At 37.3% G+C, this 144,179-nt stretch overlaps 2 protein-coding genes across 4 annotated transcripts; both read left to right on the top strand.

Annotated features, from left to right (window-relative positions):
- Positions 1 to 37,044: 37,044 nt before the first annotated feature.
- UFL1 (UFM1 specific ligase 1) lies at positions 37,045 to 69,511 on the top strand. The gene is made up of 19 exons (XM_017681399.3): positions 37,045 to 37,204; positions 38,341 to 38,486; positions 39,517 to 39,545; positions 40,370 to 40,467; positions 40,996 to 41,110; positions 42,449 to 42,579; positions 50,930 to 50,988; positions 52,852 to 52,998; positions 54,277 to 54,452; positions 55,640 to 55,819; positions 57,526 to 57,646; positions 59,848 to 59,964; positions 62,878 to 62,995; positions 64,115 to 64,281; positions 64,363 to 64,493; positions 66,075 to 66,155; positions 66,469 to 66,554; positions 66,997 to 67,177; positions 67,799 to 69,511. Exons 1-19 carry the CDS (start codon positions 37,128 to 37,130, stop codon positions 68,015 to 68,017), a joined length of 2,379 nt encoding a protein of 792 aa, XP_017536888.3. The 5' UTR covers positions 37,045 to 37,127; the 3' UTR covers positions 68,018 to 69,511.
- Positions 69,512 to 69,644: 133 nt separating this feature from the next.
- On the top strand, positions 69,645 to 112,214 carry FHL5 (four and a half LIM domains 5). Of its 3 annotated transcripts, none has more exons than XM_017681401.3 (6): positions 69,645 to 71,168; positions 96,662 to 96,832; positions 97,679 to 97,853; positions 98,814 to 98,983; positions 102,716 to 102,902; positions 107,808 to 112,214. In XM_017681401.3, exons 2-6 carry the CDS (start codon positions 96,674 to 96,676, stop codon positions 107,969 to 107,971), a joined length of 855 nt encoding a protein of 284 aa, XP_017536890.3. In that variant the 5' UTR covers positions 69,645 to 71,168; positions 96,662 to 96,673; the 3' UTR covers positions 107,972 to 112,214. The 3 variants fall into 3 exon arrangements, with proteins under 3 accessions (XP_017536890.3, XP_017536889.3, XP_073077043.1); XM_017681400.3 differs by lacking the exon at positions 69,645 to 71,168 and adding an exon at positions 74,968 to 75,116; XM_073220942.1 differs by lacking the exon at positions 69,645 to 71,168 and adding an exon at positions 93,427 to 93,525.
- Positions 112,215 to 144,179: the final 31,965 nt, after the last annotated feature.

Raw genomic sequence — 144,179 nt, 5'->3', positions numbered from 1 at the left:
CAAGACAAATGCTGGGCATAAAAGCCACAGGGCATGAATCTGCAAAGAAGTAAAAAGCTAACCTTTTCAAAGAATATTGCTTCTCTCTCACTTACCAACTTTACATTTCCCTGTACGGCCCCGGAAGATGACTGGTTAGCCAGAGACAGGTAAGATTCCTCAAGGGAGGAACAACCTAAGGCAGGCACAGTCACAGGGGTGCCATCAGGTAAGAAATTGGGGATCAACAGAGGTGAGGCTTAGAACCTCACCCCCTGTTTTGAGAGAAATCTGCATCCGTGGATGTTTTGTTGCCCTTGTCTAGCTTGGATTAATACTTAGTCTATAGGCACACACCTGATCATCTACATTTGCCCTCTTACAGCACTGAACTGTGTTTTCTGCCTTTTTCTTGCATCTACCTACCACTTTAAGATTTTATTAATAATAATAATAATAATAATGATGATAAAGGAGAAATGTGGGATTCACATGTAAATCGGGTATAAAAATCAAATGAATATTCATATTTGACCTGATTGTTTATAGTTCATAATGCGTGATCAAAACCTAAAGTTTATGTGATCACTGCCCTTGCACTGTTCACCATCTAAGAACTTATTCACTATGTAAGAATTTGTTCACCATGTAAGAACTTGTTCGTTACGCTTCAGAGGATTGTAGACTGTTGAGAATTAGGCTTGGGTTGGTTGATGATTGCGCATTGAGTCCCCTATACAGAATTTTATTGTAGTTAACAACCATTTGATCAATAAGTATGAGAAATGCCCTCTCAAAAAAAAAAAAAGTAATGTACGGTATTTCATTGCATGACTATACAACACTGTATTAATCTGTTTTCCTAATGATAAACAAAGTTGCATTCTTAAAAAAAATTACAATAAATGCAGAACAATTTATTGCATGCTTAAAAAAAATATTTTTACTCATTGGGGTCCAAGAAGTAGAAAGTTGGAAGTATTGATATTAATTGGAGAAAACAGCTTAAATAAGCCACTGTCTTCCATATACCAGAAGTCTTTGGATGAAAGGCAATAGTGGAGACAGCTCTTTAAGCAGGCTTTTTTGAGGAAGACCGAGATTCAGTCTGCTCTTAAATCTTATAAAGTGGTATTTTGTGGTATTCTCTGTTTTATTAAATTAATCAACTTTCTTCTAATGAAGACAGTGACTAATTTTTTTTATGTTCAAATACCCTCAAGGGGTATTATCTTTGTAAAGATAATACAAAAGGGATGAAATTTATTCACTAGTTTCTATTCATGAATGAGATTTCTCACAGCCATCTCATGCCCAGTAATAGGACTCACAGGCAAGGCCAATATAACAGAAATATCATGTCTATTTGTAAAGCAATAAATGTAAATGACTTAAATTCCCTCCCTAAATCACAGAAACCCTTAATTTAAGACTAGAAATAATAACAAACTCAGTATACTTCATGAGGGATAAAAATACCCTGGATGAAAGGAACAATCAAGAGATTGTTCTCAGACAAAATAATGAATGCTAATTCTGTGTACTGATACCTTAATTTAATTGAATCTGTAACCCTCCAAACGTCATTGAAAAACAATGGTTCAGAAATAAAATGAGAGATCCCAGTAGATGATTAGGGAAATTTGGTGCTATTTGAAATTGATATTATGACATGGTCTGAAGACCTCTGAAAGATGTCAGAAGATGTGGGTCAGAAACTGTGGGCTGTCTCCTATTTCACTAACCCACTGAACGGTCCCTGAAATCTAATGGACATCTTTAAGGGTTCCTCTAGTCCCCTGAGTATAAGAGGGCTGAATACACACAATACCATAAATATCACACTTTGCAAATTTATTGAAGGCTCTGTCTACAAATACTAAACTGTGTACAACTTTGTTCTTATCCATTAAGAACCTCTTAGGATTCTCACAGAAACAAACAAACAAAAAATTTCAATCATTCAATAAACAGATCAATACTGTAATTTTTATTGCCCTGTACTTCATATAGCCAGAACTCTAAAATGATGCAGAGTGTAGATCTCTGATATCAACGTAATAAATACTACAGAGTGATATAACTCTAATAAAAATGATGAAATGTCTCTCACAAGACAGAAATAGCAACAACAATATAACCATTTTTCTCCATGCGTGAGAACTTATAAGGCACAGAACTGGCCTCATAAAGCCTATGAAAACTTTCACAGCTAAAGATTAAAATCCAAGATTTAAAAAAAAAGTATTCCCTCCATAATTAGAACTGATGAGAAAGGTTTCTAATTATCACTGACTTCAAGCAAGATTCTATGTACTGACTCTTCAATTAAAGCATATTTTTTAAATGAATCCCAACTTCTGCTTAAATTATTTAAGCATATCAGGACTTAGATGATTTTTAATTTTGCTCCTGAACCTCCATGACAAAATACTTTGTAAATGGTTTTCAGGGACTTCACATTGTCCACCTTCCCTTCCTCACACCCTAACAGTCATGGAGATTCAGTTGAGTGTTGATGTCAGGCATGGTAAACTAAGACCGCTTACTCCAGAAACATGAGTGCACAGAAGTTTACCTCTTACCTACAGGTTAAGTTTAGACCTAAAAGGAAAGGAAATTTGTTCTAAGATTATTGAAAAGAAAAAAGCCAAATCTTATACAACACTTTTTCAAAGAGTGACTATTCCTCATTAAACTACTCAACCGCCTGGAAAAAAATAATAATTGAAGAAGTTCTGAGGGTTTAAAAAAAAACTGTTCCAAATTTGAAAAAAGAGAGTCTCTCTTTCTTTTTAATTTATCCAGCGATATTAGAATCTCAATCACATTCATTTCCATAAACCATATTATCTCCTGAAGGTTGGTGTATAGTTCTCATCTTTCCTTGCTTACGGTTTCAAGGAAGGATGCTGACATTAATTTTTGTGTGTGACTCTGAGTCCAGTGGAGTTCTACAAGCAATTTGTAGCACAAAAATCATCACTAGCCTAACAGTCTATGCTCCTCCCATAGAAATATTTTATATTTCCAATTCCTAGCTTTTTACTCTGTAAACCATTTGCTCAAATTTTCAGAACTTTCTCCTTATGTCCTCTAGTACCATAAAGCACGAAGTTTAAAACTTGGATAAACCATTTTTAGCCTAATCTTAACTTAATATATCTTAAGTACGTAGTCATTATGCCTTCAAGTAACTCCAATGTCCAAACACTGTTACTGATTCTGACTTTCCAAAATAAAGTTATAAATTATTATAATCTAAATATTAATCCACAGTTTATAGCAATACTGTTAATGAGAGCAAGTAGTTGTATATTTTTATTCTGTTGCCAACAGAGATAAAAATGATTTGTTCTTTTCAAGGGAATTTGTCATTTAGGAGGAGGTCTTCAAGTAACAAAATATGTAAATTATAGTGACTTGAACATTAAGGGCATTTTAGTTTTTTACTTATCAAGACTCTTTGAAGTAGAAGTTTTTTCTACTTGTTTACTTTAACTGCTCAGAAATGTCAAGGGACTGGATTGGTTTCCATGCTACTTTGTTGGCTTTTCCTTCATGGTCACAAAATGACTGCAGGGCCTCCAAGCCTCTTGTCCTCACACCACATCTCCCAAGGCATGAAGGAAGAGTGGTTTATTCCCTGGAGCTACAAGAAATGAGTGGAATTCCACATTGCCTGCTCACATTTCAGTCATATACTTGAACAAAATGAGAATTCTGTGTGCAAAAAAGTGGGAGGGATATAGGACAGGGCATCAGTACTGGCTACAGTTGGAACTTCTTGCTTTATCACAAGAGATGTCACATTTATGTATTATTTGAAGTGATTACTTTTAAGGTAGTCATGTATGTATGAAAGCTTCCAACAAACACACAAATGTGTCAGGTGGGTGATGCTCAGGCACTCAACTCCCACCAAGGATTCCATTTTTTTTTTTGAATAGCAACTCTTTTAATGAGCCTTACCTATGCTTTTTACCTGCAATTTCTCCATATTGTTTTTTTTTCTTTTTTGAGAGGGCATCTCTCATATTTATTGATCAAACGGTTGTTAACAACAATAAAATTCTGTATAGGGGACTCAATGCACAATCATTAATCAACTCCAAGTCTAATTCTCAACAGTCTCCAATCTTCTGAAGCATAATGAACAAGTTCTTACATGGTGAACAAGTTCTTACATAGTGAATAAGTTCTTACATGGTGAACAGTGCAAGGGCAGTCATCACAGAAACTTTCAGTTTTGATCACGCATCATGAACTATAAACAATCAAGTCAGATATGATTATTCGTTTGATTTTTATACTTGATTTATATATGAATCCCACATTTCTCCCTTATTATTATTATTTTTTTTAATAAAATGCTGAAGTGGTAGGTAGATTCAAGACAAAGGTAGAAAACATAGTTTAGTGCTGTAAGAGGGCAAATGTAGATGATCAGGTGTGTGCCTATAGACTAAGTATTAATCCAAGCTAGACAAGGGCAACAAAACATCCACAGATGCAGAAGATTTCTCTCAAAACAGGGGGGTAAGGTTCTAAGCCTCACCTCTGTTGATCCCCAATTTCTCACCTGATGGCCCTCCTGTGACTTTGCCTGTCTTAGGTTGTTCCTCTCTTGAGGAATCTTACCCGTCTCTGGCTATCCAGTCATCTTCTGAGGCCATACAGGGAAATGTAAAGTTGGTAAGTGAGAGAGAAGCAATATTCTTTGAAAAGGTTAGCTTTTTACTTCTTTGCAAATTTATGCCCTGTGGCTTCTATGCCCAGCATTTGTCTTGAGGTATCTTTACCACTTGAAAGAATTATGATACTCGGTAATTCCGTTATGAGGCACAAATTCTACTTAAGGGTTGTAATTAGGAAGGAAGAAGAAAAGGTATAGAAGTAGCAGACGGAAGAAAACATGGGAAGATTGATTATTTCTTTGACATATCTTCTTGTAGAGTAACATAAGCATGTATAGGTTTTAACAAACTACTAGTTAAATTACGTACACACATTAACAGAATAGGAATACAGCTACATAACAAAAGCAGACCTACAATTACCAGCCATATCCAGTGAAACCAAGAAAACCAGTTAGGTACCCTAGGCATTTGTGAAAACTTATCAATGATATGATGGATATTGTCTAACTGAATTTGAATACTTAGAGAAAAATCAGACAAATTAAAACAACACATTCCTGGGAACTGTTCACATTCAATATGTTCTTTTAACAGTAGATAGTCTATAGTTGAACGATTTTGGAGTGCTACAACTTGCACTTCTCCTAATTCTTGTTTGAGTTCTGACAGCATAGATCCAGTCAAATTTGTTGTTTTACTGTACGCACAGGCCAGCTTAGATATCTCCTTCTTCATTCCAGTGGCAAGTCCAGGAACTGGTGGGATGACTGCAGCTACAACAGCAACAGCGCCAGGATCTTTGTTGAAGTTTTTTGATGATCATCTTCTGGAATGACTCTTCCAGAGGATGTTGATGTTGGAAGTTCTTCATATCATATCTTAATTCATTTTCTGGGTAGCCAAATTAGGCTTTGATCCTCTATATAAACACAAACAAACCCTTTGCCCACACTTTGATATGACCCTTATACCATTGTGAAGAACTTATTGGAGATCACCACACAGGAACTGCTTTTTTTTTTAAAAAGAAAGGAATATTATCAGAAAAATGTACTTCCATAGCTTATCATCTGACACCCTTTAAAATATCAAAATTAAGGATATGTAAATCATGCATTAATCGTTGATTTGCAGTTAGTTTTATCCTATCAGGGAGTAATCCCTCTTTTCTTTCTTTTTTTTTTGTTATCATTAATCTACAATTACATGAAGAATATTATGTTTACTAGGCTCTCCCCTACACCATGTCCCCCCCACAAACCCCATTACAGTCACTGTCCATCAGCATAGCAAAATGTTGTAGAACCAAGGATTCCACTTTTTTATAAGTCACCACAGTGAGCAATATTGAGATGACATAGGGAATAGCTCAAGAACACATGACTATATTCACTTTATCATAACCCCAGCATTAGTATATATTTTATTTAACTATGCATCACTCACATGAATGCCAATGGCATACAGATTTTGAAAAATATTCAATATACTTCCAATGAGTGAATTGTATGTTATATGAATTATACCTTAGTAAAGCTGTGTGCACGTGCACACACACACACACACATGCGTGCATGTGCACATATACACACACACACACAGAAATGCAGCTTCTGCATTGATGGTCTTTCTCTTGGGATGTTTGCCCTTGCAACTGGCCATCATGTTGTGAGAAAGCCCAGAACTTCTGGAGAGATTATATACAGATGTTCCACCCAAAACCCCAGCTTGTCCCTCAGCTGATAGCCAGCATCAATTGCCAGATACCAGAGTCTGAGCAGGTCTCCAGATAATTCCAGCCCTAGCTGAGGCTTCAGATGTTATGGTGCAGAAACAAGTGATCCCTCTGAATCCTTGGCCCACAGAAACCATGAGCGATAACAAGTGATGATTGTTGCTTTAAGCCACAAAATGTTGGAGTAATTTGTTACATCAATAGGTAACTAAGGCTGACGCTAATGAAATCCCAACACAAATGAATGCAAAATGAATGACTATGACAAGCTGTAAAGTGAAAAGGTGTCTGGGGCAGTGAGAGTGTATAATTAGGGGATTCATTTATTTCTCACAATAAATCCAGAAGAATTCAGGCAGGATTTCCAGCTGTGACAGGCTGAATGAGAGGGCACAAACTAGAGTCAGTAAGTAAAATGACTTTGTTAGAGAGTTTGGGAAGGTAGCCATGATACTTGGCTTGTTGGACTAACCTCCCCAAGTCGGAGCCCCGCTCTGCCACAGTAGCAATGTGGCCTTGGACAAGTAACATAGAGCCTGGTGTTTTGTATGAAAAAGAGGTGTTTTGGAGGGTCAAGTGGATGATGCCTGTTAAATACTTAGCATAGGACCTGACTCAGTAAAAGTTGGTTATTTCTACTATCATGAAATTCTTGGGTGTGGCCAAGTATACAGTCTCCAATTATCTTTACTTATAAAGACTGCCACTTACTCCATAGATTTGAGCGACATGGAAATAATGTCACTTCATGTGAACATATTATTTGTTAAGATCAAGCATCTTTCTTTTCAAATTTTCCAATTCCCAGTTAATTGCTCCAAGTCACTTGTAAAAACTAATCATAAAAACAAGAAATTGCAGTTGCTGCTTAACAGCTAAAGGATGAGGTTTCCATTTATTTATATTATGCAATTTAGAGAATTTGATGGTAGTAAATATTCCTTCAGATGGTCCCTTCATTGCTATTGTCGTGTCTTGTTTTGCATGACTATTTAGGATAGCTTTTTCTGAATGCTACTTGCTATGTTTGAGACCAAGTGAAGTCAGGAGTGAAGCAACGATGATCTGCAGTCCAGGAATGGAAGAAGAAAGTTGGCTTTTTTGTTTCATTATGGTTATTACATGAGAAGTTCATCAGTAAGCCAGCAGGTTAATAAGCACCTTCAGCAGTGATGGTTTCTCCTGATAGCTACAGAGGGCACTATGAATCAGATTCACCTGATGCAGACATCGTGAACACAAAGAGAGGCTGCCCTCTGATAAACAAAAAACAAGCATGCATTTGGAGTTTTGCATTCTCACTGTGTCATTCTGCTGCTTCAGGGACATCAGCAAAGAATTGCCATCTTAGGGTGTTTATAAAATAAAGAACATCTTTCTCAGATTTAGTGTAGAGTCTCATCTGTGTCTTACCTGTCTTTATGTCCCTAGTGCTTCAAATGATTCCTAGATCATAAGAGGCACTTGATAAATGTACGCAGAACTGAATTTAAGTACCAAACCAGAAAGTAGGCTCAATACCTTCAGAAAGAATACTCTAAAGAGGCTTGAGCATAATAAGTAGTATTTCTTCCCTAAGCCCAATAAAGCTATGCCATACCTACTGCTGTACCTTTCTCACTCCAGGCCTTTTCCCTGGCCAGGACTATACAGTACAGCATGATAGATAACAAATGCAAAATTTCTGGAGCTCAATGGCTGAGTTCAAATCCCAGTTCTGCCACTTTTCTAGCTGTGTTACCTTGACAAGATCACTTACCTTCTCTGTGCCTTAGTATTTCATTTGCAAAATGGAGAACAGCAGGGCCTTCCTGTTAGGGTTATTGTGAGAAATTAATCCATAGGCATCTGTAAAGTAAATAGATAGAAGCTGGCACATAGAAGTAGTCCATAAGTGTTAGTTGTAGTGATAGGTATCCAATCTGGTGTTGTCTGGGTCATGCTACCTGGAGCCAAGTCCTCATTCTGCCCCTTCGCTAACCTAGACTGGGGACCCCACAGACGCTGCATTCACATGCCCTGAAGGACGGCTGGAAAGCATTACCTTTCCACCAGAGCTCTCCAGGGTGTGGTGCATAGAGTCCCACTGATGGTCCTTGGAAAGCCCAGCTGTGAACAAAAACGGTCTTATTTTATTTCATGGACAGTTATTTTTCCTACCAGTTTGTTTTCAGTTAATTCCAAATATGCCCTGAAAATTCAACAAGTCCTTGATTTTTCTCAGCCAATTAGGCAGTCTTACCAAGCTCCCCCCAAGTCCTCACTAGTTACATTCAGGAATACCTCATTGTGAATATTTTTAAATATGTATGATAAAGGCTTGAAATGCTGCCACCTAGAGACAACTATTTCATAGAGATATCCACTGCAGTAATGATGAAAGGCTTGGACGTGCATTCTAAATGTTACTTAAAAATGATAAAATGTAAATTGGTTATTTACTGTGATGGGTGAGTTTAGCTCCTTGCAGGTTCCCGGACCCAGTTCCAGTGTGTGTGTGTGTGCTGGAAAGGGGTCTTCCCACACACACTACAAGCGATTCTTGATCCCCAGCAGGGTGTTGGAGAACTCAGCTGCATTCTGATGCTATCTGCATGGAGACAGCACCAGATTACCCAGGTTAAGGGCTCCATCATACAAAACTGCCCTCCACCCGCCACTCCACACTGGTCACAAGCCCCAGGCAGGTCCCTGTGCTTCTGATCTACTAGCTACACACTGGAGGTTCCCACGACCTTCCCCTTAGGTTCGATTAATTTGCTAGAGTGACTTACAGAACTCAGGGAAACACTTAACATTTAGCAGTTTAATAAAGGACACCCTAAAGGATACAGAGTCCCAGATAAAGGCGCTTCTAACCTCTGTAGAGCTTGGGTGCCACATGGGGGCATTCTGGTTCCCCAAGCGTGGAAGCTCACTCTGACAAGAAGCCAGATGCAAGAGAGCAGAGAGCAATAAGCTCCTAGGGTGTTTCTGCGAGGGCTTCATTGCACAGTCATGACTGACTAAATTATTGGCCATTGGCTGATTCAACCTCCAGCCCCTGCTCTTAGAGGGGAAGGTGGGGGGTGTCCAGAAGTCTTTCATTAACACGACAAGACACCCATTTCACCTTTAAGACTCTGCAGTTATTTTCAGAAGCTGTGGATGAAGACCAAATATACCTGGGAAATATATATTTGGACATATTAATGATCCAATATGTATTTATGATTCATTGTATTGCAATTACCTATTGCTATAACATAAGTAAGATCAAGCAAAAAGTGAAAGTGATTCAAAGTAGAAAAAAATACCATTCTTCATAATTAATATTTTTAAACCAGTTGTCTATCACAGGCTGTGTGCTGCTTTTGTCTGTATGACTGAAACAATCCCTCCCTCAGAACAGAATGGGAATAATATAGGAGTTAGAGCATCTTGCCTTCTGGCCTGCCACCCATGCCTGGTGTCAAAGTCTCCCCCACTGTGCCCTGATGAGCCATGTACTTCTTCAGTTGAACAAGGACTGGATGATGCATGTGCAGCGTGTTACTTAGAGTCTCATCTACAGGCTTCTGCATCTCTCCACAAGCCTCTCTCTGCCCATACACCTTTGGGTAGACCATTTTTAATGTTCAGGAATTGAAATTACACAGTGGAGAATAGGACATAAACCACTAGTTAAGTTCTCTGGTTATATTTAGACATGTCAAGAGGATCAGAAGAAAATCAAAGAAAATTGTTATTTCCAACCCACAAGAAAGACTGCTTTGCTAATACTATCCCTTATGCACCAGGAAAAGTCAAACCATAAATATATCAAAGTTGTTCACATTTTCCATTACTATGTGACCAGTGCCTCCTCCAGCCTTCAAATCTCTCTTGCTGCCATGTTGCTTTTATAAACTATTACTATCTTTGATTCTTGTTAAGCAAACTTAATTTTTTTTATAGTTTTCACCATTAGCCCCTCCCTATGCCTCTAGTTCACTTTGCATTGATCTACAAACTCTAGGAGCAGAATCATTCCACAGTTCCTGCAACTGTACAGCCTACAGTGAGAATGGAATAAAACAGTCATGGAGATATCAGAAATAGTTTTAGGTCATTTGATAGAAAAGTATGACAATTTAGGAAAAAATACAAATAATTTTAACTCCCAAACAATGTTCTACCTACAGCCCAATAAATACTTGTAAACCTGAACGGAATAAGAGTTAGCATGCCTTTCATTATCACTGGGCCAAGTGGCAATCCAATTTCTCAATGATCCTCAAGAAATGGCAAGAACACCACAACCCCCCTAATTAGTGGCTGACTGCTCATATAGTACGTACTGCATTCAGAGATGAAATATGAACTTGTGTCTCAAAATTCCAACAGGGTAGGATTTGATTACATGTGTCTAAATGCAACCACAATAAAATTATAGATTCCCATTAGGAGCAGGCATTGCAATAAGATAATACCATATCACATTTGTTCTGGAAGGCTGGATCGGGGACAAGAAAAATGTAAGTGCTGAGAAGTTCCTTTAGTTTTTTTCTTGATCTTTGTTCTGCTACCGTCAAACTCAAGACCAACCCACTCTTTGGAAGCGAATACAGATCAGGTTCAAGTTCTTCTGCAGACCCAAAACTGAATTGGGTATTCAAAGTTATTTTTTAATATATTTTATAAGTAATGCTTTTAAAAATGCCTTCTATTAATATTCTATTTCAAAAGGTAGACAAAACATATTAGGAAAGGATTCATAAGCCATGTGATATCGCAAAAAGGGAAAAAGACAGCAAGCATTCCTGACATCAGAAGCCCAACACACACACACACACACACACACACACACACACACACACACACACTTACACACGCTCGCAAATGCAAATGCCAATGATCAGATAGAGTCAGGACAAAGGGAGATGTCTTTAAACCATTGAGAGATGCAAATAGAAGCCAATATGTAAATACTTGCATATTTGTCTCTCATATTTATAATAAATGGGAAGCTTCCATTTCATATAAATTAAAAATTAACTCATGTTAAATTTCAAAACAAGAAGAGGATGGAGGGCAGAATAAAACCTTTTCCATCTCTGAGTGGCTACTCTCTACACATTCTTTAAAGCTTATTAGAGAATAATTATCCTAGAACTTATCCATGGGAGGAATGGCCGGTCCAAGTATTTGTTCAGATTCTAATGAGCAAGATACTTTTTTTGCAAGAGAATTTCCCCTGATTTCTTTCAATGGTTCTTCTAAAGCTAGGTTTCATGTAAGAACAGAAAAAAATTTCAAAAACTAGGCCTGAAAAATTACTGAACTTTGTTCAACATATAAAATTACTTTGAAGCATACAACGGTTCATTTATTAAACAGTCAGTAATTCTGAGCATCTACAATGTGTCCAACTGGTACCGGGTTTGTACAGTTCTGCATGATATTCCATGATCCCAATAACACATGTGATTCAAAATTATGTGTAAATGCTAAAAATGGAAAGAAATTAGAATTCAATAGTTTCCTAGCATTCTCATCCATAATAGTATAATAAATCACATCCAGCCTAATTATTACAAAAGTTTTCCCTGAAATGAGCTAACATGTAATGCCACTATGTCACCAAGCTGTAAAGCCCTATTTCATACTGCTCCCAGGTCACCCTTTGATAGATAAAGCTGCCATGAGATACTAGAGCGACATAAGCAAGGCAGAGTAGAATTCATAAAACATTTCAGCGGTTATAATGCCCACTAGCATCGTGGGTGCAGATGATACAATACAATATCACAAGGCAAGCTCAAAAGAATAAATTTTTCTCTAGATTTTTTCCACTTAAAAATATCTTCTCCAATTTCCTCCCAATTCAGCCCCTAAACTATCCCCAGCCTTTAATCTATTTATTCAAAACAAATAAAGCTGTCATCAAGAAAAGTAGAGAAGAGCTTTCAGTTTTCTTTCTAAAAGTTCCATCTGATGTGCTTGTCTGGTGGTTAACCATATTGCCAATTAGCGCTATAAAGTTTCCAGATTTATGCAGGTGCTTCAGGTATTTTGGTACCTGAGTTACATCAATCTTTCTTAGTGAATAAGTAAAGATAAAAATGTGCTTCCATTTTATCACCAAGAAGGATGAAATGAGCCCAAAGCCAAATGAAATGCAAAATGAAAACCGCCATGAAAGCATTATTAATTCATTTATTAAATAAAACTTAAGCTTTTATAGAAAGCTTCTATCAGCCGTGAACAAAGGAGAGTTAATAAAGTCACACAATGACAGATTTTTAACTTCTGAGCCCCTTCTCCTGGGGACCTGGTGCTGTTCATCCAAATTAAGCTCTACGCTATTAGAAGATTTAGCCGTATGATTACTAAATGATCATAACTAAGGTCATATAAATTTTCTTGAGCAAATGTTCACTGATACTCAACGATGTGTAATGTTCCCACTGAAACCGTTCCACAGTTAATATTAGCATTTCCCTATCTGCTTTATAAAAGCAGCCTGTAGTGTATGGTTTTACCCTTTTTCTCACATGCAACTGCTTTACTCACATCCATGTCCGACGATACTAAAAGCAAAATAAGAGGAATCTGCTTCCCTCCAATCCCGGCAACTCTTCACAACAAGATTAATTTTCATAAATTATTTCCACCATATTCCTTGTATCCTCAACCATATCCATGGCTTCCTGATCATAGTTGAAACACTACATCCACTACTTCCCATAAGCTTTGCCCAACCTGCCCTTCGTGTCTTACGCCCTTTCTGCTCTATTTTGGGTTGTTGACCCTTTGTTTTCAAGCACAATGTGTGGATTCACTATGGCACAGCCTTACTCTTTCCTAGAATAAGCTCTTTCCCTAGAATAAGCTCTCATTCTTTTCTCTACCAGTCGGAACCTTACCCCTATTTTCAGGGTCAGGGGAAGTCTAATGTTGAAGCTTTCCTTAATCAGCCTATCTCACAGCTGTCTATACTTCCGAGGAACTTGAATTGCATTTATTGTCTTTGCTAACAATTAATATTTACCATATTCCTTGTATGTTTAATTAACTACTTGAATATTTATATCTCTCTTTCCACATATATGTAAATTTAATAAGGATAGAGACACTTTTTTAATATTGCTTTTGCCTTTAATTGTCCTCCCTCAGTACACTGCACATAGCAGGTGTTCAATGAATTCTTAATTTATTCAAATAAACTCAAAGAGCAACACAAGGGATTCATGTTACCAATAAAGCATTGCTTTCCAGAGAAAGCTGCTAAGCATTGATCAAAGTTGCCAAGAAGAATCTTATCCCCTGGGTGTCATTAAAAATAGATACATACTCTATTGGCTGATAATAAAAAGGAAAGTAATAACTCAGTAAAGAAATAACCAAGGGTGTATCAGCCCCCGTTCTCCTGTTTTACTATTGTTTAGATACTTCAATGCCTTCTATACTGTAAATATCCAAAGAAAGATTTAATTTAGTCCTGGATGGATGCTTTAGTCTCCAGTGGATGCAGGAAATGGAATAATCCATTAAGGATAGTAAGTTTTATTTGTGGTTCTAAATTTATGTCTGATAAATCTGTGAAAATTCTACCATATACAATAGAGCATATCACATTATATTCAGATAATTTTCACAATATATACCTTCTACTCAACAGTAGCCAGAATCTAGTACACCTCTGTTTTTTCCTTTAGATCCGACCTCCACTGTCAACTCTGTGTTTTGATTGGTCTGCTAGACCATTTAAATGTAATGCAATTATTAATATGACTGATTTAAATACACCACTTCGCTACTTGGTTTCTGTTTGTTTTGTTTTATTAAATCTCCATTCCTCCCTTTCAGCCTTTGTTGAAAAGGGTGAAAGGGGGGAGGGAATCAAATAATTTCTATTATCTTTTAATTCATATATGGACTTTCTAGCTATACCTGCTTGTGTTGTTTAGGTAGTCATTACTAAGGATTAATTTATCACAGTCTATTTAGATTTAATAGTGTATTAACTCATGGAAAATTAAGAATCTTGCAAGAGTAAAATTCCATTTAAGTAACTCCTATCCTTTTGCTATTGTTTTTATATATTTAAGTTGTCTTATGAATGTTTTATGAACCTCAGTCATCTTATAAAGAAAATAAGAGAAGAAAAATACCAACCTTTTCTATTTACCTACATATTTGTCATTTCTTATGCTCTTCTTCTGCAGCATACCAGTTTTTATTAGGTGTTTTTGCTTTCTGTCCTGAAACATCTTTCAGTATTTCTTGAAAGCATAGGCCTGATAACTAATTCTCTTAGCTTTCATTTATCTGAAAACATCTTTTTTCATCCTCTTTTTAAAAGACTATTTTCACTGAATATAGAATCCTAGATTTATGATTATTTTATTTTTCTTCCCATACTTTGAAGATGCCATTCTATTGTCTTCAATCCTCCAATGTTCCTGAAAACAGTTTCCATTCATATCATTGTTTCGTGTATGTACCTTGTTTCTCTAACCACTTTGAAAATGTAAACTTATGTTTCCTTTCCAACACTTTGACTATGACATGCTTAAGTTGTGACACTAGATCCTGTTTGGACTATGCTGAGCCTCCCAGATCTATATGTTGATGTTTTTCACTTATTTGAGTCATTGTTTCTTCAAATATTTTTCTTCTCTATCTTACCTTCTCTTTTTCTGGAATTCAACTTAGACATTCATTAAATCACTTGATATCATCCTATAGGCCACTGAAGTTGTGTTAATTTCTTTCCAACCCTCGTTTTCTTTCTCTTCCCCATATTGGATGATTTTTATTGATCTGTCTTCCAGTTGCTGACTTTTTCTTCTGCTTTATCTAATATGCGAAGAAGCTGATTCAGTGACTGTTATCATTTCAGAAAATGTATTTTTCTATAAGAAAATTTTATCTTTTCATAGATTTTCTTTCTTCACTATTAGAGGAGGTCATCCAGACATGACCATTGACCGATCTGCAAGTTTCTTCACTATTAGAGGAGGTCACCCAGAGAACATGACCATTGACCGATCTGCAAGTTGGACCTGGCAATCGGATATCCTCACCAGCTCCCCTGTCCTTGGAATATACATTCTGCCCATTGTTCCCACACTAGGAGCCATTTCAAGGATGCAGACTTGAGAGAGTATTGGGTCACTGAGACTGTCTGGACTGTGTACATGACTGAACCCCATTAGCACTTCTATATATACTTCTGAGATTTTATGTGGTTGCTATGGATATCTACTAATGTTGCAGCCACCCAAGACAAGCCTTGTCTGAAAGTTCCCTTGCTTATTAAAATTGCCACCTACCAATCTGGAGTGGTCTGCCTCTTTCTTTAGTCTTGCCTTGGCTTTCACATGTGGGGACCAGTTTTGACTTTCACCCCAGGAGCTCCCTAGGTTGCAAACCAACATTTACTGAGATTTCCTATCTGTTCACTCTTTATAAACATTGTTTCTCTTAGACATTTCACACATTTATAAATTCAAGATTAAAGTTCCTTGTAGGATAATTTTCACATCTGTTTCATCTGCTTTTTTGTCTTTTGCTTCTTTGCAAATGTAGAAACTTCTATTGTATATCAGATACTGTGTTTATCACTTGGTAAACAAATTCGAAAGGCCTCAAACTACAAGCTCTGTCTTCTCTGCCTTGATAAGAATCCAAAATCTCTATTCAGTTTTCTATTCTTTCAGCCATTACTTCTTAATGGACTTCTTGGCATCTCCCCCAGGCATGGATAGTTCAGAAGTCAGCCAAAGATTTGAAGAGGATTCATCTTCATATTTTGAGTTTTTCTCTACATGGATTCTCCCTCTCTTTGAATTTAGAAGGACATAGGTTATATACCACATTTTTGGTCACTCTGGCATCCTTGAGCTCTCAAGCCAACAGGATTCTGGCTTTCTTCATAAGTCCAGATGTTCTATATTATGCAGATGTCAGAGTGACTTGTGTATTTTTTTAAAAAGCCATATAAATTGGAATCTCAACCAGTACATTGTATAAATGTAACCAGTACATTGATGTTGCTAAATTCTGTTGGCTTCTGGCCATTATTCAATGCTTTCAAATTATATATAAACACACACATGTGCATGCATTATAATTGCTACCTGTGGAAGGGTCAGCCTAATTCTCTGCAATTAGGGGATTAGAATTCCATTCTACACATTCACTTTCAGGGCATGACTCTGAAATCCTGAAAGAGCTTTTAACTAGTTCCCAAAGCCTTTAACCCCTCTTTGACTCACAATTTTGCCCTGTTCAAATATGGTCTCATTACAGCATCCAGTTATTTTATTAGGAACCCAATTTAAATCATGACACTTTCCTTAACACCCGGGTATGGCTTCTCTTTACACCTCAAATATCCAGAATTCTTTAACAATTTATATAATCTGCTCTTTCTGTCTTTCCCCCCTGCATATTACCTGCCCTCCTATTGCCCATTGGGCTTTGATTACAACTCAAATCCTTGAATTTAGCAAACAATATACCTGTTCAATGATTTCAGATATGCTCTTCCCTCTACTAGAACACTGTCTCTCCCATTCCCTATATGGATCATCTCAGGTTTCACCTAAATATCACTTCCACAAATACAGTAGAGCTGATTCCAGAGATTATTTTAAGCAAGTAAGACCTTATGAAGGGTGAAATCCTAGTACCTTTCTCCTCCTTTTATTGGAGAAAACTGGCAACTGAGCTCAATCCACCACCACCACCATACCTCAAAAGCAGAAGATTGGAGGATTCCTTTCTTGGATGGCCCTAGAGGAAAGACGTAACAAATCCTTTATTACCTGTACTCTGTAGTGAAACTGCCCAGGCAGATTATGTTGCAGAGAAGCCTACCAGTTGATAATCTAATCTACGCACACGCAGAGGAGAGCTGCCACTCAGCTTTCAGTGTCCTATTCTGAAATGTGAGCAGACAGCCAGGGACTATTAGACTGCTGGGGAAAAGGTTACAGGATGGAGGGCAGAGAAAAACACACCTTGCAAAAACGAAGTTGAAGGAAACAGAAATTCTAGGTATAAACTTTTTAAAAAATCGATTATTTTTTATTAATGTCCTTGCAGAACTAAGTTTTGCTTCTATAATGATATAAAATAGGAAATTTTATATCATACCAAGGAGGCACCAAGATCGGATGAACACTAGACATTAAGACAGTTAATAAACAACATTCAGGAGAATTTAAGCATTTCAAAATGGCATGGCCAAGAATTAGAGACTCTAAAACCCACATGGAGGGTATTAATGGGTTAACAGTGGAGTCAGAGAAAGGATCTGGGAGAAGGATTTCTTTGGAAAGAGTTGCTGGGATGCGGTGGGCCAAGGGGGATACAGTGGGTCTTCAGTAGGAACACTCAGAGAACTTGATACGTGCCCCAAGTTAGGGGAGTCCCACGGATTGTTGATAAACTCATGCGCATGATCTCTGGAGGTCAAGAGCATGCCAGTAGCTTGCTTTGGTAGTAGCAAGAAGGAGAGATGCTACGGTTTTAGTGTTAGCTTGCATAAAAATGCATCTGTTTTCTGTGAATGTATGTGATCACATATTAGAGAATATAACCTTGGAAGTTGTCTTAAGTCCTGTCCTGTCCAAAATTATCACCTAAAAGGAAAAACAGGAGAGTAGTTGGAGATGGACATCTGAATTCTCTATTTGAAGGCTGACTGCTCAAATTGAGTATATTAGTCTAACCAAGAGAGAGTCTAACCAAGGAGTTTGATTTCCAGAGAATCCACTCCTTCAGCTCCACTAAAATGAAGTCATCTTGGTACTAGCCCAGTAATTAAATGATTGCCTGATTGCACAGAGAATATGGACAAGTATTGATGGGATTAACATTGATATGAATACATGCCATTCTTCTTTTTCATATAAGTTTCTCCAAAGGATGATTAAAGTTCTGTTACTTTATTTGAAAGGATAGGAGGTCACATTCTAGGCACTTTCTATGAACTTCACATTAACTCATTTGATTGTCCCAAAAACCCTATAAAGAGGTAATATTATAACCCCCATTTTACAGATGAGGAATCTGAAGCTCAGAAAGGTTAAGTATTACTAAAGTCATGCAGTAGCTAAGTGTCAGAGTCAGGATTTAAGTACCCTAGTCTGGCTCTTAATCAATATACTTTATGATTAGCCTCCTCCTTCTAGGCCCTGGCACATCCCTGATTATAGAAAAGCAAGTGATAATATTCTGATGTGTTTGCAACTTCATTTTAAACCATATTTTAAGGGCATAGTTTTTTTGTTCTCAGTTGTCTTGATATCCATTATCTTTCCTGAGAAAATGAAGCAGAAGGAATCTACACTACGTAAGGACTGTCACTATTAGTGGAATAGCATCCGAGTTCAGAAAGACCAGCTTCTATGTTAAACTAAGCCAAGAGGTAGATTGTTACCTCTCTGATCAAAAATTTATTGGTTGAGATAATATTTAGTCCATATGCAGCATAAATTAGAGTTAAGTTTGTCAAGGACTGTTTTAAACGGGTAGAACACATTAAAAATAAGCCTGGTTTAGGAAGGTAATAAATGGATTATCAGTTTTTTACTTGAAGGTCACTATTTCCATAATTGCTGAGTTTGTATTTGATCTAAGTACTTGCCATATTCTCAGTTATAAACTTCACAGCATAGGTCATTCAAGATAGAGCGAACAGACCTCAGAAAAAAAAACTGAAACATTTTCCATTCCAATTATGTTTAAAAGGCAACTCTGTGAACATCAAAACTGAGAATTTTTAGGTCTCAGGATATATTATATCACACGTCTGGTTCATAGGAAAGATCTAGATTTCCTGGTCACCCTAATTAATTTTCATCCTTCATTTATCCAAATAAATATTTTTTGTGCTGCTACTCATGCTAAGCATATTCTAGGCACAAGAAATCTAAAGAAATTCTAGGAAAGTTATATGAAATACAGTAAGCAGCCTTTCAATGAGGACCTGAGGGGATTTCCTATAAAATAACCCATACGGACTTTATGATATGAAGTTTAAACACTGAGATGCTTATTTTCCTTTCTCTTCAGTTTCTCTTATTTTTACTGCTATATTTGTAAGAAGCTGTAACCTTTGCCACATTCATAAATTTTAAAAAATTTACTTCCTTTAAGCATATTTTAGATGTCTGTGTTTCTATGGATTTTCACTGACCCGCATTTTGGTGTTTCCATTTCCCAAAACAGAAACAGAAACAGGCTAGACTCAAACTGAAGCAGGTGCTGCCAAGGGTTAGCACGTTACACCTGGGTGGCTAGGAAATAGTACTTCCCTTGTGCTTTCTAGGCTGAGTCAGATGAGTCTATGAGACCTTCGGTGAGAAGTTTCCTGGCCTTGATAATATTTTAGGCAGGCCTAAAACATACCTCATTCTAATTTTCATTGTCTTTGCAAAGCAAACATCACCACCATGTTAACAACAAAAAGAAAATATTGGCAACTTATGAAATCCTTAGTACCAAACCTGAATGTAGCAACTAAGTTAAACAAGGCTCTGCATCACCCAGTGTTCTTCATAAACTCCCCCTATGGGGTGCTAAGCAGTTAGCAGCCTCCAGAGGAGACTTGCTTGCCAAAGAGCTGGGTGAGATGCCAAGAGCACTGGAACCACATCGACCCCCTGCTTCCTCTGAGTTAGCGTTTCCTAAGTGGAACTCCCTCCCCACACTGTTACTGGAGATTCTCATGCTTCTTACGGTCTCTGAATCTCACAATTTTTCAAACAATACCTTACCTTGTTTACTTTTTTTCATTTTACCTCGTATTGTGTCAGATCCCCCTTATTCCTTCTTATTTTCTCTCTTATTTCAGGATCTCCTGAACCACAGTATTTTTTTGTTGTTGCTTTCATGTGGAACCTGCTGGGAGGGAAATCAACAAGGATCTCTCATCTACACTTAATCATCTGCACAGCAGGTGCCGTGGTGCAGCAGCAATTCCGGACAGAAATATGATGGGGCTTCTGCTGCAGTTGCCATGCTACTTTCTGGAAGATCAATAAATGATTAGAACAGGGAACACAGTGAATGACTCCAGGGGCACTGAGATGATCATACAAGAAACCACTTAAAATCTGTATATGGACTTGTTCTTCAGCTGTCAAGCTTGCACACTTAACATGCATAGTCCCTAACCGCTTTCTGAATATGTTCTTTGCAAGAGTATTAAGGTTGATTTATTTGTTCCATGCTTTGCTGTACACATTTAGAGGGAAAAAAAGACAATTAAAATTCTCTGGCAATCAGTTTAATCAGGTAAAAAATCAAGAAATTCATGAAGAGTTCATTTGTCTAGGATTTGTCCATGAAAGTAAATATTCTGGAGAGATCACGTTTCCTATTTCTAGCAGAAGAACTTTAACATGGTTCATCATTTCAAATTTCAACAGAAGTTTTCAAAACTTTTAGGTAGCATCTCTTTCTTTCTTAAATTCTGTATATTGAATACAATTTCATTATTTTTCTTGATGCAAAAGTTCCAGTTACTCATTTGTCCTTGCTCTAACTGTACCTTTAGTCATAATGGTGGTTTTTCAGCTTCTCTATGGTTTCAATTCTCATATCCATACTCAGGCTCTCAACACTGATGAGCAGTCCTTCTCTTTTCCTGGTCCATCTTCCTCTTTTCCATGCAGAATCTAAACTTTTACCCACACCCTCAAGCTTCCAGCTCCACACCTCCTTCAGTTGTCCTATTTCATTGAGAAAACTAAGTCATGAATCTGTCAAGGTCTTGCCCATTCCTAGTTCAGGAGGGAGTGGGCCCTCTCCCTTCAGTTATTTCCCTGCCTCTTTTGTCTTAAATCTCTTTTTTTCCTGTTGAGAAATCTGCTTACATCTATTCCACCTTGAAAACAAAAAATAAAACAAAACTCCCATTGATGCTGTACCACATTTCAAATTCTATTATTTATTGTTCATACTGATTTTCACTCATGATGGCTTGTTTCTTGACTCGTTTATAATTTTGAATTTTGAGCTCAGCTAATCTAAACCTATGGTAATAATGAGGGGATCTGAATTCAATGTAGATTTTTCTAGAGGGTGATTTTATTTGCTTCAGCCAGATACCTGTGGCCACATTCTGTTAATTTTCAGGATTGGGATTATATAAATCTAAATACCAATTGCACATGAGGCCAGGGTTATATTTAGGAACTGTGAAGAAACAACTTATTTTTGTCCAAAGTAGGGCCAGAGCCAAGAATGGACAAGTGAGCTTGTCATGTACTAATTACTGGTGAGAAGACATTTTTTTTTCCTTAGCTTATCTTTTCACTGAGAAAATGTCCCTTTGAAGGAACTGACTATAGGAATTACTTTGCATGGCACAAAGTGTTATCAACCCATGAAAATACAAGTTTCCTTGTATCAGAAAATACCTTTATGCAGCCACAAATCCGAGTTGGTTTACCACATGAGATTCCTGCTTTTTCTTTATTTTTGGACAATGAGGAGTTCCCTTGTGAAATTTTAAAAATTGTTGCATTATATCCAGCATATTTTGTAGTAGGTGACCTAGCCCTCCATATTGCTGGAAATAAAAAGGACCAAGTTTCTCTAGCAGTGAAGATGGGAGTCTTATCTGTCAAGGTAATGTCAGACTGAATCATTGTGATGACAGGAAGCTCCAAAATACCAAGTTATATATACCAACAAAACAAAACATTTATATTAGAACTTATTTTCTGGTAGAAAATAAAAACTCACCCAAGTTTCCTCACCTTTATGTAACACAATAGGTAAAAATAAAAATCTACATTCCACAGCTAACTATGGAAATTATACTTAATACAATTTCCATTTCAAAAAGATGGAGAGAATTAAGCTTTAAAAATTTAAGCAAACTGCTTAAGGTCACAGAACAAATAAAGGTTAAATCTAGTATATAATCCCAGAGCTCTCTTTTTAAAAACCCACAATAACCAATAGGATTGTGTCCTGCAAGAATTTCTAATAATGTAGTTATTGAGTAGATACTTCTTTTCATATTCCCAGACCCAATTCCAATGTGTGTGTGTATGGAAGGCGGTTTCTTATATATACCAGGCAATTCTTGAAAAACCAGCAGAGTATCAATTTTGTCTCTGTCTGCCCAGAGACAGCACCAGATTCCCCAGGTTAAGGGCTCTGTCCAACAGGATGGCCCTCTATTCCCAACTCCAGACATCAGTCACAAGCCCCAGGCTGTATTACCTGTGCTTCTGACCAACAGGCTACAGATTGGAGGTTCTAAAGACTTTCCCCTTGGGTTTGATTAACTTGCTAGAGTAGCTCACCAGAGCTCAGAAAACACTTAAGTGCACCAGTTTAGTGAGGAATACAAGTAATAGCCAAATGAAGAGATCCACAGGGCAAGGTCTCAGATAAAGGAGCTCCTATCCTCATGAGCTTGGGGCTTGGCTGGGTTGCAAGTGGAAGCATTCTGGTTCCCCTAGCATGGAAGCTCGTTCAGATCAGGGAAGCAGGATGCAAAAAAAGAGGGCAAAATGCTCCTCTCTTGTGTTTTTGTGAGGGCTTCATTGCATAGTCATAATTGACTAAATCATTGGCCATTGGCTGATTCAGCCTCCAACCCTGGCCTTGGGTGGTGTCCAAGAGTGTCTCAATAACATGACAAGGCATCCATTTGCCCTTTAAGGCTCTGGAGCATTTTGAGGAACTATAAATGAAAACAAAACATTACTGAGAAATATATTTTGGTTATATGAATGACCAAACATATATTTCTTATAACACATTATATCACAGTATCATAACTATCTTTAGAATAAAAATAAAAGGTATATAAAAGGAATTTAAGATATACTAAAAGGAAAAGACTATAGAAAAAGACAGGCAAATTTTGAAAAGAATAAAATAAAACTGATATAAATGAGAAAACTAACAATCGCTCCTAATTTCTATCTCTAGTAAATGTACACAAAATAAATCAAATCATCCCTCATGCTAAGAGCTATTAGAACTGGCAAAATATTTTTTAAAATCTTCTTGATTCCATTTGAAGACTAAGGAGGCAGGGATGAATTAAAATACCAAGATCTAAGGGATAAAATACAGAAGACAGAAGTTTTCATTTGGGGCCACTTTTCCTTGAAGTGCATGTTCATACAAGAAAAAACAGATAAGAGAATAAAGAATTTAGCAGAACTTTGAACAGATTAATGGTGCCAAGGGAACAAATATTGGCATTCACTGCCTTCCCAAGACAGGGATCATGGTAAACACCTGGGACTTGGGTTTGGGTCCACAAAGAAATATACTCTAGGAGTGAGGGTTATCATAAAAGACCAGCTTTTATAAGAACTGAAGCCCAGGTAAGGAGCACCTCAAACTTTGATTGAATTAAAATGATCTAGAATTTCTAGCCACCTACCAGAAGAAAATATAAATACTCTTCGGTGGAAAATAACATCATTAGACTCCCTAAACTATATTGCTTTGTGTTAAATATGCAATTTACATTAAAACATTACAGGGAGACAGGACAACGTGCTGACCACCAAGGGAAGAACAGATAACAGAAACAAACAGGAAATCTAATAGAGTCATTAGAAACATTTTGATACTTTCAAGGAAATAAGGGATAAAATTTAAAATATTGGCAGACAACTAAAAATTGTAAATAAGCATCAAATGAAAATTCTAGGTATGAAGACTTGTAATGACTGAATATTAAAAGCTCAGGATATGGGTTCATATTAAATTAGTCACATATAAAAGAGGAATAAGTCACCTGGAAAACAGATCAGAAGAAAATATACAGAATAAAGTACAGAGAAACAAAAATAAGAAAAATTGGAGAAATTACATGAGAGATTCAAAGGGGAGACAACCAAAACTTCAAACATACATGTAATGGAAGTCTCAGAAGAAGAGAAGAGAAAAATGGGGCAGAAGAGAGTATGGCTATTTATTTTTCAAAACTGATCAAAGAGATCAAACCACAGATTCAGTTAGCAATACGAAACCCAAAGAAGATAAATACAAAGAAACCCACACAGAGGTACACCACAGTGAAGACAAACGAGAAAAGAAAAATAGCAAAATCATAAAACTAGTTACAGGGAAAGCAAACAGACTAGTTTGATCAGATCTATAACACTTATTATTGACTTTTCAGTAAAAATAATAGAAGCCAGAAGATAATGAATTATATTTCAAAGTACCAAAAGAAAATAACTGTCAACCTAAAATTCTATAATCAATGAAAATGTCTTTGAAGAATTAGGATATTCACGGACTAAAACAAGAGAATCTGTTGTCAGTAGAACCTCTGGTGGTGGTAGTAGATTCCACTAATGGAAATATTAAAGTAATAATGGTATCTCTAGGTATGAAGAAAGTCATACTGATTGCAACGGGCATGAGGGGGCTGCCAGGTGCTGGAAAATCCTATTTAGTAATCTCAGTTATGGTTAGAGGATATGTTTACTTTGCAATGACTCATAAGATTTAGCCTTATGATTTGTGCACTTTACACGCATGAGTTAACCAGAGAGGATTAATGAACTTATTATAGATTTGAAATAAATATCCAGACAGCACCATAATAAAGAGGTAGACATGATGAAGAAGTTTTAGAGACACAGTGGCTATTGCATCCAGTAAAAGTTACAAAGAGAGAGAATTAAGAGATAAGAGAGAAACCAGACATCTCTTTAAAGTGATGAAAGAAAAATGTCAACCTAGAATTCTATACCATGACAATGTACCCATCAAAATAAGTGTGCAATAAAGACGGATGCATTCATTTCTTCACACATTTTTTTCCAACAATTGTTATTGAGCACTTAACATTGTCTGGATATAGGGACACAGTATCGATGAAAAAACAGAATTCTCACTCTCACAGTTCTGAGGCCAGAAGTCTGAAATGAAGTTCTTAGGGCAACAATAAGGGTTTGGCAGGGCTGGTTCCTCCCAGAGTCTCCAAGGTTTTGCCCCTCTGGCTCTCAGAGGCTGCTGGCATTCACTGGCTTGTGGCCATACAACTGCACCTTGCGTCCGTCATCACACTGCTTTCCCTCTGACTTTTGATCCCTCCAGCATCCCTTTTATAAAGACCCTTGTGATTACATCAAACCCACCTGGACAATCAAGGATAGTCTTCCCATCTCAATACCATTAACCTGAGGGACTTATATGACAAAAAAAGAAGTTCCTTTTGTCGTATAAGGTAACACAGGTCCTGAGGATTAGGATGTGGAGATCTTTTGGGGGTCACTTATACAGCCTACCACACATGTAGGCAATTTTAGTGGATTTTACCTTGAAGTGAAATTGTTGGGGTATAAGATACTCATTATGTTCAGCATTAGTAGGTATTGCCAACTAGTGTTTCTAATGTGATGTATCTACTTGCACTGCTGTGACCAGTGTTTCACAGACTCATCAATGCTTGATACTACTGTCTGTCTTCTTAAGTTTAGCTATTCCAGTGGATGCATGTTGTTATTTCATTCTTTTAGTTTTCACTGCATTTAGTTTTCATTTATATTTACCTGATAACCAAAGAGATTGAGCCCACTTCATACATTTCATGGTCATTTAGATATTCTCTTTTGTAAAGTGTCTATTCTTTCTTTTCTTACGGGGTTATGTTTTTCTTATTGATCTGTATTCATTCTTTATATTCTTTGCATGTAAACCTTTTGTCAGATATACGTATGGAAAACATTTTCTCTCTGTGTCTTGCTTTTTCAATAGCTAATGTTATCTTCTGATAAAATTTCTTAATTTAAATGTACTTCAATTTGTCATTTTTTTCCTTTTTGCTTAATATTTTGGAGGGTAATGTAGTGCCAGAGTCGCAGTAATTTCCCTAGATTTACTCTGTGGACTCGGTGGCTGTTGAAATTCTTGCTGCCAGATCCACACCACAGGCATTATTAAAATGCAGGAAGAGGTAAGCGAAAAGGAGTGTTTGTCCCACATTTATCCACTCCTTTAAAGAGCTTTCCCTAAAGCTTTACCCAAAGACTACTCGGACATCTCATCCAAATTCATGTGCAGAGAGGTGGGAAATTACAATTTTAATTTAGTTAATTTTGTCCCTCTAATAAACAGTTGCCCTTTGAACAATACAGGGTTGAACTACTTGGGACCACTTATACACAGATTTTTTTCCAATAAATATGTTGGAAAATTTTGGGGGATTTATGACAACTTGAAAAGACATCTCCCTTTCTCTAGCTCACTTTATTGCAATAATATAATACATAATACATATAACACAAAAAATATGTGTTAATTGACTGTTTATGTTATCAAAGTTGATTAACAGTAGGCTATTAGTATTTAAATTTTGGGAGAATCAGAAGTTATTAGTAGATTTTCAACTGCATAGGGAGTTGGTGCCCCTACTCCCCACATTGTTTAAGGGTCAACTGTAACTGATATAATTTTTAACAAAAAAGGAGAGAATGGATCTTTGGGAGGTAATTGTCAGTATTTACTAATAGAAGCAAAATGATCAGTTTATCAAGCTATTCTTGTCACCATTTTGAAGAGGTAATAGAAGGTGTGAAAAGTGGCTGGATGCTGCAGATATTTTGAGGATTTAATGGGATTTTCTGATGGACAAATAAAGAGTATGATAATTTGATTATTAATATCTCTTTGCAAAAAGCATTGCCAAGGTCTATTTCATAACGAAGGACTTTGAGCCACGAAACAAGTAGATGAAAGATGAATCTCAGAGGAAAGAAAATGTTAACCTTTGACTAATTTGGAGAATAAAAACAGTGGAATAAAGTCTAAAAATCATATAAATGGAAAAAATGAAAATTTTCTAAGGTCTTTATGTTATTCAAGAGGAGAGTAGAAAAAGGCTATTAGAATACAAAGAAGGCAGAAACTGATTTTTCCAGGGATGAAGCAAAGGATAAAGGGCATTTCAGAAAGGCAAACTGTTACATGCAGGAATAATTAGCAATATCTTAAGGACTTCTAAGTATGTTTATTTTTCATGCTCTTTTTTCTTTACCAAATTACCCAAAAGAAAGATATAGACAGAGGTAAAATGTGTGAAGCCTCATTATAATTATTGTGGCTTCTCATGATATAGTTATGGAGCTCAATCTCAATTCTGCCTCTGATGTTGGAATCACAGTTTTAAGTAAAACTACTGAATCTTTTTTCTCCTATGTCTCAGTCTATTCTAGTGTGTATCATTTGCTTGAAAGACGAATGCGTCATATTGCAAGGAGCACAGATGTGCCTCTCTTTCTCAGCTATAATGATGAAAAATTCCAGTAAGCAATTATTTGGTGAATGGATTTCATGGAATGCCAACTCATGCCACAAAACTAATTCATCTTTCTGTTAACAACAAAGATTCACCCACATTTCCCCCCACCTGCCAGAATAAGTAGGGTAACAAATACAAGATTTTAAAAAAAGCAATCTATTCACCAAGTTCTGGAGCTGTGTTCAAACACAGCCAAATTGTAATAGATTTTTATAAGAAAAATCCATTAGGCTTTATTTTTTTAGAACAATTCTAGTCTTGCTTTTGTTAAGCTGTAAATGATAGTGCAATATTCTTTCTTTAAAATATATTGCAGTGTATCACAATCTAGAATATCTTCAAAGAAGCAATCTTATTATGAAAGCTGTTTCAACTTCAGGAAAAGCAATTGGAAATTTCTAACGGAACTTATGAAACACTATGCACACCTTGAGGAGCTGGGTATTTCATTACTGACTTTGTTTACTGTCTGGTTTTTTATTTATAACAATACTACTAGAAGCAAAATAAAAAGAGTTATTGTTTGTTGGTGTAAAAAGTTAAAAATTTTTTAAGAAACTCAGTACTTTCATATTTGGTGCTCAGTCTAAATTCTGGGTTCTCTACCACATAAAATCAGGAAAGTTCTGGAGGCATCATTATGTACAAAATGGATAGTTTCTAATAATACATGACCACCACTTCCAAGAAAATCAACACATAAATATTATTACTTTTGTATCTTATGTCTAAAAGTAAGGAATTTCCCCTCTGATACTGAGGCTTAGTTGATCCTTATTAGTTCTCTGTGGCTACTGTAACAAACTGCCACAAATAGGGTGGCTTAAAAAAATAGACATTTGTTTTCTCCTTGCCCCCTCCAGCTTCTGGTAGTTCCAGGAATTCCTGGGCTTGATTTCATCGCCTTAACTTCTCCTCTGCTGTGGGTCTATCTCAGAATTCTCTCCATCTCTCTTTTATAAGGACACATGGGACTGTGGTTAGGACACACCCAGATAACTCATAAATAAGCTTCTCCTCCCAAGAACCTTAAATTAACCACACCTTTTGTCATATAAAGTAATATCCACAAGTTCCAGGGCATCAACATGACATCTGTTGGCACTACTTTTCAGCCAATCACACACATTCTCTCTGTGATCTTATCTCAGACTTTTCTGCCACTTCTGAATTCCCACCTCTTCTCCCCCTTTCCCTATTTTTGATGGCTCCCCCTTCAATGGTTCCTTCCCCTCATCATATAATCACACTGTATTGTTTGCTAGGCCTGCCATGACCAAGTAATCATGAGCCACTCAATCAACAAAAACTTATTTTCTCACAGTTCCAGAGGCAAGAAGTCTGAGATCTTGGTTTCTTTTGAGGCCTCTCTCCTTGGCTCCTAGATGGCTGCTTCCTCCCTGTCCTCACACGGTCTTTCCCATGTACATTTATGTGCCCTAACTTCCAGTCATATTGGATTAAGAGCAACAAAAATGACCTCACTTTAACTTAATGATCTCTCTGAAGACTGTCTCTGGATGCAGTCATATTCTGAGGTATTGGGGGTTAGGACTTCCACATATGAGTTTGGGAGGGACATGATTCACTCCATAACACAGATCATTCCTTCCCATTCTGGAAAAGAAAGAAAACAACTCTATCTAAAGAAGCACTCCCTCAGAGTACCAGCTGTATCAGACATTCACTTCCCGTCAGATACCCTGCGCCCCTCCACATTTCCAATCCTCTTGTTATAAGGACGAGCCCTAGGACTACTCTTAGGTAGACAGTATTACCATTGTAATCCACCAATAAGGAGTTGTACTATGAAACTGGATGATAAAAAGGAAAGTAATTTCATCTTAGAGTCACAACCTTAAAAGACTGGTGAAAAATGGATTATAATGTTTGTTTCACAAAAAGAAGTTTCTGTGATATTCTCAGTTGCATTTTGTTCTCATGACCTCAGCTTTCATCAATGGAGGCTACAAAAAACAGCTTTCTAAAGTGCATTATGATACTGTAGGAAAACTATTTGCACATCTCCAAAAATCCTTGCTTCCCCTGAAGTTCCCTTCTCACCTTTTGGTCAATAAAAAATGAATGAGTCAACTTTATGAGACTATAAGACCTGGATATTTCCATTGTATTATTTTTCCCCTGATCTTGACTTTCTAGTTTTAACTTGTATTTATCTCCACCTGATTGTTTTCTGTTTATCTTGATGGACTAATTATTTCTGTAGTTTTGGGGTATACTTTCTCTAGATTATGAATGTATATAGTGCAAAAGTTATGAAAACATATGTCATAAACATTTAATTGAATGAATTATCACAGTTGATATATATATCACAAGCTGTATAGTTTTTAATATTGAAATGTCCTTTTTCTGCATTCATTTAAAATCAAGTCAGTAGTCATGACAGAATGGGGTAAGGCAGCAGTTCTAAAAGTATCAGTCAGGAACTTCTGGTGTTGCCAAAATCTTCCAGGGGGTCTGTGAGATCAAAACTATTTTCAAAATAGTAAAAAGACATTGTTTATTTCACACTTGTTTTCTATGAACATATAGTTAAGTTTTTCAGAGACTATATGACGTTTGTGATACCATAACAAATTAAGAAGCTAGCTATCTTCTATAAAGCGTGTTCAGACCAAATGGAAAGCAGAGTTTGAATATACCCTAGACCAAATACTTACAGTCATGTGACCAAAATTTAAAATACTCCTGACTTCCCTGAAATTTCGGCTTTGACCTTAAACAAAATTTAAACTGTCTTCCTATCAGGATGATCTTCCAGCTTCCTAGTCAATGAAGTAAGCATATGTACAAACAAATAAGCTTATACAATGCTATTACCCTATAATCACAATAGAAAACAATGCATTTCCTCATTTATGCTTTATAAACGGAGCTGTACCTCCTGAAGCCAAGCTTCTACCATTTATAGTTTTGAAGTCTTCCTGTTAGTAAACAGTTTGTTTTCTTGATCAATAAAATACTCATATCAAGTAAAGTTCTCTGAATTTTCTTTTAACAAGCTAAATGTTAAAAATATTGGGGAGAGGGGGATAAAGGGGCAGAATAATTCACAATCACAATTTAAGCTCATCACAAGGATGGTAATACAGCATAATACAGTCAATGATCCTATAACATCTTCCTATGTTGACAGACAGTAACTACACTATGGGGGTCAGGATTTAACAATATAGGTAACTGTCGAACTACTGTGTTGTACATTTGAAACCAATATAAGATTGTATATGAATGTTACTTCAATTTTCAAAAAACTGAAACAAAAAAAGACTTGCAAAAACAAAACTATGCCGCTCTCCTCACTAAATGCTTTGTTCTAGAAGATTAGATAATTTTACAAAAGATATGTTATTTGTGTTTATAGGCATTTACTACAGTCATTTTCAACAACTATTTTATTTCAGTTTTAATTTTTAACATGGTAAATATTGATAGATATAACCCATACACAAAAGCTCTTCGAAGATCCTCAGAATTTTAAGATCACAAGTTTCCTGAGAACAAAAAGTGAGAACCTCTAGGTTGAAAGAAAGAGCTCCTCCCTCTGTGTTGTGGGAAAATGAAACCAGAAATGAATGCGTCCCCTTTTTACTACTCCTTTGGGCCACTATTCCCAGGAAACACTCACAATGTCACAATTAGGCACTATCTTGGAACACAAAAATACACATAGCAGACCAAGAGGACTCTGAGTGACAGCCCCACAGATAGATGATATATAGATGTATAGATACAGCCCAAAGGATGTTTTCTCTTTTCACTTCCATCCTACATTTACTTCAAGTCCAAACCAGAATTGTCACCTCTCAATTCCTAGCTCCTAAGAAATTAGGATCTGTCTGATTCTCTTTGCACAACTCCCCAGAGAGATTTCTGACACAACTCCATTGGCAACCCTTGTATTTGTGATGTCCCTGCCGAAAGGTCTTTTTAATACGAGGTTTTTTTCTCAAAGGTATGGTCTTGCTCTGGAATGGCAAATAAATTTCATAGAAAGTACAAACTCTGATGTATTGTTAAGAGTTTGGCTGGAACATTGTTTGAGAAGGATTCTGAGGCATTTCCAGACTTAGCAAGACAAATGCCACAACTGATTAGTGGTCTACCCTGGGTGCCAGCAGGAAGAGTGTTAGCTTATGTGCTGTGTATTTGCTGGCCCTGTGGAATCAACTGGAATTGCTGTCATCAAACAGATGTAGAACAAGACAATAAATGTTTAATCCATGTATAAATTACACAAAAATTTAGTACCTATGATGGATAATAACAGGTATCAGCAATAATATCTTCCTCATAAACAAACTCTACCTTCTTACAATATAAGCAAAGATGTTTAAGATCAAAGAAACACATTGATTGGAAAAGAACATAAGAATTACCTTGAAGCTTTGTAATAACATAGACTGAGCACCTGTATATCTGAAGACATTTTTACTTTTCGCATGAACTAGGATGCCAGCTGTCCTTGATTCTGGCACTTTTAGGAGCCTGACAAGAACTTACTTTCAGAAACAATCTCCTCAGAGTGGAATTTAGGAAGGTGAATTTTAAGGATGCCCGCTGTGGTTCTTAGAAACTTCCAGGTGCTGTCACTGGTGTTGCTATAGTGTGGCATCGGCTGCAAGTCCTTAACTTCTTTTCAACATATCATCATATTGGTGTTTTTTAAATAATTTATACGTGGAGGTAGAAGAAAATGAGGGAAAACTGAAAGAGAAGAATAAAGAGGAAAAACACCACACAGAAAAAGACAAATGCTGTATGATATCACTTATATGTGAAATTAAAAAAAAACTCCTACTAAATACAGAGAACAGATTGGTGATGGCCAGAGGTAAAGAGGTGAGGGGTTGGAGGAAGGTAAAACAGTCAAAAAGCACCAAAAAAAAAAAAAAAGGAGAGAGAGAGAGAAGGCCAAAGATACAAGTTGTTCCTGCAGATTTGAGCCGGTCTGACTTTTTCCCTGCTTGGCAGAAAATACTGCAGCTATGTATTCCCAACCTTGTTGTTGTGACTATTAACTCCACACACCAGTGCCTCAGCAGTGGTACATATTGGCAACATACTCCTTGAAATCACATTTTTGTTGAGGAAATAGAAGAATTTCAGCCCCTTCGAGAACAAGGCCCAAGTGCTGACAAGAACACTAACATGTTCCTTCGCCGATTTACCTTTCTGTCACTTTACCTGGGAGTTAGTTATCCTATGAGAAGTGTACACAGGAAAGCAAGCAATGCCTGGGGCTAATAAATTTGTTCTAAATACAGCATTGTGAAGGCACTGGCAGTGGGAGGCAGGGGCGGGGGCAGGGGGAGCAAAACCAAAAAAGACTGAAATAGAATTTGTTCCCTTGGAAACAAAGCAATACTTAGTGTGTTTGAAATAAACATATATATATTTGTACCACGATTTTCAGCAAAAATGTGGCTCTAAAATGAAATTCTGACAATATGATCACAACACTTGGGAGGAATAAATGGGGGGACATAAACATTCAGAAAATTTTATAGTTTACAAAGTATTTACCTGCATTTAGCTCCACAAGTTCGACTACAAAGATTATGTACTAATGACAAAGACAGGTGAGCCAGAGGAGATGGCAGCTATGGTGTCACTAAGGAAGGTTAAAGGTCATGATGAGCAGAAACTTACCCCCTCACTCCCCAGCAAAACCCACAGATATTAAAAGGGAATTTCAAACTTCATTTTGGAATAAGGAGAAAAAAGCAAAACATAGGAAAGCAGGAAAATATCCTAAAATAAATTACTAGATGGATGACTTTGTAGGAATTAGGTGAAGAAAATGGTGATTATAAGGAAACAGCATGAGTCCCTTAAAAATTAGTCTTGAAAAGTTTACTCCTTTTAGATTGATTTATAAATTTGACTTCTGTAGTCCTAAACTAGGTGGCATTTCTTGATCTTCCCCTTAAATAAAAGGGGAAATATAGCATTAAAGATAATCATACTTAGAGGTACATATTAATTCTCTTTTGTAAAATAAGTGAATCAAAGTATTAGATGTCCCTAAATTACCCTCTAGCTCTGAAATTGTTTAAATCTCAGATCCTAATGTATCAATGTCACCATCTTATCATGGGAATACATGCTTGATTCTCAATCAATTTTGTCATTAACTTGAATAAAAACCTAATCATATTTGTCACATTTATAGATGACAAGTGGTGGCAGAAATAACTATACTGAATGACACATTTAATTTTTGAAATCATCTCAACCAGTTAGAACAGTTTGTTCTTCTTGGTGTCCCTAGGAGATACTTTAAAGCTTGGTGTATAGTTGACCTCAAACACTATGTGTTGAAAGAATACATGAATAAATGAATGAATGGGTCAAAACTAGCAAGGTGAAATGCATCAAATAAAATTAATTTGTTCAGGTACAGAGTAGACTAAGCCTGGTTTGAGGGCAATTTAGATAAATACCAGGCAGCTACAGTTCATTACCAGCTCAATTTAAGTGAGTTCAATTAGCGAAAGTATAGTATCTAGGGACATTAATCTCACTGACATCTGCTCTAATCAGACTATGTGTAAAATACTAAACTCCTTCTGGGTGTCACTTTCTAAGGCTGACATTGGCAAACCAAGGTTTAACAAGAGAGGGTGGCCGGGATATTTAGAGGTCTGGAAGCCTTGTCAGGAGATAGAATGGAAGGATCTGAGATGTTTCACTTGGAGAAGGAATATAGGGGAGACATGCTTTGAATATTTGGAGAGTTGTCACGGGAAAGATACATTAGAATCATTCTGTGCATCACCCAAGGAAAGAATATGGAAGCTACAGGGAAACAGATCTTACTTTATTATAAGGAAGGAATTTCTAACAGATCCGTCAAAACTGATTAATCTATTTTGCAAAGAAGGGAGGCACTTCATCACTTTTAATTGTTGAAGCAAAAAGTAGACAGTCTGCAGGGCCCTGCAGAGAAATCATTACTGTGGATAGATATTAGCAGAGATGATCTGAACAGTCTTTCCTGCCCAAATATTCTGTGATTCTGTGATCCCTGGGTGATGTGTGGACCACCTCTTCACAATCATCGTAATCTCTCCTTTTACTGATTTAGCTTATCATTTAATAGACAACCAGGTCCCTCTTTGTTCTTTCTCCCGTTTTTCTCATCTGCACATGAGGTGTCCTCTAGGCTGACTTCTACTGCAACCACAGCAGGAAAAATGTAAATGATATTTTCTATTTCAAATTCCTCTTCTTCACTGCTGGCATAATTTTGTCTAATTTTAACTAATTTAAATTTAAATAGCTTTATTTAGCTAGTAGCTACTGTTTTGGACAGCGTAAGTCTAGTCTCTAGAAAATTAAATTAGAATAAAATTATTAAAATTGTTTTAAACTTAAATTTAATATTTAAATTATAGAATTATTCCACTTTAGGAGTGATTGTAAATTTTTTAAGAATAAATGTAAATGTTTTTACTGTACTGAGGAATAATGCTGCACCAAAACATTTACAGTGACTTATTCATTTAATATTTATGGAATATACCAGACACTATTTACCAGCTGTCATACTAAATGCTCAGGAGCATTTAGGAGATCATTTAAGAGTTCAGACTATTGAAATATGTAGTAAATAAGAATTACAATATAATCTTGCTTGCTATTAGAGATATCTGAATGAAGAATTACGGGCACATAGAATAATTGTAGGACTTAAAAAGGTGTCGTTAAAGAATTTTATTTAAGCTGGGATATCATAAAAGAGTAAGTTACAAAATAAATGGGGGAAGAGTGGAGTGAAGAAAGAGGAGGAGGACAGGCATTTCAGAAAAGACATGGAATCCTGAAAGGGCTTGGTGAGTCCAGGCTACAAGCTACTCTACATGTGGTGTGCAGCAGATGCTGCTAGAAAGTAGATTCTAGGCTGAACCCAAGAGTCTTAGATAGTAAGCAAGAAGTTTAGATGTCAAGGGGTCACATCATACACTATACTTCCCCTACTATTACAATTTTTACACTTCATATAAAGTACTTTTTAAAAAATCTGCTTCATTAGGTTTTTAAGTTGTTTATGGCAAGATCATGTCTGCTTTATCCATCAATGTACTCCATGGCATCTGTAGAGAACAGTAAGTATTTAGGTTAAATAAGAAAATTTCAACTAAGTTGATTTTAAAAGACCCAATTGGCTTTGTTGATTGATCCATGAATCAGGCAGCATCCCTTCTAGCAAGTCGAGGGGAGTCCATTGAGCTATAGAAAAGGAAAGGTTTGTCAAGGTAGAGAGAAAGCGGTAAATAGGAAATTACTATCAGAGAATCCATCGTTTTAGGCGAGGTCACCCTGCAACAGAAGTGGGTCTACCAGTAAATTTTATGGTGCTGAACCCGAAATTCCAAAGGTAAAATTATAGTTAGGTTAGATAGAAAGTCTTAGTTTGCTGATATAGGGCCATTAACATGAGTGACTCCATCTTTGGGCCTGCGGTTTTCTTTTTAACTTTATATGAATGAATGTTTCTGCTTGTCCTGAAGCTGGATGCCCTTTGGGACCAAAGCACCTACCTCTTGCAAGTTACCTCTTTGACTTCTGGGGTTCCACAGCTTGATTGGGCTACCACATTGCCAGGCAGTGTGGCTGTCTGGTGGCAATATGTAGTGGCAGATTTTATGACTGTGTTCTCTGCATTTTAAATAAAGCTGGGAACTTAACAGACAAGTTCATTCGTGGCACTGAATTTGAGTGTCCCAGAATAAGATACTGAGGTGGTGCGGTTAAAAGGCTTTTTAATCGAGAGTGAAGGGTAAGAGTAAAAAGGCACAAGAAAGGTACTATAGACTAAATATCTATTTTTTAGTGATTTAATGTAGGGGAAAGCAAAGTAAGTGTGCTACTTGCTTCCTCCATTTCATCCCTAGCTGTATGTCCTTAGAAACTTACGTTTTTATTTCTTCATTATTTGATGGAACTACTCTTACCCGTAAGAGAAATAGCAGAGGCTCTAAATACATGAGAGTCTTTACGGTTTCCGAATTTGTCGTCTTTGTGCAAAAGAATACCAAGTAATTCCCCTTCAATAGTGTCTCCCAAAAGGTACATCACGTCTCCCTGACCCTTCAAAAATACAAATGCTGGGCAAAAGAAAAAGTGTTTAATTTGATCATCGCTGCGCTGATGCATTAGGGGTAATGCACACAAAGACGTAAAGTAGCACCTTACTAACGCGGTCCCTTCTGCATCCCACCCGCAGCCTCGCGGGGACCTTGGCGCCGCGCTCCCAGCAAACCCGGCGGTCTCGGAGGGGCGGGGACGACGCCTCCGCGCGGGGTGGGCGGGGCTACGGCGCTTCCGGCCCCACCCCACCCCCGGCGCGGGGCCGGTGCCTGCGTCGGGGGAGGAGTCTTGTCCCTCCGCGCGGCCCGTCCTTCCTCAGCGCCTGCTGCCTGCGGGCTGACGTGTCTGCGGTTTCCCCGGCGTCTCGGCAAGCAGGGCCGCCATGGCGGACGCCTGGGAGGAGATCAGGCGGCTGGCGGCCGACTTCCAGCGGGCGCAGTTCGCCGAGGCCACGCAGAGGTGCCCGACCCTCCCTCTCCTCGCTGGGGTCCGAAGTAGCCCCTGGGCGGCCGCGCCACGATCGGAGGCCGCGATCCCCTGCCTGGACCCCGGGCCTTCCCGGCCTGTCCCTCCTCCCTGAGCTGGGACTGTGGGTCCGTGGGCCGCTCTCGGCGGGGAAGCCCGCAACCTGCTGCGCCCCAGAGCACCCCTCCGTACCCCGGCGATGGCGCCGCCGCCAACTCCCAGCGCCCCTCTCGATCCTTCGCGTCATCAGGCCACTAGCCTCAGGGCCCCTTATGCACTGCCTGATCGAGAATGAGCTTCAGTGGGGAGGCTTACCCCAAAATGCAGTTGACTGTAAACATTTTGCCCTTTTTCTCCACTGAAACTTGTTGTCAGGCCAGACCCATGGTCCCATCTGTCACTTTTAGGGACTCCCAGACACTGACATTTCCTACAGATGACTAACCTTTGGGGGATGTGTCCGGAGCACCCCAACTCTGTTTCTCCATGTTACAGCTACACTTACGCTAATAGAATCCTTTTTTATCCTTCGACGATTTCCTACCTTGTTGTATTGTTCTTTCTGGCGCTGAGGACCTGAATCCCTTGATGTTATTTTGTAGCGGGCAGAGCAAACCAAAGCCCATACTTAAGTGGCTTGGCAGTCGCAGTTATGGTTTTTCCAGGCCAGATCTCCAGTTTACAGACAAGTTGTATGAGTGAAACACTCATACGCTTAATTTAAAAGAATTTTTTAAAACAATTTAGATTGCAAATTGAAGTAAAAGTAGGGGTGTTTTTTCTTAGTTTTTTTTTACCCTGCCTTAGTTATATAGCCTCACTTTTCTATTCAGATTTGAACATTAGAAGCTGACTTAGAAGAAAAAGCAAACTGGAAATTCCTAAAAGGATTTGTGCCGAAGCACGTGATTTAAAGTGCATGTAAACCTGCTTACTTCCAAGGGTTTTTTTTAAATGTATTGAATCAGTATTGTTAAACTAATAAAAGATACAGATTTTGTAATATAGATCCCAGGACTCTTTACCCAGACTTTTTCAAAAAGCCCATTTTCATACCTTCTGTTAATCTTATTTGAGCACCAAATGCATCAAGTGCATTTTTACAACTTAATTTGTCTTGTTTCCTTCAGGTTGTCAGAGCGGAACTGCATTGAGATTGTGAATAAATTGATTGCTCAGAAACAGCTAGAAGTAGTTCACACACTTGATGGGAAGGAATATATTACCCCGGCCCAAATTAGTAAAGAAATGAGAGATGAGCTACATGTCCGAGGTGGTAAGTAATGCCTTAGTTTTTTTTTTCTTCTAGTTCTTTGGAAGGAGAAAAAAACTTCAAACCTTTAAATAATAAAGTATTGGAGGTTATTGGACACCCTTCTTTACTGTTAGTATGGTAACCAGCCTTATATATTTTTAATAGGTTTGGGTAAACATGATTATATAATTTAAATAAAGTCAAGTATTATCACTACAAAATAGCAGTTTTTAAAAAATTTTTAGTTATGTTTTGTATATGTGAATTAATTTTATTTTCAAAGTTCATGAATATATTGAATGATTCAGGGGAGGATACTTAGCTGCCACTTGTCAGGTGGTAAGAAAGGGGAACAGAGATTTTAAAAGATTACAAGCTTTTGCACTACTGTGCTTTTTTTTTTTTGGTTATTATGTATTTGCAAATTAGGAAACAATATGGTGCTACACCTATTTTATTGTAGGAAATTCTATTACAAGTACATAAAGGTTTTGTTTTCTTTCGTCTTTTTAAAATTGAGCAAATCTAACACTATTTGATTAAAGTAGAAACACCTCTGAAAATGCTTTTGATCAGATGTTATCACATATACCCTGGGTGACTGTTTATCTCCCTGTATAGTGCTAATGAAATATTAACTATGATTTGGAATACTTAAGAGATTTTTCTTTTGCTAATAAGTGGAAATTCAACATTTTCAAATAATTGAAAAAAGCTTATCTGAATTTAATTTTAAGTTCTCTTTGGTCACAATCAATTAATTATGGAGAGAAATACCCTCGGTAAGTCTGGCCAATTTGCCTATTTGTTGATGCTCATAGTTGGCCTGATGTGACAAATGATACTTTAAGAATAAATTATTGCCTAGGCCTTAAGCCATGAAGACTTACTCAGTTAATGGTTTGTTTGATATTTGAAGACATTAATTATTGTGGTTCTGTGTCCTTTGTAGAAGGAGAACTTCTGTCCAAAATGTAAATCAGTTAGAATTTACAGTTTGGGGCTGGTGTGTATTTAAACATAATTTAAAATGAATGTCTTTTCTTTAAAGGTCGAGTAAACATTGTTGATCTGCAACAGGTAAATTTTAAATTTATAAAAATTCTTTCCCTTGATTTTTCAATTTCTTGGTACTGTGAGTATTTTCAATGCCTTAAATATTCACCAATACTGATAATCATATTTTGTATAATGTTTATGAAGAAATATGTAACTGATACATTTAATCAGTTTAGTAAGTTGTCATATTGAATTGATTTAATAAGTTCTCAGTTGACTGACTTATTCTTTATTTACCAAATAAACTCAGAGTTATTATTTTATGTAATTACAGGGTTTATGTAATTTGGGGAGAAAAATCAGTAGGTTGATGTTTACTTGTTTTTAGTATGTGGAAGGAATAGAGAAATATAAAGAAACTAGAAGTATTTTTAGAAAGTACAATTGTACAGGTCACCATGGCATACTATATACAAGTAGCTGACGAATCTTGTCTGATATTGTATCTGTTTGTCATATGAATATGTAACTTAACTTCTTTTTTTTTTTTTTTTATTGAAGGGTAGTTGACACACAGTATTACATTAGTTTCAGGTTTACAACACAGTGATTTAACATTTATATACATGATAATTCTAGGTACCAACTATCACCATACCCAGTTGTGTAACTTACTTCTTAATACAAACTTTCTGAGCAAGTAAAATTGTAATTGTTCAGCAATGAAAATAAATAAGTAATAAGCCCTACTTTTTTATTTGACTTGAGGCTTTTTATAGTTTTTCAAGTCAATTTGAAATGTACCCTAAAGTCAGTTTTTTAAAAAGATGGTGCTAAGTAGATAATTTCAGACTTAAGAAACAAATATGAACTTATCACTAATGGAATTTATATTTATTTTCCAGGCAATTAATGTGGATCTGACTCATATTGAAAATAGAATTGGTGACATTGTTAAATCAGAAAAGCATGTTCAGCTAGTGTTGGGACAACTGATAGATGAGTAAGTACAATATTTAAGAGTGTTTTTTGTTGTGTTTTTTTTTATAAGGTTTGTGTTTAAATTAGCAGAACTGTGGCTAGTTCTGCATTTTGTTTAGAATTCTTATAGTGCTTATTTTCATTATAGGGATGTACTTAAAAATTAAATGCTTAATTGTGTGGAGCACTTAGAAACAATATAAGCTTTGATTTTTTTTCTATTAAAGCAACACAAAATATAATTTTTACTCTTTTTTATGTGATCTTTATTCTCAGAGCAAATTTGCTGAAAAAATATTCATGAAAAATGCCTTCAGACTTTACATTATTAAAAAGACTCTGCATTTATCATTTGGTTAACCTTATATTTAGTTGTTTGATAAGAAAAAATAACTTTCAGAATATGAGTAATGTGTAATATTTTTGTAGACAGACCCTATTCATTACTTTGGGGCATATCTTATTGCCACAGAAATTACACATGAGGGATAGAAGGAAATTATTCCTAATTTGTTTTTCTTTCTTCTTTTTTCTTTTTTCTTCACATTAGGACCTATTTGGATCGGTTAGCAGAAGAGGTAAATGATAAATTGCAAGAAAGTGGTCAGGTAACCATATCAGAACTGTGTAAAGCTTATGATCTTCCTGGAAACTTTCTGACGCAGGTATTTTTCTTAATAGTATAATGTATCTTTTCAGATGAATAAAGAATAAAGAATTTTAATGGAAAAAGTAAAATTAGACTTTTTTACAATTGATTTTTTTGCAAGCACTTGACTACTGATACAGCAATACACTTTGGGGATACTTCTTGTACATTGATGGCTCTGATGAAACCATTTAGAAACTATCATGACTTTTGTGAGCCCAGAGATACCCTAAAAAAAATTAATAGACTAGGTTCTAGGCCTGCTTTGGTGCAGTAGCAAGTATACCGAGTTCATAGTTTTATTTAATGCTTCTGATATCAACTAAACAGAAACTTGAACCAGGATATCTGTAGTTCTGATGCCCAGTTATATTTCAAATAACTAATGAAGATTGTCATTTGGAGGAGGTGTTATTGGCATTTTATGGGGTAAAGGTTAGTGATGCTGCTAAGCATGCTACAGTAATGCACAGGACATACCTCCCCTGAACAAAGAATTGCCTTGTCCACAATGTCAGTAGTACAACATCTGGTGATGGCACCATTTTTTCTCTTCTAAAGTGTGGCTATGATAGGGAGAACCAAGGAATCTCTTATAGTCTTTCAATTTTAGGTACTTATGTCAATACCCAAATATCTTGATTTGCAGTATAATCATAATACTACCTAACAGTAGAGGCTAGTCCCTTGTTTGTTTTCTTTCTTTTTTTTTAAATAGTTTGACACTTTAGCCGTAGGGATGTCCATTTTGTACAGTGGTAAGTATACGTTCTTTGGAGTTAAACAGTCCTTGATTGGAATTCTGTCTCTTCCAGTGCCTATTCTGTGTTAGAAAAATTATTTCATCGCTTTTATGCTTCAAGTTGCATATCTGTCCAATGGGAATAAGTATCTTTTTCATAATCTTCATTGAGGTTATATACATAGTGTATCTAGTGAAGTATCTGGCACAGTGGAGGCACTCAGTAAATGAAGGTTTTGTTTTGTACTGACTGGAACAAATAATGAAAAAGTGAAATCTATTTTTAAATATACATCCAGAAGCTGCCTATGTCCAGAAATGGTTCATCAGTCATTTTTATTTTACATTGGAAATAGCCCCAAGTAGTTAAGCCTTTTAAGATATCAGCAATTTGACTGACTTAGTTCTTGGCTCTGCTGCGAGATTATGAAGTTTCCTAGGTCCAAAATCTTGATTTTTAGCTTATATATCATGTGACTTTATGCTTTTGAAATTTCTCAATCATATAATTAATGTAACATCAGCATGCAGCATAATTTTGTAAGACTATACAAACGTATATATGTAATTTTGTTCTTTCAAATTAATAAAAATTTGCATCTTTGCCCCCAGGCACTAACTCAGCGGCTAGGTAGAATTATTAATGGACACATTGATCTTGATAACAGAGGAGTAATATTTACTGAAGCTTTTGTAGCTCGACATAAAGCACGCATCCGTGGACTGTTTAGTGCTATTACCCGGTAAGCATGTTTTAAAATATGTGTATTTGTACATGTCTTTGATCATGGCTTGCATATTTTTTTAGCAAAATCCATTCAGAATTCTAGTTTTTAAACAGATAGAAAAGGAGCTTCTATGAATCGGGAGTGGGGGTTCTAGAGCCCTAGACTGTAGCCAAACTCTCTCCAACCTACATCTCTTCTCCCAAACCCTCTCCACCTTCTTGACCAAAAGATGCTCTTCTGCAGAACACCCACGTCAGTTTATAAAGTCACCCTGTAACCGTGTACAGAGTGTGCAGCTTAAAGTCAAGAAGTCCTTGGGTCATAGCTCTATTACTTAGTAGCTATGTGACCTTGAGCAGATAAGTCAGTCACTTAACTTCTTTGGCCTCAGATAGGGCTAGATGATTTTAAAACCCCTTTTCACTAAATACCAGTCTATAATTCTAATGAATAACGATGTTACTTGCAAAATCACTTTAACTTTTCTAAAACAAGAATCTCCAAAATGTTTGGGGTCAGTGCAACAAACTTTAGTGTGCAATTAAGAAAGCCTACATTTTCAATTATCTTCTTTCTCCTGTGTCGTTAACTTTTATCTCAGTGGGTTTTGGGTCCCATCAGCATTTAAATATGTCCATATTTCTCCCATTTTAAAATAGTCAAACCTCAACCCCAAATTCCACTCTGTCTACCATGTTGTTCAAGGAAACTTGAAGTGAACTTCTCAGGAGTTGATGGCTACATTTACTGTCTCAGTGTTCTTACCTTCTGTTGCTTCTAAACTCACCCATCTGGCCTCAGCTGCTTATGGAGCAATGATGTCAGTATCATTAAATCATATGGCTGCCTTCTGTCCTTGTATACTTGACTTGGCAGCAGCATTTAACTCCAGTTATGCCTTCCTTCTTAAAGTGTTCTCGTCCCTTTATTTTGACACCACACTTTACAAGTTGCTTTTTCCTCTTTTGGCTGTGCCTTCTAAGTTCCCTTTTTTGGCTCTTTCTTCTTTCTCTAGCCTTTAAAGTTCTGTTTCAGGCCATCTTTTTTCCCTCAGGCCTGCACTGTCTTCCTAGGTGATTTAACCTTTCCTTTATTTTAGACTCACAGTACTTACACAGCATCTTTAGTGAGACATTTTACAAGTGCCTCAAATTCACTGTATTTACAAAAACTCACTATTCTTGAGCTATCCCACCCCAGTACTCCACCTGAATTTTTCCTTCCATTTGTGTTTCCATTACCAGTAAATGTTATATCTGGCTGAGTTTGCCAAAAACCTGCAAGTCATCCTTACAGCACCCTCTCTTTCACCTTCTGTTCCCAAACATAAAGGCTTTTGATTTCTGTATTCTAAATAGTTACAGAGTTTTTACTTTTCTGACATCACCATTCCCATCACTTCAGTGCATTTTTTGACTTAGACTATTCTGGTAGCTTTCTAACCAGCCCCTTTCTACGCATATTACCTTCTTGGACTTTTTTACATGGCAGCCACAGTGATTTCTTTTTGTCTCTTAACAAATCAAAAGCATTTATCAAGCACCTAACACATGCAAGGCACTAATGGCACAAAAGGATAGGAGGTTAGAAGGGAAAGTTTGCAACTTAACACAATTTTCTTTGCTCCACATGTGCTCTGACAGCTTGCACCAGATTACCCTCCTAACCCAAGAAACTGGTAATGGTGGTTGTTGCTGGGAGAGTAACTAGATAGCTGAGTGATGGAAATGTAGGAAATACTATTTTCTATATTTTTTGTACCCTGTGCATATATTACTTAGTCAAAATATTAAAACTAAAAATTTTTTTCCTACAGACAAATATTTATCTTTTTTCTTTGAGTAATTATTGTGGTGAGTATAGTTATCCCGTTCAGCAAATAATGTTTTTTCAGACTCAAAGTAGCCCTGAGTTTCTCTACATGGAGGTCTTATCAAATCATGAGGGCAGAACAAATTCTGAGCCTTAAAAGATGTGGCTAGGCTGTGTGGCTTCCAAATAGTTCCATTTAATGTACAGTCTTCGTATTTACATGTTTTATCAGGAACCACCCCATTCTTCTGGTCTAAGTTCAAAGAAAACACTGTATCTCTGATTCAGAGAGAGTTTAATGACATGAGAGGTAGTCAGAAAGAAGAGCAGGGAGTAATTGAGAAGAGGGAGGCACACGATAGGAACACTGAACTGTAGTGTGTTTCTGATTGAAATCGAAGTTCAGCAGCTAAGTTATGTACCCAGAACTCTTAAGTCCTTCAAGAGAGATTAAACATTTCCCATATAAATGAAGGCTGAAGGAATTCATAACCACTGAACTGTCACTACAGGATGTTAAAGGGACTTCTACAGATGGAAATGTTCCTGAGCCTACACCAGCAAAAATAAACCTACAGTAAAGGCAGAACACCAATTAGTTACCAAGCAACTATGAAATTAAAACAAAAGTACTAAAACCAACTATGCACAAAATCACTTAAGGGATACTCAGAAATGCAGATTGTAACATCTAATACATAAAGTGAGGAGGAAAAAGAAGAAAAAAAGTACTTTTAGATTGTCTTTGAAATAGAGCAATCATCAGTTTCATATAGACTGTTATATAGTTAGAAAGCTTTCCTTGAACCTTATGGTAACTGCAAACCTAAAGCCTATAATAGATACAGAAAAAATTCAAAAAGAGGAATCCAATCACAATGCTAAAGAAAACCATCAAATAACAAGAGATGAGTATAAGAGAGGAAGAAAGGAATAGAGAGGACCTATAAATAGCCAGAAAACAATTAATAAAATGGCAGTACGTACATACCTATCAATAATTATCTTAAATGTAAATGGACTGAATGCACCAGTCAAAAGACATAGAGTGGCAGAATGGATAAAGAAGCAAGACCCATCTATATGCTGCCTATAAGAGACTCATTTCAGACCCAAAGATATATACAGACTGAATGATAAGGGATGAAAAAAGATACAGCAGGAAGAAAAAGGAGTAGCAGTGCTTAGACAAAATACTTCAAAACGAAAGTATCAAGAGACAGGAAGGACATTACATAATGATAAAGGGGCCAGTCCAACAAAAGGATATAATCATCATAAAAATCTCTGCACCCAACATAGGAGCACTTAATATGTAAACAAATACTAACAGAATTAAAGAGGGAAATAGACTACAACTCACTTATATTACTAGACTTTAACATACCACACATCAATAGATCAACCAAACAGAAAATAAATAAGAAAATAGAGGCACTGAACAACACATTAGAGAGATAGACTTAACAGATATCTACAGAACATTCCACCCAAAAGCAGCAGGATACACATTTTTCTCAAGTGTGCATGGAACATTTACCAGATTAGATCATGTACTAGGCCACAAAAAGAACCTCAATAAATTCACAAAGAAGACAGAAAAGCCCACAAACACATGGAGGCTAAACAACATGCTTCTCAATAATCAGTGGGTCAATGAACAAATTGAAACAAATCAAGTAATGTGTGGAGACAAATGAAAACAAAAATTGAACAGTCCAAAATTTGTGGGATGCTGTAAAAAGCAGTTCTAAGAGTACATAGTGATACAGGCCTCCTTCAAGAAACAGGAACAATCCCAAATAAAGAGTCTAAACTCACAACTGAAAAAACTAGAAAAAGAAGAACAAATGAAACACAAAGTTATTAGTAGACGGAGGGACATAATAAAGATCAGAGCAGAGCTAAATAAAATAGAGGATTAAACAATAGAAAAAAACAATGAAACCAAGAGTTGATTCTTTGAGAAAATAAACAAAATAGACAAATCCCTAGCCAGACTTACCAAGACAAAGAGTATACAAACAAAATCAGAAATGAAGAAAACACAATGGATACCACAGCAATACAAAGAATTATTAGAGAATTTATGAAAAATTATATGCCAATAAGTGGATAATCTAGAAGAAATGGATAAATTCTTAGAAAAATTCAACTTTCCATGACTGACACAGGAAGAAACAGAAAATCTAAATAGACTGATTACCAACAATGAAAATGAATTAGTAATCAAAAACTCCCAACAAACAAAAGTCCAATACCAGATGTCTTCACAGCCTAATTTTACCAAACATTTAAAGAAGAATAATACCCATCCTTAAAAGTATTCCAAAAGATTGAAGAGGAGGGAATACTTAAAAACTCACTCTGTAAGGCCAGGATCACTCTTAATACCAAAACCAGATAAAGACACTGCAAAAAAGAAAATTACAGACGTATATCTCTGATGAACATAGATGCAAAAATCCTCAACTAAATATTAGCAAACTGAATTAAAAAATACATCAAAAGGATCATCCATCATGACCAAGCGGGATTTATTGCAGGGATGCAAAGATGGTATAATATTCATAAATCAATCAACATCATAAACCACATTAACCAAAAAAAAAGATAAAAATCACATGATCATCTCAATAGATGCTGAAAAAGCATTTGACAAAATTCAACATACATTCATGATAAAAACTCTCAACAGAATCAGTATAGAGGGTACATACTTCGACATGATAAATTCCATGTGCAACATACCCACAACTAACATCATACTTAGTGGTGAAAAGCTGAAAGCTTTTCCTCTAAGATCAGGAATGAGGCAAGGATGCCCACTCATCACTTTTATTCAACACAGTACTGAAGGTCCTAGCCATGGCAATCAGACAGGATAAGATAAAAGGCTTCCAAATAGGTAAGGAGGAAGTTAAATTGTCAATATTTATAGGTGACATGATATTATATGTAGAAAACCCTAAGGACTCCACCAAAATCTATTAGAACTAATAACTGAATTCAGAAGAGTTGCAGGATACTAAATGAATAAACAGAAATCTATTGCATTCCTATATGCTAACAACAGACTAGCAGAAAGAGAAATCAGGAAAATAATTCCTTTTACAATTGCATGAAAAAGAATAAAACACCTAGGAATAAACCTAACCAAGGAGGTGAAAGACCTGTACTCTGAAAACTAAGAAACTTGAGAAAAAGTAAAGAAGACACAAATAAATGGAAATATATCCCATGCTCATGGATTGGAAGAATTAGTATTGTCAAAATGGCGATCCTGCCCAAAGCAATTTCTCCGATTCAGTGCAATCCCTATGAAAATACCAACAGCATTTTTGAATGAACTAGAACAAATAATACTAAAATTCATATGGAACCACAAAAGACCCTGAATAGCCAAAGCAATCCCAAGAAAGAACAAAACTGGGGATATTATGCTCTGTGACTTCAAGCTATATTAAAAACTACAGTAATCAAAACAGTTTGGTACTGGGACAAAAATAGACCTGTAGATCAATGGAACATAATAAAGGGCCCAGGTGTAAACCCATGCATATATGGTCAGTTAATACAGGATAAAGGAGTCATGAATATACAGTGGGGAAAAGACAGCCTCTTCAATAGCTGATGCTGGGGAAACTGGACAGCTGCATGCAAAAGAATGAAACTGGGTTATTGTCTAACTCCATACACAAAAGTAAGCTCGAAATGGATATAAGACATGAAACCATAAAACTCTTTTAGAAGAAAACATAGGCAAAAATCTCTTGAACATAACCATGAGCAATTTTTTCCTGGACACATTTCCTGGGCAATGGAAACAAAATGAGCAGTAGGACTACATCAAACTAAAAAGCTTCGGTACAGCAAAGGACACCATCAGCAGAACAAAAAGGCAACCTATAGTATGGGAGAATATATTTATAAATGATTTATGTGTTAAAGAGTTAACATCCAAAATATATAAAGAACTCATATGCTTCAACACCAGAAAACAACCTGATTAAAATGTGGGTGGAGGACCTGAACAGACATCTCTCCAAAAAGAAATACAGATGGCCAACAGTCACATGAAAGATGTTCCACACCGATAGTCATCAGGGAAATGTAAATTAAAACCACAAGGAGATAACTCATAGCAGTTAGAATGGTCACTATCCAAAAGATAAGAAATAACAAGTATTGGCAAGACTGTGGAGAAATGGGAACGCTGCTACACTGTTCGTGGGAATGTAAGTTGGTGTAGCCACTATGGAAAGCAGTATGGATATTCCTCAAAAAACTAAAAATAGAAATAACATATGACCCCATAACTCCACTTGTAGGCATTTACACAAAGAAAACAAAATCCCTGATTCGAAAAGATATATGCACCCCTGTTTTTCACTGCTTTATTTACAGTAGCCAAGTTACAGAATCAGCCTAAGTGTCCATCAGTAGATGAATGTATAAAGATGTGGTTCATACACACAATGGAATATTATTCACTCATAGAAAAAGAAATCCTGCCATTTGTGACAACATGGTTGGACCTGGAGGTTATTATGCTCATTGAAATAACCCAGGTGGAGAAAGATAAATACCGTATGATTTTACTTATTTGTGGAATCTGAAAAACAAAACAGAATGAACAAACATCTGTAGACTCACAGACACTGATAAGTGACTCGTGGATACCATTGGGGGCGAAGTTGGAGTGGGTGGGTGAGAAGGGTGAGGGGGATAAAGGGGCACAAAAATACTCAATTATAATAGAAGTTGGTCACAGGGATAGTAGTACAGCATGGAAAATATAGTCAGTGATTCTGCAACATCTTCCTGTGTTGACAGGTAGTAACTATACTAGTGGTGGTGATGATTTAATAATATGGGTAATTGTTGAACCAATATGTTGTATACTTGAAATGAGTATAAGATTGTCTATCAATACTTCAGTTAGAAAAAGAAAGATAAATTTATGTTCTTAGAAAAAAGAAAAGAAAAAAGTCCTTCAGGAAGTCCTCTGCATTTTAGTAGGAATGTGTTCAGGTAGAAGGGAACAGAAAACACACAAAAAACAAAACAGGAGAAGGTTGTAATAATTTCAAGATAAACAGAAGAGAGCAAACTGCACGTAATTGTTTTGGAGGCTCATGATAGTTTAGCTAAAAATTTTGAGTAAAACAATTTAATGAAAAAAAGTTGATCCATACAAGAATTTGGTAAAAATTATAATTTAGTCAAAAATCCCAGCCACAGGAATTGTGTCAGTTCATATCCAGACACTGTTTCTGCTCTCCGAAGTCTGTCATAGAGGAAATTTATAACATCTTAAATAGTCAACAATAAAAGATCAATTAGGTAGAGTAACTTAAAAATCTTTTGAATATATGTATAAAAGATAAGAACACAGCCCAATCCCAAACCAGAGAACAGGCAACTGGCTTGAAGGGAATAGGGTAAAAAAAACTATGGTCAGAAAAAAAGTCTAGTTTCCTTTACTTTAAAAAAAAATTTTTAATTATTATAAAAAACAGCAGTAACAAGGAACTACCTAAAAGAAATGAAAACATATGTCCATACAAAGATATGAACACCGTGTTCATAGCAACATTAATTATAGTAGCCCTAAACTGGAAACAGTCCAAATGTCTATCAACTAATGAATGAGTAAACAAACTGTGGTATATCAATACAATGGAATGCTATTCAGCCACAAAAAGGAATGAATACTGATGATGCTTCATTGTGCATGAACCTCAAAAACATGCTAAGTGAGAAAAGTTGGACACAAGAGACCACATATTGATTCTATTTATATGAAATCTCATTTATAAAGGCAGAAAGGAGGTCAGTGGTTCTCTAGGTCTATGAGTGGCAGCAGGAATTAACTGTAAACCTCTATGAAGGAAACTTCTGGGTGATGGAAACATTCTAAAACCGAATTGTAGTGATTGTTGCTCAACTCTATAAATTTATTAAGATCATTAAATCTATACTTAAAATTGGTTGGATTTATGGTGTGTAAAGTGTACCTCTTCAAAGGTGCCAAAAAGAAAAAAAAAAAAGAAAAGCGTAGTCATTACCAAAAATACTAATAATCAGAAAAGAGCATTTTAAGTGGATCCCTCCTGGTCATCCACCTAATCTGAGAGTGTATCATTTCAGAGTTCTTTTGGTGTTTATATGATCTCATTTTTCTTCAAAAATAGAATCATACAGATTGACTTGACTGTTCCCAGGGGGGGAAAGAGCCTCCCAGATAGAAAGAATAAAACGAAGAAAAATAAACAGAGTAAAGGGCCAGGCAGATAGTCAGATCTATCTGAGGTGAAAGTTTGGTGAGAAAGTAAATTGATCCTACATTGAGAACCCAGATCAATTCTATTAACATTTCTTCTGATTAACTTAAAATTTGGTGCAATTTTTGCCTTCATTTTTTTCTTTTAAATTATTTGGTGCTTTTCATAAACCTAGTTATTTTTTAATTCATAAATATGTGTAACTCTTTAACAAGATATTTCTGTTTTTTGTTTTGTTTTTTTGGGTTTTTTTGCTTTTCGTAAAGGCCTACAGCAGTCAATTCTTTGATTTCAAAATATGGATTTCAGGAGCAGCTTCTTTACTGTGAGTTTGGTTTAAATTACATGTCACTTAATTAGCTACTGAATAGACTATTAATGTAAAATTTACTAAATTAATGTTTTTTACCTCTTTTAATCTCAAAACTCATGTTAAAATATTTCTGGTTGAAAATTTTTTCTATACCAATTTTCACATGTGTCTCTGTTATACCCATCGAACGTTTTGCGTTGACTACCCCCAGAGGAGTGGAATGAAAAAACATTGTGTGTGTGTGTGTGTCTGTGTGTCTGTGTGTCTGTGTGTCTGTTATGCATATACATGCATAGATTTAAAAGTGTAGGATTAAGAATAATTTCACTTTGTTTCTTATGGACTTTTACTACATTTTCTAATATGAAAGTAAATAGCTTTTGTCTAAAAAAATTTTACACAGAGCTTATAGAAATAAAAATGGATTCTTAACCACTCAAACAGGATGGTAATATCTCCAAAATAATCTTATTTTGTGTATGTGTTCATGAAGCTCTTATGAGGTTTTGAAAGATTTTTTTTAAACCTTTGCTGGAATAGTTTTTAAAAGCCATGACTAATCTTTCCACTCAGGTATCTATGCAAATAAAAGAATTAAAACAGAATAGAAAAGAAATTCAAATACAGAACCAAAAATTAACTTAAATTCACTATATTTTCAGAATATGGAGCTAAATTTAAATGTTGTAAGACAAAATTTAAAAGTAAAATGTGACATATTTTGGAATCTACATAATTTGGGGTTGGTGGGATTTCATTATAATGTCAAGTTCTTCAAGTACTAATTGGTAGCTTGATAACTGATCTGAATTTAGCATGGATTCATGTTATACAGAAAATTTTAAATAATGCGTTGCAGTCTATTGAGAAGTCTAGACTCTTCTGACGTATTCTGATTTAATCAGCATTGAAGTTGTGAAATTCACATGTAAACTAATTTTAATTTCCATTAAAGGGTAATGTTCATAAACCTTTCTTTATGCCAAGCATCTTCTGAATGTGTTTGCTGATTCACTCCTTCCTCTCTGCTTTGTCTTTTTTTAGGGAATTTTAAATAAAAAGCATAGATTTGGTATTAAGAGCACAGCACTGTCCAGTTCTCAGACCAGCATCAGTCTGATGATGGTGGTGGTGGTGGTGGTGGTGATGATATTTAGTAACGTTTATTGAATGCTTATATGCCAGCCACCATTCTAAGCACTTTACTTGAATACAACAATCCGGTGAGATAGGTATTATTATGATGTCCACGTCATGGATGAGAAAATGGAGGCATAAGTAAAATAACTTGCCCGGTGTTTGTTAGCAAGGTGGCAGAATTGAGGTTTGGACTTGGGCTGGCCTGGTGCAGACCCATCCTCCTAACTGTGGCATTATACTTCTTTCCTAGGTAAGGGTCAAGTGTGTTGCTTTAATTTAAACAGCAGAAATGTAATAACATATAAACGTCCATGGCTTAATTTCACACTGTTGATTCTAATGTGATCAAGGTGTCTTAATTGTCCTAAATATGAGAAAATTGAACTTGGTAAAACTAGTGATTGCATATTAACTATTGTCAAAGTATTTAGACATCCACTTTTAAATACACCTTGAGATAAATAATCAAAATTACTCAAACTAAAAAACTAAATGTTAATATAAACTAGTTTGGGTTACAAATTTGGCACCTTTAGCTAGTCACCAAAATTTCCTGAACTTACGACCTGTGTATTCTCATAAAAGGCAATAATGTTTCGTCTAAAATATAGTATCTTCATTAAATTGACTTTTTTAAAGGGTAAGAATAACTAAATTGTGAAATAGTAAAGAAGTTTACTTTTTGAGGTTTATGTCTGCTCTAATGTATTTCTATTTGTCTGGTTTTGTTTGAAGCTCTGCTTGAGGAACTTGTTAATACTGGACGTTTGCGAGGCACTGTGGTCGGTGGGAGACAGGACAAGGCAGTGTTTGTCCCTGACATTTACTCCAAAACACAGAGTTCATGGGTGGATTCCTTTTTCAGGCAGAATGGCTATCTAGGTAATTTTTTTTTTCTTTAAAACTAGACTTTCTTGCTAGTATTAACTACATTCTTACAAAGTATTGTATTACCACTGGGGATACACATATACTTCACTGTTGGCCAGCAAAGTATAGCAGTTCTCTTCAGGTATGAAAGTCATCACCCTGCAGGTTTTTGTGTGTCTCAGCACTGAGTTTAATTCCATAGTTATTGAACAGTTTTAATGTAGGAAGCCCACAAGCTCTTACTGATTGTTACCAGCCTTCCAGAGATATGATACTACAACTTCAAGTACTTTTTATGAATATAAAGAACGTAATATTATGTCTTACATTTTATGAGTTGCCCAGTTTTTCAATTATATAGTCTTAGAAATATTTTATTGGCAATCAACTTCAGTGTTCATTTTTATTAGTTATCCAATACTTCAGAAACATGATGTGATTCTGAATTCCATCTCTGAGGTTCTTATTTGGATAAAGTAGATTGACTGAATTTAGTCATTACAATCAGCAAGTATATATGGAGCACACTTACTTTGATCAATTTCATAACCCAACTCAAAACACTAAGTGGTTTAGTTCCTTTCTCAGTAATAAACCTCATTAGTGTTCAGACAGTTTAAATGTGTGCTAGAATAATGGGCTCTGCTTATGTTTTCTTGAGTTTCCATAAAGTACTTTTCAATTTCTTCAGCTATGTACTTGTATTAGAACTTCATTATCATTAATTTCTTTAATATGATTGGGACAGAGAAAGAACAGTAGACATCTCCAATAACTTTAATGGCTACAAACTTAAGTTTTAATCATTTACTTTTGTTGTACATGCTAAACTTTTACTAGTTTAAATTATGCTGGAGAATTAGTCCTAAACTTTCTGATGAAACATTTGAAAAATAAATTCCATTCCTTTACTTAACTGTAATCAAAATAAATTCCAGTTTTTGTTTCTTAAATTATTCCACTCTCGTTTTACCTGCATTTCTACTTTTATTGCTTCATAGTTCTCATGTTTTCCTTTGACCTTTCAATCCTTTCAATTGAAGAGGGAGTGACACATCTGAGATTGAGGAAGTACTTGATCCAATTTTTCTACAAATGTGTTTAGTAATAAAAATTCAGGAAGTTCACATAACCAGGGAATAAGCTGTTGTACATCTCTATGCTTTATTCTTTAAAAAAATTAGAATGCAGTGGATTCACAAATAGGTTTTGGCAAAACAGCATTTTCTGATATTTCTAAAATGTGTGAATGGTTGATAATTCTTTCTAATTTGGTGATGCCATTTCTAGAATTTGATGCTTTGTCCAGACTTGGAATCCCAGATGCTGTGAGCTATATAAAGAAAAGATACAAGGCTACACCACTCTTGTTTCTGAAAGCAGCTTGTGTCGGTCAAGGACTTGTGGACCAGGTGGAAGCATCAGTAGAGGAAGCCATCAGCTCCGGAACATGGGTTGATATTGCAGTATGTTTTATGTTTTTGTCTTCATTTTTCTGCAAACCAATAACTGACACTTCACTAGTGTACAGACATTTTAAGAATCACAATACATAAAGGCAGTCTTAGCTGTTAGAGCCAAATTCTAGCAGTTATAGTAAGAAAAACAATCTTACTTGTTTTAAACTTAAAGACTTTCTAGTTTTTAAAGTAGAGTGAGTGACCTTTTATATATGGGTAGTCACAATCCAGATTTCTATAACTCTCAAAAATAAGCAAACAATATAATACTCATATCAGTCCTGCCATATGTAAATTGATGAGCCCCCTCACAATCTTATCCAAGTGTTTGCAGATAAGTGGCATCAGGCGCTATGTAGCATTTGTTCATCCCTTGTCCATTAATCTCTGCTACTGTATTAACACAGGCTGCTCTAGAACTGATAGTGTCCACTTCACTGTTCAGTACCGACCTGCCTTTATTCCAAAAAGATAAGTGTAGATGAAGAGAAAGAAACAAAAGGCCAATCCATTACTTATTAGTAGGGGCTCAGACTCTCTTCACAAAGCAGAAAATGCCTTTTTTAGGTACACAGGGATGCCAGATATATAAGTGTTTATTTATTCATTCAAGAAACTTTATTAAAGAACCTTTTGTGTACCAGGTCCCATTTTACTTTCTGGGAATGTGGGGTCCAGACAAGTTTCCTACTCTCACTGTGGGGCAGATAGTTAATGAAAATGTTAATTTCAGAGAGTAGAAAGAACTAAGCAGAAATACATTTTGGAAGTAGAATCGCCAGGACTTGACAGTGGACTGTTTGACTTTGTGAGAGGAGCTGAGTGTGACTTGTAGCTTTGGTGGCCTGATCCACTAGGTACCATTAGCTGACAAGGGGGAACAATGGGGAAGAATAGATGGACGCTGGGCATCTGGAGGAAGGCAGCTGCAATCGGTGTCTTTTTGGACATGTTAAATTTGAGATGTCTATTAGGCACGTAAGTGGGGGTGTTAGGGGAGTAGTAGGATATGTGATTCCAGAGCTTAGAGTGACGATGAAGGCAGAAATACGGTCTGGGAGGTTATCAGCATATAGAGAGTTCCGGAAGCCATGGGACTTCATGAAATCCCTGAGGGAGAGCATTTATACAACATAGTGTATCTGTATTATAACTGCATTTATACTTTATTTTCATCTTGTTGGTAATTCTAGCCTCTGCTGCCCAGTTCTTTATCCGTGGAAGATGCTGCAATGCTGCTCCAACAGGTGATGAGAGCATTCGGCAAACAGCCTTCAGCTGTGGTCTTCAGTGACACTGTTGTAGTCAGTGAAAAGTTTGTAAATGACTGCACAGAACTGTTCAGTGAGCTGATGCACCAAAAAGCTGAAAAGGTATGCCGTACTTCCTTTCACCCACTGATGTTAACAGCGTTTCCACATTAGAACCATCAGATGTCGTCTGAAGATGGGGTAAGCAGTACACCCAAAAATGAATACTGTGTTTCATGCATCATTTTCCTGCAATGCATCATTACTACTTAATTTCCTCTCCTGGATTTGTTGTTCCCCATCCCCGTCAGGACATGTAAGGTAGAACTTATGTTACTGATTTTATAAATTGAAATCATATAAATGAAATTACACACTTCACAATTAAGTCACCCAAGGATATTAATCCAACGTTAAAATCCACAAAAACAGTATCTGTGGATTATATGCAAAAATATACAGTATACTTATCAATCAGTACACAGTGTATTTACTAAATCTAGCACAGCCTCAATTTTCGTTATCTGAAATGTACAAATAGGATTACTTACTGAAGAAAGAACTTGTTTGTTACTATCAAAATTGATTAGTTCTCAGATAGACGTAGAGGTCATGCCAGGTCTGTTTAATGAGTGTTCAATGTATGTTTTCAGTTAGCAGCACAATCTACTTATAAAGCCTGCTCACAAACAGGTAGAACAATGCCATTTACCTTAGTTATTAGATTGTTCATAAATTCCTGAGGGCCTACTAAGTATGTAAATAAGTTGTAATTATCTATATTCCCTTTATAATTTTTAAGAGTCTAAAAAAATAAGATAGTTCTCTACATTTGGCCTGCTACGTAGCAGGGAGGAGTAAAAAGTGTGCAGGATTGATAACAATAAACCTGAGTTCTAATCACACCTTGTTTACTCTGTTTGACTTTGGACAAACAGACCCCAGAGTCCTCAGAGCAAGGATAGCAATGTTACTCTCAAAAAGACAAATGCAAATAAAGGAGGGATGTATATAAAATGTCTAGTACGTGTTAGCTACCAGTTACTAAATGGCTGCTGCATGATTATTTTTATTTGTGACTTCTTACTAAACTAAAAACTTAACATGGTCACCAATTTTTTTTACCTTGTACTCTCCCTCCAACCAGAAAAATAAATTCAGAAAAAAAAAAAAGATTCTGTTGTTTGAACCATCAACATTCTAAACATTTTTCTTTGGAAGACCAAAAAAAAATAACCATTTTTAACATGAAAATATACTTTTGTCACTACAGATGTAGAACCTTTTCCCATGATAAAGAACAAGTTTCTGAACTGGAAATAGTGCATTGTTCTTAGCATATGTTTTTACAAAGCAGAGATCAAGAATGAGTCCAGAAGGAAAAGAAAAGTTGATGTGACTAAGTGTGCAGCTCACATACGGGCATTATGGTGAGGTGGGAGGTGGGGATTTCATTGTCTTTCTCGTAATCTCATGTATCCACGTGGCACTGGACTTGGGAGTCTCCAACAGAAAGGGAGGAAGGGCCACCAGCCCTTGACACCAGCCAGTGACAGCCGAAGGGCACCGCATCCAGTGCTGTGTGATCGGTTGTCCAGTGACCAGATAGGATTTCTGATGGCGTTTAGCCAAGAATAGCAAGGGAAGAAACTGATTTTTTGGTAAGGAGAAACAATTTCATGGTGTCAACTGTGAGACAAAGCTCTATAGTTCTTAGCAATGAAACCAGAAAAAGAATAATTAGAAGGTGAGTATATAAATAACTTGCATTTTAAGCTTTTTGTAATGCTGGATATTTTGCCTACCAAGAAAAGCATGTTTTATTTCAGGAAATGAAAAATAATCTCGTTCACTTAATCACTGAAGAAGATCTGAAACAAGTCTCCGTTTTAGAAGGTGTTAATACAAGTAAAAAGGATAAAAAAGATGAGCGAAGGCGGAAAGCAACAGGTACTAAGTTACTATTAACAAAGATTCAACGATGAGCGTTTTTCTAGCTGCGGTGAACTTTGCATTTAAGCTCTTGGAAAGACCTTTTACTTGGTTGATTCACCCTTAACTGCTAATAGTAATCAAATCTTTTACTAGTGAATTAAATTTGATTATGAAAATAGAAATATTGATGATTACTTATTCTGTGTTACTTTGTGAGAACTAAGATAATTTCGTGACCTCACCCACCTCCTTTCTTTCTCCCTCTCATAGTGTTCAGCTCAGGAGCCTTTTTTTAATTCTCAAATTTGTATTCACCTCAGGACCTTTGCACTAGCTGTTCTGGAGTGTTCTTTCCTGAACTTTGAGTAATTGGGTCTTTCTTGTCACTCAGAGCTCAGCTTTAAATGTCAGTGTCTCAGAGAGGCCTCAGAGAGACATAACCACTTGCCATCGTATTATCCCTCCCAGTTTTTTGCATCGCTTTTATCACTGTGATGTGTCTTATGGTGTGGGAACCTTGTCCATCTCATTTATTGTTGTTTCCGTAGTAATTAGAGCATTCCTTTGCATATGTTAGGAACTCTCTAAATGCTAACTAACAAATGAATTTCCCAAGAAGATACTCTTTTTTTAATCTATTTTCTCCATTTAGAGTCACTAGAAATTTTTCTAGGTAGCACTGGTATAATAGTAACTTGCATTTAGAAATTAACATGTATTTTCCATACTTTTTATAGTAGAAACAGTTTTACTAGTAGTTTATCAGGGTTATCCAACATATTTTCATTAATAAATATAACTATATTGACCATGTTTCTCAAAATTAATTGTTTTGCTGTGAGAATTGACCCCTATTTCTTTGACATTGTTTCTTTCCTCTTCAAAAACGTTTTTATACAAAATCTTTCAGTACTGGCCTTTTGAAATTTCTCTCTGTTCTTCTGGAAAACAATAGAGTAAATTACTCCAGTAACTCACAGTAGTATACTGTGAGCTGTGCATATTTTAAAATATTATTTGAAAATGTATTTATAAATTCACATTAATCACAATTGGTTGCACTTATGCCAGTATAAATAGTCTGTTTTATGTCCTTCTAAAAATTCAGGGTCGCCTGGTGTTTTGTTCTCATCAATAGTACTATTTCACTGTGATAGTTTAAGTATAGTGTGTGGAATAGTGTTACACAGGAAAGCCTTTGCCATGGGAAACTTGTTGCCAAATGTAAAAAATACATTCAGTTTAGACTTGTGCTTTTGAAAATTGTATTTTTCTATCATAAAAGTAAAGGGAAATGAATTTGAAACTTACAGGATATGAAATCTAAGAGAATTCTACTTAGAATTTAGTTTATATGTCATTGTCTTTTATTGAAGAAAATGAATCTTTTATGAAGAAATACATTTTCTGTCTTTCAATCCCATTATCAGATATTCACATTTGTTGAATAGCTACGTTAAATGTAAATATCTAAGAGCAGAAAAGTGCCTCAATAACATTTTTAAATTAATAACATGTTTTAATTATTTCATAATTTATATATTTGTTTTAGTCTTCATTCAGCCAGTACAGGATTGCTAACTGTATAGCTCTGCTTAACCGACTTAATATTCGTGGTCAACATTTATTGAGCACCTATGTCCAGCACCGTTTTAGCCCCAAGGATACAAATGTTACTGAGACATGCTCCCTGCTCTCAAGAAGTCCTTTGCCTTGTTGGGTGATGGGAGTCTACGCATGTCTCCTATGAACGGGTAATAGCTTTTAAACCAAGAAGTAATAAAACCAAGTGTAATAAAACTTACGAAATAACATAATAGGGGTTATTAAAGAGGCTGTGGTAACAGAGATGGGCAAATGAAGCCACATTTCAGTATGGGAAAGGAAAGAAGGTTAAAAACATGTTTTTGGCCAAGAAAAAGTCCAACAAAGCTATAGAAAAGTGTCATTAGAAAAGAAGGAAGAGGCTGCATTTAGAGCAGGTAGGCTTTCTGACTGATCTGCTGAAATTTCATATTTTGTTACTTATTAAATTTTTGAAGTTACAAAGCTTTTGTTTTAATAGAGAAACTAGAACTTTAAAAAGCAGCTGAAAGTTTAATTATTTGGTTTTTATTTTCCTGCTGTGAAGTAGTTATATACAGCCACGCAGTGCCATTGTTTTCTCACCTGGGTCACTTAGTCAGGCAGTCCTAACTGATGTCGTTTTCCACCAGAGGGCAGTGGAAGTGTGAGAGGAGGAGGCGGTGGCAACGCCAGGGAGCACAGAATCAAAAAAGCCAGGAAGAAAGGAAGAAAAGACGACGAGAGCGATGAGGAGTCGCCTCTCACTGGTGTGCAGCCTTATTTTACTCTCCCTTTGTATGCGCGCGACTTTTTGAACATATTTTCTTAAGATACATGCAGTTAGGTACATGTGCCTACGCAGGAAGTCCTTGCTTTGCACAGTTTCCGTGGATACAGGTTTAGTTAAATGACATCAGTCCCCCAACGATAAAGTTCACATTTCCGTTACCAGGGTATATGGACTGTGAGCAATTCATACAGTAAAGACGTGCCTGCTCGCTCCTCGGTCTGCAAATCAGCACATAATTAGCAGATGAGCATCATGATCTATGACAATGGCATCACTTACTTCAAAAGTTTGTCGGTGACGGATCATTGTGCATCTCTTACTCACTTTATGCACACACAACAGAGCGTGCAGTTGTGTTGCCTTCTTGATTCCGTGTGCCATTTTACGAAGTAGATAATCAGAAGGGAACTGGTCAGCAAAGATGAAAGCGCAGCAAAGAAATCACAAGTGATGACGCTGGAAATAAAACGTGTATCAAGAATAAATGGGATTCTAGAAAAAAATGGCTGACTGTGGAATGTTGACCTTGCCGCTGTTGAAGAGACTCTTGTAGCTGGGGAGCCAGAGAGACGTGGTAAAGGCACACTTACTGACGTCAATGAGGAAAGTGGTTGTGGCGAAAAGGGTGGAAGTGTCTTAGAGGACATGAAGTTGGCAGAAAACACTTCTTCAGAGGCATGGTTCACGGTGTTGAAAGGGCAAAGGGTAAAATGTTGGAAGCCGATCCAGAGTAAACGGAGTGTGACAGCTCGCCAAAGCACAGGGAGGATGGGAGGGCAAGCACTGCCAGGCTGTGCTCGAGTCGTTTTACAAAGAAAGAGAACATTTCATCCTCAGTGTTTCTGATGAGCTAAGTGACAGTGTACTCACTTACAAATATTAGTTTTAGTTTTCATTTCCCTATACATTTATAACCAAGATTAAGAGGTGACAGAGAAATCGCAAGTCTTTCCATTGTTTATTAAGAACAATGGGCATAGTTTCAGCTTGCACAGTCATTTTTATGGTCTCCCAGTGCCATGCAAAACAAGTTACAATATTCTATGAAAAGTAGATTTCTGCCATATAAGTAAGAAACATTGATTTTAGACACGTTTAATTTTTATGGTAATGTCTAATTGGTTCTAAGAGGGACAATTGAGTTTATCACTTTTTCTAGACTTGGTAGTGTTTGGTATGGTTAAGTTAGCGAGAAACATCTTACTTTGTTTTTCAAAATACAATTATGATTTTTTTGTTCCTGTTTTTAAAAATTATTGAAACAGATACCCTCTACCTTCTCTTCCCCAGTAAAAAGAAAAAAAAAAACTCGAGATGATAAATGCAGCTTTTTTTTCCTAACTCTTCCGCACAGTTCATTGTGCATGAGCTAGAGCTGGAAGATGTAGGTATGAAATGACGTGACTTTGGCTCTTGTACTACTTCCTGGAACAGCGTAATTAAGATCTGTCTTAAAAGTATTCTAAGATAGGTAAAAATAGTTATTGTTCTCATTGTGCGTAAAACAATATTAGTCAAAGGAAAAGTACCTTCATAGACACTGCTTGCCCTACCCTTATCTTAAATATTAGTAAGACTATCCTGTGTGGGTTTTAATTTGCCACTGACAAATGGATTTTCCTATTCCCCAGATATACTAGGAGTGGGAGTGAAGGGGCATTTAACAAAAATACTTCTTTAAATATCTGTAGCCTAAAGGAATTGTTAAATGAGGCATGTGATACTCCTTTTGTGCACAGATTATGGAAAGGGGTTCTAAAAGTAGTAAAACCATTCTACCTAAAAAAAAAAATGTAATGTAATTTCAGTGCTTCTGACAAAGGGCTGTGTTGTAATCTCTGAAGTGGTGGATGTAATTAGATTCTCAGCTAAAATGCAGAATCTACTCAGTGTGAAAGATTGCTAAAAGGAAATACAATTTAGTAACTTGGAAAATGAATGCAGGAACTAAAAAAATCAAGCTATTTGGTGTGAAAGATCAGGAATGGATAGCAGATCTTAAAAGTAAGGATAGAACTTGTCTATTCTAAAACGGTCATCTCAACTACTTAGATCTTGATGCATAGTGAAAGTTGATTTTTGAACTGTTTAATTTTTATTTCTAAAGTTTCAGTTTTAGAGTCAGTAACCTAATTTAGCTGTAAATAATCACTTTTATACTTTTATAATTAAGAATGGAAATACTGTTAGCTTTCTTTATCTGTAACCTATATTTTTCCAGGTTAGTCAGTTGGCATGACATTTCCACAATTAAGAATTATTTTCATTACAGTAGCTGCATACAGATTTTCATGGGTACAGAATTACTTTTGTGAGAGCAAAATTTAATTAATTATGGGTATAAAATTAAGGGCTTTTTTAAATCTCTGACTTTCCAAAACAATAATTTTTAGCTTAGTCTGCTGAAGTTGTAGCTCACATGATTATAAAGACTTCCTGAAGATCTTATGTAAATTTTAAGTATGGTTTGATTTTTAGTAAATACTCATTTTTATAAAGAAAGATATTCTGCTCAGTGTCCATTATTTAACAAAGAGAATTGTCCTTACCTAAAAGATTTGTTTCCATCCACTTGACTGTTTTGATTTGGATCTGTTTACACCATCCAAGTTAGATGAGGTGGAAAATCATCTTTTATTCTTTTCTGATTGACTATAGAAAACAGTCATTAAATAAAATCAGAAAATTATTACTCGCTCTATTTCTAAAATTTTTTTCATTAGTTATTTCTATTCAACAGTGGTAATTTTGGTAACATAAAAGTCAATATCAAAATCTTTATGATAGGCAAATCAATTAAGTTACCATCTTACTAAATATGTTAATGGAACCTTATTTACTTTCAGTTGCTTATTTGTTTTTTTTTTCCCATTGCTCATTTCTGTTATAGTAAAGAAGAAGCCAGAGATCACTTTTATGTTCCAGGATGAGATTGAAGATTTTTTAAGAAAACATGTGCAAGATGCCCCTGAGGAGTTTATTTCTGAACTTGCCGAGTACTTAATAAAGCAAGTATTAAAATGCATTTTTTCTATTTTATGATAGAAATTCAATGTTATTAAGTAAAATTTAACCAAGATCATAGAAAATATGTATCTTAGGTATTTTCTTTTCAAAGCTTAGAATTTAATCTGGTTACCAAATTCCAGGTTTCATTTACATTCAGAGGCAGGTCCATTCAACAAACATTTACGTGCTTCAGGCGAAGCAGTATGAGAAATAAAAGGCAAAAATGTGGAGGCGTCTTTGTTCACTGACCTCCCGGTGCTCGCTGGGAGAAAGACACCTGCCCTGATCACTGGCCGGCCTCTTCCAGAGTGTGGATGGTTAACATCTAAAAGGAAGAGTTCATTTTCTGTCTGGACCTGACAGAGAGTAAACTGTACACTTTCAGGGAGGCATAGCACACTGCCCTCAGAGAGAATGAAATGAGGCAGCACCTTGTAAATGAGCCAGGCTAAATCCGTTTTTATACAGAAGTAAAAGAAATTGTGTATAATGTGACTCTCACCAACATGATCTCCCTTCAAGTTAGTCCCAGTGGGCAAACTTCTATAAATGCAATCCAGGAGCCCAGGGCATCTGAGTTATTAAGTTTAGAAATATAGCTCTTGTAGTGAGAGTTTTTAAAAATGTAAGTGTGTATGTATTGTGCATGAATATATTACATAATCCTGTTTTTCATATGTAACAAGATAAAATAATTCCTACTAATCATTTGCCGTTACTTTTTAAAATAATCTGTTCTGGGTTGTTGACCATACAGAGGTTTGTTTAAATACATTATCTTTTATAATACTTCAGAAACTGAGAATTTATTATTCCAAAGGAAGGGGAACAGATTTTTGGTCTATTCTACAAATTAATCTTAAAAAGCTGCTTTGAATTAAAGGTTCTGTTGTTGTTATCCTTTAGTGCAGTAACTATGAGTACTTTAGAACTGAGAAAAGTAAGGCATTTAAGTTATAATTCCTGCAATTAGATGACAAATTCTTGTGAACTCTTCTCCCAATTAATCTGTTAAAAAAAAAAGCTTTTCTTAAGCCTAGTTTCCATAGAAGCAAAATTTCTAATCTACATAAGGTTAGTACATTTTAATAAACTAAATATATTTATCTTGTCCACAGACCTCTTAATAAAACTTACCTTGAGGTGGTTCGTTCCGTATTCATGTCTTCAACCTCTTCTGCCTCTGGAACCGGCAGAAAGCGCACAATCAAGGACTTGCAAGAAGAGGTTTCAAACCTATACAACAATATTCGGTTATTTGAAAAAGGGATAAAGTTCTTTACAGGTATACTTGACACTATTTTTATGTCAATTTCCATAATTGTTCTTGGATATCCATCTTAAGAAGACCATTTTCTTTTTCCAGATGATACACAGGTCGCTCTTACCAAACACTTGCTGAAGACAGTGTGTACTGATATCACCAACCTCATTTTCAACTTCTTAGCTTCAGACTTAATGATGGCAGCGGATGATCCTGCAACCATTACAAGTGAAGTACGTGAGTGGTTTTCTTGCCATTCTTGGTGTGTTTTGTTTTGAAATGTGCTCATGTTTTAGTTTCTCGCATCTGAAAGAGGCTAAAAGGACAATAAAATATAGGAAAGTGTTTTCAGAAAAACACCTGTAAGATTTTTAGTTCAGGTTTCGTACAGTGTGCATGTATATAGCTGCTAGCAGGATTGGTAATATAACCAGACTGTTAAACGATGCTCGATTACTTTGGAATCAAGTTTTATTTTTTCCTAAGTATCATTGTATCAGGTTCCTTTTTTCTGCTGAGTTGCCAGTCTCTCAACAACGTTCTGCCAGATACCATAGCTTTGCAGTCACAGCCTTCAGTAACACCATCTCATTTCAATATTCAGACTCATTCTAGTTCATGTTTAAAAATTCTAATCTCGAACTGAATTCAAAACTCGTCCCTTCCCTTGCAGTGTAACATAGAGCTATTGCTCCAGGTTGCCTAGAGGAGCAAAGGTGTGGTCTGTCCCTAGGACTCCACCTGCACCTCCTCCTCTCCCTCATCCTTCTAGAGCCACTTGAAGTTGGAGATTTTTAAAAAATGAAGGAGGCAAAGTGCCCTCATGTGTGTCTATATCACTAGCTTTGATTTAGGCCAAACCAAATCAGTGTAACGCCTATGGCCCCTTGTGATGCAGCTATTCCCACATGGGTGGCAGTCTGGGGGGATATTTCAGCACCATGTGACTCCCTCCCGTAGCAAGGCCCTCCTCCCCCTCAATCTCCAAACAGAGGACATTTCTCTCTCCGTCCTACCCCAGCAGGGTGCTGTTCCTCTTTCCTTCCTCAGCTTGGCAGACACTCCCCAGCTGCCTGGACAGCTCCATGCATCCCACCCTGCACCAGCCTCTGCAGTGGGAAATACAGGGGATCCTGTCCCATGCCTTTCAAGGGCCACAGAAGGATTGGTGTGGTCGCCTAAGGCTTCTAAGACACACTGTGACCTTCAGGGCCTACTGGCCACGCCATCCCAGTAGGCCTCCTCTAGAGATTTCGCACTAGAAGGAGCCCTCAGACTCTGGTCAAGAGTGCATCAAACCTCACGAGTCATGTCTGTGTGGAGAGAGGTGCTGGAAAGGTTCCACACGCCAGATAGCACCACGAGCACCCGTCCGCAGAGCCCGTCCCCGGGCTTAGAGGCATCCTTGGGCTCTGTGAGTAGGGCCTCCCTCACCGGGTCAGGGGGAACAGGGGGTGACCTCTGACCCCAGTCTCTTTTCCCCACACTTGAGTGTTGCGCTCACCCCTGCCGTTCTTGCTCTGACATGCACTCTCTCCCCCCGCCACTCTGTCTCTGTCTCTGTCTCTCCCTTTCTCTCTCATCCTCTCATCTTCCTCTTATACAGCTGGAGCCTATTGGCCAGCATTCTGGTTTTAGAAGGTTTTTAGTGTATTATTATCCCTGATTTGAAACCTAAAATGCAAGAACAAGATAAACTCCACTCAGCATTCTGTTAAAGCAAAACATGTGTTTTTTCTGTTTTTGTTTTGTTTGATCTTATATCCACCAAATGTCAAAGGCACAATCCCAAAAGAATTTTTTTTCCCCCATAGGTAAGAAAAAAAATTTTAAGTAAATTACCAGAAGAAACTAAAGTAGCCCTCACAAAACTCCATAGCTCTCTGAATGAAAAGGTAAGGAAAGTTTGATTCTGTTTAGATTTGAGAGCTAGAATTTGTGATCTTTGAGGATACTTTTATTAGAATAATTGTACACTATCTGAAACTAGTCTTCTGCATTCAGATACCTCTTTGGGAGCTGAATGGGGAGACCATGCTGGGGTGTTTTACCTTCTTTAGACCTAAATCACAATTTCAAATTTAATGGCAAAATGACATTTTTAAAAGTTATATTTAGAGTGTAAAATTATGGAACAGTACCAAATGGCTGTATTTCTTTAGCCAACCTAATTACAGTAGTAAGTCACAGTATTAAATACCTTTTCAGAGTGTAGAAGACTTCCTTTCTTGTCTGGATTCTGCAGCAGAAGCTTGTGATATTATGGTGAAAAGAGGAGATAAGAAAAGGGAAAGGTAACATTGCATTAACATGTATTATTAATAAATTCCTAGATGTGTGATATTTCGTTTTGGAAATTGGAATTTGACTATCTGAACCTTGCATGGAGAACTGTTGTATCTAAATAGCTGCAGACTTCAAGCATATGCAGTCTTATTTATTAGCTTTGAGATCTTGTAGGAAACCTTATTTAAATCAGTGCACTTGTATTTGATCCCAAATAACTCAAAACAAAAAGCATACTTCGAGGATGCTGTTACATTGTTTTTGCTATTATTTTCTAGTGTCTTAGCTTATCCAGGCCATTTAATATTATGTGTGTCTGTATCCCATATTTAACAGGTCCTTTAAAATGTCTATGGATCCATCTAAAAATGATGACAGAAGGCAAGAGCTGAAATTCATGAGAACTTGTTCAATATGACAGTGTGTTTGTGTGACTCTGTTCTTGTTTAGGCAGATACTGTTCCAGCATCGACAGGCACTGGCTGAGCAGCTCAAAGTCACAGAAGACCCTGCCCTTACCCTGCACCTCACATCGGTCCTGCTGTTTCAGTTCTCAACCCACAGCATGCTCCACGCACCCGGAAGATGTGTCCCACAGATCATTGCTTTCCTTAATAGTAAAATTCCAGAGGTATTATATTTTCAATGTGCTTGAAACTTTTAAAGCTTTTAGATTCTGAATGTTTTGATTAGATAGATGTGAATCATTGTGAACATAAGTCACAGAATATACTAACATCATCCTGCCTCCAATAATGATAACAGTGAATTAAGAGATTGATTTTTTAAGTTCAGCATACTTAAGAATCTTAAAGGATCCCATAGGATCCCTGGTAAAGAATATTCTGAATTTGGATATTAAGCACTTAGAAAAGATATAACATCCAGTCTTTCATTTTAACCTGTCCTTCAGGGAACAACTCAAAAAGTCCCATCTTGTATAAATTTTTCTGAGAAACTCCTCAGCTAAAAGTAGTTTGGCTTCTTTGAATTTCCATGTCACTTTGACAGTATCTTTGGTGATAGAACCTAGTTAAGTTAACTTACATCAAAGTGCCCTGTATTCATGTTTCATCGCCTCTTGAACTGTAATCTCCTTGACAGCAAGGACCTGGCTAGATTCAGCTCTCTACTACATGACCAGGGATACGTAAAGATGAGGACCTTCAGTGTGTACTCGTTGAACAGATGCTTTGTCCACAAAAAATTAAATCATGTTCATTAACTTCTCTTCTCCTTTCCCATTTCACAGGATCAGCATACTCTTTTGGTAAAATATCAAGGTTTGGTTGTAAAGCATTTAGTTAATCAAAATAAGAAGACTGGGCAGGGAGATGATCCCCTAAGTGAGGAGTTAGACAAAGAACAAGAAGATATCACCAATGCTACTCGTAAAGAGCTTCAGGAACTTTCTTCATCCATTAAAGACCTTGTTCTCAAATCTAGGAAATCATCTGTGACAGAAGAGTAATGATCTTAATTTACTTTTGTCATCTAGTAAACACTTTTCCCCAAAGTTAAAGGTGAATGGTTAACAAAAAACTGCTCATTTTACAATCCCTGATCCCCCCTAATAGCCCTCTTCAACACACAGGTCAGTTAAAATAGAAATGTACTCATGTAAATATTATAAAAACATGAATTTTTGTAAATTAGGTTCACCGTGGAAGATTCCTTTTCACATTATAATTCTAAAAATTATACATTTTAGGTTTGTTTTCTTTCTAGATGCTGACCAAAAAGTAAGTTTTCTGGTATCTTTCATCTCTAGGAAAGGAACCATATATTATTAGATTTCTGGTGACATCATTAGGCAGGAACTTAAAATGTCATGTTTTTTAAAAAAATAATACCCTTTTGGTAATGAAAATCATTTACTTTATCTTACAATTAATAAGAGAAGACTTCAAACCTAAAATACAGAGATTTGCAAAATATTTTATTACTAAGCCCTTGCTCTCATTTCTGGCAGTTAGGGGGCCTCCCATCTCCCCCACAGGAATGGAAACTTTTTATGGTTCAGGGCTTCAGGGAGGCCTGTACACGTACAAAAGAATGCCATGGGGACCCAAGCACTGCTCTTCTCGACCCAGATGCTAGCAAGAGTGAGAGGACAAATGAAATTTACTTCAAAGACATTAAGTTGCATTTGTCATTAAAATAAGTAAAAAATTTAATACAAATATTTTTCTTGAACACAGTATGCATTTCTAAATTTCACTTTTTATGTCTATAGTCACTTTAGCACCTAGTTCTTTGTTGTAAGGGAATCTATAAGTGCATGTAAGTCATTGAACTGTTTTTTATTTTTTCAACAATAGAAACTCAAGAAAAAAGATAGGTATTCTTGTTTTCTAAAGATGATTAGTACTTAAAACTAAAATAGTCCTTGGAGTAATCATTTCAACCAATGGGGTTTAAGCAACAATTTATTATATATCAAAAAGTGATTTATTTTGAATATAAGTAAATTAAATTTCAGATATTAAAAAAATACTATTTTATATAATTCCTTATATGGCATTTAAAACTCTCTGTTTTCAAATGTTTGAATACAAAGATCAGTCTACCTCTAATTATGGACAAAGTATTAATTCTAGACAAAGTGTTGCTAACTAAGCATTATTATTAAAGTTGGTAGGAATATAACAAATTAAAAAATGTTTTTCCATGGGTAATTTTCTATTAGTTTACTTCCGTATGGGCAAAAGAAGAAAAATGACAAATCCTCTGTGACCACAAAGTCCAGTTAGTTTTATTTGTTTATTCAGCTTCCAAAATATTGAACACCCAAGCTTGTATTTTTATTCTGTCTTTGTTTAAGGACCTTATCATTTATGGCTCAGCAGATATCAAGGTAATCCACATTTGTATAAAACTAGATTATAGATAGTAAAGCAAATAAAATCATTCTTTCTTAATATGTGAAAATAAAAATAAAGCAACACTAATAAAAAGAAAGCTATTCTGTCTTATTTTGTTCGCATTTAATTTTTTCATTTATCAAAATGGTTCTTATTTTTCCACAGTGTATAAGTCGCATTGTTTTTGTAAATAAAATTACGGAGTTCATTTTGTATGTAAAGATCTAATTTCATTAATAAAATAAGAATTGTTAAATCTTTACTATGATCTTAATGGGAAGATTTAAGAATGTTATTTAAAATAAAGTTGCCTATTATTTCTATTTTATGGTACTTTAGAGCTTCCATTATTTTAATTGCTACAAGGATTAATCTATGCATATATTATATATAATGTATTTAGATTTCTTAATTCTTATTCTGAACATTTTTAAAGTATTTTATTATATTTTCTTACACAGAAATAGTAGCATAGTCCTTAGTGGCTTTCATTCCTAGAAGGATTGCCATTCGTGATCCGTTTCCTCTCCGAAGATCATTCGCAGTTAGCTAGGTTTCGGCAAATGCGCAGCTATATTCTTATATCTGCTACTTCTTCCCACTGCAGGTAAGGTAGAGATACTTGGATCACGTCCTCGGCTATTCGGGTTCAGGCGTTCCATCTCCGTTCCATGTGGTTTTGAAGAGCAGGGAAAACCCACTGCTGGCTGTCAAAGATTCAGAGAAGAGCACCATTATCTTACCAAAATCACAGTGTATTTTCAGAAAATCCCTGATGCTAAGTTAGAACAATGTATGTAGAAGTTGCTTAACCTGGTTGTAGAAACATCCTGAACTTTCTAGAGAATGTATTTTAATCATCAAAGCACCAAGGGTGCAAAGTGCCATAGCGATCTGAAGTATAGTGCAGCCCCTGGATGGAAAGGGAACAATTCCTTCCTTCCTTAGAAATGTTACTCAACCCAGGGCCAGGAGGGATTGTTTCTCTATCAAGAATTAACTTTGGGAGTTGGGGAGGGGAGGAGGAAGTGGAAGGGCTGCAGTATTTCATGCCAAAGAAGCCTTTTCCCCAGTGTATTTGGGAGATGAACTAAAACATGTATAAACCGCTCTGGGATGTACATTTTCCACAGAAATTTGGGGGCACTATTAAAGTGGCTATTCAAATGACCTACAAAGTCACACCAGCTGCTCTGCCTTGAAGGCCACGCTAAGCAAATAAAGGAATAAACAGATCCCAGGAGACACTTCTTCCGAGCCATCTAAGAAAAAAACCCTTCCAGACTTTCAGAAACAGTGTTTATTCCACTTACATCACAAAGAAGCAATAACTACTTTAAACTGCTGTAATAAATTATGTAAGTTCCCAGTGTTGTGTTTATTGTTTGTTTAACCAGGCTTGCCTCTGCTTACAGGACTCTCCTTCTCTCCAGTGACCAGTAGTAAGACTTACACAGGATGTGCGTGTCAGCAGGAGGGAGGGGGTCACGGTGTGTAGTAGAGGAAAGGACGGACGTGGTGAACTTAAACCCTTGGATCACCAATCTCCTGGATCCTGTATGGCAGCCAAGTACTAGGAATGCAAGAATAAGTGTTAAAAAATATGCCTTGTTTCCAAAGAGGTGGCAAAAAGTCAATAATTTTGTTCAATATAGTGTTTTGAAACAAGAAGAGGATGCTGCGGAGAAGTGGAAGTCAGACTTGCACAGCGGGGAAAGGAATTGAACAGGCTGACCTGAACTGAGTCCCAAGAGAAAGGTAGGACTAGCTCCGTGAAAATAGGGAAGGAGTGGCAGGCATTTCTGGGCAGAGAGGAGACTCAAAAGTACTAAGACATAAAGCTAGTATGAAATAATGAAACATTTGGGGAACCCCAAACTGAGAAGTAAAAGTGGTCCGGGCAAGTAGGGTAAGCTGAAGCTGGAGAGAGGAGAGGGAGATGCTGAAACGCCGTACACACTAAGATAAAAAGTTTAGTTTAACCATTATGCTAAAAACAAGGGGAGCCTTTGAAAGACTGTCCAGGAAATAGGTGATTAAGATTTGCCTTTTGGAAAGATCATCCATTCTGAAAGGCAGTTGGACAATTCACCGAAATCCTTTAAAATACATGTATTATTTGTGAAATCAGTATTTCCCGTTTCTGAGGTATGTGGACTTAAAAATGTGCACAAGTCTTTTTCCCAGCCTCTGCTAGAAAAGGAACAGGAACAGCATGTCTTGCATAGAAAGACAATCTTCCTGGCTTTGAAGTATTTTTGTTTATTCAGATGCTTGTCTACCAAAGAAACACATTTTTTTGACTAGTCATGAGTACAGACAAATGTCCCAAAGGTTTCCTTTTATATTTCTTGTTATTCAATGAAAAGAAGAAAAAATAATTTAGCGAATTGTTTGCATACTGAGCTTGTCTTTACTGACTTAAAAGGTAGCCTCAAGTTTATTGTGTAGACTTATGGGTTGGATAATTGCTTGAAGGCATAACTCAGGGTTAATATACAATGTTCAGTTGTTTAAATAGTATCTAATAAATGTAAGTGAACTTAAAGTAAGTGCTCTATATTTTTCTGCTTCTCTCTTTCATACCTAAATCTAAGTCTCTGTGATTCGTACTTTATAAATGCTCAGGATGAGCTTTGATGTGAAAGAAAACGAGAAAGGAACCCTATTCCATAGTATATTTCATTAAGTTGCAGCCATTATTCACAGTCACTTTCAACATACTTGACTTCACAAAATTTCAACAAAATTATTCACAGTATATTAAGTAAAAAAAAGATACAGAATTTTATATGATGTGGGCTTCATTTTCTAATTAAATTTATTGTCTAACTAGAATTATATAAACATTTGCCTAAAATATTTCCATAAACATTTTATTGTAGTTATGTGCCTGCATACATAATATTCTAAAGGGATTTAGGTGAAGATTTGGGCTGTGGCTGTCCCCTGGGTTGCAAGTCATTTTAAATTATATTCTTTTCAATTTTTTTTATTGAAATATACTTTATATACAATATTGGTTTCAGATGAACAACTTAGTGATTCATCAGTTATATATATTATTGAATGCCCACCATAATGTAGTTACCATCTGTTGCCATACAAAGATGTTACAATATACTTTTTCAATTCTTATTAACAGATTTTCTGCAGGAAGCATGTATCAGGCATTAGGGAAATTGACCCCCGGATAGTGGAAAATCAATGTATAACTTTTGACTCTCCCAAAACTTAACTAAAAGCCTACTGTTGGCCAGGGCCTTCCCAGTAGCATAAACAATTAACACATATTTTGTATATGTATTATATTCTGCCTTCTTACAATAAACTAAGCTAGAGAAAAGAAAATGGTTTTTCAAATTGCAAATCTCCAAAAAATTTTCCACTATAGTTGTTGAAAAAAAATTCACATGGCAGTGGACCTGTGCCATTCAAATGCTGTTTCAGGGTCAACTGCATTTTATAATTCAATAAACATTTTAAAATATATATCGCTGCACAGCGGTGTAGAGAGATAATCGAGAGGGAGCCAACTGAGGCGGGGGCCAAGTATTGTACGACTGATAAAATAATCCAAGTGAGAATGTGAGACTCAGAATCCAGAGAGGAAAACAAATTTGAGAGAGAGATAACAAAGCAGCACCAGCTGAAGTCGGGGATGGGGATAAATGCTGGGAATGCTGGAGAATAAGTGAGGAAAGGGAGGGGTCTGAGATGACCAGTTGGACGCCAGTGCCATGCCCTGAGACAGGAAACACAGCGGACTAGCAGGTTAGGGGTGGGGAGAAGACCAGAAGGTTTATCTGGGACTGTTGAATTGAAGATGACTGGGAACCTCAAGACAAAGATGACCAGCAGACCACAGGATATGTGTCTGGAACCTGAGAGACTGATGACAGTTGAGAGAAGAGGTTTGGGAGGCCTAAGTGTTGTCTTCATAAGCCCCGTGGAGAGTGCACAGAGGAGCATTTTGAACTGAGGATGAAGCTGCAGGGAAGGGTGAGGTGAATAAATGAAGACAAAACAGACGTTCAGAGCAAGGAAGAAATTAGCGTGTTATTTACTGTAACTGAGGGAAGAGAATTTCAAAAAAAAAAAAGAAAAGAACTAGACATAGCCAGAGGTGAGAAATTTCAGGTAAGATTAAAGAAAGTGCGCTTTGGGGTGCTAATTAAGATCTTTGATGAGCTTAGTGAAGCTTTTTGGTGGAGTGATTCAAGTGGAAGACGGATCGCAATAGTCTGAGGGAGTAGGGATCAGTGAATGCAGTCACCCTCTCAGGAAGCATGGGTATAAACAGAGAGGGTGACCCATAGCTAGATGGAAGCGCACGCAATTTATTCTCTCCAGGATTCCACTTCCTCGCCTATGAAAAGAGAAAAACAATGCCTGTCTAGCAGTGGTGTCACGAGGATTAAAGTCTATTGCTCATTGAATGAACTTGTGTCCTTCCACTGAATCAATTTGTTTCTGCTAATCACGTTTTCATTTTCATATCTTCGTCATCAAAGTCAACTGAATAACAAAGCGCTGAGTTGATTGTCTTTGCATATCCCTGGCTCCAGTTTTTGATTGTATATACCTGAGTTTGACCTCAGAAAATATTAATATGTCATTCCTTTAGCACTAAGAACAATAACAGTTCAACTTTGGTCTGGGAATGAATGGAGTTGTTGGCAGAGCATTCCTTCTCTCACACCACCTTACAGACCAAAGAGAGAGATGTCCTCAAATGGAGACTCTAGAAGTAAATGTCACTCACATTATGAATCACTTTAACCTACTGAGAATTCCTGTTGTGGATTAACTCAGTATTCAAATACTTCTTCAGATCCAACTCTTAAAATCTCTAGCCACTTTTCATGTTTTGAATTGGAGATTGTCAAAAGACCTGCAATGCTTAAATGAAGTCACATAGCTACAGACATGACATAACAATCATTTCCTAAGTCCACAGGCAGGCAGAGGAAACAGGTAACCACCTTGAGTTATTATTCTCATCAAATCCAAGGCTCAAGCCTCCTGAATTTCCCTGAAAAGCTGTGGCAAAGGCCACAATCCAGGGTTCATCTCTCAAGCTGCCAAAAATCCTGCAGCTGAGAACATGGGGTCTCATTTCTTTCCAGACAACACAACAAAAAAGCTCCGTAGTTCGGCCATTTCTTACCTAAAAGAGTTCTGATAGTCACCAGAAAACAAAATAAAATAAACCAAAAACCTAGATTAACCAAGAAAAGAGAAAATATATCATCTTTCTGAGTGTTTTAGAACAGGCCCTTAATTCCACCTGGGCGCTGGACACCTCTGAAGTGTGTGTGTGAGCGTCTGTACGTGCACTTTGTACGGTAAACTTTTTGCAGCTTTTCCAAATACTTCAAGTACTAATCCTAAGGCAGGATTTCCCTTTAAGGAAGTAGGGCAAAGAATACGTTATTCATAATTTTAAGTAAAAATTGACAAGGAGTGCTTTCCCAGCCCAGCGGAGTCAGCTACGCGCATGCCACAAGGCCTGGAGGAAACCCACTCTCCCTCCTTTCTTCTCCCGCGAAGCTGAGAGAGCTGCCGTTGGGCGGGGCTGTCAGACAGCTGGGGGCCCACGCTGTTCTCTTTGGAGTTCACATATGAATGTGTTGGAGGGGAAGGAATCATATATTCTCCTTTCTTAACTGTTTAAATCACAGGAAGAAGCAACTTTAAGAAAAAGTAAGTTTTGTTTTTTTAATGTTTCCTTTGTCTTTTTTATGTGGTATTTTGGCTTCTTAATTTCGCTTAAGTATAAGAGATTCTTATAAACTCCAGTGGACTGCTTAAGAGAAAACTTGCCCTTGACAAGTAAGTATGTATCTTGAAGTTTCTTAGAAACATTTTTTAAAGCTATTTGAGCCAACAGTGAACAAATTTTATAGTCTTAGCTCTTCAGGTTTTTCATTTTGATGATATATGCTTGTGGAGACAACATAATAATAGCCATGTAACCCTGGAGTTAGCCCCTGAGTTCTGAAAATGGTCTTTATACACAGGGGCAGAACTTTGTGATCATAAACAAGGAAAGTGGGATGCTGGGGTCTTATTTGGCTTAATTTATTTGAATGATTAACTGTACCACAGAGGGGATTTTATAGTTGACTTCATATATCCAGAGCACAATTTGAAGTCATTTACAGACTTTAAGTGAGTTGGTGAAATTCCTGCTCTTTTTTAGAAAAAAAAAAAATCTGCCTTCTTTTCCAAAATAGACATAAAAAGAATTCCTGATCTTAGGTTTTCTAAGATTGTGTTAAGTTCTCTGTGTGTCTGGCTCACACAGACAAAATACGCTACGTGAACCTAAAGCACTGCTTGAAACTAAACTAGCATTACTTACACAAAAGCACGCATCGCATACGTGTTCATGCTTTCTTCAAAACTGTTTCAGTCAGACCCTCACTGGTGTCTGTCAACCATTTGAAAACCAAATGCAACTCGCCAGCTGTCAATCTGGGTTTCAGAAATGTGGGAACCAAAAAGAATCATTAATAAAATGTGTGAGTCTTAAAAACAAAATGCAAGAAATTCCCTCAAGTCATTTTAGCTGTCATTTCACATCCACCACCATCATGTATAAATTCCAGCACTTTTATTAGCAAAGTAAATGGATTAAAATATAGCACAAATATTGCAAACATATGTATTATACAAGATATTCCTTAACATATTTGTTATGATATATGCCCAGAGCCATAATCCAAATTGCTTGGTAGGAAAGATAAACTCTGATGTCTGTTTTCTACACTTATTCTATTTATTCCCACATGTTGTTATTAGCTGCCAATTCTGGGACTAGTCTATCTAGACAAGAGAGCAAATCTGTGTTAATGTAACATCACCTCCCTGACAAGTTTACCTCTTATCTTTATCATACTTGCCAACAACATTTTGAGTGAGGTTGCATTAATTTGGATTTCTTAGGCTAACCTAGTAACTTTCTACTGTAATACTGAAGGAGGTAAATGTTTATCTAGAACACACTGGAGAAGATTTGATTCGTTTTTATGTTTTCGATCTAGGAAGCATGATCTCTATAGAATTGAAAACCAAATACATGACTTCACAAGGGAAGTTCTGAGTCAGATGTCAGTTAAACTTGCATTTCCATTTCTTGTAATTGTGCTTTTCCTCCTGGTTGTTATTATTTTTATTAGTTTCCTTTGGGTATCCTGGAAGGGGACTAGGAAGTGGAGCAAAATAAGGACCTTCCTGCCACAACACGTCCAGTCCTTCCAAAATGATCAGCTTGCGCATTTATCTATCTCCACATCAGACCACTTTGGGATCCCAGATCCCCTTAAGAATCTGGTAGAACCAATAGACCTTCTTCTCAGGAAAAAAGCCCCCTGCAAATCAATTATTCAGTGACATTTCTGGGGCTGGCAGACTCCTGAAATCTGTCCTTCAGTGTCATCTGGGGTCCTGATTATGAACCACTATTCTCCAGGAAGCTGTGGACCTCAGCTCCACACACACACTGGGGCCAGTGGGTTCCCCGAGAATTTCAAAAGCACAGGGTGCAAATATACCTACAATGTCTCTGTACGCCACCCTCACCTAAGGGCAGGTAATGTATTAGCTGAAGATGAAGTTTAAGGGTGAATTTTCAAAGCAGGTGTTTAGTTCATTTGTTCTGGGCTGCTTGTTCTGGGCAGCGTATCATGGAAATGAAAGAGAGTTAAGTAGCAGGACAGTCCTGTCTGGGGACATCAGGGTTTAGAATGGAAGGGTGGTGTGGTCAAGCCTCAGGAGGCTCCAGAATGTGGAAGACGCAGTTACAGCGAGTCCTCCTGTTTCTCTGGCTGTCCTCGGGAATCCCCGGCACCCCAACGGTGCACTGGAACATACAGAGAAGCTCTAAGCTAGTGCCCTGGCGGCCTCTGCGTCAGGGATCCCAGCCTTCAATCTTCCCCTCTTGATTGGCTCCTCCACCACCATTTAAGCGGGATCAAATGTCTCATCCTGCAAGGCTTCTCTTACCTTGCTCTGTTCCCCCAGTTACCCTTGTTCCTCAGCGTCCTAGAGGAGTCTCTGCAAAGCTGTCTGCACTCTGCTAAGCATACCCACCATCTCAGCCCCCACTTGGCACCCCAGTGTGGTCTGGCGCTTGCCCTCAGGGCTCCCCAGCTCTCACTGAGGTTATCAGTCACTAGCGTGTTACTAAAACCAGCGCACATTTCTCACTCTCCATCTACTCTCCGCTTTCCCCATCTTGAAACACCCTCCCAAACCTTGCAGATCAAACTCATTTCCTCCCACTTCGAAGACCACTCTTCCCAGATTTCTCTTCCTCTCCCCTATATCTTGAACTCCTCTTTCTGGGCAATTTCATGGCTTCAGTTATCATCTATTCTATCTGCTTACAAATTCAAAATCTGTGTCTCTAGCTAAGATAACTTTTCTGAGCTATAAACCTGTATGTCCCATTGTTTGTTGGACACAGGACTGCCCAGAGCAGGCTTGGACCCCAGTGAGTAGGGAAGGATATCAGGCAAGCCAGGTAAATATTTTTACATAGAATTGGCCCTAAGACCCCCTCCAAAATGTTCAAGTAATTTATGTATTTTCCCTGGCCCAACTCTATGGCCCTAACTGAACAGTGCCACTTGGTTGTCCCAAAGTCCTCTCAAATCTCATTGTAATCTACAAGTAAATTCATCAGTTCCCTCTCCTACCTGCCACCCTACTTCCCTCAAGTTTGCTCCTGTATAGCAGCTGACACCGTGATGTAACCCGTTGCTCAAGCTCAATGAACTAACTCCTCTTCATTCATGTGTTCAAAGAGTCTCCAAGTCCTGTCTGTGCTATCTTGTACCTCCACCTACTTCTCTCCTCTGTCAGCACCACCTCCCTACTGCAGGCTGTCATCTCTTCCTTGGTTCACAGTAGCCTCCTCACTGGTCTCCCTGCCTCCAGACCTGCCCTCTTCTACTGCACCGTCCACATGAAGCCAGAGTGACTCACCTAAAACACTTGCTCTAGAAACAAATTTGATTTTGCCTGCCTCTGATTTCAAACTTTTCCTTGATTCTCTACTGGCATTGGGATAATGCCCAGATTTCTTCTCAGGGTTAGATAGAAGCATTATAGTGGATTACAGATCTCCTCAAGTCAGTGGACTCAGGAACCACTTCTGGGTCTTTGCTAAAATGTAGATTCTGATTCTGCACCTGGGTTGGTGTCTGCGTTTTTGCATTTCTCTCAAGTTCCTGGATGAGGCTGCTAATAATGGCGCATGCACCATACTTTCATCCCAGATGGGTTGGAGCTCAACTTGTGTCACTCAGTAGTTCTGGGACCTGAGGGAGTCACTGAGCCCCTGTGTCTCTCATTCCTTGTATATAAAGTGGAAATCATGATGATATACTTTTTCTTAAGTTTGCTATGAGAAATAACTGTGTTAAAGTGAAATTACTTGCAACAGGGCCAGGCACTCTTTGCAGGTCGCAGGTAGTCAGAAAAGAATGAATGCATTTTATAGACACCTTTCCAAAGACCTGTAAAATGAGAAATGGAGACAGAAATCTTTAATACCTAGTTTGAGAAAAGGGAAATATTGGATACAATAGAATGAACTTCTCTCTAAGTGCTGTTTCTGGATTAGATTGATAATCTGCTGGAAATGAAAAGTTTTAAATTCATTATTTATAAATAAACAAGGCTAGAAAGTCAATGCAAGAGCTAAAGTATAACATGGAGAAGAGCATCAAGGCTTTGAAGTCTGGTCCACTTGAGTCTTTTATAAACTCAGGCAAATTAGTTTGCATCCCTACCTTAAAGAAGGAATAAAATGACTGCTTTTACTATTACTCTAATAGTTCTGTATTTTTATTTTTATTTTTTCTCAAGTTGTTCTGTTACAGTTTTGTTGCTATTCTGAACCTTAACCCCACCTTACTTGATTTTTAGCCAAATGTTGAGGTATTATTTTGCTTGTTTATGCTGCCAGAGCAGGACTTAACAAATGAATTAATCCTAAGTTTTATTTTCTGGTAAATCATTTTGATGTACCAGATTATTTATTGATCTAAGAATATACTTTTTGTGGGCTTACATTACTTAAGAACACAGTTTTTGGTTTTACTTTCAAGTCAATTGCAATTATTACACTAAAGATGGGGGGAAATGGACTTCTGAGGTTCTGGTTTCTAGCTTGATTCTGTTCTCTAATGATTCTTTACAACTGTTCATAAGACAATTTAAGTAACATGTGATAGTCATGTAACTCCTAATCAAGGTGTCAAACTACTTATTGCCTTTTTTTTGACAAAAAGCCATACGTATAGGTAACTAACTCATTCATGCATTCACACATTCATTCATCAAGTAGGCCAAACCAGTATTGTATTTAGAGTTAAACTGGTCAAGGTGTTCAGTTTTCTCTATATCATGAATCTCTATATTTTGCTAATTACCATTTCAGGAGTCTCCTATGAAACAGAGTTGTCTATCATGAACTTTGACCAAATGTCTCTAAACATAGAATTTACGACACTTTGATTTTGTATAAAGTTTTTTCTTCACATAAAGATCAACACTTCTTTAGCAGATTCATAGGTACAATTTGCATGCAGGGAAAGAAAAGCATCTACACCTATCTAAAAGGCTGTCATGTTACCTAAATGAAGTAACATTTTCATTTTTCAGAATGATTTCTGGTCTTGTAATTACATACACTTATTAATTTGTTTTCTTGAACATTTTTACAGTAGTAACACAGAAGAGGGTAATCTTTGAGTTTTCATAACAACTGTACTCTAAGTTTGTTCAATATTTTCTTTATTTTCCTAATTTCCAAAGTGATGTACATATTACAATTTAGAAAGTACTGAACTATAAAAATGTTAAAATCCATAACTTCACTCTAGAGCTTATGTGACATTTGAGCTTTTTTCTTCTAAACTTATGTTCTACTCTTTAAAAATACTGATGTTGTTGAGATTGCACTGATTATTCAATTCAAACTTCTTGTTTCACGTGAAGCAATCAGAAGCACTTTGCCATGTCATTAAATACTTCTCCAAACACCATGATAATGTCTAGTATCATTTTTAAAGTCATTTAGTAAATTTTATATACTATTCAACAGTATGTAGAAGTCCTTTCAAGTACTAGTGAAACTTAAGCTTACTTTAACAAACTCTTAACAAAATATAACTTAAAAAAAAACACCAAATATATTTGAAAGTTTAAGGGTCAGTAAAAGATTTATGTAAAGGGCCAGATAGTAAATATTTAAGGCTCCAAAATTACTCAACTCTGTTATAGTAGATCAAAATCAGCCACAGGTACATAAATGAAAGAGTATGGCTGTGTTCTTCCAATAAAACTTTATTTGTGGGCACTAAAATGTGAATTTCATACAATTTCACACAATGTCAAAAAAATTTTGTTCTTTTTTTGAATCATTCGAAAATGTGAAACCTATGCTTAGATGTCAGGTCCCATTAGCAGGCAGTGGTAGATTTGGGCCCTTGAGCTGTAGTCGGCAACCTCTGCTCTAACGCCTGGTTCCAAGAACTTCTCTGAACACATGCCTGTGAATATGTTTTTAAGAAGTAAACATCTTTCATTAGATGCTAAATAAATTGTTAAACTAAAAATCTTTCAAGAATCACTGTCATAGATACATGCATCAGTAGTAAAATATTAAATTTTAGCTATTTTACTATCAGTATTAATGTAATAAAATGCTGCATTTTAATTAACTGGGACTCCCGCAGTGCTGACATCTGACTTTTTTCTTCTTTCATGCATTCAACACATATTTGTGTGTTGGATCCCAGAGACGGGGGACAGCCCTGAATAAGGCAGCAGAGGTCTCTGCTTCCGTTTGTGTGACTCATTGGCAGGCCTTAAAAATGCACACATGGAGTGATGCTTTGGGTGAAAATGAAAATGACACAAAATTGCAAACACACTTTGTCAGCTAATCTTGTGAACATTCCATTTCCAAGGAAGTGATAACAGATTTTCCCTTTACTTTATACACAGAATTATTATAAACAACCTGAGATCAACACATTGCATTCCCAAAGCTGTCAATCCATGACCGCTGAGCGAAGGCTTCTGAGTACTTTGGTTTCAATCATTTTCCATTGATGGACGCTGAGGACCAACTTTGTCCAAGTCTCTAAAACTGAGAAAAGATAAAAATTAAAGCTGGTTTTAAGAATCATCACATTTAACTGTTTAAATGGTCATCCCCTCCATCACCAACCAATTTTAAACTGTCAAGAGCATAGCTTGTCATTATTGATTAATGTTAGTGTTATCACCAAGGTACAGGGTATGGTTCTCTCTGGTATCTTTTTAAATCCCTGGTAGGAAGAAGGTCATTTGGCTCATGCACAAATATCGGAAACATCACCCCATCCCACCTCTGACCCAAACAGCCCCTCCACAAACGCACACTCTGTAGCTCCACAAACACACACCTCACATACACACACACCACACATGCACATCACCACCTCATTTTCTAGGTGAGGATACAGAAAATAAAGCCAAATGTGTTTTCAGGCTTTTCTTCCTAACTCAGCAGTGAACTACTAATAACTATAATGAACAAACATGAACAGAAATGGGGTTGCCTTGGACGTTGGAGGCAAGATGTACTTGCTTTTGAGGATAATTGCTTCACTTTGTACAGTTAGTGGCAGCTTGGCCTTAGGCCTGGAATGAATGTCCCTGTTCATGCACGGGATACTATTACTGGTCAGCACTTAAAACCTGGAGTGCCAGATACAAACAAGGAGAGGGGTTTCATCTTTTCCTTTTTTTTTTTAAATCACAGCTGTAGCCACAGTTATTTCATACAAGTTTTTTGCCCACCTATCTATGAAAACAACAACAAATGGCTTCTATTAGGACCCTGGGAGAAATCTGAATATTGGTGGAAGCTTTTTCACTAACCACTTGGTCACATTAAAAAAAAAAAAAAAGCCAATTCACCTTCTGAACTTTAGTTTTTCTTACTTTCTTGATGAGAGGAACAAAAATTCCTCCCAGTTCCTTGTTTAATGGTTCTGAGAAAATGGGCTTGGATCTGAAGCATGTTTTCACAGGGAAGGAAAATACCCAAATGGTTCTTGTGGCACTAAGAGGTTTTATCTCTAAATATCTTACTGTATCCACAGGGCATTTCTTTTCCTAAATTTCACAATTCTCTTCTGGGCTTCCCCTTCCTTCCTTCCTCTTCGTCCTTATCTTTCCCTCCCTCTCCTTATCCTCTAATTTTTTACTGAACTATTGCACAAAAGACTGGTTGTGCAACTCATATATTAGAGAGTGGAAGTTAATTCTGCTTTTTTATGCAAGAAAACAAAGCCCCACAGAGAAAAACTGAGGATAAAAAATGGTTCAAAATTACTAAAATGGTGGTACATGTAAGATTCTTTAAATGGGTCACTCGACTTGCATTCAATTTTGGCTGATGTTAAAGAAAATCTCTCATTTCTATTTAACAACCTGGTCCTAAATAGGTCACGTATTACAAACTAGTACCCTAGTCTAAAAAGAAGCTTGTTGAAAGTCATAAAATAACAGATGTGGTAAAAAAAAAAAAGTGTGTGATATTAAAAAAATGTTCATGTTGATTAACAATACGTGGGTGCTTTGTATTAAGTAATTAGAAAATTTTATTTGGAAGATATGAATACCCTCTTCAGAATTTAGCTTCTGTACCTGTGAAGTGGGTTGAGACTTACCTGTCTCTTCCAGTTCTTATATTCCATGATCAAGAACAAGAGATTCAAGGAAAATAAGCCAGTCTTTTGATTCGTGTTAAGATTTCATTCAATTTTTAAAACAGGTCACTCATTGGTCCCAAATGCAAAAGGCACAGAAGCCTCTACAATAAGACAACCTGGTTGCTTTCCCTGTCTCTTCAACACACTTCTGCTTGTGGTTTCTTTAAGAGCGACTTGAGGTATTTTTAAATTAAATGTTGGTTGATGAGAAGCCAGTTTGGTTTTAATCAGTATCAAATGCCGTAGCACTCTTAGGATAACACATTATAGATATCCTTAAACTTCTATCACTTTCCATCCACAATTTCTTGAATTCCTGTATGTTTATATCTGTATAAGTCATAATCATTTTAAGGTATTTTGATATGTATTATATCATTTGCTCTAGGGCACCATTTACTGGATATCATTTACAATATTCCACTTGCAAGGCAGAATGTAAATGACATGTTCTTTTCTACCATACATGTATTAAGATGTTGCCAAATGTCTAATGGGAAGCTGGTGACTGAGTGGTTTCATAAAGTGTCACTGTGACCTGCTCCAATAAACCAAGAAGATGATCAACTGAGAGTTAAGAATTTGGTGATAGATCGGAACTTTTATGCACATGACAGAAGGCGCATATGCCTTATGACTAGCCCTTACTGGCAGGCTGCTGGGCTTCACAGAAGGGCCTGGGGTTGGGTCCTTTCCACATCTGTGAAGGGCCAGAGCACGTGCCTCCTATAAGAAGTCTAATCCTCCCCTCCCCAGCCCTCTACAGGCTCTGCAGGCTGCATAACCACCATTTCTGGAAACAGAATAGAAAGACTCAAAGAGACAGCAAATACCCACTGTGCTCTTACACCCCTCTGCAAAACTGCTGACAGACTTGCAGAGACAGGACCCTTGTTACCCTCTGATGTGACTTCCCATTCAAGGTAAAGTGTGTCTGGGGCCTCCTCCCCAGAAATCAGGCAAAGAGTGTGTGCAGAGTACTTCTAGGCACTAGGGAATCACAATGATGCCTCCCAACAGAAGATCCCAAGACCAGAGGTGCTACAGGTGATTCTCCTGGTCTTGAGCCATCATCACTTTCAATATAGTAGAAATCCTTCAAAAGGTGCCAGCAGTTTTATCCAAGACATTTTTAAAGGTCACCCAAGAAGTGCTGGAGTATAGAAATGAGTAAAAGACCACGGTTGCTCTCTGTGAGCTTATGTTATGCATTATAATGAATCCAACAGACCATCAAAACATTTGTAATGCAACAGAGACTATAAACACTATCTCAGAGAAACGCAAAGGGTTTTCATCAAACATACCATAATACAACTTCTGCATGTGCCCTCATATACCTCAAAATTCAAGAATGTCTACAGCTTTAAGTCAGAGGTGAACTAGGACTTGCTGACAGGTTCTCTCCTTACTTCAGAAGACCCAGATATGAGCTCTTCTTTCATCATTGTGCTTTTTGAATATGAAGATCATAAACCAGCAGAATGTATAATATGCATTAATGCCAGGATATATGAAAGCCAATATATTTTAAGGTTAGACTTGGCTTATTCTCAGGAAAGAATTATGCAGTTGATTGTGAAATCTTATGTATTGCCCTTAGTTGAATGGCTGAACGTTCTTCTTAACTAATTTGTTTAACAAGAGTTGTTATTTAGGAAAGTCATGGATTTTAAAAACTACTTTATATAGGCTCTCTTAGAAAAAGAAACTACATCTATCATTATATTTTGGCCACCTTTCAAATAAAGCACACGCTTTTTATTGGACAGTTTCTAATGCTATCTATATTTTATGATATTAGAAATTGTTGGTTTCTTATATTTAAACATATGTGTTTAGAAGAAAATCAGAGAGAGTCATTTTTGCTTGGTTCTTCTAAATTATGAGGAGCACATGCTTTTAGGTTTCCAAGATTACGTAGGGTCCGATGAATGGGCGCCCTGTAGAGACTGGGACACTCGCACAGTGCCTCTCAAATCCCCGGATCAATGGTCACTAACCTAACCTGCTCTCAAGCCATTGTTTCAGTTGAATACATTTTTCATCCTTTTAAGGTGAATTAATTGAGTAAGGATTGCATTCTGTCACCAAAAAGTACGGAAGGAAATTAGGGTTTACTTTTAAATATCCAGGAAACAAAAATACACATCTTGGCTTTACAGTGATAAATTCACAATCTTTAAGCACAGGATATTGAACTCAAAAGAGATTTCAAAATGAATTTCAAAAATGGGTGAAAGTAAGGTACAAAAGACATTGCATTTCCCGCTCTGATGAAACATATTCCTCTAGACCACAGCAAATTGTGCATGTGATCTTACACACTCAAATACCTGGCCCTGTGGGGGTTATTTGGCAGATTAGTATGTATTAGAGATGTAACTGAGGTTACGGATCCAGTCCTTCCTCAGCACACTTAGCTTTTAGAAATGGTGGCTCATGCTGCTTTGCTGAACAAGATTGCGTTCGTCACTAGATGCAATGGGAAGCAGGCACAAACTGTTTCAAATAGATAAATCAAAGAAACTCCCTCCCCACTGCTCAGGAAACAGCTGCCAGTGTTCAGATATGGCTGATAGTTAATGAGCAGGAGAAAGGTGATCTTCACATAGGAGGGAAGAACAACAAAACAGAATAAAACAAAAAATGGACACAGTAACTGTCCTTGAGGACTCACAGAGAGTACTTACTGGATTTTCCCAAAAACATAAAAGGGAGGCAGAGGATACTTTCTGTTGTTGATATTAGATCTTCAATGTCCTCAAAGGCTCCATCTGTAGGAAATGGGGTTGACATGGGGGATTCATATGCAAGAAACACCCTGCCCCACCATGTACTGACCTTATGCTAAATACTTTGAGACAAATTTTTTTTGTTCAGTCCAGCATATATATCCTTATATACAGTCCAGTCCTGACAAAAGCAGAACCTCAAGCAAGGTTGGGAAGCCCTCACTGAGGCAACCTAGGAACTGTATTTGCTCTTCCAGAACACTTTTTACAGAAATAATATCAAGTTTGCAGAGAGTAGAAGGGAAAGACTCGACTTATACCTACTGAAATGACTATGGTTGCTTTGGGATCAAAACTGTAGAGGCAAGCGTGATAGTGGATTTAAAAGCAGAAAATTGCCATTGAATAGAGAGAGACTGAGATAACCCATTTTTATCTTAAAAGGAAGCACTCTTTTTATCTTAAAAGTTTTCTTCCACCCCAGTGAGGAAAAAAATCAAGGATGGCATTAAACCTGCATTTTTCAGGAGTCTTACTTTTTTATTTTGTAAAGACTCTAACGTTTGACAAAATATGGTTGTATTGACACATGACGATGAACTACATTTTACCTGTAGTTCAGTTAAGAGATACTGTAATTACATGATTCCGAATGGCAGTACTCCAATAAAATCATACAAAGCATTTCTTTTTTGTTAGTATCTACAGAACAAATTAACCGAATGGAAAGGTCTAGTCAGCAGTTCTGTTTCATGGGAGAGTAGTCAGTCAACTCTCAGGAGAATTCATATTCGACCTCTCCACACAAGACATTCAGCTTCCAGCAAACTGGGCTTGCAGATATATCCCTAGAGACTAATATCAAACATTCCACCACAATTCTATGAGGCCTGTTTTAGGTTATTTTTGATTGATGGCCTGAAGTTATGGCCTGAGTTATTTTTAAGATTGTTTGCTGAGTTTTTATAAAGCAGTGCTTGAGTGGGGAAGAAAATAGCCTCTTCCTTCAAAATGGGAACAAGAGTTATAATTGCACAGTTTCCATCAAGTCAAGTAGACCTACAACCGACTTACCCATGCTCTTCCCATTCTTGCAGCTCACCTGAACCTTGAGTGGGATCACAGAGCTGATACAGTTCTCATCTTATAGTTTAGGCAAATAATGGCCAGAAAGATTCAGTGGTTTCCATAGCAGTGGATAAGTTGCATACTAGTGCTAAAGCAGCCAACACAACAATCTACAACTTCCAATTTCAACCCCTATACTGTCCTGTCTGTTATGTCTTGGTTGCAAGTAAAACAGATAAGGAACAACACACAGGTCTGCTCAACTCCACCCTCAGAACCAAGAAAAGAAATGAAAGAAAAACCTAAAAGTACAACTTCTTATTGGTTATTCTAACCCCTTCACACTTCTTAAATATGTGAATTTAAACGTTCTACTTGCTCCATCTGTTGTCTTTCAGACAGACTGGAGGCTTTTTCTTCACATATCTCATTTAACTCCCCAAATTTTGTCAGATTCAGTCACTCAATCAAACAAGACTTCAGTCAAACAACAGTTCAGCTGCGCCATAGATCTCAGAAGGGAAAGACCTTGCAATCTTCGTAAAGTCATGGTTTGTCTCAAGATGTAATGTGCACAGACCCAGAAAGGCTGGTGTAGCTTCCAGAAGAGGACTGAAGTAGCTAATCAAGCAGTTCAAAAACTGTTCATGGAAGCTTACTGGTGCCTTTCGTTCAGATAAAAACCCTTTAATAGCCCCTTAACCCATTTTTTCTTTGATATCCTCCCCCACTGGTATTCTAAGAGCACTCCAGGTATCTTCTTCAACTGCCTTTACAGAAAAATGAAAGAATTCTCTTTTCCATGGACAGACCCCTAAGCTTTATTCTCTGTCTTTTGACATACTTGCCATGGATATAATAGATACAAATTAATTCACTGCTCAATGAACATAGAGCATACAAATGCTCAACTTTCATCCACGAGCCTTTATCCTCTATTCTGTTGCGAGAATCTCTTTGCATATATGTTTTCATTAGTACTAGTCTTGGACTCCATGCCTGTAGAGAACAGGAAGTGTTCCTCTCATCCATTTCTTCAGTTGTAAAACATGTTCTGAGGTCCTGCTCTGCTGGGACTGAGGTACACAGATGAAGCAAGCAACACCCTGACTCTCAAGAAGCTAACAAGTAAAAGAGGCACCCACAGGACAAAAGACCAGTTGTACAATGTGGCAAAAGAAAAATAGACATGATGTATGAACTAATGAATGAACTATTCTTCCTGAGAGACAGTATAAAGCTACCAAAAGAAGGACTTTTGATGGACCTTGATCAGTGAGGAGAATCATCAGGTGGACATGGTCAGTGGGTGACAAGGTGGAGGGCATTAGAGATAAAAGAGAAGTCACCCATAAAGGGCTCAAAGGCATAGAAGGACATAATATTTTTGAAGAATAGAGAGTCACCGGAAATGCCTAAGCATGGATGGTGTGTGTGTGTGTATGTTGGACAATGCAGGGTTGGAAAAGGGCAGGAGAGAGACTGGAGAAAATAGACAAGGTATTAAAGGGTCTCTATGCTAAGTAATGGAGTTTAGACTTGATTTTACATTTAAAGAAGAGCTGTTGGAGATGTTTCTTTCACTGGGAAGAGAGATGATCAGATAAGTCTGACAAAGATTTTTCTTGAGCATTGTGGAGGAGGTTCTGAAACTCCTTGGGGAAATCAACTTCTCATTAGAGAACAAAAGTCATGTAGTAGAAATGCACTTGGTTCTTTAATAATATCTTTAGCTTAATGCAAGCCAGTAGGGTCCATTAGAAACATGTGAGAACCTAAACTAAGATTTAAAGACTGCTTCTGTGGAATCAATAAAATCTGGTACCCAACAAACATGTGTAGGTTGTGCAGGCAGGGAGGGAGAAGAGGAGAATAATTGGAACAGTTGCCTTTGGAGACTAGGGGGATTGCATAACGATGCACTGTTCATTGTTTCTATAACTACTTAACAAGCATAGAGAAAGATACCTTGCTTAAGGAGGCTTACAAATGCTCTTGACTGTCATCAGAGCAGCAGTGCAAACTAAAATCCTAAATGGGAAAATAGCCACAGGTAAATTCACTAAAGTACAGTTTGAATTAAGATTCTTCAGTTTCTGTTTCTGCCCAAGTGTGGTGTATCAATCACACAATTTTCGTATTTTATATGATCATTATACAAGAGCATTTTAATATTCCTTACACCATTTAGATTTAAGTTCTTTCAAGTTCTTGCCTAAAGAAAAGACCTGAATGGGCAATTGAAGTAGGCATGCAGCACTCCCAAACCAGCACAAATGTATTTATACAGGTTGAATGAAGCTACTTTGAACAAGATGAAAATTAAGGCAGAAAGCCTAGCAAACTCTGACTTAAAGAACAGTGCACTTTTACATATGGGCAAAAGTAGTGGTTATGGCGTTATTTGCATCTACATTTCATATATTCATATATTCAAAAATGGTTAAAGGAGAGGTAGTACCTTCACAACAGGGACTCTCCAAGTCTATGCACATAATATAACTTTCCACTTATTTATTTGGGCATTCTTTATGTTCCTTCAAAGTGTTCTATATAGCAGTTTCACGCATTCTTATTAGATTTATTACAAGGTATTTTAAGGTTGATGAATGGTATCATAAATTACATATTTTTTAATTTCCTTTTTTTGTTACTGTTATATAAGGTTACAGTGAAATATATAATATTTTTATATATAGACATTTTATCTAGGAACTTTGATAACTCACTTACAAATCCTAATAATTTATTATAGAACCAGTTGGGTTTTCTCCACTCAATATCAGTCATCGGCAAATAACGATAGTTTATATGTTTCCCTTCAGTTCTTATACTTTTCTTTTTCTCATTTTAGTGCAGTCTATGATTTCTAGTTTATAACCAAATAAAAGTGGTGACAATCATGTATATTCTTCTCCTGTTTCTGATCTCAGAGTAAAAGGTATCAGTGTTCACCATTAAATATAATGTTTGCTCTATTTTACATTAAACATAAAAACATTCTTTTATTCTTAGTTTGCTAAGTTTTTAATCATGAATTGAAATCAAATTTCATCAAATGCCTTTTCCACAACCTCTTAATGGCTTTCTCTTTTATTTGGTAAATGTGGTGAAATACAGTGATTGTCTATTTAATTTTAAACTAAAATTGCATTCCTGGGGTAAACTCAACTTATCATGATATTATTAACCTTTTATATATCATTGAATTCAATTAGTTACTACTTGGGGTAAGATTTTTGCATTTACTGCAAAACTTGTTTTTTATTATGAGTATGATCAGCCTATAAATTTTTTCCCTTAATGTTTTCAGATTTTGGTACAAAGTTTTAATGGGTTAAAAAACATCATATTTCCTATGTATAATACTTGGCATAGTTTGCTAAAATTGATGTTACTCCTTAAGGCTTGGAAAATTCACTGGTGAAGTGAGTTGGGCTTGCCTTTTACTTTGTACATAGGCTTGTAATTACAAATTCAGTTCCTCTAGTAGTTTTTCACTAGTTCAAATTTTATATTCCTGGTGCCAGTTTTAATGTTTTATTTACATTAGGAGTTTCTCATTTTATCTAAATTTTCTAATTCTTTAGCTTAAGTCGATATCTATTTAGATTCATCTACATATTTATGATTTTTGTTGTTTTTCACTCCTTCCTTCTCTGATTTTCAATCTGAGATCAATGTCCTTTTGCCTGAAGATCATTTCTTTGGTATTTATCCAAATATGGTATGTCTTTGATATATTCAGTTTCTGATGTGTGAAAATCTCTTTTTTTTACCTTCATTATCACAAGATATTTTATCTGAGTATAGACTTCCAGTTGGCACCTAATTTCTTTTAGCAATTTTACCTTATCTTTTCAATATCCGGTCTCCATATTTTTTGCATTGGGTAGCAGGTAATTTCTCAATTTGTTGTTACATTGAAAGTAATATTTTTACCGTATATTCTAGATGTGATTTGTCTTTGATTTTCAGTAGTTCGACCCAGAACTGCCTAGGTGTGTGTTTATCATCTGGTTGGGTACATAGTTTTTGCATTTTTCTTTTTTAAATTGGTATCATGATGTATTTTATCAGTTTTAGAAGACTGGTCAGTATTTCTTCAACAAGAATTCTCCTTCACATTCCCTCTAAAACACACAAAATAACACTTTTTACATATGAAGAAAAATAATATTTGTTGACTAAATAAAATACTGAAAAATAAACTTCTGATTGATTTCCCTGTCTGTGGGATAGCAACCTTCCAGTCCCTTCTGTTGCTATTTCTAAATTCATTTTCATAAATCTCAGCTCAAAATATTTCATTTTTTAATTCTCAGTCATCAGTGGTTACATCACTTCTACAGAAAAAAATAGGTCAGCTCTAGCTGCAAACTTAAGCCACTGAAGATCTTGCCCGGTCTACTTTGTACATAGGCTTGTAATTACAAGTTTCCAAACTTGTCCTCCAATATTTACCTTCTTGTGCCCTGCAAGCCACTTTGATTAAATCACTTGCTGTTTTCCATGCATGTCTCATGCATCCAAGCATAAATAGATATCTTTCCTGATTTTGTTGTTCTATCTTAATTGCCCTTCCCCACATCTTCAGGAAAGGGGAGATTTATATAGGCTAAAAATCTAGGCTTCAGTTTCTGACAGGTGTAAGTTTGAATCCTAGATCCAGAATTTTTATCAGTCAAGTGATGTTGGCCTCTCTAAGCTTTGGTTTCTTCATCATGGAGATAATATCATTCATGAGGATAATAATAATAGACCCCCTCCTACAGGGTCGTTGCAAGGATTTAAAGAGAAAAACAAAATGAAGTGGTTAACACAGTACCTGGAACTCTGGAAACACACAGGGGTATCAGGTATTATTGTCAGTACTTTTAATATGACTCCAAGAGTGGTAGAAACTGTTCTTTGTCCACCTCGACATTCACTGTGCTCTGTAACCCAGAGGCCAGAAACCTGATGCTGGCACCAATACCACTTCCACAGCTGTCTCCCACAGCCAGGACCTGATTCCAGGCATTTTGAAATCACAGAAAGCATTCACATCTCGACGCCCCAGCCTGGCAGCATGAACAGCGGCAGGAACATGTCTTCCATGTCGCTTCTCTCTTGCATTTTACACACGTGTCTTCAGTTAGCAGAGCCAGGTGTGCATCCCAGACACTAGCTGTAAGATGGACCAGGGCATGTTGTCAGCTGCCTGCAGCCAGGAGTCAGAGCCGAGGCTCGGAGAAGCACCGGATACTATGCGCCACATGATCCATTCAAGCACCACTTGTTTGAATCAAACATCAGTTGTTCCTGAATTTTTCCTAGTTAAAAGTAATTGTCTGTCCTCCTCTAAACTGGTAGTTTTGAAACCTCAGGACATGAGAATCACCTGGGAGCTAAAAAAACACCTATTTTCATTCTCCAAAGAGAATACTTAATCAATTTCTCTAGAAATTGATTAAATTGGTTTGGGGTAGGAGTACACTTAAGAAATTTCTAAAATTTTAGTATGCAGGCCATGTTTAGAACCACTCTTCTAAATTTTTATGATCTTTCATTGCTCCTTCTCACATCCTAACTTGTATTTAGTTATTTATAAAACATCTTCATTCTTCCTACTAGATTTTAATTTCTCTGAGGATAGAATTTGACTCTAATCTATTTTTATGTTTTTATGTCGCAACTTATAGAGGATTACTTCACAAATAAAAATACTGATGATGTTTATCAAATGCATGAATAAATGAGTGATATGTGATGTCTTGCAAAGAAAAGAGTTTTAAAGATATCAGGCATAGCATCAAGCTATGTCCTGCCTGACATTCTCTCAAGTACACTTCTTATGAATCTATTCTACTCAGCATAGTTTTACATAGAAGTGGGTATATTGTTCACAGCTTTAGCAGTCTAATCAATAATTCACCAGATGATGTAACTTGACATGAAATTATTCTTTGTTTAAAAAAATAACATTAAGAAACAGCACTGTCAACTATGGAAAGTTTTGTCAATGAACTCACATCCTTTTAAGTAGAAATCTAAAATCTAAAGGAAGGAACAAGAAAAAGAAAGCCAAGTCCATTCATAATATTGGATTTCTGAGCTATGTATTTATTTCCATAGATTTGTTGATATATCAATGTACCTCTACATCAATCTCCTAAAATCACGGTATGCAATGTTAGAAGTTCTGTGTTTCAACTGTAATATAATTGCAGAAGGACTTTGGATGAAGCTTGACAAGAAGTTTTAGTTGATACTGATATAGCATTTCTGAGCTCCTACCCAGAAAAGTTCAGTCGTTATCCAATTAGGCTCTGTTTTAAGATTTCTTATGACTCATAATTGTAAAACAGCTTTGATTAGGGATTTTAAGTCTTTAAAAGCAAAATTTCCCTAATATCTTTGTCAAATTTACCCTCAGATTGGGGCTCCTGAGATAAGAATGACATAGTCCGTCCTCATCCTCTTTGCTACGACTTTCCCTGTTAGAGAATGATTAAAAACCAGCCATGTGGTCTAACCTTCTGGATACAGGTATTCCCCAAGTCCTTAAAAATATTAGTGTTAGGGATAAAGAAGAAAAAGTATAGAATGATGTTTAGGAAAAGATAAGTTGATAAAAAGTGATCTGATTGGAAAAATTCACTCCCTTGCCTCTTTTGGCTGCCCACTCCATTTAGAACTGCTTGTATTAAAAGGTCAAATGCCTTCAGAAAGATTTAGTTTTGAGGTCTTCCTTTATCCTGAATGCACCCAGGGGAAAGTCAGTTCCTACGACTCACCATTCCCAGCTTAAGGTGAGACCCTGTGCTGTTTTCTCATATGTGTTTCCCGCATCCATTCCCTCAAGATCATGAGTCCACTCTCATGCTGATTTTTTTTTTCAATAAATACATTGGAAAAAATTTTGGGAGATTTGCAACGATTTGAAAGAACTCACAGATGAACGGTGGAGCCTAGAAATATCAGAAAAATTAACCAGAAGTTAGGTATGTCATACTAGTCTGTTTCATCATTTACTAACATAAAATCAATTGTAGGCTATTAGTAGTTAAGTTTGGGGGGAGTCAAAACTTACATGAGGATTTTGGACTACATGGGAGCCAGCAGCCTTACCACATTGTTCAATGGTCAGATGTACATGGTCGTAACTCTTTATTTAAAAAACTCTATTTGGATGTATTCATCTAATGCATCATATCTAATGTAGATATAATGTATCACATGTAAATGATACATGTGATATATTATGGGGACTGAAAATGTAGGACTGAATTTCTCAGTGTATTTTCCCCCACCAAGCGTAAGAGAGTGAACATTCAGTTGACTCAAATTATATTCACCATCACCAAGGTTAGAGCTGAGCTAAGAGAATTCAGACTTCTTGAGGGCAGGGAGTTAAAAATTACTAAGTATATATTCAACACACATTGACCTGGACAAAATGCCTACAACCACTGTGCAGTTCTATAAAGTGCAAAAGCACAAGGCTTTGAAATACCGAACTGACTGTCCTCACCCTATCCAACTCCCTGATGTTGTCTTTAAAAAACACACAGAGTAAAAAGTAACTTCCTCCTTTTAAAAAAGTGAAGAAAATATAGTCAGTGTTGTGAAGAATTTTCTACAGAGCAAGATCTATTACATGGTTGTACTTAGACAACTGTACTTATATTTAGACAATTATTTCTATTTATTGACATATATTTGGATATCAACACTTACACACTTGCAAAATAAATATTTATTTGGACATTTAGGTTTCAGATATTTAGAGTTCTGACCTGATCACCAAATAAAGTAGTACAAGTCTTACAATGTTGTGTTTAAGGTGTTGTTTAAACCCTTGAAATATTACCAACTCTGTAATCCCTTTTATTGTTTCTTCATTTTGTAATATACTAATAATTTCACAAAATGGATGTACCCTGGGAATTCCCAAGTCCTGAGGGGCCATTCTTCATAGTGCTTTTATACACATCTGAAACTAAATAAATATGAATAATGAAATGGTATCTTTCATATTAAATGATGTCAGTTAAAGATATATACCTTATTTCACTATTAAGAGATAAACATCTGATCATTGCAAATGTGAATAAAACTTGAGTTTCTAAATCTTTCAAGTGAATCAGATCTATTTTCCTCCTGCTTCCAAGCCCTCAGTAACCCTTTAAGTGTGTTTGTATTCACTAGGAAGGAACATTTCTGTGGAACTAATCAAACAGGGAATTCAATGTTCCTTGTAGATAATTTTGGCATGTTCCATTGGGAACTTTCTGGTCTGAATTTTGATCTTTCCTGGGAAAAGACCCACATATTCTGAATCCTTTCTCTGTTTTCTCTGTTAGTGAAGAACAACATATCAAAAGTGTTGTGCACAGAATTAATGACAATGTGTATTCAGGAAGACCCTCTGCCGGAAACGTCATTGAAATAAAAAAAGGCAAAATACAATTCAAATATAGTAAATAAACCTCACATCTTAAAATGTTGTTTAAAAAAATCACAATGATTGATTTTCTGATTTGTTTAATTTTAAAAACTAATTTCTGAAGTGAAGAAATAGGGAATATTCAAACCTCCTAATATATCCCAGTAAATCCTGAGATGAAAAATCTCATTTCCCAAGAAAACCAGTAGTACTGCCTTTGGTGACAATGAAAACCTCATGTTCAATGCCTACCTAAACCTTTTGAAATCCATGTTTTGTTCTTTAATGGTTTTCCTAAATTTAAAAAATAACTAGAATTCTTATCCTGGCCTTGGCTTCATTTCATATCAGTTTTTCCTCTGTAAGCTGCTGCTGCTATTACTTATTCTGTATACATGTTAGTTTAGCCCTAAAGCCTGAAGCCTTTTGCTTTTTTCTACCACTGATGGTCTCAACAGCACTTCTACAGCACTTATGGGCAATTGCTCAACAGCAGGCACAAAAACCTAGCACTTGGACTGAATCCTACCTACTGAATTTTATTTGGCTGGCTTAGTGAGGGACATGTACATGCAGATGTCGAGGAGACAGTGATGAACAGGCTAAAGCTAGAGATTTGGAGTCAGCAGCATATCTGGGGGGGGTTGGAGCCACATGTCGGGAGGATGTGCCAAGAGGAAACATACAGTACAGGAGTAGCTTAGGATGAATGCACAGAACTCTCCTCAGGTACCCAATAAAGATTTGAGAAAGAAAAGAATGGCCTAGAAAATAGAAATACAGTTGGTTATTAATTTCTATCTCAGTTAGAGCAAAAAAGACTGCTGTTATTTTCACGGAACTCTGCCTCCAGAACTCTCCAGCAAGATAATATGTTAGTGAAAGCTCTGTCAACAGTCCATATTGAGATCCTTGAGGTGAAACCACCCTATTTCAACACATATCACATTCCCATTGAATTCCACAGTAGTGAATGATGAATAGAAGATGTTTTTCACAACGTGGCTGCTGGCTTGGTGCATTTTGCCAGCAAAACACACAGGAGCTGCCAAGATGGGAGAGTAGCCTTTCCTAAATCGCTCCAAGTGTCACCATGACTACAGCATATTTTCCTAAATTGGTGCCTTTTCACTTAAGAAAATATAAATTCACTCAAATGCTTGACTCATATTGAGGCCTCATAATTTACCTTACAAAAAAGGCTTTAATATACATGAATTATTTTCTTATTCACAGCATTGAATCGAAATGACAACGGCTCAATTTGATTGTCAATATTGCACAGCATCACTTCTTGGGAAGAAGTACGTAGTAAAGGATGACAGTCCATACTGTGTTTCGTGTTATGATCGTATCTTTTCTCACCGTTGTGAGGAGTGCAAAGAACCCATTGAGTCAGATTCCAAGGTAGGTAGCACGTCACACAATTATTGCATGTGAACAGCAGACAAATGCTTTGGAAGGCTTCTTTTCCTTTGGTGTTGACTGTTAGTACTCTGATGCTCTGCTACTTACTGGGTATAAGGACCCTCAGAGTGACTTTTAACCAACTTCCAGGACTAGGCTTAGCACTACGGAATATAAGATATACAATCCTCACGGTGTTCTGAGATGGTTTAGGATGCTAAAGACTGAAGAGTTATTTTTTATTTGCTCAAAGTTACACAACTAAAATGTTGAGTTATTTCTGGAATGACAAGAGTATAAATTAATAAATACATATGATAATTGGAGGTGTAAAAATTCAAAAATCTTCTTCTGACTTCAAAGCATCCCCACTAAACTCACGGGGCCCGGATACCTCGCACCCCGACAGCCCTTTCCCTCCCCCAGTGCGCATTACTGTATTTTTCCCTTTTTATCCTCTTCCTCCTTTTCCTTTTGCCTTTGTTTTACTAAAATGGCACTGAGATTTTGTTAAATCTCCAACAGTAATAGCATATTACAACCTAAAAATAAAAATGGTTTCATGAAAATCCTGTCTTATAGTTTATAAAAGGTAGAGAAAATTTGAAGAAACAGGGTAGAGCCTATTTATTTTCCATGTGTCTTTAGTGACCAAGAAAACTCCAGGCTGCAGCTCTTAATTAGCCCGGAAGAGTCTCCTCTTTATGGGAAATAGTATCAATACCAACACTCCCTCAAGCTACCAGCAAAACCAACCGGCACCAGAGCCCCAAGAGTGTTTTGTCTTATAAAATGGTCTGTTTTGTAGCAAACGTATTTAATTAACTTTTATTTGCTGTCTCTTAGGATCTTTGTTACAAAGGCCGGCACTGGCACAAAGGATGCTTCAGTTGCGCCAAATGCACTCACTCACTGGTGGAAAAACCCTTTGCTGCCAAGGATGAGCGCCTGCTGTGCTCTGACTGCTATTCCAGCGAATGCTCCTCCAAGTGCTTCCACTGCAAGAAGCCCATCATGCCTGGTAAGTTCCGAGCAAAATCGCTCCGGTCTCTAACTGACGAGGCAGTGCTTTGAACTCAGCCCAAGCATGGGAAGACTGCAGGAGCTAAGCTTTCTCTGCTTTTTGAGAAAGACATGTTTCTTGCTATCTCTCCGTTTTAGTCAGTGTACTTTAGAAATAAAAAGATTATTCTTTCTGTCTTGAATGGGTTAGTTAAAGTTTTCTTTGGATGTTCATACACCTAATTCATAGAGACATTTTGAATGAGAATCTGAGCCATAGCATAAAAAAAATCTATAACAATAATACTAACACTGCATTTAACACCCTGTCCTAAGCATAACCAATGGCATTGGAAGCAGAATCCATCATAGGACAATGGTGTCAGCCATCATTTTGCAGCTCAGGGCAGACTGGTTGGTGGGTCAGTCAACTTCATTCTCTCTTAGGGAAGACAAAGATCCATGCTAAACGCTGCACTTGCAGGCAAGCACTAATTCTCCTGGTTTTGATCCTCCTCTCAGTCCCCACAGACAGCGACATAAGAACATGCTCCTTGCATTTTCTTATATTGGATTCAAAGATTTATAGGAGACTGTAACTACACAACACCAACCTCAGGTGTTTGTGCCCCGGGCATCCTAACACCCCTGCAATGATTATTATGGCCCAGTTTATCTAAACCACAAACAGCCTTTTAGAGTCTCCATTTATAGTATGTCCATGTCTCAAAAGTGTTGCTTACACAGCACAAGAGTTTTCAGTAAAAGAGTGATTCACCACCAGCATGTCTCAATTCTGTTTTTTTCTTTTTGCAAATAAAAGGTTTGGAAACCAACGAAACACCATTTTTCTATGCAAACAATGAGCTTATCATCTTAACTTACAATACATTTTTTGAGTAATTTGACAAATCTTTACTTAAAAAAAAATAAAGTTACGCTTGATTTGCACTAACAGGTTCTTCCTTTTGGGGTACAGGTTCCCGCAAGATGGAATTTAAGGGAAACTACTGGCACGAAACCTGCTTTGTGTGTGAACATTGCCGACAACTAATAGGAACCAAACCTTTGATTTCCAAAGAGAGTGGCAATTATTGTGTGCCGTGTTTTGAGAAGGAGTTTTCTCACTACTGCAGCTTTTGTAAGAAGGTACTTATCTAAGAGGATGGAGTTTGTGGAACCTTCCAGACAAGTCCATCTTTTTCACCATAAAACTCCACCCAGAACATGAATTTAATATCCTTTTTTTTTCCCCCATGCAAGAGACTTTATTCTCTGAAGGAGAGAGTGGCTGCCCCCAGGGAGAACAGGAGGACAGAGACAAAGAGAGAGACAGACAGACAGACAGAAGGAGAGAGCAGCAGAGACAGAGAGAGCCAGAGAAAGGGCAGCAGAGAGACAGACAGAGACAGAGAGGAATTTAATATCCTAATATCTCAAGTGATTTGATATTCCATTCACAGCTGTTATGCAAGATTTCATGTATTCTGGTAGATGGCACACGTCTCTCTTTGAATACAAAATAGTTCTTAGAATATAGTTTGATCCATTTAATTTCAGGGAAATACGGATTTGTCTCTCAGAGTGACTAAGAGAACCCATTTAACCAGGATGCTTAATTCTTCACATCATCTCCCAGCCACAACACATGTCTTCCTGGCTTAAAGCTTTTATATTTCTAAAGGTAGAAAGGCAGGCTCAAGAGAGTGATGAGATCGTAAGGGTAGTTCATTAGACAGAAAGACAGACAGAAAAAAAAAGACTAAGAGCTTCAAGTGGTTTCCTTTACTTCCTGTTCCAGAGTGTCACGTGGCACCTGTTAACTTGGGTGCCTATATCCTCTAAGCTTGTATGTCAAAAAGTCACTCACCTCTGTCACCTTGATTAAACCTGTCTGTATTCCATAAAATACGTATGGTGTTTCCCAAGAACATCGTATATATTCTGATATGTATGATGTTGGCCTATCAGGCATCATACATTTAAAATAAACTTCTAAATTGTTATCAGAAATCTAAATCATGAGAATATACTGGATTAATACAGTAGTTCCTAAACATTTTTGAGCTATAGGCTACTTTGCAGAAGTTTTAAGACCATTTGTATATTTGCGTCTGGGCAGCCAGACGTCTCACTACCTATTTCTACAAATACATATATAAACACACATGCACACACAGTCATTTCCTACATATATTTAAAATACTAGAACTGCATTTAAGGAGGAACCAACAAAATCCTAAGTGATAATTACTAAGTTACACTATAATAATGGCCAAAAATTGCAATTGGTAATAGCATGACATGAACCATCTTACACCTGGAGAGGCCCATTACCCCCCCAGAAGCACTGACTTGGAAAATGATTTTACAAGCAACAGTCAGACCCTATGACCCTGTGACAGATCAAGCTCTGAAGAATTAGCAAAGTCAATGCATTTAGAAACGCATGCTGGAAATAAAATTTATCTCACTTAAAAACAAGATTTATCTCACTAATGTGAGGGACAACTACGTTGGCCATTTTTAGGTGCAATGTTTCTTAAAGACTTACACTAAAAGAGTGAAGAGGTGTGTGGGAATTACGTTAAAATCATTTATTGGACGCACAATATAAAGTTTCTTCTGATGTTATAGATATTTTAGATGGGATTTCTCTAGTACATCGGTGCTGAACACTGTGTGAGGCTGAGGCCCTGGCATTTCCCAGGTTATGGGAGCCTGTCCTATATTTAGGACATGATTTGAATTCACCAAAAATTTATGAAATGTTTATACTGGGTGGCCGACAGATCACAACATGCCAGATTGTTTTCTATTTAATTTTTAAAACCACAAGTCCTTTAAAGAAACTTGGATATAAATGTTTCTGACCAAGATGGTCCAATCTGAAGAAAAACGATTTGTTTCAACCCAAACCAAAGAACAAATATACAAGAAAATAACACGGGCGAAAACTATTCAACAACCAGGCCCTTGGAACTTTTTCCATTGACTTTATTTTGTGAAACTAAAATTTATTTCTACTAAAAAGCAAGTAAGCTCAAACTACAAAGGCTTTGAAATCAAACTCCTGAAGTTTCAAGCAGAGTATTCTGCAATCCATTGGCTGATGTTGACTGAGCACAAAATCATTAAGCCTCCATTTTGCCAAAGAAACTTGTTCTAAATCCTGAGATCAGTCAGTGGTAGAAACCAAGCTTAGATACCAGACTTCAACTTAGCCTGTCTGCGTCTTCAAAGGAACATAATATTAAGCAAACTATTTTTAATGTTTCAGAGTTTTTTCCCCCTAATTAACAGTCTTTGGGGTATATATCCAATTCTGTTTTGCTGTGAATACATTTTTCAAGTTTTGAATCTTTTAAGCCTTGCCTATTAATCATTTGACCAAAGAAGTCGAAGGAATCTTGAGTTCTGCTGTGCCCTTGGTAAGGCATTTGAAGTCAGTAGGGGATGTTTTAAATTGCTTTAGTTCACACACACCATTATGTTTCCCATTTATTTCTTTAGAATACTATGCTTTTTTTCTTTTAAAAGAAATAATTTTTCTATCAAACATCCTCAACTTTTAAGATATTTATTGTAAAATTTAAAAATGTCTTTACAATAATCTTTTTAAAAACTTCTATCTCAGACAGCAATTTTTAGGTTGTCAGCAATAAGATGGCTTAGAATAGGTTTACATTTTCTGTGTCTCGTTAATTTGTATACAAAGATTACAGAAACCACCTCAGATACCACATTGCTTCAATCATTAGAAGAGATATACATGGACCCATTCCAAATTCCACAGCCACTCCAGGAGCACAATAGACGTGGATATGAAAAATGCTATGACTTATAAATTGCTGCCCAAGAAAAGTTATCCAATATTTATCCATCCAATTCTAAACAACGATGTATCAGTCTTTTAAAATGTAGAATCTATGGATTACACTGGTCTAGAAAAAAATATTATTTTATAGAGGAATAATAAGCATCTCTGACAAAACCCTGGCATGCCACACTTTATGATGTCAATGTATAAACAGCGCTCATCACTGTAAGTCCTGAAGCCAAAGACCCCATTGCCACAGCACTCCAACGGCGCTAGATACAGTGCTGCGGTTGCTTTCCAAACATGTTTTCCCTCGGTGGTTGTTCACTCATTCAACAAGGACTTAACTGCCTTTCAGTGCAGAGTGACCACACCTGGGTATTCTGTTAATGGTTAAGTTGGTCAAGTAGGCAGGCGGTGAAATCCAGCTGTGTGCGTTTGAATGCCAGCTCTGTGTGACCCTGGCAAGTGACTTAACCCCTCTAACTCTAGTTGCAGCTCATCTCTAAACAGGGAAAGGCGATAGTCCCATTGGGTCGGCATGTGGAGAATCCTGAACAGGTCATCCCTTAACGCAGGGCTGAGGGCTGAAGCACATAACGGTGCTGAATAATTCCATTCACCATTGTTACTGCCGGAGGAAAGCTTTCAGGGAAAAGTTGCTTTTTCTCAGCATCCTTAACAGTTAGGCATGAAAATTAGAAAACAGTGTAGAACACATATTAGCTCTAGTGGAAGATCTTTGAAGACCAACAAGAAAGTTCGAGAAAGACAAGGCAAGGAATCCAGAGCCGACGTCTTTTTCATCTTCCTGAGTCTTTAATGGCCCTGCTTCTTTTCTGCTCCATTGTAGGAGAAAAATTAGGATATTTCTTGCCAGTTCCACTTACCCCTATAGCCTTTGGCTTCTCATATTGATTCGACAAATCACAGGAAAAAGACATCCTGACATAAGGCGGTAGAGTAGCAAAAGGACCACTTGCGGACATGGAAGGGACACGGGAAGGGTCTGAACTGTGATGGCTTCCGTAGTCACTGACTTTTTTGTGATCCTTTGGCAGGTGATAACTTCAGGAGGGATAACGTTCCATGACCAGCCATGGCATAAAGAGTGTTTTCTGTGCAGTGGCTGTAGGAAAGAGCTCTGTGAAGAGGAGTTTATGTCCAGGGATGATTATCCGTTCTGCTTGGACTGCTACGACCACCTTTATGCCAAGAAGTGTGCAGCCTGCACCAAACCCATTACTGGTGAGTTCTTCAGTTCAGGACAGTCCTACCAGGAGGCCGCAGGGCCGTGTGAATGCTACGGCGTCAAGCAGGAAGTGCAAGTAAAAAATTAGATGACCTTTCCCCGATGTTTCCCTTTGAGATAAACACACATGGGCACCCAAATCTGAACACGAATACTACACAACCCCTCAAGGCAAATATGGAGTGTAGTTAGCGTAGCTCTGCTCTGTAGAAGGTAACTAACACTCAACCTAATGGTACTAACTTATGTAAAGTGATAATTAGAGGGAGAAGGAGAACAGGGTGAGCTGAGAGTCCAGAGAAGACCGCCAGCAGGAGGCCTGATCTAAGCCAGAAATCCCAGGATTTTAGTGGGACAGATATGTATAAATCAAAATCCTGCTAAATTCCAAACAAAGATGAAGGAATCTTAAAACAGAAAAAGTTTTAATTAAATGCAGGTATTGTACAAAAATCTGAAGCTATGATAATAAGGGTAGCATTGGTCAGGAATTAAACTTCACTTTAAGATACTTCCAACAAATGTATTATTCTCTTTCCTCTCTACTCACTTGCAAAAAGTTTTTATTATGAATAGATGAAATATAATGATAGCATTCTGCTGAAGGAACAAAATACATGTGACAAGATTTGAAAATACAGTTGACCCTTGAATATCGTGGGGCAGGACACAACACCCCATCCAAACAGTTTAAACATTTTTACTCCCCAAAACATAACTACTAAAAGCCTACTGTTCCCCAAAAGCCTTACTGATAACTTAGTTGGTTAACCCATATTTTGTGTTATGTGTATTAAATACTGTATTCCAGCAATAAAGTAAGCCAGAAAAAAACATTTTCCAAAGTGTTGCAAAACTCCAGAACATGCCCTATTTCATTTATTGAAAAAAAACTGCATGTCAATGGACCTGCACAGTTCAAACCCCTGCTGTTCAAGGGTTAACTGTACATATGTGGTAAACCGATCCACAGTAAGTAGATTTTCAAGGTACAAAAATGCATTGTATTTTCTTCAGAGACATTTCTAAGATGCTAACGTTACAGTGAGAGAACTGAAGCTGGCATGACACAGAGGAGCCCAACAGCTAGCTCTTCTTGTAGGTGATTTACAGCCACTGCGTCATGTGGCAGAACTGTACTTCCATTCCCCATTCCTAGAATTCTTAGATCATATTTTCATTTTTCAGTTCAGTTTATACTATATAGAATTAAAGATGATTTCATGTCTTTCCTCTCCTCCATCTTCAAATATATCACAAAATTGAAAGTTGGATCTTCTTCACACATCTTCAAAGAAAGAAACGAGTGTCCAGCAAACCCAGACTTGGCAGGCTTTCACTGACTCGCAAGGGGGGTGGTGGGGGTAGAACATTCCCTGGATGAACAGAGATGGGAGCAGGGTCCCGTCTGTCTGCACAGGGCACCATGCTATTTAGAATCACTCACTGGCCCACGGGCTGCATCTGGCTGGCGGGCATGTTTTGTTTGTCCTGCACATGTTTGGAAGCAAGTAACATAAAAGACACCTCTGCAGCCAAAAGTAAATGAAGAGCCTGCCGGGGGTGAGCAGACTGCCCTCCCCTTCCCCCAACGGCATCACTGTCATATGAATCTCTGTGGCTGCCCCATTGTGTAGGATAAGCCCTCTGTGTTCTTCACACCTTGTCTCCATCACTCAGCTATGTCACCTCCCCAGGCCTTTCAAGGGCTCGAGTTGGCAATCGCAGACTATTGGCCTCCAAAGCTTGGGCCCTTAAGTACTCTGCTCTCCTGATTCTGCACGTTTGCCCACTCCTGCAGTCAAGAGAATCAGCCACCATCTCTACCAGTTTTAGTTAGAAAATGGGACGTCCAGAAATGCAACAGTACCTGGATCTCCAAAACCTCTTAGTAGAATCTGCGATCACAGTCCAATAGATTCAAAAGATTCATTCAACAATTTTTCTTGAACTGGTCAGGGAAAAAAGGGAGGCTTTCATAAGGGAAGTAGAAAATTAAACAATGCAAAAGGGGTCTGAAAACTTTCTAGGGACCCAAATGGCTAATGCTGATCTTCAGAGAGCCTACATGAGCCCTGAATGTGATGAGTTTCGAGTGATTTTTTTTCTGATGGATTGTTTCGCATGAAGTGCTGAGCCCAGCTTATTCAGGTTCAGACAGGAAAACCACATTGCACTGCATGTAACATAGGGATGATCAGGAACCAAAGATTTTACCCAAAAGTAATCCAAATACAGGATTATGTATTTGATTTACAATAATCAGTCTTTTGATAATCATTTTAATCTTCTTTGGGCTCTGTGATAAAGAGACACCAAAGACTAAAATGCCAGCCAAAACTTCCAACTCACTTTATTATCTTTTGATCTCATTCTTCCATATATTTAGGCCCTGCAGTAGAGCTTCTTTAAAATTAAGTTATTTGAACTAATGTACCATTGGGAGTTCTCCTACTGCCATATATTTATCTTCTGAAAGTTGCACATTTAAGCAAGCAATATGTCAGCCAAAGAAACAATGTTAGATTATTTTCAAAATACATTTTACATTAACCAAATCTGTCTGTAAGTGTCCAGGTGTAATTTTTTAAAATCCCATCACAATGGATTTGGTTCACTTGAAGTCTCTCCTCCTCTAAGATGGGAATAACATTTTAAACTTTCTGGGATAAATGAAATGACTTGATGTAGTGTGGAAGGCTCTCAGCTAGGGAGTAAACACCTTGACCTTGTCTCTGCCCCTGACCTTGTCTCTGCCCTCTGGCCTTGTCACTGGGTGACCCTGAATAAATAACTCATGTGCCTTATTTGTGAAAGGGGGGATTGAAAGAGTCACACCTTAACTTTCTTACATTTTAATTTACTTTGAGTAGAAGTTTTAAATGTTATGATGTCTTCAGAAAGGGATGCTAATGTTCCTGGTTATGTTCTTTATAAAAGATACATTCAGTCTTAATTGGGTGATATTAAGAGCCTGCACTCTGAAACCCAATGGTCTAGGATTAAATCTCAGATCTGCCCCTCACCATCTGGGTGATTTGGACAAGTGGTTGAACCTCTATGTCAATGTGCATCTGCCAGGTAGGGCTGATGATAATACCTACCCATGAAGGGGAGGTGAGAGTTACATGAGTAACACATGTGAAGGGTGTGGAATAGGGACTGACCCATCTTCAGTAAACGGCAGCTCCAAAAATGATAGCTTCCTATTCTACCAAATTTTCGAGAATAAATGAAGCCAGATAAAACCGCATCCCAGAGACCCATTTCCTAGATGACTTTCTTACTGCAGAAGACCTTCAGGACCTGAGGGCATAAACATTTCCAAAACTGAAAACAGTTTACAACTGTCTCACATGTTGAGTCAAGCTTTTCTTAAATTCCTGCTATCAGATGCTTCTATTTTTTTCTTTATAAAATTCTAGAATTATTTTTACATTTGCCATTTGTACAGGCTTTATTTTATACTAACAAAACCAAGAAAAACTTTGAGCATCAAAGACTAGATGTGCAATAATCAGTTTTATGAACAGGGATGATTTACATATATATAGAACATTATTCTTGCAGCCAGCATAGGAAATTAATTGGTTCATTACTGATTTACTCTTATTAGAAGGTAATGATGATAGTATCATAAATAAGCAAGCCATAAATGTAATCAAGCAAAGTAGAGGGATTTCATGTAAATTTATCATTGAACCAGTAAATTATATGTAAAGACATCAAATAACATTTCTAGGATGGAAATAAGGGCTCATTATCATGTGTAAGGACAGTTTATCTGAAATGGAAGGCTCAGTCACCTTTTTTTGGCTTTACCATTCTAAAAAGAATGTTTGAACATTATATGTGAATCAGCACATGAACAACTTTAGCTCCACTCTATGGATGATAAGTAAATCACAGGGAAGTCACAGCACAAAGACAACTTGAAGAAACCTTGGCAAATAAATAAGGATGCAAGCCTGCGGCATCCCAATCTGTCCCGATCCCTATACCTTTTCTCCTTTCCTGCAACACCTCAAAATCAATTCCTTGGACTGTACCCTGGGTGCATATGAGGGATATAGAAATGGAGTCTCACTGAAGGCTTGAATTCTACTACCTTTCTTAGAAGTGCTGTGGCTCAAGTGAAGCCCCAGTTGATGTGAAGGAAGCTGACAAATCACTTCCTAGAGAGTGATCTTTGGGCAGAATGGTCCGGGTGGCCGGGGGCATCAGATTCACAGGGGTTTGTCACAAGCCTAGGCTGAAGTTGTCTCTGGACAAGATGATAAGGTTGTCACCTTAAGCTACATGATAGTCTGCATGAGATTTCCTTTTTGGGGCTTTTAGAAATTGGATCCCAAACCATAATATGACCAAAGGACTTTATCCTCAGTAAAATTAAACGTGGAAAAAGAGGGAAGAGAAGGGAACTAAAAGTCGTTAAAACATCAGACACCAAGCTAGGGAGCGTGCATTTATTTTATTATACCTTAATTTTGCTTCTATGAAATCATGGTCACAAAGAGAAAAAGGGAAGATATTCATACTCAGATATCACTGACTTCAAAGCCTCTTCCCACTTCCCAGTGCACCGCACTGCACTTCCTCAGCTGTCCAGGCAATCCTCATCTGTTTCCAAACAATCCATGCTTTGCAAACCCAGCTTCTACCTACTTTTGTAGATTATGGAAAAACTTAGGTGGGGATTGGGCTGGATCTCACCTGCCTATGGGTGACATTCCCAGAAGGATGCAGGGCCGCGGGGGGTGCCAGCATTATTTTTTAGGCTACTTGCATCCACCTGAGTCTTTCTCATCGCTGTACCTCCAGGTCCTAGAACAGAACCTGACAGAATGCTCAGTCTGTCCTTGGGAAGAATAGATAATTCCCTTTCTCCAATTCCTTTGCAGGTCTCAGAGGTGACAAGTTCATCTGCTTTCAAGACCGCCAGTGGCACAGCGAGTGCTTTAACTGTGCGAGGTGCTCGGTCTCCTTGGTGGGAGAAGGCTTCCTGACCCAGGACAAGGAAATTTTCTGCCGCAAATGTGGCTCTGAGATGGACATTGACATCTAGAAGTAGACCGTCCTTCCCCCATCTGAAATCCACCCTGTTTTTCTTCTCACTAAAGTTGAAGTCGTTTTTCTCATTTAAGTTTAGAAAATATTAATGTAGAGTTTATAGTGGAAGAGTTTTTGCACACATTCTGATTGAACTGTATTATAAAAGCTAAAAAAAGGCACAGTCTAACACACATGAATATATACTAAATCACAAAGGCACCTCTCCTTGCAAAATACTGCACCCTACTGTTAGAAACATAGCAAAATATCTCTTTATTGTAATCAAGTACGTGACCTAGACCTAGAAGCTCTGGATGTTATTACTGGAGACGTTTTTCAACACTGCAGAGTAAAAAGGAAATTAAGAAATCAAATAGAAAGATGTAGGAAAGACTGATGTTTGCATTCCCGGCTAGCTAGTTATGTAATGCATGACAGGTTGGCTATGAATGGCAGACCAACCGAACTTACCAGGAAAAACTGATTATCAACATCACATTTAAGAATTCTGTCATTTTCTCATTCCCGTTTTGTTCACACATACTGACTTTGGAGTTGAAAAGCAAAGCTGTGATTTGCCCACATCCACACTGCTGCTACAGCTGGTTAATTCCTGTGTTTAACCCATGCAGTCTGAGAATTATGGATGCTGCGTCTCTCTCATACTCTGCATAGGCATAAAGGTGTCCTTTCTCCCTGGGGAAAACAAAACATAGGTTTCAACACATTTTGTATTAACATTTTCAAAACCCGCAGTGACTTTTCTAAATACTTACAGATTCCATGAAAGGTAAGTCTGTTCTTTCAAAAGAGCTAAACAGGATAATCATTGTCCCCAAAGGCAAACCTTTAAAGTAAATAGATCATTAAATCATCGCTTGTGGAAATGAGTTTTAGGGAAGGGATTGAGTGTTGGAACATGACTTTCATCCAGATATCTAAAGGCATAATAGAATGCGTGATTAGCTCTGAGCCTCATGCATTTTGCCTTCTAAAATTACACAGATGATTAATAGGAAGACATAAAAGTGGGCTTTAAAGAAATCTAGTAATAATAAGAACTGAAAAAGAATAATTCACTGCTGATAACTCACGACCTGCAAAGCAGTACAATAGAGCAGTGCAGGCTGTACATGAACCTTCCTCACTGTTCCTCCACCCAGTGCCACCTGCTGCACCCCATGCTATCCAGGCTCCAGAGCTTCAGTCTCCTGCACGACCCTGCGTGCACGCCCAACCAGAAGCAGACATTCTACAAATGAGCAGCAATTATTGATCACAAGAGAAGTAACAGCCTTAGGAAAAAGCCTACCACCATATGTACATCTTTCAACCAGATGTCAATTGATAATGTTTCTACCTAGCTGCCCCTGGACAATATTTTCCATGTTATGTGGGACATATGAAAAACAACCTCTGCTCCCCACAGTAAATTATCACCATTGTAGCATCACTTGGGTGAGATAAAGGGAGGTCAGGAGAAGAAACCCACACAGACATAATATTTTTATAATTGTCTACTCTGATTACTGCATAAGCATTAAAGGTTCTGATTGAAATCTAATTACATGCTGTGGCTGATTACAATGATTAAAATAGTATCACAGGAGATTCAATTAAAATTGTTATGGAAACACAATTTTTGAAACAGTTTAAACTGTAAGGACATTTGGAGATGCTAACAATCTAGATATTAATGAAAGGTCAGACTACATAGGCTCTTTGAAAGATATAGTTGTCTTTTTTTTGTCATTTTCTCATTTTCTCATATTCACATTGTAAAATATAGGCAAAACTATCAGTATTTTTCCCGCATTGTGAAATTGCATATCTGGAACTCACTATACCAATTGGTCTATGATCTAGAAGTAGGAGTGCCTTACATACATGCAAAACCAAGCTAAGTCTGGATAGACACACCACATCGCTTCAGTTAACTCATTATAGGTAAGTATACAAAATGCAATGTTTTCTTAGCTAAACCATTGGTCATGTTTAGGTATTTTGCCTTAGATAGGGTGGGGTGCAACTATGAACGTGATCAGACATGCATTCTCTCTGTATAATTAAAATCACGGAAACATTTCCAAGATAGAGATTTTGTCATCCTTCAATACGTGTACTTATGAATATGTACTTTCGCCTATACATAATGCCACATTCCAAGATGTATTCAACATACACTATGTGCCAAGTTAGAGTGCAAGCTATTGTGGATCTGGGTGGTGGGAGGGTAGACCTGGGCATCAACGTGGGAGTGCCACTCACAGAGATCCTTTCCTACAACTTATAAAAGGGGCCACTGTAGACTAACACACGCATGCAGAACAGCTCAGAAGGCTTCATTAGACTTACATACACACATGGATAAGAGTAAAAATATTATACTGTATACTGTAGCTGATCTGGGGTCTGTAAAGGGAAAGGTTCTCTAACTGGCCTGCCCACAGGTGGAGGGGACCGGCTCAGGGCACAGTGGGCTCCCAGTGGTTCAAGGGCTTACATCTGTGCAGGCAAGGAAGCAGAAGCAAATCCTGTGTGTTAATAACAACCAGATGGCCCGGAAGTAGCAGGGAGACTGTACCAAAGAGCAAAAGGAAATGAGATTGCTTGAAGAGAAAAGGTCAGATGAAGGGAGAATATTAAATCTTAGGAAAAATTGTTTATATTAGCTAAATCAGGCAGTAAAACATTACGAACTATTCTTAAATAGAAGAGAAAGAGCATTAGGGCAGGGTTTGAGGACCACTGTGCTCATGATTCGACCTAGAACCACAGAGGGCAAGTTCCAAAGGCCAGGTCTCCTTACGCAGTAAGACATTTCGTTAGTGCCTCCAGAAGTAAAAAGGTATAAGCATTTGTCGATGCAAGCCAACAAGAGCTGTATGTACTGCTAGAGATGAGTATGCAAGCCAACTAGTCAAAGTATTTTATGTTGTCGTGTTAGAATTAAAGATGAGAAAGATAAGTCCAGAAAAGGACGTCTGTGTCCATGATAATAGGTAGAGAAACAAAATTTCAATTTTCACTTAATAAAATCATAAACATGTAATATTGGAACAGTTCAGTGAAGTGTGATAGGGCTGTTATCATGGGTTCAAAACTTACTAAAACTTTAAAGGAAATATTAAATTATGTTGGCGTAAAAGATTGTAAAATGGTAAAAGATTGTAAAAATGGTAACATTGTCACAAAAGGCATTGCTTAAAAATCACTGCAAAATTTGTTACTGTAAATTAAATATATGTCTGATGATAGTAACGACATTTTTGAGTTTAAGAAAAAAAGTACTTTTAAAATTCACTTTGTGTATCAGTAATAATTCATATTCTAAATGAGAAAATGATTGTTACAGTGTTTTAGGTATATGTAATTGAGCACATAAATTATTCTCAAATACATTTATAGATATAGGTTTATGATTTCAGTTAATACCATTTTTATCTGCTCTACAAATTGTGATTTTCAGGAGTTTCTCATGCTGAATAAATTTGCTTGGCACATATTTCTCAAATTGTTTTTAGAGATTTATTTCATACATTAACTCTGCATGTATGAGATAACTGTAGCATTTCAACGTTTATTATATAAGGGGGCAAGATTACTTTCATCTTCTTGTCCCACCCATTTTTACAACACCCAAATTATATAGTCATCATTTCAGAGTAATAACACGATTGAATTCTGTCTGACCCAAGTAAGAATGCCTCTCCCATTGAACTAGGAGAGCCATATCTGTGCACTTTCTTACAGTGATCACATTTTAAAATATTCTAAACTAGGAAGAACCATTTTATCTCTAATTATCATTTCTGTGATTCTAAAACTATTCTATCAGAGTTCAATTGGATTTTGCTATTTGACTGAAATAGTCATTTGCTAATTTCTTGTTCTTTCTATATTGGAGATAGTTTTTAAATTCTTAGTGGTTTTAAAGCTCATTGGTACAGATTAGTAGTTGCCAGAGGCAGTGGGGAGGGGAATGGACAAAATGGATGAAGGGGGTCAAAAGGTACAAAGTTCCCGTTACAAAGAAAGTCATGGAGATGAGATTTACAGCATGGTGACTATAGCTCATATTGTATATTTGAAAGTTGCAAAGAGAACAGATAGATCTTAAAAGTCATCATCCCGAGAAAATTTTTTTTTCATACATATGGTACTTATTGTGATCATTTTGAAATGTACACAAATACTGATTCATTATGTTGTACACCTGAAAACTAATATAATGTTAAATGTCAATTATACCTCAATAAAATTTCTTAGTGGTTTTGAACTCATACATTATATCCAAAGCAAAATTTGTGTCTGTAACACAGGCCTTTATGAAATTTTGGCTAATCCACACTATAAGTATTAGTTAGGTTCTTTTCAGAACTGCATTAGATCATGAATTCATTTAATACTGCCATGTATTACACAAAGAAATATTTGAAAGAACATCTCTCACCAAACACTTCTATTTCATTTTCAAAAACTGCATGGCTTTGAAATAATGAAATTCCCATGGGTACTCAAAAGATAAATATTATGCCGTGTAATAGTGTTTCTTCAACGTAAGAGTCAGAATCTCATTAGAAATGATACTTGCTAAGATACTACTTTTATCCTGAACCTCTTCCCCCAGAAACATCAGACCTTTAGATCTTCATTATTCAACCAGAAATGTCCCAAGAGTCAGCGGGATAGCTGGGAAGAAGGGATGTGGGAACTTCGAGGACCTCTTCCCAGGGGGAGGTAAAGGAGGTCTATCAAAATTGGGGGATGTCATTAGAAAGAGTTGACCCTACAACTTCTCTGAAGTTACTGTATTTGGGTTTTGTTTTGCCAACATTACAAAAGGATACCAGGAGTCTCACGTGAACCACCCAAGTCAGGAGAAGTTGGGAACGAGTCCATCTATGGATTCAGTCCATCGACATCCTTGTGGCTTCCTAAAGGTACTAAACATGCATCATCCAGAGAGAATCAGAAATTTTTTTTTTTCAGAATTCTGGCCATGCTGAATTTCCCAGATGACTAGCTTTAGAACCAAATACTCTGCTAAATATGAGGGTGGGGGAGAGAGTTCTCAAATTAGGAGCCAAAAGGGAGAGGAAAAAAGTTGAGATTCATGCTCAAGTTTGAGACTATAAAAGAAATAACAGGGTTTTAGTGTATGTGGAATGACTGGATTGTATAGCTTGTGGCTGAGAAAGAAAACAGCTCACTGTGATAGAATTATGATCCATGTCACAGAGGAACAAAGACTATGTGGGTCAGATATTTTCCCACGAATGGAAATAAATTTATGGAGTGGATGTCCACAAAGGATTCTCAGAATGAGGGACACTGATGATCTCAACAGACATCCACTCAATGACTCGAACAGTGATTTTAAATGCTATTCCCGTCACATGCAGAAACAAAAATCAAGTTTGATATTTATGGAGGACCACACATGGAATCCCAAAGGCTCATTCTTTCTTTAAACGAATGACAGCCTATCCCTGGTTTGTGTCTGTAGCATCACTTACGAAGCTGAGAACTCCAACCGAAGCTCTCAAACAGGAAATGAATGGGGGAGGATAGATAAAGGAGATATGGAGAAAAAAGTGGTGATAAAAAAATTGACTTTCCTTAAATAGAAAATTAAATTGCATTTAAAAATATTTTTCCCTATATAATAAAAATTTTCCAAAGCTACCAGGCATTTACAGGAAGCAAAATAATGGACTCCAAGAAAGAAAAATTGTTATAAAATTGTGGACTCAGGAACTTTGGTATCTGTCTCCTCCTCTCAAGGGAAATTACTCTCTCAGATGCCAACAACAGTTATTAGCCAAAGTCAATAATCACCTCAACTTTCTGTGCTGTTGTGCATATTTGCTATTGTTGGCCTCCCCTTATTCCTTCAAAATCTGACTCTAGCAATCATTTCACTCTGCCAACAGGGTATACCAATGCCCTGTTGTGCATCTTAAATGTACACAATCTTTTTTTACAACATAAAATAATTTTTAAAAAAAAGAAAGCAATACTCCCAGGCAGTCCTCATCAGTAGGTTCTCATAGCAATCTTGGAAACAGATTCTCTAAAAAAGTAATGATGTTAAATATTCTTCTTACGTTTATGAGATTTTTTTTTTTCATGTTCAATACACCTGGCTCATTAATACATTGCTGCAGAGAGGAAAATATTTCTAAAAGGCAGTTTGGCAACGTATACAAAGAGAGCCTTCAATTGTTTTCATAACCTCTGACCAAGAAATTACCATTCTAAGAATTAAATTGTGGAAATCATTGGAGAGCCACACAAATATTTCTATGCTAGAGTATTTATTGCAAGGTTGTGAAAACAACACTAATCAAGAAACTAACTAAAAGATCCACATAAAAGGGAATAATGTAATTAGAGTACATAAGTGCAATGAACTACTATAAAAGCAGCCACTAAAAAATAACTTTAAGACGAACATGGAAAAATGCTCAGGGCCTTTTTGAGTGGAAATAAAATGTTACAAAACAAGTATTACATAATCCAATGTTGCGTTTACATGTGAAAACATCTGTGAAGAAGTACAATAAGATATTGACACGATCAAAAAAACATCTCTCTTCCAGTGGTATCCATGACAATAGTTTCTCTTGTGTCTCTTAAAACTTTGCCTCCGTCACTGGTACACCATTCTTCTTCTATCTCCTACAAATAAATATTCCTAAATATTCTGTCTTCAAGTTTCTTGTCCTATAGTTTCTCTTTCGGTGAACTCATCTAGTTTCATGATTTCAATTGCCTTTTCTGTGTAGATAAGTCCCAAATCTCTGTCTCCTGTCTTAAATTCTGAGTTCCAGATCCTTCTAGGCAGCTGCAACTCAATATAATGTAGACAGCTTCCAGCTTTATTATCCTTCCCACAAATCCCACTTACCTTCCTGTGTTCCACATCTTAGTTAATGCATTATCCAAATAAAGCCTTTATAATGTATGTCTTGGGTACATGAAAAGATACTCGATACCATTGGTCATTAAGAAAATACAAATTTTAACCACGCCGAGATGCCATTTCACGTGGATTGAAATGGCTATGATACGTAAGGTAGAGAATAACAAGGGCTGTTAAGATGCAGAGAAACAGAGACCCTCATACATTTTTGGCAGGTATGTAAAAATGGAGCAGCCACTTTGGAAAACATTCTGGCAGTTACTAAAAAAGTTAAATATAAAACTACCACACCACCCTGAAATCCTACTCTTAAGGCATCTACCCACGATAAATGGAAACATACATCGACACAAATGTTTATAGCATCATTACTCAAAATAGTCAAAAAGTGAACGACTCAGTGATTAATGGATAAACAAAATGTAGCGTAGCCATACAAAAGAGTATTATTCAAGCACAAAAAAGAATCTCCTAACACAACATGGATAAAGTTTGAAAACATTAAAGTGAAAGAAGCCAGAGAAAAAAGGCCACATATTTTATGATTCTGTCAATACCGAATGCCTGGGGAAAGCAAATTTAGAGACAGAAAGTAGATTTCATAGTTTTCTCAGGCTGGGAGTGGTAATGTGATTAATTGTTAAGTGGACACAAAGGATCTTTATTGAGGAGGATGGAAATATTCTAAAACGGGTTTATGGTGGTGGTTGCCCCACTTGGTAAAATTACTAAATATCATTGAATTGAATACTCAAAATACGAGAATTGTTTGATATGTAAAATGTATCTCAATAAATGTTGTTGTTTTTTTTAATGGACCTTAGCTTTTCCTCTCCCCAATCCCTTACATCGAAGCTCTGTAAGAAAAGCCACAACTTTTTAATTTTTACCTTGCAGGCTTTTATCGTTTCCCCCAAATACCATTTCCCTTCCATTTTTATTGTGCCTACAATTCTCCTCCTTTTACCTGCTTGTCAAAATTTTAATCAAACTCTAAAGCCCAGATCAAATTTACCTCCTATGTGAAATCTTAATATCCCTTAGAAAAATTTAATCATCATTCTTCAACTTTTTTTGCAATTCTGTGAGAACTTTAAACAGTTTGATTTACATTAGAGTTAAGAATGGGAGGCAATCTAATTAAAAGCCGATGGTATTCAGAGTTGGTGAAACTGGGTTCAGATTCCAACTCTGTCACTTCTTTGAGGTGTGACATGTGGCAAAGCTACTGGACTCTCTGAGCCTCAGTTTTCCAATTTTTAATTAGGGATCTATACTGTAAACTTGAAGAAGTTGTTGAATATTATGTGAAATATATGCATATTGCTTCACATCTACCTGGCACATATTTAACTTATTAATAAGTTATGAAATGTCAGTTATCACCTTCCTCCCCACCCCCTCTCTACCTCTACATTATACACTTACTTCTCTTCCATAAGCAGTGCTTAGCGAGTTGTCTGACACTTGGCAAATAATCAATATGTATTTACTGATATTAATTTCAGTTGTGAAAATATTATTGCTGTAATAGTATTCTCCGTATGGTGCTTGTCAATAGCTATGATTAAATAGGTAAATCCTTTACTACTCACATTGATCGTCTTACACGGAGTTGCCCACGTGAGAGGGCAGCTAGATTGCAAACAATGCCTGTGATTTCAAGCACCTGCTTTGAATTTTTCACTTTGACATGATGTTTCCTCTGTCCATTAGACTACTGATCTCTCGAGTACACCTCTCTCAACCAGCATCTGCGTGGGTGTCTTGAGATGCCTAATTTTCAGGTGCTCTGGAGAACAACTGCCTATATTTGAAGCTTCCCCTTTTCTTGAGTTCCAGTTCTCTCCTGTTCCAGTGTTTTCTATCTCTTAATGTGTATTAATTCCCTTCAGACATAGTTTCAGAATATCCACATAGTTACTTTGGGTTGAATTCCAGAAAATAAATACCTAGCAACTTTTTTGAGTCCATATTGCCTGGTCCTTAACCAGCTCCAGCTGCCTGGTGCCTTTATATTAAACTCTGGGGCTTCTAGGTATAGGAGCCGACAGCCAACAAATGTATAGGAAATGTCCTGAGATTCAGGGAAATAAAACACTCTGGGTATTGAAATCTCAGTCTCATTCTCATTCTTAGGTTTTTTATGAGCTCTCTCTTTAAGCCTCATAAGAAGTATGTGTCTAGCTGCTAAAATGAGGCCTTTGCCTGTGTATTAAGAGAATGATATCAAAACTCACAATATTTTGATTCCCAAATGAAAAAATAAGGTCCTTTAATTTGTAGTTCATTTTCTCATGGGGAACAATTTTTGAAAAACTCTCAAAAAATGATCATCTTTGTGAATAACAGTAACCTTAAGGAGAGAGCAATTCCCCTGCAGACACATCTAATGCTGACTGCAGGGAAGGGGAGGGGACTCTCCCTTCATCCTTTACTCGCACCATAACAGACTCCAGGGTTGAGCGCTCAACGGTCCCCAGGACTGCAGAAGTACTTGCCTGTGCTTTCCACAGCAACCTAATAAGGTGGTACTTTTAATTATTCCTGCAGTGCCGATGAGGAAATTAAGGTGTAAGATGATTGCTCTCAGCGGTTACAATATAGGGGCGCTTTGCCTCCAGCCCCCTATGATGCCAGGTTAGCTAGTGACAGTGCGGGATACACTACGCCTCCTCCGTCCACAGCAAGCCCAGAGACCTCATTGCACATCATTTCCCACAAGCCCACGTCCTGCCGGTCCCAAGTCCTGCTCCACCTCTTGGATATCTCGCAAGTCTGTATTCTTCTCCTCATTTCCGTGGTGCAGGGCTTCATTGCCACACAGTTGGATTCTTGAAATTACTTCCTATTGGAATACATTCCTAGGCCTCCATGGCCTCATTCTTTTACCTACGCTACTCACTTCCTCCACCAAATAAATACTTGGTAAGCAGTGCCTGGTCCCGGCTCCACGCTACTCAGCAGCGTTTGTTGACTCTCCATTAGAGCCCCTTCAAATCTAGCCCCACCCTCTGTGCTCAGTCCTCTCTCTCAGGATTCCTTCTGCACCAGAATATAGGTGCTTGAAGATGGAGTTTTTGTTCTATTCACCATCATACGTGCACTACCTAGAGCAGAGCCTGGCAGAGTAGGCGCTCAGATAAGAATGAAGAAACCTTACCTTCAGCTCGACCTTACTATTAATTACTCCTAAAATACATAAATCCCAGATTATCTCCACCTTGGTTCCTTTGCTTAAAATAGTCTCCGCCCTGGGGAGTCCTCCCTAGCATCTCCACTTGTGCAATTGAATTTCTATTAAAATGTATCCATTATTTAAGTTACAGCTCATAAGTCAACTTCTCCAGCTGGAAACATCCTTCCCACCCTCTGTTTTTGTTTAATGATAACTCTGGTCTCACACTCACTATGTGTACTTTGAATTATAGTTAATTCTCCCTTATTAATTTATGAGAACACTAACTTGAAAACAGGGCATTCTTATTCAGGTTTGGATTCCATATAATGTTGGTATAAAATAAGTCTAACTACATGCTTGTCTATTTTTTTAATTGAATTGAGTCTCGGGACAAGCCACTTCTGAACTTCTTCTTTATAATTAGTAAATACTGATATAAATGTAAACAGCAATGGTGCTAAGTGCCTGGCATGGACTTAATCCCTCCAGCAGTCCTATGAGGCACGTACCATCATTACCAGATGGGAAAAGTGACACACAAAGAGATGAAGTTCTACAAATGCCCACAGTGTGTGAAGGGGAAGCCTGAATTTTTAAATCAGGGGTTTTGGCTTCCGAGCCCATGATCGTAATCTTGGACACTACTACCTCCAACATCAGAGAGGAGAAATTTTAAGTAGAGCCAACTATAAACACATGTATCTATACCACAGGTCTGTAAGTATGCAAACATTTAGAAATTGAGTGTACAGTTTTCCCCTGCCCAAGGCAGATATGTTCCAGGACTCCCACTGGATGCCTGAAACTGCATATAGTACCAAGCCCTGTTTATACTGTACTGCGTTTTTTCCTATACAAACATACTTACAATAAGGTTCAATTCATAAATCAGGTACAGTAAGAGATTAACAACTATAACTAAAAATGAAATAGAACCATTAAAACAATATGGTGCAATAAAAATTATGTGAATGTGGTCTCTGTCTCTCAAAATATCTTACTATACTGTGCTCACCTTCTCCTCCTTGTGAGGATGTGAGATGACGCCTGCGTGATGCTATGAAGCGAGGTGATTGGCAGAAGCACTGTGACCTAGCGTTAGGCCAGTGACCTTCTGACCGTTCGTCAGAAGGAGGATCCTCTGCTTCAGAAGCAGGACTGACTGAGGTACTAAAACCAAAGAAAGCAAAATCTTGGATAAGGAGGGACTATTGTATTCAGATTTATATTTTGTGAGTGTGCACAATTTTTTTAATAACATTAAGGGAAGTAACGGGACAATGGATTTACTATATAAAAGATACGTAAGTAAATAAATAAAAATGGAAGAATATATTTGAGGCAGAGTTTGTGGCAAACTCAGTGTTTTACTGACCCAAAAACATTTCCTTCTAGCAGCAGGACACTTAGAAGTCATAGCTTTGTGATCATGTTGATGCCTTAATAGAAAGACATGGTTTATATGCTTGGATTATCCACTAGATGGCAGAAAATTGTTACTGTCCAAAGCAACAATACTGGCTTCGTCCCTTCTCTATAAGCTTCAGATTTGTGCAGCTTGTTTTCACCTCTATGCTGACCTTTTCACACATGGCATTTTAAAGCAACAACTATTTTTAAGCTGGAAAAATCAGAGGTTTTCACAGCAATAAATATTAGGGATGAGCATGCTAATTATATGTTTGCATTGCTCTGCTTTAACATAGTAAGAACAGATGCACAGATATGTTGGGAGAAGGGCCGGGAGCACACAGAATGTTCCATCCAGCTGTCAGATATTAGAGGTAAGCAGAAAAGCCTCCAATAGGGCAGTTTTCTGTGGCTTTCAAGTCACAGTTCTCCTCCCTGCTACATGTTAGACTCATCCAAGAGTCCTACTCCTGACCTCAAGTTTCTGATGCCGGAGCCTGGACATCGGTATGTTGTCAGGCCTCCTTGTATAAAATGAGAAGATAAGGCTAGACATTCTATCTGTTTTCCAGCTGTAACATTCTATAATTGATGTCTGAAAACCTATTTATGATTTTAAGCTCTGGGACTGCAGAGCTAATTCTGTTCTAGATCCTTAATGAACATTAACTGAGTTAGTCCACAAAACTGTGAAAGAGCTGGGGAAAAATTAGACACAGAAAGGATTCACCACTTGTCCAAAGTCACACGCTAAGAAAGAAGTTGAGAATCCAGTGGACAGTCTGGGTGCGAAGCCTGAGCATGCACCATTATGCGTAATTCCCTCATATCTGGTTGATTGATGATAAATTCTATTTGTCTTTCTATTTTTCTACCTATTTATCAAATTATACTGGGACTAATAATAATGGCTCCTACGTTGTATTTAGGCATAGCTGCTCACCTGGTCAGACAACTAGCACCTCTGGAAACTGTGCAACAGCGGAGGACAACTCAAAAAAAAAATCAGCACACTTGGGAGGGCAGATGCTCTTCTAGATGAAGTTGTAATTGAACTCAGTAATCTCTGGTATTTTGCAGAAGAAGAGCATTTGAAATGCACTTACTAGAATTTTCAGGAAAATTCTGAGTAAATCTAATAAACAACTATTGACATGGGTTTGATTCCAGGGCTCATAGAGACCAATACAAACTGAATTCTGTCCACAGTTCCTGCTCCCTTTTTAGTACCTCACTTTTTTCCTTACGTCTGAAAGGAATCTCTGGACGCAGGAGGGCGGGTTTCCTTAGGAACACACGTGGATGTGGTGTGGATTCTTCCCCGCCTCGTTTGTCAGGCTGAATTCCCTGGAGTTTCTCTTTGAAAATCTTTAGTACCTTTTGCCAACATTGCTTCCTAAATGACGACCTAAGGGGCGGGGACACGCAGTGCGCATCTTGCACAGTTGCTATGGACTTTTGGGTGCTACTGAGGAGGGTGATGATGTTCACAAGAACTGGATAAATACCCCTAAGGGTGACCATTACATGATAATATTTTTTAACTTTTTATGGTGGAAAGTTTTATGGTTTTATGAAAACATATGCAAAAATAGAATGAGTGGTATAAAAAATACTCATGTACCCATCACTCAAATTCAACAGTTATAAACACCCAGCCAGTCTTCTACGTGAACCTCTACCCTTCCCGCCACACATGGATTATTTTGAAGCAAATCCCAGACATCATATTATTTCATCTGTAAACATTTTAGGATGATTCTTTAAAAGAAAAGGGCTCTTTTTAAAGAAAACATAATCATGAGATGATGTTTAAAGTAATAATTACATTTTTAGAACTCATTTTATCTAGATCCCATTCATTTTATCTAGACGCCCTGGTCCTGAGGAGCATTGGGTTTAACATGGAGGAATTAAAATTTTATTTCCAGACAGTAATTTATCAGGCAAATTTTAACCAGTAAGAATATGAAAGACCCGAATATTTGCCTTTACATCAGTATTTGCCTTCCTTTCCCCTCACTCCTTGTCCAAACTTTCCACCATGTTGGGTGCTTGTCAAGGAGATGTAATTTCCTCAGTCATCATCTACTTATAAAAAAAAAATGGTTCGTCTTGGTTAAGTGTCAGTGGCCCACATTGTGTGAGAGACTTGAAAATAATGATGCAACAAGCCACAGAAGTCTACTGTGTGCCCCCCAAATGATGGATCAGGTGGTCATTTTTCAGCTCTGGAGAGATTCCCGTTGCGACTGGACAATGCAATGGAGGAGAGGCTGACTGCGGAGGAAGAAGTCTCAGCAAGGAGACCATCCTGAGAAGATCTCTTTAGGCCCAGACTGTCTCCTGAAGATGACTGCATGGACCCAAAAGCTGTCTCCCCGGGCAGAGCTTCCCTGTGTGCAAACACCTGGTCGTGAAGGTCCTGAGATGTGGCCGCGGCAAGGAGTGTTTCTCCCCAGTGTGTGTGAAGTCCCTGAAGCCAGTGAGAGAGACGCCTCTCCCCGACCACTGTCCCGCTGGGACTGGCGGTCCCCCAGCGATTATCCGGGCAGGCCACAGGCAAAGTGTGGTCGCCCAGAGCAAGAGGTGTAGGAAGCGGATATGAAAGGGAAGACCCCAACTTTGAGGTTTCCAAAGGGCCATAACGGCTAATGTTGTAGTCAGAATGGGACTCGGCCCTCGGCCGGGGCTCTGGTCCCTGGAGGGCACTTTTAGCGACAGAAATGCAACCATGAGGAGAAGGGAGATGCAGCAGGGGACACGGAAATGGTATTTCTATCTGCCTAACATTAACTGAAAAGTGTGCACGGATTTAACTCAGCACTGTGAAGCGTTCTATCTTCAACAGTTTCATAAAGCACATCTGATACTTTCCTTCAAAGACCTATTTCAAAACTACCAATCTATCATTGACCTGATTCGTGATCATCTCTCTCTTTACTTCTCTTTTTCTCTAACTTAGGGTCCGGTCTTCTTGCTGTTAGTTCTGGCACTGTCCTTTTACTTCCCAGTATGCTGCCCAAACAAACTTAGCCACTGTGATCATCTTGAGTCATCACTTCCACATATAACTCACATCACCAACCTCTCCTCTCCGTCAGATAGCCACTCTTTTTCCTCATTCTCTAATGACATCCTAACACATCTAGAAGAACTGAACAACAGAAGCATTTCTTTCTCTATTGTTTCATTAACCAAGAAATAACTCTGCTACCAGTTTTCCCTGGTAGAGGCCCAGCCGTGTCCTTCTCCCCAGTACAGAGCCTCAAGCCCTGTGTCCCTTCCTCCAATGTTCAATTTTTTGACAAAATGGTTTTCATTTTTTCTATAAAGTAAGCATGTCCTTCCTGGCAACCCAAGTGTGTAGGATTATCTCCGGTGCCTCATACACAGACTACTGCGATCTGGTCAATGGATTGTCCAATCCATACCTGTCTCCACATGAACCCTTCTGGAGGTAGGCTGCCCGTGGTTCATCGCAGAATCACTGGTGCCATGACTGCTTGCCGGATAAGCAACAGTGAGGAGCTTACACGGTGGTGTCAGAGCTGCACTTGAATCTTGGATCTGTCCTGGACTAGCTGTATGAGATTGGGAAAGTTGTGCACCTCACTCAACTTTATTTTCCTCATCTATAATATGGGTATGATAGTAATGCATCTTTCCTCACAGCACGATTATGAGTATGAAGTCAACTAATATATAAAGTATTTACATGGTGTTTGGCATGTGTAAATATTGAATATGTATGGGCTCTTTGGGATAGAAAGTGAATTCAGAAATGACTAGAAACCCAAAGATTAAACTGTGGGATATGCCATTTTTCCTTGTTCCTTACTTCCCCTCCACCTAACACAAGCATGCGCACACACACACACACACACACATGCATGTGCATACACACACATGATTGCATTATGACGGTTCCATGTATCCTTTACCCAGTTCCCCTCAATGGCAATGCTTGCAAAACTGTAGTACAGTATCACAATTGTCAATGTACAATTGAAACTGATGCATTGTCAGTTGGAGACAGAACATTTCCAACACCACAATGATCCTTCATGCTGTCCTTTTGATAGCACCCCCACTTCCTACCCAATTCCAACCCCTCGTTAACTCCTGACAACCACTCATCTATTCTCCATTTCTATAATTTTTGTCATTTCAAGAATGTAATATAAATAAAATCATGTAGCATGTAACCTTTGAGGACTGGCTCTCTTCACTCACCACAATTCTCTGAAGATTCAGGTTTTTGTGTGTAACTATAGTTCATTCCTTTTTTTGCTGAGACCTATGTCATGGTGTGATGTACCATGGTTTGTTGAAGTTTTCATTCACTGGTCTATCTCTAACTTTTACTTATTAGGAATAAAACCACAGGAACCATTTATGTACAGGCTTTTGTGTGAACATAACTTTGCATTTCTCTGGAATAAGTTCCCAAGGAGTGTCATTGCTGGTTTATAAGGTAGTTACATGCTTAGTTTTAATGAGAAAATATCAAAGTATTTTCCACAGTGGCTGTACCATTTAACATTCCCTCCAGCAACATATGAATGGTTCAGTCTGTGCATCCTCACCAGATTTTGGTGTTGTCACCAGTTTTATCTTAACCATTTCAAAAGGTACATAGTGACATCTTATTGTGGTTTTAATCTGCAATTTCCTAATGTAATGATGTTGAACATATTTGCATGGGTTTATTTGCCCTCGGTATAGCCTCCTCAGTGAGATGCTTCATGTTTTTTGCTATTTTATATTTGCATTTTTTAAATTCATATTGTTGAGCTCTAAGAGTTCTTTGTATTTTAATTACTGGTCCTTTGTTGGGTATGTGGCTTGCAAATATCTCCTCCCAGTCTGTAACTTATCTTTTCATCCTCTAACAGGCCTTTCCAAAAGCAAATTTAAATTTTTTACCAATCCCCACTCATCCCTTGGCATAGATGAAAGCCCCCTACTTGGTATAGAGTCTCTGATAAAAGGGGTGGAGGACAGCGGGATGGAAGTCTAGCCCCCTACTCAGCCTTTGCTTGTATGGATGGGGGTGGGACCATAGCTTTTCCTGGGCTCTTTGCCTGGAGTCGTTATTGTCTGTAAGTTTTCTGCTATGCAAGCCTGCCCATTTCCTGGTCTAAGGCTAGAGAGTGCAGGCTTTCCTTGAGGCTTCTTTATCTGCTCCCATTGGCATTTCCAGATGGCCAGCTTTTCAGCAGCAAGTCTGGAACACAAGAGGCAGAAAGGAAGCCAAGGGCACTCACCCCCGTGGCCTCCCTGGGCCCCGAGATGCCTACCAGCCACACTGCACCTCGTCTCCACCTTTCAGAGTCTTCTTAGATTTTTGTTTGTTTCATTGCATAGATGTAAACAATGTCCAGGATTTTTATTTTTGCTTAGGGAAAGTAATAGGGGAAATTACATCTACTCTCTCTTCCTGGAAAGTGTACCTTATCTTTTCACTTAATTATCAAGAGCTATCTATACCAGAACATACAGGCACTCTTATTTTTACAGCTGCACAGTATTCTACTGCATGAAGGTACCATAACTGACATGGCAATACCCTACTTCTGGACATTTGAAGAATCATCTGCAATTATTAACAATTTAACAAGTAACAGGTTACACGTATCTTATTTTGCATGCAGGTAATTATGTCTGTTGGACAAGTTCCCCAAAAGGGGAATTATTGGTTCAAAAGATATATGCATTTGTAATTCTTTTAGTTTTGCCAAATTACCCTCATAGGAATAGTACCAATTTACACACCAGCAAGTTAACTATGAGAATATCTGTTTCCTATACAATGTATTTGTTATCAATCACTTCTCCAAACTTACAGGTGAAAAATAGTATGTCGTGTTATTTTAATTTGCCTTTCCTTTGTTTTGAGAGGAGTCTAGCATTGGTATACGTATGTATTTCTCCATTTATACTCCATTTTCTGTGAGCTCATATACTCTTAAGAGCATTCTATCAGTTGGGCTTTATCTTAATTTCTAAGATCTCTTTATAAATTAGAGGCAAAGTATTATTTGAATACATTAAAATTCATCCACTTCGAATCAGTAGTTTCATGTGTTTTGACAAATGTATTCACTCACGCAGCCACAAGCAGTCAACAGACACATAGGACATTTCCATCACCCAGAAAGTTCCCTTGGGCCCACTTACAATCAATTGTCCCTCCCCAAAACATTCTCAAATATCTTCTACTTAAAAAAAGCTGTTTAATTAAGAATGACTAGAGAAGGTACGATTTCACTCACTGCCTAACTGCCTCTCTTCTTTAGAGTCACTGGATAAGTAAGGCAGAAGTGTGACTATGTGACTATCTCACCATCCTAGACTACGGGCTGTTAGATGAAAGGAAACATGGCTTTGATATATTTTCTCCTGCATTCCGCCTTTGCAAGTGTTTAATATATATTATCATCAATCGACATTTGCTTCTAACTTGAAACGAGGTATCAGTTGGCCATAAAAATGAGGAAATTATTGACTCACCGCCTATTATGTAAGAGAAGTCCCAGCTTGACTAAATGCTTGTGACTAAATACTTACAGTCGCATAAAGGAGAAAGGATAATGGCAGCAGAAGACAGGGAAAGGCCCTCTGCCTCGAATGAGCATGAGCAATGCCCCGTGGAATTGGGGTGGATTCGTCACCCTCATACTGAAGCTCTGCTGCGGTGTTATGTGCACTCACTGGGCCACAGCCAATGAACGGGAAAGCCATTCTCCACCCACAGACCAGACAACGGCATTCGATGACTGCCATTTGACTAATTTTTTAGGTTGTTGTATCAGTGTGGGAGGCATGGAAGCCATAGCATCTGGACATAGATGGAGGTCATCACAAGGACTCATTTTCCCTATATGCCTGTAGGCAGCCTGAAGATATTTATTTAACCTTTTGTTTCAGCCATTCTGGCAAATAAGCATGAACCAACTATAGAATGCTGTGTTTCCAACACCAGCATTTCAGGCAGGTTGAGTTGAAGGCATTGCTAAATACATAACATTCCTCTAAACTTAAAAGCAAAGAAACGCCTCTTTCCATTAGAAGCATGTCAATATGATTAAGAGGAAGAACTACTTAAGACTACATTTATGGTGAAATTCTGCATCGGTGTGACTTTCAGCCTCTAAAATAACAACTGGCATACTCAAGAAAATCTCTCTAATGGAAGGTTATTTTCTAAAAATATCACAGGACAAAATAAGGACTTAGAGTATCTTAGGGAAAATATTTCCCCAAGCAACAGAATGCCTTATTTGGGCTAGGAACAAACTGACACAAGCCCTAAATGACCTGAAAAATGCCTAGCTTAGTCCTATTTCCATGCCTCTCACCCAGCAGACTCCTTCCTTCACTCTTAACAACCCCATCTGTTTTCTTAAGTCCAAGAAGAGAGCTAGTCAAAAAGGTACCACATGTATGTGTCCATCCTTCAGATCTACACTTGAAGTCCCTCCAAACTCTAATTTTCCTCCAGGTCACTTTTCTCTGGTAAATTTCACAATTATCAGATTCCTGGTTCTTAAGCCTCTGAACACTGTACATAGAGTTATGTGGGTGCACTGAGTGACATTTTCCCATTTCTCCTTTGCTCAGTGACAATATGAGAAGCAATGGAATCAATAGGTTCACATTTAAGTTTATGCCCACAGTTCTACTGCAGGGCATACATTTGTAGATTTCTGCACATGCAAATAAGATCCACTTTTGAGAAATACTACAGTGTAGGGTTTTCAAAGAGAGACTAACCAGAAGATATCCCAAACAAAGCAGACCTATTAAGAGCCCAAAAGAATAACACAGGATTAAACCACATAGAAGAAAATAAATAATCAATACTTAGGAGCAACTACTTATTATCAGCATATATTTTAGTTCATTCCTAACCCCTCAAGCCATTCTTCTTTGAGGTTAAGTGAGTGCCTGAATAGAGAAAATGGGAAAATCTCACAAAAGGGTTGACTAATGTGAATGCGCCAGAACCTAAAATCTAAAAGAAAATCATTCTATTGATTGTGGTGAATTTTATACTACATTAGCTTAAAAAAAAAATAAACATCCATAGATTGGAAAGTTTTACAACTAATGACAACAAAACTACCATGCTTCAAAGTCATTTATTATTTAAATTACATGCATATTAAATAGCCAAGTTCCATGCTAAAAATATATATTTCTTCATATTTATTGAAGTGTCATTGACAAACCTGTAAGATATTTAAAGTACATCACATGATGATTTGACATACACATACACTGCAAATGAGTTCTCCCATCTTCTCACATAATGATAGTAACTACTGCATTCTATTAGATAAAATTAAAATCTGTGAGTCCAAACTGATATAAATAAATAAGTGAACAGTACATAATGAGGAAGAAAAAGTTCTTTGCTAAAATGAAAGACTTAGAAAATCTCCATTTTGCATCATCATGTAATTGATAACTGATGTATATATCAATTTTGTATTTATATTTACACATACAATTGATATGGTTTATCCAATAACTGATTTGGGCAAGAATCATCAATGAGTGCCTCCCGAACTGTTTATTAATTACAAAGAGAAAAACAGTAACTTACAGAGGAGAAACTTGGTAGACAACACCTCCAGGACCAGTGAAAGTTGAGATCAATTGTAATGAAACTAAGTGAGTCTTGGGCTACCTGCTATGAAGCACCACAGAGATACAATGTCATTCCTTTGCTATTTTACTAACAACAAGTGATCTAATGTCTAATCATGAGTTAACAAACGTCCCAAATTAAAGGACTTCCATCAAACAACTAGTCTATCCTTTTTAAAAATATCAAGGTCATGAATGATAAAGAATGACTAAGGAATAGTTCCAGATTAAAGAGACAAGATCCTGGGTTGGACCCTGGACTGGGAAGAAAATAACTATAAAGAACATTATTGGGATAATGAATAAAATTTGAATATGGGCCATGGATTAGGTAATAGTAATATATTAATGTTAAGTTCCTGATTTTATAATTGCAGTCATGTAGGTTATGTAAGGGTATATTTTTTCCTAAGAAATACACACTGAAGTCATTCAGACAAAGGGGATTGATGTCTGATATTTATTCTCAAGGGTCTCAGGAAAATTACAAATAAACAGAAAGAGAGAGAAAATGGTAAAGTAAATGGGGCAAAATGTAAACAATTGGTGTGTCTGGGTAAAGGTATGTACTAATTCTTTGTACTAGTCTTACATTTCTCTAAGTTTGAAATAATATAAAAATAAAAGGAACACATAGTAACAAAACTTTCTTGGGAGACTAGACATTTACAAAAATATTCTAGAAAAGATTTGGACACATAGAAGAAGTCATACAAGGCTATGCCAGACAGCCCTTAGCAAGAAGGGATTACATGCCACTGGACTGCAAGCAACCCCAGGCCCAAGCTGGCTGCATCCCCTCAGTGGAGAGAGGCCCCATCTCTAGTGGCCACCATGTGCCATGGTGCTCAGTTTCCAAGGAGCCCACATCTTAGCCTCATGGTCTGAAGCATCCAGGTCCCAGTTTGTGCAGTTAGTTAGATGCAAGTGTGCTCATTTGGGAAATAATTATTTATACTCTGATAATATCAAATTATTCTTTATCTGGTGTTCACAACCAGTATCATTTTAAACAGAGCTTAGACATTTAGCTATATATATATATATGTGTGTGTGTGTGTGTGTGTGTGTGTGTGTGTGTGTGTGTGTGTGTGCATATGTACATATGCATATGTACACATATATGTGTATATACCCACAATTCTTGAGAACTACACCAATTTCATAAAATGAAGGATATGGAAAGTAACAACAAATTTTAGTCACATAGGAAATGTGAAACTATGACTGAAAATACCATCAGAATATAAGAGCTTTATCATCAGAGAAATGCAAATTAAAACCACAATGAGATATCACCTCACACCAGTTAGGATGGCCAACATCCTAAAAGACAAACAACAAATGTTGGTGAGGAAACGGAGAAAGGGGAACCCTCCTACACTGCTGGTGGGAATGTAAAATAGTTCAACCATTATGGAAAGCAGTATGGAGGTTCCTCAAAAAACTAAAAATAGAAGTATCATTTGACCCAGAAATTCCACTTCTAGGAATTTACCCTAAGAATGCAGGAGCCCAGTTTGAAAAAGACATATGCAGCCCTATGTTTATGGCAGCACTATTCACAATAGCCAAGACATGGAAGCAACCTAAGTGTCCAGCAGTAGAGGAATGGATAAAGAAGATGTGGTATATACACAATGGAATATTATTCAGCCATAAGAAGAAAACAAATTCTACCATTTGTGGCAGCGTGGATGGAGCTGGGGTTGTGATGCTCAGTGAAGTGGGCCAGGTGGAGGGGGACAGGTGTCGGGTGATTTCACTCATATGTGGAGTGTAAGAACAAAGAAAAAACTGGAGGAACAAAACAGCAGCAGACTCACAGAACCCAAGAATGGGCTAACAGTTTCCAAAGGGAAAGGGATTGTGGAGGATGGGTGGGGAGGGAGGGATAAGTGGGAAAAAGGGGCATTATGATGAGCACATATAATGTAGGGGGGACACGGGGAAGGCTGTATAACACAGAGAACACAAGCAGTGATTCTATAGCATCTTACTACACTGATGGACAGTGACTGTAGTGGAGTATGCGGGGGGGACTTGATAATAGGGGGAGTCTAGTAACCATAATGTTGTTCATGTAATTGTACATTAATGATAACAAAAAGAATATAAGAGCTTTGATGAGTTTTGCACATAATGTGAAAATTTCTTAGATATAAGGACTCTTGAACAAATGGTTAGAGTCCCTAAATGAGAATATTTTCTTCATATCTTAGTTTTTTTGCCCCAAAATATCACTCAGTTTTCAAACTGCTAGGGAGATGATCTGCTCACTATGTACCTTTAAATCCATGTAACAAATCTCAAAATGTAGGAAGGTCATTTAATTGCATGTCAAATTCCTGCTCTGCTAAATTGGGTGGTACTAGTATCCATGGCATAAGATTGTAATTATTTTAAAAAATTTAATGCATTCAGAACAGTGCCTGACAAATAACCAGAACTCACACAAAGATCACAGATCACAGTACTTCTGCACAGAAGGACATGTGCTTGGGAATTGTGAAGCCCTTTTCCTATCAGCTTTTCATCAGCTTTTCATCGGCTCTCACAAAGTGATGTATGCAAATAAACTTTTCCTTACATGTCAAACTGCATATACAATGAAAACCTATTTAAAATAATCATCTAGCTCTTGTCCTTAGTTTGAAGAGGGAGAAATCAGATGCTGATACAGATGCTTCATTTCCTGGGAGAAATCAGATGCTGATACAGAAAAGCATATTGGTTCTTGTATGTGCACTGGATCTATAAACAGTGGCTCCAAAACAGGGGTGCAGGAGCATAGAACTCAGCCTAGGAGTCACCTCCCAGGGCCTGAATGCATCTGCTGTTTGTTACAAGAAATGCCTTTGGTCACATCCTGAGATCAGATACATCGCATTCTGTTTGCGATTGTTTTTACTGAAAGTTTTAAAAACATCTCTTTAATTATAGAAGACTTTTATTTCAACTCTCCAGTCTCTCTTAAACACACACACACACACACACACACACACACACACACACACACACACACACACACACACCACACACCCTACTACTTTTCTAAACAGAGGAAATCACCCAATTACGTTTTGGAGAAGTTGAAACAGAAAACAGTTTTCCAACTGTGAGGCTCAGCCCTTTCCTTTCCTTCCTAGAGGTGGAATGTTAATAGGAAAAGCTATCAAAAAGAGCTATTTCTGTCTGGGCATGGAGAATAATGCCTAGACATGTGATGTCATTTCAGATAGATTTCTCTCTCAGTGTTTCTTTGCATATGTTGTTATTTAACTTAAGAAAACATACAGAGAAAGGATACAGAACAGGGCAAAACACACACTCCCAGGAGGGCCTTAAAACAGATCTTATGGAAGTAAGTGCCAAGAAAAATAATTCATCTTTTTGGATTTGCAAATCCTGTATCTGAGAAGGCAAAAAAAAAAATCAGAAAAGAACAGATGTTCAGGGGCTTTTCTTCTTCATGTGTACCTTTTCTCCTCTATTTTCTTTTCTCTTTCTCAACTTTCTAATGTCTTCTTTTCATGCGTGAATATTCTCAAATCTCACCCAGTTCTCTTTCCCTGACAAGCTTCTAGAAAGAGCGGTCCATGCTCGGGGGCTCCGCTTGCTTTTCTCTCATTTGCAGCCCTTATCTTTCTGCCCTCTGGCTCCCTGGACCACCACGAATTGCATCCGCTTTTTAGGTGCTAAAGCAAGTAGACATGTCTAATAGCCTCGTCTCATTCGAGAACTTTGAAACACTCCTTGAAATTGTTACTTCCTTATGTACTGCCCCTAGTTCTCCTCCTAAATCTCTGATTCCTCATTCTTCATTTCTTCAAAGCCCCCCTTCCCTTTAAATACTGGTGTTCTTGGGGTTTTTTTTCTTTTCTTTACACACCATTCTTAGATGAAAAACTAATTCATTCCCATAGCTTCAAATTCCACCTGGATACCAATGACTTCTATGTGTAGCCCAATTTCTCTCCTGTAAATCATCTCTGTTGGAGAAATCCTTTGGCGAACCTGTACGTCAAACTCCACATTCCAGAACAGAGTTTAAGATCTTCCCTCTTGCCAGTGTGAGTCCTCTGCTGTGCTTCCTCTCTCCGAATGTATCATCCAAGGGTAATAATAGCAGTTAACATTTATTCAGTACTTCATCTGCAGGAAGCAGTTCATTAAGCTTTGCATATGTGCTTTTGCGTGTAATGTTCTGAGGAACAGGAAGGACAGCATTGTTACAGAAGCTTGCCAAAGTCCCACATGGAGTGACAGACTCAGACAGGATGGCAGAGACAGGGTCTTCACCACTTTGCTGAACTGCCTTTTCTCCATTGCTTCCTCTCTTCTTGCAGTCAACTGTGCAACCCTGTCAGTTCTAGCTCTCTTACATTTCTTGACCTGACTCTCTGCATAACAGCCTTGGTCTATCACTATGTCACTTGATTACTGCAAAACCTATTTCAGTGACTTGACTTCCCAGAATGATGAAACTCTTGGTGTGTTCTGAACAAAGGACAATCTTACTGTGATTGACACAGTGTTTGCATCCTTGGAAAAGTTGGCATCCATAAGTAAAATGGAGTTAGGCTCTGACCTCTTGAGTACACTGCTTCCACGTGTTTTAATAGCCTCTTTGAAATCAGGGAATTCACCTTACATCAGCTTCTTGAAGTGCCTTTCCACCAGGGGGCAGTCAAGAGCAGCAAACGCTATCAGCTACCCATGGAGCCATCCCTTCAGTTGAATTACCTACTTGATGGGTATGACGTGCTGAGTTTAATTACTACATAAAATGTCAGCAAAAAGGATTATGCTGTAGAGATAAATAGCTATTCACAGGTATGGAAATGGAGCAGTGGAGCATCATTTTGAAATTTAACAATATTAATCATTGGACAATGACCATTATTCAACATTTTTTCCCTAAAGGGACATGCAATTGCTACCTTCTTTAAAAAAGGAAGACACCATAAATACATGGTAGTTTATGGTTTTTCTTGATAAAGCGTGTTCCAGAATTGCCTATCATAGGCCCCTCAAAACAAGCAGGAGAATTTGTAGATCCTTCAGACTAGGTAAAATAAATTTTAAAGAAAATAAAGCTGTTGACACTGATTTATGTGTTATGCAGAACTGTAGTAGAAGTACTGTGTCATAGTTTAATTTCTTCCTTCTCGGTTTCACATAAAATACACATCTTAAAAATCAATGAAATATCAAAGGAAATCTGACACATGAACGTCTTGTGAAATTTTTTGAGATCCTGTGGAGCCCGGATCAATTCTTCACTGTAAAGGACCGTCTTACAAGTTGTAAAATGCAGGAATTATTGGCTTCTGACCACTAAGTAGCACAATCATGACCACACAAAACACCCCGTATACCGCAGAGCGCCACCAGGGTGGGTCATGGGAGTTGGGACCTGCTCCTCTTGGGAATTGTTGCCACAGAGCTTATTCCAGGAGCTAGTACATAATAGATGCTCAACATGTGCTTTTCAAAGGATGATTAGTGAACGGCTAAACTATAGAATTTCCGAGTAGGTTGAATATTCCTGGCTCAGCCATTGGCCCTTGGTCAAGGATGGATCATTTGATTAACTCCTACTGTGGGCTTTAGTTCTGTTAGGTAGAATTTTCGCCCTCCTTTTAGTAATGCATTTTAGCAGCTGTGATCATGGCATTCTGTCTTCATTTACTCCTCATACATAAAGTCAACAAATACCTATTAACAATTACCTATAAACAACTTACCATAAGCCAGCCAGTGTGCTAAGGATTATGCAAGCTGTGTGAAACAAAGGGTGCATTGATTCTGCCTTCACTTACCTTACATTGTCTTAGGCAGAAAATTAAACAAGCAGTAACAATCAAATGACATAAGTACTTGAAGGTGGTGAGAGGGTAGAAATGAAATTCATTTGAGTTGTAGGTCATACTAATTCATTTTGCCAGTGATCGATAAGTTCTGAGCTAGGAAACAAATACCGTGGTCGCTTCAGTCTCTCCAGAGGTTACCATAAAAATTCCATTTCTGTGAGATTCTTTGGGTTCCGTGGAGAAAAATGATTAGCATCATAAATGTGGGTGCGGCATTTTTATTTTACATTGGTAAGAATAAGGGATGCTTAAAATGACAAATTTTGAAATGAGAAGTCTCTGCACCAAGGTTTCACTTCTTATTCATTTTCTCAGGAGCTCTGCAATTTCAGTCTCAAAATGGACTCAGACGTGCTTGGAGCGCCTCTGTGGGAGATCCGACAGGTCCTGAACACTCTTTACATTCAACATACAGACAATTTACACGTCATCCTTCTGTCAAACATAATACGAAGTGAAAGGACGATACAAACTCCTCATTGCCTCCATTTAATGGGAAATTTGATGATGTAATCCCTAATTGACATTTTTATTACAACAGACACGACGTACTTGTTAAAAAGTGTATTACTAAAGTTATTGAATTGCAACAAGAAACTATTTTACAGATGATAATCAATTTCTTAAAATGGATTTTTTTTTCTTTCTCCTGTTGGAGAAAACTGAAAGATGATGACTGGGCATCACAATAAAAATTATCTTAATAAGTGAAAGAGGTTTGCCCCAAGGCCTCTTCTTGAGTAATTATTGCGGCTGAAGAGAATACCTTAAAAGTCACTGAAATCTAATTTTATGTTATAATATATTAGTCATCATACTGTAATGTTTCTCTTTTTACAAAAATGCTAGAAAATAGCCTAATCAAAACTAAAGCCCTTGAGTCAAAAGGCATCCATACCAATGCTTCAGTGATCTCAGATTTATTTCTTTTAAATAATGAGTCCAATGTGCCCTTTGAAGGTACTGAATTTTTGAGAAATACATCAATAATATAGTTAAAAATATTCTTCTATTCTGAAGTTACTAAACAATTTAATATAGTGAACTGAATATTCTATGTCCCAATTGCTAGAGTATTTTGTACATTTCTTCTCCCCAAATTTCACACTCATTGTTGACCACAAAATCTTTCCATGATATTTGAGCACCAGTAGGCCTTTTCTCCCAGTATCCTCTTTCTTTCTCTCACCCTCCCCCCTACACCAATTCTTCTGTTTCACATTTCTGTGTCATATAGATGACAAGTTCACTGTTCGCTAGGGTGTTAACAAGATCCTCTTAAATAAACCTAGTGGGTAACACTTACAAATAAAATACAACATCATGCATATGGATGTGAAAATAGTCAAGTTTGAAACCTTAGAAATTCACAAGTGCTATAGTTGAATCTTAAACTTAAAAAAAGAAATTTAGTACATTGCCACTTCTGTCTTTTAATGAGCTAAACACTTTCCAATTCTGTGACAGTATCATTTCTCATATATTTAAAAATTGCATTTGAAAATCTGAATACACAATAACCTGACCCATTACCATAAAGCCTATGAACACCGCTGCCTTTATATATTCTCAGATTTAAAAGCTTGTGACAGGGGTCTTTTAAAAATTTTTGTCTTCCCGTCTTTACCACTTGACTGACGAAACAGGTAACTGGAAATGTGTTTCTGACTTATTTTTCTTATAAATACTTTCTTTAATCTTAGTGGAAAGAGGAAATCCTATGAGATTCTTTCATGGGTGTGGAATCATAAAAGTACTAAACCTCAAAAGTTGTATTTCACATATATAGATGCCAAGAGCTAAAGGAGTCAGTATACTTCCCAATAAAATATTATTTATTTAGCAAGCTGATGGCTACATATTAACAAAAACTGGCTTGACTTAATTAGCCTCTCACTAGGTACTTATTTCTTCCACTCTCATGTGAGCATATTATCTCAAAACAAAGGATCTGTCTTGAATACAATGGACTAATATCAATACCCTGTCATCCAGACGTACCACAGCAAGGAAGTGGACTAGAAAACTAAAAAATTTTTCCATCTCTATAATTCCATTAAGTGGTGATCTACATGTGTCACTCTTTTAAGGGGATAATTTGTACACATATAAAAAATGATCATAAAATCAACTGGCTTAATCATGAATTTCCTTTTTCTTTCTTTCTTCTTATGAATCATGGAGCAATCTAAACTTTTTTTTTTCAGTTAAAAGTAGATTTACTTACTTCAAGTTCAAGCTGCTTATCCATGCCAGTTATAGGTTTGCCTCAAGCTCTGAGACTATTGTCTCTCAGAGCCATGCCCGCCTATCTTTTCCCTACTTCACGACGCTGGATCTGAACTCTGTGAAGAACTTTTCTTCTTCGCCAGCTGAGTTGATGTTAAGCTCTGCCAATAGCAGATATTAGACGGAGAAGAGGAAACTGCAGAAGAAAGAGACTTTTTTCAAGCAATTTCTGCCTCATAACTTCGAGAAATTGAAGATTCCTTTAGCAATGCTATGGGGCTCTCTGGACCTTGGACTGTGACTTGAGTTGAGCTTGTCACCCTCTTTACATAAAACTCAGTGGACTCGGTAGAATCCTGGGACTGAAAGTCAGCACTTGAACTGCCAAAGACAAGGTAGATGCTTCAAATGAAAAGGATTCAGGCACCTAGTGGTCAGACTATTTCAACCCATAGGGATGTTTGGTGATGACTAATAGATTGGAGTATCCCTGGGAATCAAACATACTGGCAGCCCACTAAAATATTGCTGGATCTATAAATAGATCATGATTTTCATAGCCAAAACCCTGCCAAAAAGGTCGCTGCCTCTCACCCAGTTTCAACACAGGAAAGGGAATGAATATAGGAAGGAATGAAAACTTGGTAACAGTAATGCCATACACCACAAGAACTTAGCTGTATGGGCTGAGGGATTCCATTTCCAACTCACTCTTACACCCAGTGTCTAATTCCAGTCATCTATTAAACCCAAGTTCATTAATAAACACACTCAGGGCAATCAAAAGTACCTCTGATCCCATACCACAGTGACCTTTAGCTTCTAAATTTTTAACTACTGTACTTTGCACTTAAATGAGTAAGTATTATCACATATGTTTAGGATTTCTGTGTGGCGATTCTTCAGGATATGCAGTACACCATAGTAACAAACAAATTTGTAAATTTTCTTCTGACATAATGCAGAATGCCTCCTGGGATTCATTTATTTTTCTTACTAAACTATACCTTTTTGTAGCTCTTTCAAAACCTGTTAGGACCAGTAGACACTCTAAGTCTTTCTCTGATTTTCAGGGAAAGTAAAAAAAATAATAATAAAATCACAAAGAGCTTGATCTGGCACATATGTTGTTTTTACAGTTTGCTGAATCTGCTCCCATGGATTTTTGAAGATTTGATGATTAAAAACCTCATGATATTGAAACATTTCTCATCCATGAACACTTGTAAACAGTTACTAGTTACTCTGGGGATGGGGAGGGTGGTCATGGCTCAAAATTGTATCTTCTTTTGCATTCATCATAAAATTCTTAAAATCTGTTAATATTTATAGTTTTCTTTGAGAAAAAAATAATATCTGGTTAAGAAATTTTGTAGGGCAACAGTACAATGATAAAGTCTAGCGAATTTAATGTGTACTTCCATGTGTGGAAGTCTCAAGAAACAGCAGGAGCAAACCACCTAGTGGTTTGTCTAGTGTGGAAGCAAACTACCTGCTCAAAAAGGCAAAAAGTGTTACAGAAAGACCATGGATATCACCACCTATTTTAGTGGCATTCAAGTTCTAATAGGATAGCCTAACTGAGAGATCTCCGGACTTCAAGGATAGAGCTCAGATTTCTTTCTGCTGTTTGGACATTCTCACCCGCCTCTGGCCCCTCAATGGGGGTCAGTCAAGGTTGCTGCTGCTGACACTGCCTAGTTTATCCTTATCCACCACTACCTATCTACCACCACCACACCCTCAGGTGCTTCCACTCACTTCCAAGACTCACAAGTCCATCCCACCCCACTACAGCTCAGAGAATCACTAAGGCGGAGTGACACAGCAGGAATCCGGTGGTGACACCTCTACGCTCCCTCCCTCTCTCCTTTCCCTGCTGGAAGGGAAGACTTTTTATTTCTGTGATCAACTTAAAGATACTTATTTTATAGTTTCATTCAAATTATTCAGTAATTTCAAGTCTGTGTATATGTGGTTCATGTCTTGTTATTTGCTGTTTTAGACTGAAAGATCATCTTCCATGGAGCTAAAACATTTCCTGGGTCTTTTTCACATATATAAGGCTCTCGGGATGTGCAATATAAACATGACTCCATAGATTTGAACCTGAGGGAAAAGACAAGAACCTGGGTTTACTCAGAGAGAAGTATAAAGACAAAGCAAAAGTGCTTGAATAGTACAAAGAACCTCCATGGAGAATGAGATTTTATAAAATGGAGAGCAACTGGTGTAAAACTTCAAACTCTCTGTTCACAAGTTAATAAATAGAAGTAGTTTGAAAGCTATTGAGGACAGATAAAGTTCAAGGCCTGAGCACAGCTTGGTGAAAATTGCTTTGGCAGCTGTGTCCAATGCCAATTCTAGTGAGGAGTGGGTCGGTGTAGGAAGTCCAGCAAGAAGATCACTGAAGTGGTCTCAACGGAACATGTTGAGTGCCTAGACGATGTGATAGAATATGGAGAAAAGAGGAACGCTCAGAGCACAGACTAGTTTTTGCATTGACTATTTGTTGTGTGTCTGTAACAAATCAGGCTTTCTACTGAGGGCTGAGAATAGAATATTGGGCAAAACAACAGCGGTCTCTGCACTCATAAAGCTTAAGGGATAAGTAGCATGAAAGAAGGCTTCCCTGAGAAACTCATTTTATCTGAAGAATAAGTTGGAGTCAGTCAAGAGCAGGTAGCAAGTGGGAAGAACATATGTGAACACCGCTCAGTCTGTCAGCTTTAGCTCCATTGTCATCATTTGTGTCCCACTACTTATGTAGGACCCCATCACCAACTCACTCAGCAGATATTTATTGGACAGGTTACTCTGTACCCATCACGGTTCCAAGGGCTTGGGGTACAATGGAAAAGATCTTACCGTATGGTGGAGGAGAGAGTAAACTGATCAATTTCAACACACTGTGTGACAAGGGCTGTGTGGTCCCAGGAAACCTGTAGCATTAACAGTAGTGACAGTATCTCCAACTATGAAACAATGATTATTACTAAGTTCTTGAGAATCATTTTCACAGTAGGTTTATCAATTGCATTAAACACCTTGTATGAGAACAATGCAGCCGCAGGGATGCAAATGATGAGAACATTACACTCTCCTTCTTTGCCAAAGTCGGCCCATGGGCATTAGCATCCCGGGTAGAAAGAGGTCCAGGAAAGATCAGCGGTGACAGCTTTGTAACCCCTGCTGCCTTCATTTCAAATACAGAATAAATCACATAATAAGAAACCTTTTCATAAACAGCAGGAGAAAAAAAATGAGAAGAGACTAAAAACTAATGTAAAGCCCATGTGTCCCAAGACACCAAATTTAAGCTGTTTATCCTCTGGGAGAAACATTGTTTCGTCAGCGGTACCAGCAAGGAGACATGCTGACCAACCACAGGCCTTGTGAATGACCAGAGATAGGAGGCTATTTTCTGGGTCCATCCTCCACCCTCCACAGAGCTCAGAGTGAGAATTTTTGCGTATTTACAGTGATTATTTGGGTACCTTCCATCACCAAAATTGGATAGATAATGTCTCACATTCCACTTATTTAGCAGTAACACATTTCAGATGCCAACTTCAGACTTCTCAGGAAACTCGAGCGCTCATGGAATCCTGCCAACAGCTTACACACATTCCAAAGGATTTGGCTGAGAAAAGGAATCATGGGTGAGTAATTCCATCCAGCAATGAAAGGTCACGCGAGTCAAGGATTGTTGCCAAATGCTGCTAGTGAGGATTAATTAATATCAGTTGAGCAACCAAGACTGTATGGCATTCTACCGAGACTGAATTTCTCAGGCCTCCCCCATGAAAAATGATTATGGAGATTAAAACTAGCAGGGCCAACAGATGCTCACCTCTTGGTCGTAACGAAATGGAAAGGCACCAGGGTGATTAGCAGGGTAAGCTCCTCTCTGCCTGCAAATACACAGAGATCGGTTTTGTGGTCATCTCTCTACGACTGTTTTCTCTTTTCCATTCAGGGAGACATAAACCAAAATAACTAAAATTTATTAAGTTCTAAATATATGCCAGGCCTTGATTTGGGCCCATATGTCGACTCATTTAGCCTTTACAATAACCCTGCAAAGTATTATTATCATCATTTCACAAATGAGGGAGCGGGCACTTCTAAGTATGGGCCAAAGACACATAACAGCCAGTTCTCTACCTCCAAAGCCAACGTTCTCTCCCCAGGCTGCATGTGTCTTGCTGGATCTATGTAATTCCTTGCACAGAAAACATTGCCTAATAATCATAATACTGCCTATTACTGGGGCCACCCTGATCCTGTTGACTAGCTTAGGCCCCACCGCATCTCTTCTGCATATAAAACCTTTAGAATCATGAATGCGTACTGAGTATGGGATTAGCCCTGATCGGTTTACCTAGAACCAGCTGAATCCTCCTTGCCAGTAGCATGAAGCCTAAGCATAAAATAGAACATAAATCTCACATCTTGGAATTGTACGGTGGTTTACTGGAAAAACATAAGCAGAACTTGGTTTTTGGTGGAAAATGAAACAACTTTAAGTGCCTCTCTTTTCATGGATCTCTCTTGCTCTATGATTGGCCCAGATGTGACACCTTGGAGGACATGAAGGATTTTCTGTATTTTCCTCCCACTTCTGCAAAAACGCCATTTCAAAGCCCAGGAATGCGATTACACAGACACTTTGCAGGGTGTAGTAGATATTCTGTGTCTTGTGTTTGATTTATCGCATATAATTTTTTTAAATACAAAAATATTATAACATTTTTTTATGAAAATGCTCAAATAGGAAGGCAGGGCTAAGCAGCTGATTATGATGGGGCCATGGAAACGCCATAAAAATTAGTGTAAGTCTGTACTGTCACATCCTGATTTATGGCTAGTGTCCCTGTGTCAATCCATCCCAAGGACTATGTTCTCTTTGCTTTTATTTTGTTGTCACTTAAAAATTTTTTTTGTCTGCTTTCTCAAGCACATAGACCATTGCTTTAGATTGTAGAGAGACAGGGTATTCAATAAAACAAGCATGTTTTGTACTTCTATTTTTACGCTATTATTTTTGCAACCGACCCCTCATGTATTCACATCCTGCCATCGAACCTGATAATTTCTGTACATTTAGTTACTGGATATAAAAGTTCAAATTCTGGAAAATTTCCTAGCTGAGGTACAGTGGCTTCAGATAGGATGAATAACTTTCCACCCTTCACATGGCTTGAGAATTAAGACTCAGACCTTGGCCTTTTCAATTCCAAATCTCAAGTTCTTGCCGTGATCTGTTTATGGCACCTGGTTTGCATTTGGAAAGTCTACTGATGCTTCTCATAGCCTCTTTCCTATTTTTCAAATTTAGTCCATTTATAATTTATGAACATTCAGGTATTTTATTTTATATTACCAGTTTTTTCTCTCCTATGCTTTAACAATCTAATGTACTCTTCCAGTTTCAACAATTACCTTTAGTCAAATAATTTGAAAATCTTAACATTCTCATTCCCCTCACAAGTTCCAGAGGTATATTTCTACTTGCTTTTCCCTTTCTTCCCCCTGAATATTCCTTTGGAATCTCAAATACATGCCTTAATATGTATTAGATGTGGAATGGACATTAGAGTTTATCTATAATAAAAATAGCAAATTTGTATATGACTTTTTGTTCTATGTGCTTCATGTATTAACCAAATTTTCCACACAAATCTATAATGTGGATACTATTATATGTGGATATAATGGATACTATATCTCCATTTTACAGATGAGGAAATTGAGACCCACAGGAAGGAGTTGGATAAATGGCCCAAACCACATGGCTAATGAAAGGGGTAGGAGCAAGGAGATATTAATGATTGCTTTCTTCCAGATTTTTTTCTGGCTTCATAGATTAAGTTTTTGTTTGGGTCTCTATCTTCCATATCAGAATTTTTTATTCAAATTTGCAATGATCCTGGGTTGTAAGCATATATTTGAGAATGGCCCATTATTAGGCTGTTTGGAAGCCTTGAATGAATAGGTGGGTCTGTCAAAGAGAGCTTGACTGAAGGGTAATCTCAAGGAGCTAGATTGGATTTGGGGAGAAACATCTGACATCAATTTCTGTAAAATGTTTCTTCTTGGCTGCTCAAATTCCCCAGGGGAGAAAAATTCTGAGTTCTGCTTGAATGATGTAAGCCCAGCTACCAGCATTGGTTAATGTGAAGAAAAAGAAGGCTGAGAGTCTCAGAAAAAGAGTAAATTTCCTTTAATACCCCTGTTTTCACACAATAATCTTGCCTTCAAATCTGCTTGGTATTCCCTGTCTGAAGACCCTCTATTTTACAATTCATGGAGCATAAATCTCTGATCTTCTACTGGGTTAAAAAAGAGGGTTGTTTTGACTTTATTCAAGAGAAGAATAGGGAAGATGAAGGAAACTAGAGTATGACACCCCAAAACATGCCATTTGACATAAAAATTATCTTGAGCTGAAGGCAATTAAGAAGCAGAAATCCCAGGAAAAGATCCCTCTTTTCTACCTGAAGGCAGGATATAAATTCTCTTTTTACTAGAGACAGACCCTTACCAGCCCAGAGATGGCACCAGAGGAATGTGTGTGCAAACAAATGTGACTCCAGTAGTTTCCTCCTATATATTTACCTTCCCAAAGCTTGCTGCCCTCTGAAGACCAGAAGAGTCTTCCTTAGTCATGACATTTTTCTACAATGCCTTGTTCTTTGTTGTAGCTGCCATAGAGGCTGGAATTTTAAGCCACCATTGTGAATTCTTTTGGCTTCAGTTTCTCTTAGATGATGTGTACAGCCCACATTAACAATCAGTTATTTTTCTCCTGTTCATCTGTCTTTCTGTTAAAGCATCCCTGCTGAAAACCTAAGATGGGTAGCTTCCCTTTCTCCTTTTAGGTTTACAAATGAAAATCTCCTTACTGTCATTTTAGCATGGGTTAGGGGAGAAGGCAGAATTTCAATTCATGTGTTTCACTTGCCTATTGAACTAGATATTGGCTTTCATTTCCTCTTGGCTACTAAGTTACTGGAGTGGCCTAACTCCCTGGTCATGTCCACCCTCTATTTAGAAACAATCAGCTTCTCTGTTGACTAAAACAATGATTTTCCATTGACTGGAGCAGTTGTTCTCAACCTGTTTGTGGTCCCCACCACTATTCACATGGACAGTTTTTCCAACATTTTACCTCTCAGTACAAGCATTCATTTCTATAATCTTTTTTTTTTCAATTGAAGGATGAAAGGTTTACCATTTTGCTCTTTTCGTTTTGCTTACATTTGCTTACATTACCTGGCAAATTTACATTTGCTTACAACTCCTGTGGTTGACACATCATTCATGACGTTCGCCTACCATTATGACTTATTACATATGATACCCAATACCCCTTGCTCCAGCCAAGATTGGCTATTTTTTTTGTCCTTAACCTGCCATGTATTTCCTTCTCTGTGAGACTTTGCTTATTAAAGATACTATTTATATCATTATTTTCATTCCTTTATATAAACTCCTTGAGAGTGGAATTATGTCTTATGGTTACTTTTTAGCCAATGTGATAAACTCATAGGCTCATTTATTTGAATTAAACCTATCCAAACCATAATATACATAACTTTTAAACCTGAAAATATTTTTCCTAAATTATTTATATATATATTTGGAAAAGCAACAAGATTTAAAACAAATGAACCAAATTTTTCCTAAATTATTTATGTATTTATTTGGAAAAGCCACAAGATTTAAAACAAACAAATTAAAGAAAGCTCTACTCACTTCATCTCTTTGGTTTATCTGATTCATAGCAATTGAATAAATGTGCTCTGAAATATGGTTGCAAACTGTGTATCTTTGGGGAAAAAATTCACTCTCCAGAAGTGTTATTCTTTCTCATAAAATATATTGATCAAATTTCTGTTCAGCTTACTGTTGAGAATTTGCACATGACTCACTA

The sequence above is a fragment of the Manis javanica genome, chromosome 13, assembly GCF_040802235.1.
Source record: "Manis javanica isolate MJ-LG chromosome 13, MJ_LKY, whole genome shotgun sequence".
Classification (NCBI taxonomy): Eukaryota; Metazoa; Chordata; class Mammalia; order Pholidota; family Manidae; genus Manis; species Manis javanica.
The sequence above is the reverse complement of the archived record's forward strand: the minus strand, read 5'-3'. Positions and strand labels throughout refer to the sequence as shown.

What these genes read in the sequence shown, in the direction of transcription:
- UFL1 (XM_017681399.3), top strand. Translation starts at nt 37,128, where the DNA reads ATGGCGGACGCCTGGGAGGAGATCAGGCGGCTGGCGGCCGACTTCCAG. An exon ending in CTTGCCGAGTACTTAATAAA is followed by an intron (nt 62,996 to 64,114) that starts GCAAGTATTAAA and finishes TCTTGTCCACAG; the next exon opens with ACCTCTTAATAAAACTTACC. An exon ending in GGAGATAAGAAAAGGGAAAG is followed by an intron (nt 66,555 to 66,996) that starts GTAACATTGCAT and finishes GTTCTTGTTTAG; the next exon opens with GCAGATACTGTTCCAGCATC.
- FHL5 (XM_017681401.3), top strand. Translation starts at nt 96,674, where the DNA reads ATGACAACGGCTCAATTTGATTGTCAATATTGCACAGCATCACTTCTT. An exon ending in CAAGAAGCCCATCATGCCTG is followed by an intron (nt 97,854 to 98,813) that starts GTAAGTTCCGAG and finishes TTTGGGGTACAG; the next exon opens with GTTCCCGCAAGATGGAATTT. An exon ending in ACTGCAGCTTTTGTAAGAAG is followed by an intron (nt 98,984 to 102,715) that starts GTACTTATCTAA and finishes ATCCTTTGGCAG; the next exon opens with GTGATAACTTCAGGAGGGAT.